At 42.5% G+C, this 144179-nt stretch overlaps 2 protein-coding genes across 2 annotated transcripts; both read right to left on the minus strand.

Annotated features, from left to right (window-relative positions):
* Positions 1-1169: 1169 nt before the first annotated feature.
* Positions 1170-109403, minus strand: NUDT3 (nudix hydrolase 3). The gene is made up of 5 exons (XM_068994033.1): positions 109254-109403; positions 46342-46452; positions 8431-8475; positions 6971-7055; positions 1170-2842 (listed from the first exon to the last, which is right to left on the minus strand). The coding sequence occupies exons 1-5, from the start codon at positions 109350-109352 to the stop codon at positions 2664-2666; spliced, it is 519 nt and encodes a 172-aa protein (XP_068850134.1). The 5' UTR covers positions 109353-109403; the 3' UTR covers positions 1170-2663.
* Positions 109404-126414: 17011 nt separating this feature from the next.
* Positions 126415-133461, minus strand: RPS10 (ribosomal protein S10). The gene is made up of 6 exons (XM_068994034.1): positions 133414-133461; positions 132120-132269; positions 131734-131905; positions 129672-129749; positions 127153-127208; positions 126415-126503 (listed from the first exon to the last, which is right to left on the minus strand). Exons 2-6 carry the CDS (start codon positions 132267-132269, stop codon positions 126462-126464), a joined length of 498 nt encoding a protein of 165 aa, XP_068850135.1. The 5' UTR covers positions 133414-133461; the 3' UTR covers positions 126415-126461.
* Between the last annotated feature and the right edge of the window lie 10718 nt (positions 133462-144179).

The following is a 144179-nucleotide window of genomic DNA, read 5'->3' on the forward strand; positions in this document are numbered from 1 at the left end:
CAATGGACTCTCCAGTAATAGCCAGACTCTAAGACATGTCCATTCACTGTAAGAAAGAGACTTTATGTCTGCCCTGAACACAGAAAGGAATCTGTTTCTGCCAAGCCTGAAGAAGGTGAGTACTTGCAGAATTAATGGCAAATCAGTGTTGCTGGAACATTCTGCAAGTAAGGTAAGCCTGGTGCTTTTCTCTGTTTTCTGTTTTCTTTGAGGGAGACAGAAAGGCTACTGCGACCATGCGTCCAAGTACTTTATCACGACAGGGCTGTAACTACACATCAGGAGACAGCCATGGTGTTGATGGTGCCAGGGAGGGAAAAACACCAAGCCCCGATCATCAGAATCCCAGTGCCACAGACAAAAGCACCAGTTTCAACAATTCTGGTGTTGGACAAAGCCTCCTTTTGTCAGCTGAGGAAGCAGCAGCACGATCTCTCCAGTTAACTGCATTAATGGGATCTATTCACGACTGAAAAATACTTCTTGGCACAGTTCATGTTCCTGACCCAAAGACACCAACAACAATCCAAACTGGATTTTGTAGGGTAGTGTATTATTACACCAGCCCAGTGAAAACATCAGATCACTAAAAACGCACAAATTATTATTAACACTAACACTGCAGTTCCTATTTCAGGAGTACTGATTGTTTTCCTGCAAAGCACTTTCTGTAACATAAAGGCAGAATTTATTTGGAAGACTGTGTTTTGGGGATTCCATTTAGTGATTAGTTGAATTTATGTTACAGTCCCTTTAATTTATTTGGACAGATCCCCAGAATGCTCTAAATCAGGCGATAAGCAGCAGTGTGTTCATTTCAAGCAGAACACGTGGACAGTGAGTTGGCATTTAGACTCAAATCCCATGGTGCTTTCTATCCACTGGGACCCTTCCGTGGGGACGGGATTCCTTTCCCAGAGGTAAAGTGGTGCTAAGGAAACTGCCAGCCCCGCTTTTTGGAGCTGTGTTTTAAGATTGGGATCAGATGCAAACAGAATTGATAGCAAATTAAAGTCCAACTGACGTTCCCCAAAACGCTGAACATTAAATGACCAGGCCTACCAGATACACACATTTCTTTTAGCGGGAGGGAAGAACAAAAGTTTTTCAAAGTTTGAGTATTTATTAGACTTTTTAAATAAAGAGAACTACGATTTTAATTTCACATCTCAGCTGTGTTTTGACAAAGGAGATGCCACTAACAGTTTAGCAATAAACTCCTGTCCCAAAGCCAGGGGTTGATCAGGGTCCCCCCGCTCCACCCCCAGTCTCTAGACCCTTTTCTGCGCATTTGTCTGCTAAACAACACAATTGGCAAATGAAGCCAGCATCCAGCCATCAGTCTGCAGTGAGCCAATGCATTATGTACCCGTTCTAGTAAGTGATTAAGCATTCTCCCATACCACTTCTCAGCAGACGATGGACCTTTCACATCCTGGTGGGAGATAAATTTAATATTTCTGAGCATGCTCCATGGTGCAATTACAAGTGCTATAACATTACAAAGACAAGCAAACATCTGAATTTTCCTCCTGTGTACTTTTTAGGAACGTAACATGGTTACCCAGAATGGGACAGGGCTGTGCAGCTGCGCCTGCCAAGCACAGCTGGATGCTTCGGGCACAAGGACCATGTCGAGCTCTGCGCGGTGTAAGGCATGGACGCACAGGGAGATAGGCTGCTGTCGGCGGTAAGTAGCATTATGGAAAAAACTCCAAACCAGCAGGAGAGAAACAGTGCTCGACGCTCCAGTTTTTTTGACAGTAATTCCAAGAATCCAGTTCAAATCCCTATTGTCAACATGTAGGGAGGAATTCAATTTCTAGCATTGTTTCTCCAGATCTGAGCTGAGGCCATTTGCTCCTGGCTTGGTAATAAGAAAGAAAATAGGTTTCTTCCTGTTTCTTTCTTGGCGTGGAAACACAGCTTCGAGAAGAGAAGGCGTGAGTCCCGGGAGACTGAAGGAGCTGAACCCTTCCCGGACCCTATGTAACTACACCAGCAACTGGGGAGAGGGGAGGGCGGGGAAGCTCACCTAGCCACTAGCATCAGAAACGAAAAAGCAAATGAACTGTGAGGCTCTCCACTTCAGAAACACCCCGAATTTGAAAAATGAAACCTTGAAAAATTAAAACAAATGCCTCTTCTAAAGTCATTTATTTACATATTATATGTCCAGTATATAATGTGTAGATAAACGCATCCTGTGGTGAAAGTGACCAGCCTACTGGACTGAACAGCACATCATGGGACAAATTCTTGAAAGGTTTCATCTCATAATGGATATCTTTTAATTAAAAAAAAAAAAAAAATCTGGCCAGGGCTGGGATGAGACAAACAGCAACACTTCAGAATCCAAGGCAGAGGGAAGGCTGTTTGCCTCTTTAGAGAGTTGAAAGGGTGTGAAAAGGGAGAGACAGATCATGCACAAAAGTACTTACAAATTACATACCCAACCCCCACCCCCTCAATAAAAAGAGAAGAAAAAGCCCCATCACTTAACACCAAACAGCAACATTATCAATAAACCCTTTCTCTGCTGCCCATCATGCCTTATTTGAAAGAGGAGGCCTGTGAGGAGAGGTGAAAGAGCAAGGGTGAGAGGGAAGACCTGCACTTCAGTCTCGTTTCCAATTTTCACTTCTCTTACAGGAAATCTTCAGTCATCTGATGCCCGGCATCGAGCTCTGAGCAGATACTGAGTATGTGGGGGCCACAAGCGGGGTGCCGTTGTTGGCTGAGTAGCCTTGCCTCAACGTTTCAAAATACGACGCCTGCACCGGTTTGTGACACTGGAGCACTTTTATGGCATCTTCTATTTTAAACCATTCCCGCTTCCTTCCTGTGGAGGCAGAGAGTGAAAGAAATTAGTGCAAAAAGGAAGTAGCAGCAGGTTCCTGATCCTGTAACTTTTGAGAAAACGCAGGGAAAAAACCCACAGAAACTACCGTCATTAACGTTTTTCTTTTCTTTCTAAAAAGTTATTTATTTATGGTTGCACCGGGTCTCGCTGCTGCGCGAGGGCTGTCTCCAGTTGCAGACAGTGGGGGCGATACTCTACTGTGGCACGCAGGCTTCTCGTTGTGGCCGGTTCTCTTGCTGCAGGGGCTCCAAGGCATGCATGCTTCAGTAGCTATTCCAAGGCATGTGGAGTGTTCCTGGACCAGGGATCAAACTCATGCTGCCTGCACTGGCAGGCAGATTCTTCACTGCCAGAACACCAGCAAAGTCCTCCTTTGCTTCTTTAAACTGAAGTATAAACGACCCACAGCACAGCGTATGAGTTCCAGGTACACAACACAGTGATTCCATGTTTTTGTTGTTGTTCTTGTTGTTCAGGTGCTAAGTCGTGTACAACTCTTTGCGACCCCAAGGACTGCAGCATGCCAGGCTTCTCTGTACTTCACTATTTCCTGGAGTTTGCTGAAACTCATGTCCATTAAGTCAGTGACACCATCCAACCATATCTCATCCTGTTGCTCCCTTCTCCTCATGCCTTCGATCTTTCCCAGTAGCAGGGTCATTTCCAATGAGTTAGCTCTTCTCATCAGGTGACCTCCATCATAGCTCAGTCAGTAAAGAATCTGCCTGCAATGCAGGACACTCGGGATCGATTCCTGGGTCTGGAAGATCCCCTGGAGAAGGAAATGGCAATCTACTCCAGTATTCTTGCTGGGAAAATCCCATGGACAGAGGAGCCTGGCGGGCTACAGTCCAAGGAGTCACAAGAGTCAGACACGACTTAGCAACTCAACCACCACCAACCACTACCACCATTATTAGGTGGCTGAAGTACTGGAGCTTCAGTTTCAACTTCAGTCCTTCCCATGAATATTTAGTGTTCATCTTCTTTATCATTGACTGATATTTCTACATAGTACAAAAGAGCCAGAATGATTATCAACATTTAATAAATACATTTTTCCTATATTCTTTTCTAACAAGGGTGATGGAAGCACACTTTGTATGTATCAAATACTATACAAACGCCTAATGCAGAAAATAGGTAAGAAATCTGAAAACTGAAGAACTGAGAGTCACAGTGTGAAACTCGTACTCTGGAAAGAACCACTGCTAGCTGTTTCTTCTCCAGCTCCTGGGCCTCTGGCCTTCCATGGCTGACACATACGTGCCTGAAGCCCAGCCAGCATTCCCATCTCCCACAAAAGTAGACATGAAGCTGATGCAGCTTCCAGAATTACTGGGATGGCTGACCTGTAACCAGGTATTTATTTTAAAAGTCCTATCTAAGAGTGATATATCTGGGATTTCTGTGATTGTTTACTGGTTAAGAATCCACCTTGCAATGCAAGGGACACGAGTTTGATCCCTGATAGGGTATCTAAGATCCCACGTGCCAAGGAGCAACTGAGCCCAAGAACCACAACTAGAGAGCCTGTGCGCCACAATAAAGATCCCACACGATGCAACTAAGACCCGGCACAGCCAAATATAAATAACTAAAAAAAAAAAAACAAGATTCTACATGCTGCAAAGCAACTAAGCCTGTGAGCCATGGCTACTGAGCCTGTGTGCTGCCACCAGTGGAGCGCGAGTGCCTGGAGCCCGTGCTGCACAAGAGAAGACACCATGGTGAGACGCCCAAGCACAGCATCGAAGCGAAGCCCCCGCTCGCTGCAACCAGAAAAAGCCTGGGCGCAGCAGTGAAGACCCAGTGCAGCCAAAAATAAATAAAAGGAACGATGTATCTATAGTAAAGAAGATATTTTCTTAAAAAGAGGAAAATATAATTTCAACACAATCACTATTTTCAGTGTATTTCAAAAATTTTTTCAAATGCAAGTTTTAAAATTCTTTATTATTTTTTTCTCTGACAAAGCTACCAAAAGATCATTGGCTAAAACTGGGGAAAACAGAAGCAAGCATAAAGAACAAGATAATTACCTGTAATCTTACAAACTAGAAGTAACTACTCTTAATACTTTAGTGCATTTGCTTATCTTTCACCTTATTTGAAAAAGACACAGCTATCTCAACAATTATAATTGGGATCACTCTTTAAGGTGCTCCAAATTCCTCGGAGGCCCTGATAGAGTGCTGCTGTTGGGAACATGGACGCTGATGCTAATCTGCTGGGCTCCAGTCACATCAAAGGCTCTAATCAGCCACGCAGGCTTGGGCAAGTTACTGAACCTCTCTGTGCCCCTCTTTCCTCCTCTATAAAACAGAGATATCAACAGTACTTATCTCTCAAATCTGCTGCGAGGGGTAATAGGTCAAGCATTCGGACAATGCCTGGCACACAGTACGTGCTGTAAGACAACGCGCTCTTACTGTTGTTGCTTCTTTCTCACTTCACACTGCTTCTTAAGCATTCTTCTCAGCATGACACGTAGCGGTTGTGTTACACCGTCTAGCATGGATGTGACGTCATTCACTTAACTATTTTTCCGCCACTGGACATCAACAGCCTGCTATTTTAATTATTATAAAGAATGCTACAATTTTAAAGATCTGAACCTTATACGGCTAGTGACATGCACTGCCAAACAGCCTTCCAGGAAGGATGTGCTGATCCCCAGTCCTGCTTCTGTGCTGGAATGTCAGTTTCACCACACTCCTGCCAGCACTGTTAACTGCTGTTTGTCACTGCCAGTTCTTCAGGTGAAAACCAGTACCTCATCTTTGTTTTCATTTCAAATTCCTATTTTGATGTAGTCTTAAATAGTATACACATAATTCTATACCCTGTTTTCATTCACCTACTCAGTCTCATAAGCACTTCTCCGTGGTACACAGCTTTTGTAAGTATGTGTATAACAGCTGCCTAACATTCCATCAGATGAATGGACCCTGGATCACTTGTCATTCACTGACCTGTATATTTTAAGACCCAGTTTTTCACCTGAAAATGGCTTATGTGAAAAGGCTAACAGGCTTATTCCCTGTTAGCTATCTAAAACATATTTTAGATAGTTTCATTAGGGTCAATTCTCAGCAGGAGTACAGGTGACAGGCTTGTTTGGATGTTAACAGAGCAATGGTGCCTTAAAAATCAGTATCACAAGTGTACAACTCTGACCCAACAGAATCGTCTGAGGACAGGGCCTGCCACACCACACTCATCTCTGGCCCCAGCACCAGCTATCAAAGAGTCTATTTTTAATACCCCCTCACCAAATTTATTTATACTTAAGCTTACTGCATTCTTATCAAATACAAAGCAACTAAAAACTGAAAGGCCCTGAAATGTCCAGATCAACAGTGCTGAGAGGCACGATGGCGAAGCACGTACTAACAAGCGAGAGGTTCTGATAAGTAAGTTCTATTTGCCAAATTTATAACAGAAATTAAATCAATTTTATGTTTTTCTATGCTTTTCCTTCAGAGCTCAAAGATTAAAACCATGAACCAATCATTAAATCACCTCACTTTTTAGGTCAAAAGATATATATACACACAACTGATCTGGGATCACTGAAAATGGCTCCTTAGGAGAAAAGGCGAGTTCACCTCAAGGGTAACAAGAATGTAACTGGTAGTTTCCAGTTACTCCCACCACTCTGCACCTACTACACAGCTCTGGAGGGAGGGCTCACACCACTGAAGTCACAGTTTCCTCCAACAATGTGAATAAGCATCGCAAGAACAGCTGCAGTCCTGCTCTCACTGGGGGTCAGTGGCCAGCAGCAAGCCTAGCAATGTAGAGGCCACGATTAATATCTGCTTGGGAGGATCCAATTTGGTTTTAGAAAAATCCAATTCTGGTTTTATTTTTATGGGCCTTGTCTCTAATTGTTCACTATGCATCCAACTTCAGCTTCCTTTTAAACATTTAAAAATATAATAGTACTTTTCACAAGTTCAAAAACAGACATGCTTATTTAAACACATCCTTCTGTTATTTCTTTTCTTTATCAGGCTCTCGCCTGTGGTTCTGGGTAAAGAGCTGCAGTGTGGCCAAGGCTAGTTGTGAGAGCTCTTGGGAGGCCATCTGGGGACAACTTACCAATGCTGACTGAGTCTTCCCAGTCTTCCAGCACTTCTGTGACAATGAGCACATAGACATACGTTCTATGCTTCCTCTCCTGGTTCTGAAGGGCAGAAAGAGAGGGACAGAGAGTTTCTCCTTAGAGAGCTGAGATTACGTATATGAAACAGAATCCACTGCATATGTCCAGAGAGCTCAGATCCAAGGACTCCTTTTACTTTTGTCATCTGACAATCAGATATGGAATAGCGACAGCTAGCCTACTGAAAACATGCCATGCTTGAATCAGAGGGTGAGCTCTTTGGCTGGGCTTCCAAAGCCAAGGCTTTACCCTGGTTTTTCCTTCTTCTTCCCTAAAAAGCAACTTTTCAAAAATAGTGAGAAAAGGATTGGGGACCTCTTGAGAAAAGGTATGAAGCACATTTAACTAGTTATCACAGCAGAAAAATAAGAGACTGTGATGGGTGGAGGGCCCATTCAGGCAAGCAAGCTGATTACCTCACACATGGCCCCTCCTCCTATCAGCCCTGCTCATCTTCATCCCCTGATTTCCGACTTTCTCCAAATCCCTACTCCAGTAATTGCTTGTTAGTCTCTTCCGCTGCAGTTGCTCATCTCCTCTTCCTCCTGTCTCCTCCTCATTTATCTACCCCTTCTCACATCTTGGGAGGAGAGGAAGAGAGGTAGAGATGGGAAAAACAATTCTTACAAATAATTCTAGCTGTACGGAGGAGATTAATGGGATTTTAAAAGAGAAGACTCTGAACTCCCCGTGCAGGGAGTACAGGCTCGATCCCTGATCAGGGAACTAAGATCCCACATGGCCAAAAGAAAATTAAAACAAAAAAAAAAGACAGCAATGGACAGTGTTTATGTCCCTGCTAGAAAGCAAAGCGAAGTTGCTCAGTCGTGTCCGACTCTTTGCAACCCAGTGGACTGTAGCCTACCACGCTCCTCCGTCTGTGGAATTTTCCAGGCAAGAGTACTAGAGTGGGTTGCAATTTCCTTCTCCAGGGGATCTTCCCAACCCAGGGGTTGAACCCGGGTCTTCCACATTGCAGGCAGATGCTTTACCATCTGAGCCAAACCCGCTAACCCCACCCCAATTTCATGTTGAAATCCTAACCCCCAAGGTAATGGTGTTAGCAAGTGGGGACAGTGGGAGGTGACTGGGTTATGACAGATGACCCTCATGAATGGAATTAGTGTTCTTACAAAACAGACCCTAGAGATGTTTGGTCCCTTCTCTGCTTTGCGAGAACACAGAGAAACAGCTGTCTATGAACCAGGAAGGGGGTCCTCACCCAGACACTGAATCTGCTCACACCTTTAATTGGACTTCCTAGGAATCAGTTTCTATTGTTTATAAGCCACCCAATTTCTGGCATCTTTGTTACAGAAGTCTGAATGGTCTAAGGTCAAGATATATATGGTTATTAATATAATACCAATTGCACCAAAGATTTTAACAGATTTACCTCAAAAATTCCAACTAATCTTCCCAATGTCCCTTTTACTCCAGCCTGAAAAAGAAAAAAGAAAAACATGTGCATTGACATTGCTTGCAGTGCTGGTCTCATTCTGAATCTTCTAGACTAACCTGTAAAACAGAAGTAAAGAGCAAGAGGACACAGCTCAGGTGGACCCCAGGTCTGTGGGAGTGGTAACAGTGTGTTCTCGGGGTCACAGACTGGAAAGGGCAGGGTATGCTCTGGGGAGAAAGTCCTCCTCTCCTCTCCACGTCTCTCACCACTGCACACTGGCCAAACAGAGCACAACAAGCAAGGCCACAGCCATACCAAAGATATGCTGAGGTAGGAATTACTTCGGTCATTTACCCATTCATTCACCAATATAAACGGAATGCCTAATCTGAGCCAAACAGTGGTGCAGATGCCAGAGGTACAGTGATGAATACGCTAGAACTCAAGCTGCATGAGAATAAGACCCTTATCTGACTTGTTCTTGGCTGTCTGTACACTGTATGTCCAGAACAGAGCTCAGCACCCAGCAGGAACACAGCAAAGCGGTCAAGTCAACAAAAACACAGTCCGGGTAATTCTGCTAAATCACCAGTTTCATGGCAGGAATGCACAGAGCATGTGATAGACAGAGAATGATGGGGAGAGGGCAACTTTACACAGCGGTTAGGCTTCTGTAGTAAATACAATGTTTATCCCATCAGTCTTTTTTTTTTTTTTTTTTTTACTCTGTGTCTTTCTGATGCATTATATGTGAACTTTTCTGTATATTCCAATTTACTAATTTACTTTTCAACCATATCCTGGATAAAGCTATCCATTTCTAGTCCCTTTTTTTTTGATATTTTTCATATCTATGTATATCTACCTGTTTCCATTATGGATACCTTTGTTTCCATGATTTTGTTGTTGTTGTTGTTCTTTTAAAATAGAAGTTATTCCTTTATTTTTTTGAGCATCCTGAACATATTTACGTTCTTTATCAGGTCATGCTATAACATTCATTCCATCTGAAGTTAATAAACAATTCACGTTCCAGCTGGTGAAGGGCTTATTTGTGCTGCTGCTGTCAGGGGCTCTCCAGAGTGGCACTTTAGGGCTCCTGCTCCGAGGGGATACAGGGAGCCCTGCAGGGCCGCCCCATCCTGCACGGCATGCTGTGCTGTGCCCTCTCCCTTCCCGGGCCCACACCTTGCCAAGTCTCAGCTCCTGGTGTCCTTTCCATCAGGCCCCTGACCTCCCCCTCACTCCAAGGGCTTCAACCACCAGCCAACCAAGGCCACGCAGGCTGCGACTTTCCTCTGCTCTTCTGCAGTTCTGCTCTGTTTCTGATCTATGGAGGCATCCACTTTGCTTTTGGATCAGGCTATGTCTTTTTAGCTTTTTGGAAATGCATCTAGTAACTTGTTTTTTACTACAACTGCCATACTATTTTGTAAAATACATTAAAAGAAATAGGCAAATATACTTTCTAAACACAACAGGTGCTCAGTATGTTTGTACAGAATGAACAAAAATTTTAAATAAGTTCTCCAAAAGTTCTTTAGAGATATTTAATAATAGAAACAATAGAAGCCAATTCAAAGGCCTAGATTCCTGGGTGAGCTATATTTTGAAATTAATTTTTGCTAATTATCTGTCAACAAATTATTTTCCTTTCTCTTGCCAACATGCTGGTTTCTTTCTCCATTCTTTTCCCCATGTGGCTTTTGGTCTACTTGAATGCAAATGTGTACCTTTTCTTACTTAAACTGCTTTTCTACATTTTCAGAAATAACTGCACTCCACAGCCAGCTAAGACTAGCTAGGCAGCACTGCATGAATTAACCAATGAAGCTGCCTGGACAAGTGGGACGAGCTGGCAGGCTATGCTCATCTGGAAAGCCAGCGCTGGTCTCTGATCCGAGGCCGGCCAAATGCGCTCAGATCGGCTCCTGAGAGGAGTCACCTGTGCCTGCCACAGGCCGCCTCTGACAGGGCCCGGGAGCAGAGCTGCCAGGCTGCAGGCCCAAGGCAGGCTGGGAGAGGGGGCAGCACAAGGACGACTGCTGGAGGCTCACAGAACATCATTCACACTTCTCTTCTGCAAAGTGGAAAAGAGGTCTCTTCAGCAGTCACTGTTCAATTATTTATTCTTCTTAATGAAAACAAAGTACAGAAAAGGAAATACTCTCCAAATTTTAAGGGCATAAATCATCTTATTATGACAATACATATAATTTATTTAAAACTTTTAATTATAGTACTTTCTGCATTCTACACCAATATGTTTCTATGCTTTACTCTGTGTTAGAGGCAGTTAGGAAACATAAAAGCGTTTTTTTCTTAATGAAATAGATGTATTTTTATAGTCTAATGTAAATCAAATAATGCTGTCATCTGTACACTGAAATCCAGCGGCATACATTTTCACTTCTAATTAGTCTAATTAATTACTTCAAATCAACAATAGTTTAATTTGTTCCTTAAGTGTTTCTTTCAAGTTTTATTCTAATACTCAGGAGATCTACTTGGGGGAATTCTATCTAAGGTGATTCTACCTTATCTCCAGTACTATCTACATTAAAAGCAAAGAAGTGTTCCTATATTTATCAGTTTTTAAAATCTGGCTTTAGCAGTTGTCTCAAGAGGAGGCTCTTCTTTTCTAAGAATAGGATTTTGGTTCTTAAATAAAACCACAGTGCTAGTAAGAGGACGATTCCTCAGAGGCAAAGGTTCTTCGAGACAGCGTTCACTGTAACCACTTTACTTTTTCACAGCCTTCCACAGTCCCACTTTCACATCCTAGCTCTCTCTCTAATGCTGCCACAGGCAACTGGACAGAGATATTTTTATCTCTCACATGATTCTTGCACGCAGGTCAGGATAGGTGTCAGGATCACATTTGACAGATACTTGGCTCAGACATTTGTGGCTAAGACTTGAGTCAGAGTATATGTAATCTTGGTCCAGTCACAGAGCTGGTATAGCCTGTTTTCCTCATAACCATATGAAAGCAGTTACAATTTCAGTCAGTACTGTCAAAGCCCCCAATCCAGAGAAGTCTTTATTTAAAAGCCCAGCTTGGCCAGCGGTAAGAATTTCAAATAAAGTAGCCACTGCCTTTTATTATTCAACCACATGCAGGCGAGTAGTCTCTCGAACTTCAAAGTTTACAATATCCATTCTAACACTTATGAGGTCTGGTTAACATAAATTAATTGAGCAACTGTCTACATTTTAAAAAGGAAAAAAATGCAAATGTCTTTTTTCCTTGGCAGTGTTTTACTGGGATTGGAAGTACTTACTGGAAAGGGCTGGAATGACAAGGGACACCCCAGTGTCTCGTCCTTCCCTCAGTTTCCAGGGCTGTACCTGAGGTCCAGGCAGAGGAACTGATGTCTCAGGCCTCTGAAGTGCACGTTCTGCATGTGCACACTCAGTCTTGACCGACTCTTTGTGACTCCCTGACTGCAGCCCTCCAGGCTTCTCTGTCCATGGGACTCTCGAGGCAAGAATACTGGAGTGGGTTGCCACTTCCTCCTCCAGGGGATTTTCCCGACCCAGAGATCGAACTGGCCTCTCCTGTGTCTCCTGTGTGGCAGGTGGATTCTTTGCCACGGAGCCATTGGGAAGCTCCCCTTGATGGGCCTTTGAACCTCCCCTAAAATGGTGGCCCACCACAAAGATTCCTGGCTTTGTGCTTAAGTTTGGATGGGCAAAGTGTACCATCACCTTCTGAAACCAATTTTTCACACTCAGGTGGACGCTGCGGCAGATAGATGGCCATCTAGCCCACAAGCATTCTCCCTTCCTCCCTGCTACCAGTAAGACCCAGATTCTGTTCAGGTGAGAACTCTGGCACACCTGAACCACTTTCTTTGGAAGAAAAGTTATGACCAACCTAGATAGTATATTCAAAAGCAGAGACATTACTTTGCCGACTAAGGTCCGTCTAGTCAAGGCTATGGTTTTTCCTGTGGTCATGTATGGATGTGAGAGTTGGACTGTGAAGAAGGCTGAGTGCCGAAGAATTGATGCTTTTGAACTGTGGTGTTGGAGAAGACTCTTGAGAGTCCCTTGGACTGCAAGGAGATCAACCCTGGGATTTCCTTGGAAGGAATGATGCTAAAGCTGAAGCTCCAGTACTTTGGCCACCTCATGCGAAGAGTTGACTCATTGGAAAAGACTCTGATGCTGGGAGGGATTGGGGGCAGGAGAAGGGGATGACCAAGGATGAGATGGCTGGATGGCATCACAGATTCAATGAACATGAGTCTGAGTGAACTCCGGGAGATGGTGATGGACAGGGAGGCCTGGCGTGCTGCGATTCACGGGGTCGCAAAGAGTTGGACACGACTGAGCGACTGAACTGAACCACTAAGGGAGGTCTGCTGCTCTCCGCAGTGACAGGTTTAGGGGTACTGTGTGTGACCCAATTCTGGGTCAATGGTTCCCGAAAGGAATGTTTCTCAGAGGCATCTGGGAAAGATTTCCCATCATGATAAGAAGAGCTGTACAAAAAGAAACCCTATACCTCCCTGCTTCTCAGGTGGGGATTTGAAACTTGGAGCTGCAACCATCATCTTGTCATTGTAAGGGAAAGGCCTAGAAAATCAATGAGAATTGAACCAAAGTCCTGACCTCTGAGCCGCTGGAGCAACAGGGTAATGGCCAACCCCTAGACCTCTTATGTCAGGAAAATAACTGCTGCTGTTAAAGCCACTTTTAGTCAGGTGTGCTGGAACCTGTATCTGAAAGCTTTCTGCTACTCTCCTTGATTTCAAAGGCAGCTCTCTGAGGAAAACTCCATATTCCCAAAGAAAAATTCTGAACTCTCAGGGAGCTGTAATATAAAATCTTCCTCTATCAAAAGCAATAAGCCCAGGCCTAAAAGGAGTTCAGGGCAACAACTCTAATGCAAATGTCTGCATGAGGAAACCTACGAAAGAAATATATGGTCTTCAATACATATAACTTTCTGGTATCCACCAGACTTAGCAAGTACAGAAGGAAAGAAACACAGTGAAGACAGATGAAGTAGATGAGAAGCCAGTGTAAGTCCAGTGAAATTTCAACCCATTTTTAAATTTTGCTTTTTAAATGAAATACTTCAAGCATCAAAAAAGTGAAGAAAATAATGAAACAAACACTCAGGTAGTTGTACCTTTATTCTTCTACATAAATTTCAAAAATCAGTTTCTCAGATCTTTTGAAAACTTCTTGGGGGATATTTATTTTTATTTTTGGATTAATTTGAGAAAAACATACCTGTACAATACTCAGTTTCTTCATTCAAGAATAGACAATCTCTATCTGTTTATTCGTGTCTTTTAAAAACCTTTAACGAAGTTTATTATTTTTATTGTAAAGAGCCTGCACTCTATCAGCAAGGTATTTTCCAGTTTTAGTATAGTTCTCTTGCTATTGTGAATAATACATATCTTTACAAGCTACATATTTTCCAGTTGATTACCACTTGTTTAAAGAAATGCTGCTGGTTTCTGCATATTGATCTTTGGTCTTGAAACTTTTTTTGGGGGGGGGTGGTTCTACCTGTTTATTGCTACCAGCCCCCTCATGCATGCGTGCTCAGTCTTGTGACCCTACGGACTGCAGCCCACCAGGCTCTTCTGTCCAAGGAATTTTCCAGGCAAAAATACTGGAATGGGTTGCCATTTCCTCCTCCCGTCTTGAAACTTTTAAAAATGCTTTTATTAGTTCTACTAGTTTCTTTTCTGTTTCTTTGGTTTTTCATAATTAATGATCAGACCATCTGCAAATAATGGTAATTTGCTTCTTCCTTTTGACTCTTTATTTTTGTCTTAACTGAAGTGGCTAGGACCACAGATCAATAATAAATGGCAGCATGATAGCAATCATAAATGTCTTATTCCTATCTGCCATGGGGGATGCTTTGAAAATTTCAAAAATATGTTTGTGGGAGGTTTTATTAGATACTCTATCAAGTTAAGGAAATTCCTTTTATGTTTGCTTACAGCTTTTAAGATGAAAGGGTACTGAATTTTAATAAACAATTTTTCTTCATTGACTGGTATGGTGATTTTATCTATTTTAATCTCAATGAAATAAATTACATAAACATATTTCCCAAGACTGAACTATCCTTGTACTCTTGGGATAACCGAGTTGTGTGATACTTTGACAAAGCTAAGATTCTATCTGCAGTTATTTCACTTAGGATTTTCACATCCATGCTCATAGGTGAGAACTGACTCTTATTTCTAAGTATCAAGATCAGGAGTCCAGTTCCAGTTCAGTCGCTCAGTTGTGTTCTACTCTTTGCAACCCCATGAACCACAGCATGCCAGGCCTCCCTGTTCATCGCCAACTGCCAGAGTCTACCCAAACCCACGTCCATTGAGTCAGTGATGCCATCCAACCATCTCATCCTCTGTCGTCCCCTTCTCCTCCCGCCTTCACTCTTTCCCACCAGCATCAGGGTCTTTTCAAATGAGTCAGCTCTCCGCATCAGGTGGCCAAAGTATTGGAGTTTCAGCTTCAACATCAGTCCTTCCAATGAACACCCAGGACCAATCTCCTTTAGGATGGACTGGTTGGATTTCCTTGTAGTCCAGGGGACTCTCAAGAGTCTTCTCCAACACCACAGTTCAAAAGCATCAATTCTTCGGCACTCAGCTTTCTTTACAGTCCAACTCTCACATCCATACATGACTACTGGAAAAACCGTAGCCGTGACTAGATGGACCTTTGTTGACAAAGTTGTCTCTGCTTTTTAATATGCTGTCTAGGTTGGTCATAATTTTCCTCAGTCCATAGCAAACTATGGCCCACAGTCCAAATCTGTCCTACCACTGGTTTCTGTAAATGAAGTTTTACTGGAACATAGCCATGGCTAATTCATTTAAGTACTGCCTATGAGAGTGTTCACATTATAACGGCAGAGCCATATTTGTGAGAGAGACCATATGGCTTCTATATCTGAAGTAGTTATTATCTGCCCCTTATAGAAAAAGTATGCTGTTTGCTGAAATAAGATTATACTGACCTTACAAGAAGTGTGTAGTTATCCTTTCTCTAAAACAGTTCAAGATAAGAATATATATTTTTGGAAATTTCCGTAAAATCCATCTAGTCTAATCTTGGGATCTTTCTGTTGGAGAGAGGGGGTGATTACTGCTTAATTTCTGTAAGCATTAATGATCTACATATAGGCTTTCTAATTTTTCTTAAGTAAATTTGAGCTGTTTTCCCTAGAAAATTTTTATTAAGGTTTTCAAAATTTTTTGTTTACAGCTTTTCATGGCTCTCTTAATTTAAAAGTCTCTGTTATATCTGTGGTTATTTTCTTTTTTATTCCTTATATATTTGTTGCCTTCTCTCTTGTATCCTTGATGGGTTCAGTGAGAGGTTTGTCTATTTTATTAGATAAATAAAAATGACCCACTTTTGGTCTGTTGATCATTGTTCTTTTCCCCTACTAATTTCTGCCCTTTTCCTTGTTATTTTCATCCTTTTACTTTGAGAGCACTAGTTGTTGTTCTGCTAGTTGCTGTTTGTTGCTGTTTCTGCTAGTTTCTTGAACTGACTGCTTAGCTTATTTAATGTCTATTTTGTTTTCTAATAAAATCGTCTAGGGCATCTCATCTGCTGTTTTTCTGCTAGTTTCTTGAACTGACTGCTTAGCTTATTTAATGTCTATTTTGTTTTCTAATAAAATCGTCTAGGGCTCAAAGTGAATGAGCTACACCCTGTAAGTAATGATAGGAAGTACTTTCATAACTGACTAGCTCTATTTGCTTACTAGTTTTGAACTATGATTTGTGCTTTAACTCAAGGATTATTTAGGACATTTTTTTTTCCTGTTTCCAAATGTTTCTCTCTGTTAAGCTGGCTTGTTGTTGATTTCTAATTTTACTGCACTGTATCACAACACATACAGTCTGTATTATTGATGTTGTGGGGTTTTCAACACTATTTTTTATGCCTTAACATAAGGTTTTTTTTTAATAATTCTTTCACATTTGCTTAAAAACTTACATACTCCTTGTTGGATACAAGGTTATTCCTCAATATATGGCATTGGATCAACCTCGTTAACTGTGTTACTCAATCCTTTTTTTGGTTGCTTTTTCTATCAGTTTCTAAACGAGATGTTTTAAAGTCTTCAGTATGGCTATAGACTTGCAGCTTTTCCTTATAACTCTGTCAATTCTGCTTTATGCAGATGAAGAGTTTACCAGGTGCACACAAGTTCATGATCCCTATCTTGTCTTGATAAATTGTTCCTTTCATTATTAAAGGTTCTTCTTGTCCCTTTAATGTTTTTCACCTAAATTCTATTTTGTCTGATATTACAATTACTATCCCAGTTTTCTTTTGGTTAGTATTTGCCTAATATACCTTTTTCCAGCCTTTCATTCTTAGTCATTCAGTATCACTATGTTTGAAAACAACATATGGCAAGTGTTATTTTCTTTTTAATTTAAGTATGTGTCTATTAATGTGTCTATTAAGTTACATTTATTGTGATTTATGGAGAAGGAAATGGCAACCCACTCCAGCACTCTTGCCTGGAGAGTCCCATGGACGGAAGAGCCTGGTGGGCTACAATGCAGGAGCTCGTGAAGAGTCAGGCATGACTGAGCGACTTCACTTTTACTTTTCACTTTCATGCACTAGAAAAGGAAATGGCAACCCACTCCAGTGTTCTTGCCTGGAGAATCCCAGGGATGGGGGAGCCTGGTGGGCTGCTGTCTATGGGGTTACACAGGATTGGAATGACTGAAGAGACTTAGCAGCAGCAGCATTGTGATTTAACCTGGAAATTTAGCTTTAATACTGAGCCACATGGGATCTCTTGGAGATGAGTTAGAATCTTTAAATTTACCTCCCATGTAGTAATGTAGAATCTTTAAATTTACTTCCTCTGCATTAGGCAGTTTGCATTTGTTAAGTTCACTGAATTAAGAGGAAGCTGTTAAGTGGCAATTTAGTCAGATAAGTCAGACCTGTCCAGGTCTGGTGGCTGTTCATAGTTTAAAGACTGCTGAGTCTCTAGAGGCAAGGATTGCCATTTAGTATTTGCTGAAGCCGCTGTGAATTGTATTGGAGTCAACGGTACATACTTCCTAATGACTAAAAATCCTTTCCTGGAATGTGGAGCTGGATGGGAAACCAAATACAACTGTTTTGGAAGAGTCATCTGGAATTAATTCATTGAGCAGAAGGGAACTGGCTCCTATCCCAGTAATTCAGTCTCCATTGAGGTTCCAACACAGACCTGCTCAAATACAGTGCTATGTTCTCTAACTTGGCAGATTCTAATCTCTACATTAAACCACTGAATTAACTATTCATCAATGAGTAGCATTCAATTATGTGTGACAATGTAGATAGATAAATTGAGTAAAAAGATATATATTTTTTAATTCCAATTTTTAAAAACAATGGTTGAAGGATAATTTAGGAGTAGTTATTAGCAGTAAGAGAGCTAACCTTTACATCAGGCTCTCCTAGTAAGCCTAAAAAAATAAATAATAAATAAAATGTCAATTCCTTGATTAAAAAGTGATTCTATAAAAAAGCTGCTAGTGTTTAATATAAACTATAAATAAATCCACTTCTTACCAAAGGGTTCACCAAATAGGAGATATTTCTGAGTTCCAACAATAAGGAGCAAAGTTTTCAAGTGTTTACATGGGAGGAATATTTTTGTGATACTGGGCTGCCGTCTATCGGGTCGCACAGAGTCGGACACGACTGAAGCAATTTAGCAGCAGCAGCAGCAGCAGGCCTTTCCTCTGTAACACCCAACACCTAAGTCAAGAGTCTTGAGGAAAAGGATTATTCAAGGAGTCTAATAATTTCTTAACCATTCATGTGTGAAGAAAAAAATTTTTTTCAAACATGTAATCACTGTTGTACTTTTCTTATAAATAATTACCCATCGGTTGCCTATGGTCTTCATTATAACTCACCACCAAAGGTAAAAGATTGAACTGAAACATTTGGTAGGTGTTATAGAAACAAATGATACTTTCATTTTTTGAAAGTTAAAGTTTGCTCTCGGTCTTTGCAAGGGAAAAGGCAGACAAGAAACCAGGTCTCAAAGCATGCTCTGGAGCATTGTCACTGGCCAATAAGTAATCAGTCAACCAATAACACATGAGAAAAAAAGACACAAGAAAGAATATATTTATGGTGGGGTGGGGAGAGAAAGGGAAAATACTGCTGTGACTAATGAAAGCAATAAAAATTACTGGTCTTAAATGTAAATATTGTTGATATAATGAAAGTTAGTCACACAGTCGTGACCGACTCTGCGATCCCATGGACTATAGCCACCAGGCTCCTCCGTCCATGGAATTCTCCAGGCAAGAGTACTGGAGTGGGTTGCCATTTCCTTCTCCAGGGGATCTTCCCAACACAGGGATCAAACCCAGGTCTCTTGCACTGAAGGAAGATTCTTTACCATCTGAGCTATTAGGAAGCCCCTAACAAATGATAACTTTTTGTATTTTCAAGAACAATATCTTATCAATAATGATAACCTATACATAAAGTTACAAACTGAAACAAATGAGAATTGGGCAGTAAGAGGATATACATTTTAGATTGGGGTATGTGTGTGTTGAGCAGACTGTTTTGTTTGGTTGGAAAAATAAGTATCTGTTCTAATGTGTTATTTAAAAGTAAAGGAGACTTCTAGTTTCTGGTCCAGCATATATAAGGAGCCTAGAAGGTCCCATGCTGTCATAACAGCAAATCAAAAGCTGAACAAACGCTTCTTAGGTTTATCAGAAAAGTGAAGCCACAGGGCAAGTCACTGCCCGCAAATCAGAGACAGACAGACCAGAGAATCTCAACTTACCAGAGCAGAAACCACCAAGGGAAGCGAGTGAGGGTAGGGTGGAAGAAACCTGGACGGTAGCTGATGAACCAATGAAGGTTCAAGGACAAGCCTAAAATCTTCTGGCCGGTGGTGGGTGGGGGTGGGGGTGCGGGGAGAAGGAGGTGGGGGGTGACCACGCATCTGTGGTTTTAACTCTAGGAGCTCTACCCAGTTTTCATAGTGAACACTGGAAAAAAATCCCCTCCTGCTTCTGGAGAGAAGAAAAATAGCCAATTTTAAATTGTAACATTCTGTTCTTCTCAACAAAGACTACCTTCCCAGAGAAACTATTTTATGTAATATACTGGGGTTTCATCAGAGTCTATCCAACCTGGGAGAAGTGAAATACTCAATTCCAGTTCCTTCACCATCCTGTCTCATTTTAAGAGGGGGTGGGGGGCAAGGAGCTGGAACTACTGAGAAGCACTTGTGAAGTTCATAGCCCGGGCACACAGGCTCACTGAAAGACTGAGGCCTAATCACAGGACTGTAGAATGCACATCTCACATCTACAGTTCCTAGTATCCAGTCATCACGCTCAGCTTTCAACAAAAAATTAATCTTACTAAAAGGAAAAAACATTTTGAAAACACATAAAAGCATTACAAGCAGACTTTGATATGGCAGGGATGCTAAAATTATCAGACCATGAAAAAACAACCATGATTAATACGCCAAAGATTCTAATGGAAAAAGTAAGAAACAATGGGTAACACAAGCAGAGAGGCAGAAATTCTAAGAATGAATAAAAAAGCAATGTTCTAGATCAAACACACTGTCAATAGAAAGGACGAATATCACTGATGGGCTCATTAGCAGACTAGACATGGCTGAGAAAAGAAACCTTGAACTTGAGGATATGTCAATAGAAACTTTCAAAACTGAAATGCAGAGAGAAAAAATACTGGGGAAGAAAGCACACAGAACAGAGAGAATATCCAAGAACTGTGGGATATCTATAAAGCATGCAACACTTACAATGGGAACACCAGAAGAAGAAAGAAAAAGGAACAAAAGCAATATTTGAAGCAATAAGGACTGAGAATTTCCTGAAATTAATGTCAGACACAAAACCAGAGAACTAGAAAACAAGTATACAAAAAGCTATACCTAGCTGGACATATTATATATACAAAGGAGAAAAAGTCTCAAAAGAAGCCAAAGGAGAATGGGAAACAGCTTACCTATAGAGGAACAAAATTAAGAATTATTTCAACTTCTCAGAAACCACGCAAATGTGAGAGAGGAGTGAAATATTTAACACGTTGAAAGGGAAAAATACCATCAACCTAGGTATGGTAGACCTTAAAGTGAAGGCGAAATAAAGGGTTTCCCAAATAAACCAGTTGAATTTGTTGCCAACAGGCATGCCTTGAAAGAAAGGTTAAAAGGAGTTCTTTGGCAAGAAGGAAAATGACCGAGATCAGAAACTCTAATCAACATAAAGAAAGGAAGAATATTAGAGAGAGAATAAGCAAAATGAAATCTTTATTTTTCTTACTCAATTGAGCTAACATTGTTGTAACATACTGTACTCAACATGTTTGCACATGCAAAAGGGCAAGAGAGATGGGGACAGCAATGACAGGACGGGGAAGGAGGCCTCTTCCACGCGCCTGCATAACATCAACGGTGCTACAGTGCTATCTGAAGGTGGAAGTGGGGGACTTCCCCGGTGGCCCAGTAAAATCCACCTTCCAATGCAGGGCACACGGGGTTTGATCCCTGGTCAGGGAAGTAAGACTCCACGTGCTGCAGAGCAGCTAGGCCCACGCGCCACTGCTAGAGAGCCCGGTGCTGCAACTCCCGAGCCCACGCGCTCTAGAGGCTGTGGCCCGCCACAGGAGAAGTCCAGGTACCACAGCAAAGACCCAGTGAGCCAAACCAACATAGAAGGAAGAAAAGAAAGTGGACCTGGATTAGTGGTATATTGCAAGCTCTAGGGCAATCCACTAAAAAAGAAGCATAACTGTTATGTTAGGAAAGAAGAGAAAATGGAATAATTTATTATTAAGTGCTCAACTGGAACCAGAAAAGGCAGAAAAAGAGTGGACAACAAAGATATAAACAAAGAGAATAAGGGCAACAAATAGAAAACAGTATCAAACACAGCAGCTGTTAATTCAAGTATATCAATAATCACTTTAAACATCAATGCCCTAAACATATCAATTAAAATACAGGCTATCAGGGCACACCAAAAAACAGTATGCTGTCTCCAAGAAACCCACTTTAAATAAAAACACACATACAGATTAAAAGTAAACAGATGAAGAAAGACCATATACTGTGCTAACACAAATCAAAAGAAAATATAAGTAGCTATACTAATTTCAGAGACAGCAAACTTCAGAGCAAGGAAAATTATTTACGTAATGATAAAGGGGTCAATTCTTCAAGAATAGGGCAGAACGATCCTTAAAGTACCTGGGTGTAACAATAAAGCATCAAAATATGCAAGGCAGAAACTGACAGTACTGCCGGAAGCAGATGAGTCCATCATTACTGTTGGGAGGCTTCAATACTCCTCCTCCAGAAACGGACAGATCAGCAGGCAGAGGGGCAACCAGATATAATTGATACTTACAGACTACTTAATCCAGTAATTGCAGAACACATTCTTCTAAATTTAACACAGTACATTACCAAGACAGACAACATTATGGGCCATAATTGACATCTTAACAAATTTAAAAGTATGTAAATTATACAAGGTATGCTTTCAGATCACAATAAGATTATATGAGAAATCAGTAACAGGAAAGACTGTCAGAAAATCCAAAATGCTTGGAGGTTAAACAATACGATTCTAAGTAACAAACAGGTCAAAGAAGAAATCACAAGGAAATTTTTAAAAACTCTGAATTAAATGAAGATGCACACACAACTTATAAAAATCTGTGGGATGCAACAAGAGCAGTGCATAAAGGGTACTTTATAGCACTGTGTGTACTAGATCTAAAACCAATAATCTAAGCTTTCACTTTAGGAACTAGAAAGTGAAGCTGCTCAGTCGTGTCTGACTCTGCCACCCCATGGACTGTAGCCTACCAGGCTCCTCCATCCATGGGACTCTCCAGGCAAGAATACTGGAGTGGGTTGCCATTTCCTTCTCCTGGGGACCTTCCTGACCCATGGAACCCGGGTCTCTTGCATTGTGGGCAGAGGCTTTACCCTCAGCCACCAGGGAAGCTTTCACTTTAGGAACTAGAAAATGAAGAGCAAATAAAATCCAAAGAAAGCAAAAGAAAATAAGCAACAAAATTAGAGCAGAATTTTAAAACAGAAGATTTTGAAACACTTAAAATCAATGAATTTTAAAACAGAAGATCAATGGAGAAAAAAACAACAAAACTAAAAGCTCAATCTTTGTAAAGATCAATACAAACAACAAGTTTCTAACAGGGGTAACCAAGGAAAAAGAAGACAAATAACTAATATTAAAAATTAAATTGAGGACACCACTACAAACCCCATGGACATCAAAGGGATAACAAAGGAATAAATCTCAAGAAATACTATATCCACAATTTAATAACCTACATGAAATAGACCAATTCCTTGAAAGACACAATCTGCCAAAACTCACACAACAGATGACCTACCAAGGCCTATAAGAGAAACTGAATAATCAATAATCGTTCAACACAGAAAGCATCAGGCCCAGATGGATACACTGAAGAATTTTACCAAACATTTAAGGAGGAAATCATTATCAATTCTCTTCCAGAAGACAGAAGCAGAGAAAATACTTCCAAAACTCATTCTATGAAGCCATCACTACCCTAATAACAAAACCAAAGACATTACAAGAAAAGAATATAGGCAATAGGCAGTATCTCTCATGAAGACAGGTGTAATAAAAACCCTCTAAATATTAGAAACAAAACCACATGGAAAAGTTCACCTATTTATGATTTTAAAATCTCTCAGTAAATGAACTTGACAAAACTTGATAAAGAACAACTAAAAAAATCTACTTAATATCAAAATGAATGAGAAACTAAAAGTCTTCCAACTAAGATCAGCAACAAGGCAAGGATGCTCCCTTCCACCATCCCTCTTCAAAATTTTATTGGAAGTACTGGAATAAAGTCCAGAATAATGAAAAATTAGAATCAAACTAAATGCTCACATATATTATATATCATCTTTCAGTAATTATTCACATGTATATCTATTATCACAAAAAAAAATGTCCACAATATAATGAGCTAATGAAATGGGTAAATTCCAATACCATTTTTAAAAAGATAAACACATATTTATAGATGTGTAAGCATGTACAAAAATTATTAAGACATTAACAAAGGCTATCTTTAGGTGATGGAAATATAAATGACCTTTTGTTGTTTTATGCTGGTTATTTGTTAAGGTTTCAATAACAGAAAAAAGTAATGTGACAAAACAAGTACAGTGCTACTGGTCAGTCAGTCAGTCCAGTTGCTCCGTTGTGTCCAACTCTTTGCGACTCCATGGGCTGCAGCACACCAGGCCTCCCTGTCCATCACCAACTCCGGAAGCCTACTCAAACTCATCCCGTAGGTGATGCCATCCAACCATCTCATCCTCTGTCGTACCCTTTTCTTCCCACCTTCAATCTTTCCCAGCATCAGGCTCTTTTCCAATGAGCCGGTTCTTCCCATCAGGCGGCCGAAGTATTGGAGTTTCAGCTTCAACATCAGTCCTTCCAATGAATATTCAGGACTGATTTCCTTTAGGATTGACTGGTTGGATCTCCATGCAGCCCAAGGGACTCTCAAGAGTCTTCTCCAACACCACAGTTCAAAACCATCAATTCTTCAGCGCTCAGTTTTCTTTATGTTCCAACTCTCACATCCATACATGACTACTGGAAAAACCATAGCCTAGACTATGGTTTTTGTTGGCACTTTGTTCAAAGTAACGTCTCTGCTTTTTAATACGCTGTCTAGGTTTGTCATAGATTTTCTTCCAAGGAGCAAGCATCTTTTAATTTCATGGCTGCAGTCACCATCTGGAGTGATTTTGGAGCCCCCCCAAAATAAAGTCTGTCACTGTTTCCACTGTTTCCCCATCTATTTGCCATGAGGTGATGGGACTGGATGCCATGATCTTCGTTTTCTGAAGGTTGAGTTTTAAGCCAACTTTTTCACTCTCCTCTTTCACTTTCATCAAGAGGTTCTTTAGTTCCTCTTCACTTTCTGCCATAAGGGTGGTGTCATCTACATATCTGAGGTTATTGATATTTCTCTTGGCAATCTTGATTCCAGCTTATGCTTCATACAGCCCGACATTTCTCATGATGTACTCTGCATATAAGTTAAATAAGCAGGGTGACAATATACAGCCTTGAGATACTCCTTTCCTGATCTGGAATCAGTCTGTTGTTGCACGTCCAGTTCTAACTGTTGCTTCCTGACCTGCATACAGACTTCTCAAGAGACAGGTCAGGTGGTCTGGTATTTCCATCTTTAAGAATTTTCTAGAGTTTGTTGTGATCCACACGGTCAAAGGCTTTAGCTTAGTCAAAAAAGCGAAAGTAGATGTTTTTCTGAAACTCTCTTGCTTTTTCAATGATCCAGCGGATGTTGGCAGTTTGATCTCTGGTTTCTCTGCCTTTTTTAAATCCAGCTTGAACATCTGAAAGTTCATGGTTCATGTACTGTTGAAGTCTGGCTTGGAGAATTTTGAGCATTACTTTACTAGCGTGTGAGATGAGTGCAACTGTGTGACAGTCTGAGCATTCTTCAGCATTGCCCTTCTTTGGGATTAGAATGAAGACTGACCTTTTCCAGTCCTGTGGCCACTGCTGAGTTTTCCAAATTTGCTGCCATATTGAGTGCAGCACTTTCACAGCATCATCTTTCAGGATTTGAAATAGCTCAATAGGAATTCCATCACCTTCACTAGCTTTGTTCTCAGTGATGCTTCCTAAGGCCCATTTGACTTCACATTCCAGGATATCTGGCTCTAGGTGAGTAATCACACCACTGTGGCTATTTGGGTCATTAAGATCTTTTTTGTACAGATCTTCTGTGTATTCTTGCCACCTCTTCTTAATATCTTCTGCTTCTGTTAGGTCTATACCGTTTCTGTCCTTTACTGTGCTCATCTTTGCATGAAATGTTCCCTTGGTTATCTCCAATGTTCTTGAAGAGATCTCTAGTCTTTCCCATTGTGTTGTTTTTCTCTATTTCTTTGCATTGATCACTGAGGAAGGCTTTCTTATCTCTCCTTGCTATTCTTTGGAACTCTGCATTCAAACGGGTATATCTTTCCTTTTCTCCTTTGCCTTTAGCTTCTCTTCTTTTCATAGCTATTTGTAAGGACTCCTCAGACAGCCATTTTGCCTTTCTGCATTTCTTTTCCTTGGGGATGGTCTTGATCACTGTCTCCTGTCTCCTGTACAACGTCACAAACCTCTGTCCATAGTTCTTCAGGCACTGTGTCTATTAGATCTAACCCCTTGAATCTACTTGTCACTTCCACTGTATAATCGTAGGGATTTGATTAGGTCATACCCGAATGGTCCACTGGTTTTCCCTACTTTCTTCTATTTAAGTCTAAATTTGGCAATAAAGAGTTCACGATCTGAGCCACAGTCAGCTCCCGGTCTTGTTTTTGCTAACTGTATAGAGCTTCTCTACATTTGGCTGCAAAGAATATAATCAATCTGATTTCAGTATTGACCATCTGGTGATGTCCACGTGTAGAGTCTCCTCTTGTTTTGGTGAAGAGGGTGCTTGCTATGACCAGTGCGTTCTCTTAGCAAAATCCATTAGCCTTTGACCTGCTTCATTTTGTACTCCAAGGCCAAATTTGCCTGTTACTCCAGGTGTTTCTTGACTTCCTACTTTTGCATTCCAGTCCCCTATAATCTTTTTTGGATGTTAGTTCTAGAAGTTCTTGTAGGTCTTCATAGAACCGTTCAGCTTCCTCAGCATTACTGGTCAGGGCATAGACTTGGATTACTGTGAGACTGAATGATTTGCCTTGGAAACAAACAGAGATCATTCTGTCATTTTTGAGATTGCATCCAAGTAGCATGTTGTAGTGAGTATATCAGTTCAGTTCAGTCGCTCAGTCGTGTCCGACTCTTTGCGACCCCATGGACCGCAGCACACCAGGCCTCCCTGTCCATCACCAAGTCCAGAGTTTACGCAAACTCATGTCCATTGAGTCGGTGATGCCATCCAACCATCTCATACTCTTGTCATCCCTCTTTCCTCCCACCTTCAATCTTTCCCAGCATCAGGGTCTTTTCAAATGAGTCAGTTCTTCGCATCAGGTGGCCAAACTATTGGAGTTTCAGCTTCAACATCAGTCCTTCCAATGAACACTCAGAACTGATCTCCTTTAGGATGGACTGGTTGGATCTCCATGCAGTCCAGGGACTCTAAAGAATCTTCTCCAACACCATAGTTCAAAAGCATCAATTCTTCCACGCTCAGCTTTCTTTATAGTCCAACTCTCACATCTATACATGACTACTGGAAAAATCATAGCCTTGACTAGATAGATCTTCAGCATAGTTAATAAAGCAGAAATAGATGTTTTTCTGGAACTCTCTTGCTTTTTTGATGATCCAGCGGATGTTGGCAATTTGATCTCTGGTTCCTTTGCCTTTTCTAAAACCAGCTTGAACATCTGGAAGTTCACAGTTCACGTACTGCTGAAGTCTGGCTTGGAGAATTTTGAGCATTACTTTATTAGCGTGTGAATGAGTGCAATTGTGCGATAGTTTGAGCATTCTTTAGCAATACCTTTCTTTGGAATTGGAATATGGATGCTTACAATAAAATTCTTTCTGTGGCAATACATTATAATAAAATAGTGGAGGGACTTCCCTGGTGGTCCAGAGGATAAGAATCTGCCTAATGCAGGTGATACACATTTGATCCTTAGTCTGGGAAGATTCCGTATGCCTTGGGGCCACTAAGCCCATAAACCACAACCTCTGAGCCCAAGCTCCACAAGGAGAACCCCGTAATAAGAAGCCGGAGCACCTCAATGAAAGTTCACATGCAGCAATGAATACCCAGCATAGCCATAAATAAAATTTAAAAGTAATAAATAAAATTGAAAAATAAAACATCGCCCTTTCTGCTTTGATCTGACACCTCAAAAAACATAGAAAACTCCATATTTTCAATCAGGTGAGCACTTTTAAAAAAGCAACAACAAACCCAATGCCAAAAATATAAATCAAGTTTCTTTCCTAAATATATATTTAAAGCAATCTAAAATGCTCATACAGTTCAATTACCTCACTAGCATCCTCCCAGTGAGGGCAACGGGAGAGGGAGGGGAAGAGATGAGGACTTTAATATGGGTGGTGCGTGCACGGGCTTTGGAATCCAACACTTCTGAGTAGTCAGGTTATGCTCGTGTGTGTGTGTGTGTGTCTGTGTCTGTGTGTGCGTGTCTGTCTGTGTGTCTGTGTGTGTCTGTGTCTGTGTCTGTGTGTGTGTATGTTAGTTGCTTAGTCATATCTGACTCTTTGCAACCCCATGCACTGTAGCCTACCAGGCTCCTCCATCCATGTAATTTTCCAGGCAAGAGTACTGGAGTGGGTTTCCATTTCCTTCTCCAGCTCTTTTGTGTGATTCAGGTCAAATCACTCATCTTTTCCAGTAATAATAATAAGACCTAGTATTTGAGTTCTTACTTAAATGTCTACCTATGAAGCAGGTATTATCATGCTTCCTATGTTCCAGAAAAGAAATCTGATGATTAGAGATGACAAATAATTTGCCAATGCCATGCAGTTAGGCAGCAGCACCAGGATTTGGATGTAAATGTCTTTGACTCCACAGTCCATACACCCACCATACTAATGCTCTCCTCATCTCTGCCGCTGAGAGAATAAATTAGGACACCTTTTGGAGGGCAGGCAAGATAAATGGGATCTTGAGTTACTTTTTGTTTTGCAATAGCTGATGTGTTTTACATAAATCTCCCCTCTAAACTACCTGAGTATCTTGGGGGGGGGGGGGAACAGTGTAAGGACTGGCTTTAAAAAGGAGAGGGTTAAGAAAAGCTGGTCTAGCAATTTTAAGTGATCCTTTGCCTGACACCTCAATTTTCTTAACCGTAATCTAGGTTTTAAAGGTAGAAGTGGCAATTTCAGTTTGAAATGACAAAAAAAACTTCATGTTTCCAAGTATCACTATAAAAGGGATCTTGCTCTTCCTGAAACATTTAAAACTACATATATTTAATTGACTCAACAGAGATGAACAGTTTATTTGAAAGCAGCAAGAAACCACAACTGCATTTCTTACTCTCAATCTACTGTTGAAATGGCATACATTTTAAAATTTTAGCCATTCTAATAGGTGTACAGTAGTTAATTCATTGTTGGATGGCATTAAAGGTAAATTTAGATAAAGTACAAGACTCAGTATCTTTTAAATAAAGTTACAAGAGTTAGTATCTTTCAAAAACACATTAAAAAAAAAATGAAGGCGTGAAAGGTGTAAAGGCTTAGTTCTGTTTCACCGTATTTAAACCAGATAACCTCTTGATGTTCTTTTCAACAATGTGATTCTATAATCCTATAAAAATAAACTCCACTTAACATCATAGTCCCTACATAGACAGGCCCACTTGCAACCTAAAGACCTTCTCAGCGAGGTCCTCGTTCAGTCTCACACCCAGAACTTTGCTGGTCATAGAGCCATAAATAGTTGATCATCTTTCTTTCAGCTGTCATAAATCTCAGTGGAAGTATGTCATGGAGGAACTCTTGGTTGAAAATAATACTCTTCCCTTCTTTAACTGCCTTACTCTCCATTCTAAAAAACCACTTCAAAAGTTCAGCCCTTTTCACTGATTTTATGACTTACTTTGAAACCAAAACCATATCTGTTCTGGGGCCTGCCACAGAGCCCTTTAGCTCTTGAGTGATAAAAGAGGCTGTTCAGATGGCATCCTAAGTCTGCCCACTTATGTCCTCAAGTCACTCCTCAACCCTGAAACAAGAGTAAAGAAAAAGGAAAATCAAGCCAAATGAAATGAATAACTGCCACTTTGTCTAAACGACAGGACTGTTTAGTATGGAAGAGCTCTAAATGAGCATTATGGCAGGTAGACTGATGGGAAAAATACTTCATTTGGCACAGATATAAATGTATAGACCTGCTGGTTAAGTACAAACACATTATAGCTGATTTTGAAACTGTTACTCTCCCATCTTCAATACTATGGCATTTCTTCACCAATAAAAGGCCATTACTATATAAACCATCAGGAAGGGAAAAACCAGGAGGATGGGTCTCTCTCCTCTCGATTCACTGTCTAAGAATGTGCATGTGTGCATGCTGATGAGGCAGAGGGAACAGCAAGCCTGCTGCCAGAGGAGCAGCGAGGGCGCTGTGGCGAGGCGTGAAGCGAGTGGGCAAGAGAGAGGAGTGGAGATGAAGTGCCAGAGGAGCCAGGCCACAGGCCACTCTAGACTTCAGCTTGAAAGGCCCTCAAGTGACATCATCTGACCAGGTTTTTAAAACAGAATCATTTTGTATGCTGTACTGAAAATAAACTTACAAGGGTAAGAGTACAGGGGGGAGAAGAGGAACTGAGGTGACAGGTGATGGTGGCTTGGACGAAGGCGGTAGAGAGACAGATGGCTGAGAAGTGGCAGGATTCTGTATATATGTATTTTGAAGGTAGGGCCAACAGAATTGACTAATGAACTAAATATTGGGTGTGAGAAAAAGAAATCAAGGATGACTCTTAGTTTTCCTTGAGTTAAGCAACTAGAAGGAGATGAAGTGGACATTTACTGAGATAGAGAAGATAACTGGCTTACAGGTTTGGTTTTATACTTCTTAAGTTTCAGATGCCTATTGGACATCCCAATGGAAATCCCAAGTAGGCAGATTAACAATGCTTAGGGATAAATGGGTCATCCATCCACCTACCGACCTAACCACCCACTAACCCAATCACTCACCTACTGTATTTAAACCCTTGAGACTGGATAAGATCAACAAGAAGCAGATCAACGAAAGAAAAGGAAGAACTTCAGGACATTCAGCCTTCAGGAAGGATGAGCAGACACTCAGATGGAGGACAAAAGTCAGAAAACAGTGGTGTTCTGGAAGTCTAACAGAAAAAGTTATTTAAGCTTTTTTTCCCAATAGTGTTCTGTTCCTAGTCTTTTGATTCTTCCTGCTGAGGCGCCAGATACCATGGATAAGTCACCCCCACTGCACTTTGTCTGAATTCACGTCTCACGGAAACTATGAGATGACATGATTATTGTTTTAAGTTTTGTGAAGCAGCAATGTAACATGTTTCCAAGTATACAACTGTGTCAGCATCACCAATACAAGAGTTCACACAAATCTACCCAGTTGCGATACTCTCAAGATTAGCGCATTTGATGATTCTTCATGGATTACTTCTAGTCATACTCCTTTAAGGATTAACTGAGTCATCTGGAAACAGTAAATGGTCTTGATGATCTCCATATGAACCATCCCTTGGCCCAATAACGTTACCTTCACCATCATTCTAATTTAAAAAATTCTTCAAATGCTAAGAGCATTTCAAAGCTAAAAATAAGCTTGCATCAAAAGTGAAAATAAAAACAAAAAATGTAACTGAAAGCTTGCCATTTGCCCCCCAGAAATGGCTTTGCTTTCATTTCCTTGGACTCAAGGAGAAGACAGTACAGAACAAAATTTTAGCAGTTCTAACTTTAATCTTTCTGAACCCTTGGAATTCCTTGGGGGATCATAGCTATGCCATTAAGCACTTTAAAAACTGACTTTTACAACTATTTGATCTGTTCACATTTCTCCCCAGACTCTGGGGTTGTAAAAAAACTAAAATTAAAAAAAAAGAGAGAGAGTGAGTTAGACAAAAGAAAATTTCCAGGGGCTTCCCCTCAGTTCAATTTCCTTCCCCAACAGTTATTTATTTTCTTATATGGTCATCCTCTCTCCAGTGATTTTATTTATTTTATTTGCCACACCATGCAGCATGCAAGGACTTCCTGACCAGGGATCAAACCCATGCTCCCCGCAGTGGAAGCATGGAGTCCCAACCACTGAACCATCAGGAAGTCCCCACCCCAAAGTAACTAAAATTTCATTTAACTAAGCATCTCAGAGGACTTTCCAAGTTGGGATATACAGATTTCCTTTATCTTCTTTAAACTGCTGCTGGATAATACATAATACGAACTGCCACAACTAATATAATCATTCTCCTACTGATGGACATTTAGACTGTTTCCACTTTTTGCTATTATACAAAAGGCTACAATGAACATTTAGTACACGCTTCTTTGCACTCGTGAATAAGCATTCCTTTACATATACTTAGAAGTCAACATGCTTGGCTCAGATATATACCAAGAGGCACAGAAAGTTGTAAGACTTGGTCAAGGCTTCTAAGCCTGTGGTAAGAGAAGAGGAAGAAGGGCTGGGATAACCAAAAATGACAGAGAAGAGAAAAGTTAGAAAACTCTTTGATTTTTTTTAATTAAAAAAAATTTTAAATCTTCCAGTTCACTTTCACGTCTGATATTTGAGGATACCACTGAGAAGACTATAATCAAGCAGGAAAGCTGACAGAAAATACACCAAAATGTTACTAACAAGGAATATAAACATTTACAATTATGTTCTTTTTATTTATTTTTCTGTTTTTCAAAATGTCCACATTGAGAATATATGGGGAAAATATACTTAAAACTTATAATGGAAAAAACATTTACAGAAGTCATGAAAGCATTCATAAAATGTAGTAGCCGAGCAGAAAACTCAAAGAGATGTGCCCAGGTAGCAAGGGGACAGGGCAGGTTCTCCAGCTGGAGGAAACCATATGCACTGTCAGATCTGTGGCATGTCCTGAAATGGAAAGCAGCTGGAATGACTGGTGTACAGCTTCCAAATAGTACAGACAGACATTTTTAAGACTCTTAAAATATACTGCCTATTCCTTAATCATCATCAATAGAATAAAATTTTAAAATCTTGTCTAACTTGATAAGATCAAGATACTGGGTTATTTTAATTTTTTTTCTGGTTTATTTTAATTTGCACTTATTTGATGACCAGCGAGATATATTTTTCCCCCGCTCATTGTAGGAAAGCCAAGGGAAGAACAACAGTCAGTTTCTTCCCGTCTCTGTTCCAGGAGTTCACGTCACTGAGCTGCACTCCATGCTCACCAAGGCACCCAGGTCCTATAACCTCCTCAACTCTGAGTGCCTCTCTACCAGGCTGTCAAGGCCCTCTGCCATCCTGCTATGTTCACAGTCTGCTTTTTCCCTTTACTCCATCTGTGGTGTTCAGGACACCAGTCCCAAAGCTAACTAGACCAATAGTGAGAGGCTGACCAACAGTTACCAATTAAGAATGAGTAAGAAACTAGCATCTGGGGGTGGCAGGGACAAAAGAACTTCCAGACCATTCAAAGTAAGAGTCCCTCCACAAGTATAACGGCCCCCAGGGGCACTATGGAGACGAATGAGGACGTTTTTGCTTGTCACAGTGATGGACGAGCACAAGTGGCACCAATAGGAAGAAAGCAGGAGAGCTAGATGCCGCGTAACAGGAAGACTGATCTTGCCCAAGAGCTGCCCTACGTGACTTTTCAAAGTCTTGCCACACAATTATGTGGCTGGGAAATCTCATTTTAACTATTTGGACCTAGAATTCAATTCCTTTCTAGTCTATGAACATTAATAGAGAAGACACAGACACACAGAAACATACATAAGTAGGAAAATACTCATCTACTATAGAAAGGAAGTGTTGAGCGTGACAAGGTTGAGAACCACTCTGATTTAAGTGGTCATTTGAAAATGTACAAAAAGAGTTAGAAAATGGTTACCTGTCCATATAAGGGGCCACCCATTTAATGCCTACACTGACCCACACAATAAAGGGCTAAAATAAACAGGCCAAAGATTACACAGAAGCAACATGAAAACCTCCCTATCCAGTTCTTCGGTTATGTTTCTTAACTCATTTTAGTAATTCCATGTCTGAAAGTGGTTTCCCAAAACAGGGTAAAGAAAAAGTACATTAGGTACACTGTAAATCAAACTATAATCTAGGTTTACAAAGAAAAAATAAGTAACTCTCTCTTGCTGGTGCCAATTACTTCCTCTTTAATATGGTCTTTATGAATGGTCTTGTCATTCATTTACCACCATATCAAATCAAGAGTCAATCCCTAAATAATCCAAATTGTACCAAGAGCTATTCTATTCTACCCATACCAGTACTCTTCCTGAAACCAGAAGGTTCACATTATACAGCTTAGAATACATTCTCAGTCTCTATAAAGCTTCTCCTGATAATATCAATAATGCAACTGACAGTCACATTATTTATAATATGATAAAGCTTGATGAAAATGAAAGAGGAGAGTGAAAAAGTTGGCCTAAAGCTCAACATTCAGAAAACAAAGATCATGGCATCTGGTCCCATCACTTCATAGGAAATAGATGGGGAAACAGTGGAAACAGTATCAGACTTTATTTTGGGGGCTCCAAAATCACTGCAGATGGTGAGTGCAGCCATGAAATTAAAAGACGCTTACTCCTTGGAAGAAAAGTTATGACCAACCTAGATAGCATATTCAAAAGCAGAGACATTACTTTGCCGACTAAGGTCCATCTAGTCAAGGCTATGGTTTTTCCAGTGGTCACGTACGGATGTGAGAGTTGGACTGTGAAGAAGGCTGAGCGCCGAAGAATTGATGCTTTTGAAGTGTGGTGTTGGAGAAGACTCTTGAGAGTCCCTTGGACTGGAAGGAGACCCAACCAGTCCATTCTGAAGGAGATCAGTCCTGGGATTTCTTTGGAAGGAATGATCCTAAAGCTGAAACTCCAGTACTCTGGCCACCTCATGCGAAGAGTTGACTCATTGGAAAAGACTGTGATGCTGGGAGGGATTACGGGCAGGAGGAGAAGGGGACGACAGAGGATGAGATGGCTGGATGGCATCACTGACTCGATGAACGTGAACCTGAGTCAACTCCGGGAGTTGGTGATGGACAGGGAGGCCTGGCGTGCTGCGGTTCATGGAGTCACAAAGAGTCGGACATGACTGAGCGACTGAACTGAACTGAAAGCAAATAATGTTATTAGAAACCAATAACAATGTTATCAGAATGCTGTTAAGAAACAGTATCTTAAGGGAAAAGATACACAAATATTAGGAAAAAATTTGTTAAATTTGAAATGTAAATTATGATTCTTTTAAAATATGTTTTTTTATTACTATCTACTAAAAGAGCCTAGCAGCAATGACACCCTAGTAGCAGTGAACAAACCCAGCACCGTAACCTTGGTTTCTAAACAACATTCTCCACTAAAAGGGAATTCTCTGGAGAAATGGCTGACAAGTCTGGGACAGGAAAATTCAAGGTGAGCCTGGAAGAATAAAAACAAAATAGAATTTAAAAGTCCCCTAAACAACAAATAACAACAACAAAAAGGTGAGCCTGGAATACCTTATTGCATTACAGGGCAAGAAGTACTCAAACAATGAAAGGGCTGTGTCAAAAGTACACAGGAGGCTACCTGAAAGGGTACACACTGGTCAAATTTGGGATAATTAAAGCAAAGAGAATAAAGACAGTAACTGCTTGTAATATAATAGGAAAAAAAATAGGAAAATCTATTAGTTCAGTGGGGTTATTTAAAATAAGGGAAAAGGGGGGAGGGAGAAAGAAGAGAACTTTCCTTTAAAGAAGAATTTCATCTTAGAAAAAAAAGTTAGAAAACCACTGTTCTTCAGTCTCTGCTATAATATCTGATTTGGTAAGGTTCAGCTGCTGCTGCTGCTAAGTCGCTTCAGTCGTGTCCAACTCTTTGCGACCCCATGGACTGCAGCCCACCAGGCTCCTCCATCCATGGGATTTTCTAGGCAAGAGTACTGGAGTGGGCTGCCATCGCCTTCTCCAAGGCTCAGCAGTAGATGCTAAAACTATTATCTGAAAGATTGCTGGGCTGTTGGGAGACAGAGGACATTCATATAGCCTGGAAGAATTGTTCAACAGATTACTTACCAGTTTTTCTGCATAAGGAGAAATCTACTTCTACAACAAACGGTCAATTATTACCTGATCAAACATTTTATCATTAATGGCAAGGCAGCCTGAGATGATGTGCCTCCTGACTTAAGCATTAGGAAGCACATGACATCACCTACGTGGCAGCTCGTCAAAAACGCTTCTCCTCCATCTCATCAAGCCTCTATCTGTGTGCTGTTCAACATGGTGGCCACGATCCACATGTAGCTCCTGAACTGGAAACGTGCGTGTGACTAAGGAATTGAATTTTAAGTTTTATTGGTTTACACAGACATATATGGCTAGTGGCTACCACACTGAACACTGCAGATATGGATCACTTCATAAAATTTTACCAGATAGCACTGCTTTAAGTAAGTTTCTTGAGATACAGAAGAAAAGGAAATAAATTAAAAGATACCTGAAAGAAACGATCAAACAAAACCAGAATGTGAGACATTCTATCAGACAATGTTGCTAGACTGTTAAAAAGTCACCATTACGGTGAGCAGGGTGTGGAAAGGCTTAGTGTACGGTTCTATTTATGGTATAAATATATCTCTATCATAGCACAGAGCCTGAAAAGGCATACCACCAACTGCAATGTGTGAGAAAACAAACAGGTATAATAGACATTTCATGATAACTGGGAACATTCGAATATGGAGTAAGTATTAGATGACATTATGGAATTATTATGAATTCTCAGGTGCAACAATGGTATGTAGTAATGTGAGGGACTGGCCTTAAAGAGATGCATGCTAAATAAAGAACAGAATTTTGAGGTAATGTGCCATGACAGCTACAATTTATTTTCAAATGGCATAGTCAAAAAAAGGGTATGGATATAAACACAGAGAGATGCAACAAGTCAACAGATATTATATCTAGAAGAAGGGATACACTGTTTGTTTCACTATTTTAAAATCATACTTCAGTTCAGTTCAGTCGCTCAGTCATGTCTGACTCTTTGCGACCCCATGAATGGCAGCACGCCAGGCCTCCCTGTCCATCACCAACTCCTGGAGTTCACTCAAACTCATGTCTATCGAGTTGGTGATGTCATCCAGCCATCTCCTCTTCTGTCATCCCCTTCTCCTCCTGGCCCCAATCCCTCCCAGCATCAGGGTCTTTTCCAATGAGTCAACTCTTTCGCATGAGGTGGCCAAAGTACTGGAGTTTCAGGGTCAGCATCAGTCCTTCCAATGAACACCCAGGACTGATCTCCTCTAGGATGGACTGGATGGATCTCCTTGCAGTCCAAGGGACTCTCAAGAGTCTTCTCCAACACCACAGTTCAAAAGCATCAACTTACATGTATGTAAAATTTCATAATTAAACAGCTGGAGAAAAAAAAATCAGCCACAGAACTAAAGCAACATACTGTCATTTTTGTACTTACAGGTTTTTCATTCTGCTAGGAACATGTATTACTTTTAAAATGAGAAACATGGGAAGCTGAAGTGGTCACCAAGCTCAATTACTAAATCAAGTAAACTGGCTACACTAATAGCACCACAGAATGCGAGAGGGTGCACTTAAAAGCCCCCATAACAAGAGTCCAGTTCAGATTATACTGTTTCTATTCTTAAGATTAAAATGTCTACAAATCATTCTAATGGAAATTTCTAGTCAAAAGCATCTGTGTATTTAACACAGTCACTAACAAAAAAATGTAATATTGAATCCATTTTCATAAAGTCAAGAGTATCTATTAAATAGCTTTACAAACGCCAAACTCTCAGTCACTAAAAATTCTCAACCATTTTAAGGCTGACTCCAGAAATCATTATGGAAGTAACCTAGGAGTAGCCATTGACTATTTCTTAGCTGCCTGGGAGCAGAGAGGCGCCCTCCTCTGAAAGGAGAGAGAGGCCTTCCTTGCTCTGGGGCCAGAGCTGAATTCGACTCCTGGTCATGTGAGCACAGAGCAAAAACTGAGCAGAGGGATTATCACAGCTGCCTCAGCCAAGCCCTGCACTGGAGGCGGTGTCGATGCCAAGGTCTTCTTTCATCCCTGAACTGTAACTGAGAGGAAAGGCCCTTTCTAAGTTCTCAGCTGCCAGAAACAGGAGATTCAACACGGATTTACTTAAGGGCCTTTGCCAGAGATCTGCGGGATTCAATCTGCCCTCTAACATAAAACGGCTTCAACCCAGCTTCCATCTAAGACATGGTATGTTTTCTCTGTTCGTTTTATATATTCTAAATGATTTTTTCTAAGGAAAAGCTCTTAACTTCTTTTGCTCTTAACTCTTGTGCGTATGATTTTCTAAGGCAGAATAAATATGTTCCCAAACACAAACACGTATGCACGTGTCAGGTGAACAAAGGCTTCCTTGAAACGTTTTATCACTGAACCATATTTCCCACTAAATTTTTGGAGAAGAATAAATGATAATTATATACAATGTATTAATAGACATGATTCTTACATTTTATAATGCTTTGACCAAAGAAGCTAAAAATAACTACCTTCTTACAAAGTAAAAACAAAGATATGGTAGTACTTATAAAAACATATATTTTCTTGGGGAAAGTGACATCCATCATACTGTTGTACTTCATGGTTTCCTCCTGAAGCTTCTGAGTATAGCTGGCAAATGATATATATGTCTACTTTCTTCCTAACTTTTTCTTTTGAAAAATTTCAAACATATAGAAAGATCTTTTGCTATTTTTTAATCTATTTATTTAATTTTGGCCACATGGCTTGTGGGATTCTAGCTCCCAGACCAGGGACTGAACCTGGGCCCTCTGCAGTGGAATTGTGGTATCTGAACCACTGGACTGCCAGGGAATTCCCTTAAATCAATTTTAAAGATAAATCTATAGGTGCACATAGCCATACACTGGAGGAGGGCATGGCAACCCATTCCAGTGTTCCTGCCTGGAGAATCCCATGGACAGAGGAGCCTGGTGGGCTACAGCCTATAGGGTCACAAAGAGTCGGACACGACTGAGGTGACTTAGCGCACATAGCACATAGCCATACAAGTACATTATTATTGGGAAGTTCCCCTGGAGAAGAGACAGGTTACCCACTCCAGTATTCTTGGGCTTCCCTGGTGGCTCAGATGGTAAAGCATCTGCTTGCAATGTGGGAGACCTGGGTTTGATCCCTGGGTTGGGAAGATCTCCTAGAGGAGGGCATGGCAACCCACTCCAGTGTTCTTGCCTGGAGAATCCCAGGGAGAGAGGAGCCTGGCAGGCTACAGTCCATGGGGTTGCAAAGAGTCGGACACAACTGAGTGACTAAGCATAGCACACAGAACATTATTATTAGTATTTCATATTCATGTGATTTGAAGTTCCTTAAAAATTAAGTAATAGAAATTCAGAAAATGCTATCTAAATAAAGCCTGGTTTTCAACAAACAAACAGGGTTGGTTTGTGATCGCTCTTCAGATTTACAGTAACTTACATCTGGATATAGTTTCTCATGTTGACACTTCTATTAAACAGTGCAATATTCCCAAGGTTAAAAACCTTTATTTGCCTTCATTCATCACGTTGTTGCTCCTGTTGTTTAGTTTTTCAGTCGTGTCCGACTCTTTTGCGACCCCATAGACTATAGCCTGCCAGGCTCCTCTGTCCATGGGATTTTCCAGGTAAGATTAGTGGAGCGGGTTGTCATTTTCTTCTCCAGGTCATTCATCATGTAGGAGACTGAAAAATAAAACTATCTTCTTCCAAAAGTTTGGAGGCTTACCAGTTTACAGTTCAAACTAAAGTAAAAATCTGTAACACAGATCATACACCTAATTAAGAACATGCCTTTTGGCTGGTTTCCGTTATGAGCCTTTCAGCACTATCACTGTTGCTTTAATCTGCTATGCGTATATTAGGGCTTCCCTGGCGCCTCAGAGGGTAAAGCGTCTGCCTGCAGTGCGGGAGACGTGAGTTTGATTCCTGGGTCGGGAAGATCCCCTGGAGAAGGAAATGGCGACCCACTCCAGTATTCGTGCCTGGAGAACCCCATGGACGGAGGAGCCTGGTGGGCTACAGTCCACGGGGTCGCAAAGAGTCAGACACGACTGAGCGACTTCACTTTTACTATGGATATATTATTTGATTAACATTTTAAAAACAATTTTTAATTTCAATGTCTACATTGAAAGATCAGGAGATCTCACTGAAGAATCCAGTTTTCATGCTTCTCTTAAAATAGCAGAGTCACACTGGATCTTAATCGCCACATGAATACTGACTGGGCCTGAGAGAAGCTGCCTCTCTGGCCTAGGGTAGGCTCTCCCCACTTTATCAGAGCTATACCCACTGTCAACCACCTGTCTGCTTCCCTACGGGCTTATGAGCTAGAGATCCCTTTACTCTGCTTTATTTACCATGCTGAAATGACTGAAAATATTCTTAATATGTTATGATACATATTTTATGGTTAAAGTCCTGACACTTTAAAAAAAATTAATGCTATCTCCCTAATAGATTCTATGATACCATATGCCCACTTTCCCTTCACAACTGTTTAGGCTGGGGCCAGAAGTAGAGATGAAACACAGCACAGTCATACAGAGCCTTCACTTTTCTCTCCACTCCACAAAGTCAAACACTATGAGCCAATAAAAGTTGAAAAAACAGCATTTCAAATTATTTCCCAGTAGTCACAGGCTTTTCAAATGTTCTGCTTGTATATAACAAGAGACAGGAAATACCGCTTTTCTATCGAACAGTTCTGAGATACCATAGGGAGCCTTCTGGTTGCTATGTTACATATGTAAGAGCATACAACCTTTTTTTTTTTGGAAGGACAGGGAACACAATACAGGAATTAGGATAAAAAGACACAGATTCTTAAAATAAAGTTCACTGTTTCATTTTCCATGTTTTTATCTAAAAATAAAACGAGATCAAGAAGGATTACGATAAATTCTTGATGGGTTTGACTTAAGTAAGGCTGAGATAATCAAGAAACAGCTTTGCAACCATGATCCTTGGTACCATATTAAGACATCTAGATGTTCAAAACACTATCTTAAATGAAGGTGAATAAAATCAAATATGCTGTTGAAAGGTTGTTGTTGAATCATGACGCCAGGATTCTTGGCCCCCGGAGGAGAATTCAATCAGGGGCCAGAGACAAGGCTTGATTGCTCAGAGCTTTTGTGTAATAAAGGTTTATTAAAGTATAAAGGAGATAGAGAAAGCTTCTGACATAGCCATCAGAAGGGGGTAGAAAGAGTACCCCCTTGTTAGTATTAGCAATGAGTTTATATACTCTCCAATGAATCCAAAGAATGTCTGGAGGTTGTAAAGACCTCACCAGACCTACTCCCATAATTTACATTTTAAAATAACAGAATTAGCCAGAAGGTTTAATCCACAGACTGTCCTCAGGCAGAATACATTGTTGTTATATAATCCTTGTAAAGAGCAGGTCTACTCCCATAATTTACACAATCAGCCAGAAGGTTTAACCCAGAGACTGTCCTCAGGCAGAATACACTGTTGTTATATAATCCTAAGGAATGTAGAGAAGGAAAAAAACGGTTGTCCTTTCTTCCTCCTTGAGAATTCCAGTCCTCTCTCTCCTTGGGGACCCCTAGACTTATCAACCTGCCTAGGAAATGACTCCCTCACTGTAAAATGTTTATATAAGACAGTGTATCAAAAATGTGAGGGAATTCTATCCTGGTGATTCAGGGGTTAAAACCGTATGTTCAGTGCAGGAGGTACGGGTTCGATCCCTGGCTGGGGAACTGAGATATCACAAGCTGCAAGGGGAGCACAGGCCAAAACAAAAGCCTGAAGAATGGCAGCAAGGTACAAGGAGGTTTAAAGCGACATCACTAAGAATCTCCCAAGATGGTGCGTTTGTGTGGCAGAACAACAGATGGCCAGAGCCTGAAGGCGCAGAGGAGAAGCGAGGTGTAAGGACACAGGCGACGAGGTCCGAGAACAGGTTTTTCTTTTTTTTTAAAGCTAGGTCTGTGCCAAAGGTTAATACCTACAGAAACTTTATAGATTATATGCTAGAAATGGAGATGGATATGGGCCTTGCCCAGACATGAGGCAGCAGACAGAAGGAACTGGCATTTGACCACACTCTCTGTCGCCGGCCACATTTCTCTAAAGGCAGAAGGTACCCATCTTTGTCACCCTTGAAGAGAATACAGCTGCAGCTATGCACATAATTTTTCCGTTTCTGTTTTCAGATGTTCTATATCTTTGTGATAACACTCTTGGTTTGCCTGAGGTGACACTGGGTGAAAGAGATGGAAATTTAACAGCTGCACAGAAGACAGAACAGTTTCAGATCCAGCTTCTCTTTCTTCCCTGTCAGCCAGCAGTTTCACCTTTCCCATTGAATTAACAAGAAAGAATAGCTCTGAAAATCACACAAAGAACTGCTTTTCCTTTTTATTCCAGAGAGAGCATCACATGGCTGGCTCACACAAGCCTCTGCTAGAGATGCACTGGGACCAAGGCCCGTGGCCAGCCCTGGGACAAAGCCTCGTCCTTCCAGCCCTCTGAGGGATCACTCCAGCAGGACTTTTAAGAAAACTGAAAAATGAAGGCAAGTTTCCAAAAGGGAAGCGTTCAGTCCTTTAAAATGTGGTGATTGGTAATGACTCAAGGGCTACAGATTGATCTGTTTCTGAGATTCAGGCAATATGCTAAAAATTTTAAGCTGGGTTGAACCAAGTTTCAGAGCAGGTTGAGTTTTACCGTACCTAAGACTGACTTAATAACCTCATTACATTCACGTTTATTCAGAAAGTTTTCCTAGGAACAAACATATGTTTAATGCAGAAAACTTGATAATCTAAGAGCTAACCCAGTGATAACCACTGTGAACATCTGGTGGACATTCTTTCAAGGCATTATGAGTATGGGTGCTAAGACTACATGTTTTGGGTTCAAATTTCACATTGAGCACATCTAGCCGGGCATAGTTAGTTTGCACAAATTACTCAATATCACTTTTTTCTCATCTATAAAATGTAGATGATAACAGTTACTACCTCATCAGGTATGGTGAAAAAAATGAGGCAACAAATGCAAAACGCTTAAACAGAGCTTGGCACCTGCAATGTTGTTGTTCTTTCTATACAAGTAAATACATATTTATTCTTCACTAAGTGGTTTTCTATCATAAACACTGATTCATAACCTACTTTAATCTCTAGGGAATTTGCTGCAAATATTTCCTTGTGTTAATAAATGTATTATTACACACACAGAACCGCTGGTCCAGTTGCTGCAGGCACTACTTAAGCACAGGCTGCAATGCTTTTAAAGCACATGACTTTGCCATTCTGAGCTCAGTTAGAGGAATAAGAAATCAGTCATCTTCAAATGGCTAGAAATGGATGTGACCTGGCAACTACACCTGAAGATTGTAACCAATCAAGTCCTCTTCTCAGGAAAGCTGAGTGTGAGACACACAGAGTGAGTCAACAGATAGGTTAGTGACACACAAGGCAGGGAAAGCAGCAAACAAAAAGTGGTAAGCAGGGCCAAGCCTGAGAGGAGCTCAGAATGGCAGTGCCTCCACAGTGGAAGAGAGGAATGGCAACCAGGCTCGAGAGCTGCCCTGCGCCCCCACCGTCCATCCAGCCACTGTGAGAAGGCCTGCCTGGGCATCAGGACCTAAGTTTCCAGCTCTGCACAGTCTGATTGGGCAGCGGCTGTGATACTGTCATATTCTTGTCTCTCAGTTAACCGAGGGACCTGCAGATATATGCCTACTCCTGGCAATCCAAAAGGGCCTACCTCAACCACATTTATGCGGCTGCTCGAGTGGTCACCCCCAAAACTGTAGCACTTCCTTTCTTAAGCATTTGTTACGTGTTAAGCACTGGGGATTAAACAGTGACTGAAAGGAATAGAATCTGGCTACTCAGAATGTAAAGTCTAGCACAGAAGACACCTAGACAAGAGATATGAATAAAACATGATAAAGATGATGCTGGATAGGGTCTTCCCGGTGGTCCGGCGGTTAAGACTCCGTCTTCCAATGCAGGGCACAGGTTTGCTCCCTGGTCAGGGAACTAAGATTCCACATGCTGCATGGTGAGGGAAAAAAAAAAATGCTAGAAATACACTGCAATGGAAACACACAGGGAGAACACGACAGAATCACAAAGACTGCACGGAGAAACACCTTCAGGGCGAAGCACAAAATCAGCCTGGTGTGCCGGCTACTTCAGATGGCTCACTCAATACCCACCACCGCCCAGGTGGACTGCACGGGACCATTCATCTTTACTTAATTACAGTCCTTCTATTTTTTGTCCATACTGAGTGGCATGCAGAATCCTAGTTTCCTGACCAGGGATCAAACCCATGTCCCCTGCAGTGTCTTAACCACGGAGCCACCAGGGAAGTCCAGTGAAGTGGCAGTCCTGACCGAGCTATAGTAACTGGACCAGCTTTTCCTTTCAGGACACTCTGAATCCTGGCCTCATTTAACAGGAAAGGTGAAGGAGGCCAGACCTATTTTATGATTTTATAATGTTTAAAATGATTCGGCTTATTTGATGGCAACCTCAACTATGAACGTATAATTGAATACCTTATTTCTGACTGGTAATTTTAAGTTGAAAATCTTAGTAAATTTATGTACACTATGGCAGTGGTCCCCAACCTTTCTGGCATCAGGGACTATTTTCATGGCAGACAATTTTCCATGAACCAGGAGTAGGGGAATTAGCGGGGTGGGGGGCGGGTTGGGATGATTTAAGAACATAACATTTATTATACACTTTATTTCCATCATTATTACATCAGCTCCACCTCAGATTATCAGGCATTACATACATCCCAGAGGTTAGGGACCTCTGCACTGTGGCACTATTTAAGACTCATCTTAGCTATAAGTTTAACACACGACATCCACAGGACTTTACTGATAAGGAGCCTCATAACATTTTCATTTTTTTTAAGTCAGACAACTGAAGTTCTTTAAAAAGCAATCCAGTTAATTAAATTTATAAATGCAATCTGAAACATCTGAAACTCTTCAATGAACTGGCCTAGGTATTATCCAAAGGTCCCTTAAAAATGACTAGTAAAATCTCCTGTGCTTATAATACAGCCATCAGATTTATAAGCATTAGGATAAGAACTAAGTTTTTGAATGTCTGCTTTTACAAAGTTATGACATTTTGAAAACTAAATAAATCCCTGAATAGTGATTTCTGCTTACAAAACTACCCTCCAAGAACAATCAAAAACATCTACCTACATCCTCACTGATTCCAAGTTTTATTCTCTGTTAGCAGACACAGAATTGGAAAAGTCAGCCCCCGCATTTTATTTTGATGTAAGCCACTGAAATGCTTGCCTCTACCTACCGAAGGCTGGTATGCCATTCCCAGGAAGCAAAAGGGTGACTGCACATCCTTTCCAGCTCCCTCACTGCAGTCCCTTTTGCAAGCATCTAGTTTTCTACACCTTAGCTGCACTTGTATAGCCAAGGGACATTTCCACTGTGGTACTCAAAACAATCATAGTAGCAGCTGACACAACCTTTCCTGAGAAAGACGCCAAATCCAAATGTGCTCTACAGAGGTAAAGCTGTCAGCTCGTCTCCCCATAACTTCTAAAACCAAGCAGCAAGGTTTGCCCAAGGTCTCGGAATTTTTTCCTTCCTCTCTATTCTAGAACCATCAGTCTATTTCAGGTCTTCCAACAACCTGTGAATCTAAAGAGCTGCAATAACTCTGTCAAACATCACTTTTGCCTTGGGTGCCCAGGAACCCACAGGAGCCAACTGGATTGAAATCGAAACTATGTAGCTTAGGTCCACCAGCTGGCCCTAGCACACTTAGTCGAACCTTTGAGATCCTCCAGAAAGAACTCTGGTAATTTCCAACTGGGGTATTTCTTCAGGAATTTTATGTTCCATTTATCATAGAAGCTTGTATTAATTACTTTCTATTCACCCAGCTGTGTACTAGGCACAAGAAGGGAGGATTTAAAATAGGAAACATAATCTTAGTCCTCAGAGGTTACAATATAGTTATAGATACTCAAATATATGATAAAATAATAGTGTCACAAGCCAACATAACTCTGCAGGACTTCAGAGCAAGGAAAGAATTCCTTGGGTATTCTAAAGTGAAATTAGTCTAAGAAGACTTCAGCAAGGGCTAGCCCCAAAAGAAATGCAGAACTCAGACCTTTTCTAAGCTGTTTCATATGTTCTTAGAATCAGTCTTAAGTCCCTTCTGGAACAAGGAGATGGACCTATAAAAAGCACTATGTGGCCAAGGCAAGCAAATGGGGCTGGTGAAACTTACACTACTGAGTCAGGACTCCTAGACGAGATAACATAAGCAGAGCAGAGTGTGGTGTTGCCACAAGAGGCTATGGAGAAACATTAGTTCCTTCCTCCTGGTTTTGAACTGCAATTTGTTTCTCAGTTTCACCAACAAAACTATAAGCCCTTGAAGGAAGAGCACCAAGATCTGACTTCTGACTGTTAATTCTAGAGTATCCAGTAACATACACTGGGCATGGCCCAAGAACTCAAAACATATATGGTATCACGTTACCAAATAAAAAAGAAGATACTGCTGTCTCTCAAGGGGCACCTTTAACAGCTTCTAGCAAACTGAACTTCTGCTTTAGCCACTGCTCTACTGCCAGGACCCAGGGAGCAAAGGAGAACAAACACTACCTTCGTCTCAAGCAAAGATTAACGAGAATAAGCTGCTTATATCAATACTGCCTACTTCTCTTATTTCTTAGGGCTGATGAACTATCTGATTCTCAATCTTCTGCCACAGGTAACAGAAGTAGAAGAGGCAGAGACCCAAGGGCAATCAGAAAGAACTGTCTGGTATAACTGCACACAGTCACTACTATGATCGCCCCTTGCAGAGAGAGCCTGGTGAATACCACCATGTCACAACCTCATCACCTCTCTGATCAAGGAGGCTTGTGGTGAGTGCTAAGCGCTTTCTCTCTGCGCCCCTGAGTCTGTTCACGTAGTGAGTGGGGATAAAGTAAAGAACTACAGGGCCATGATGGATGCACAGTGCAGCCACACTGTTCTCAGCGCGTACCTCCTCACAGACTTCACGGACTGCAGCCACGCCCGGCTCCTCCTCGGGCTCCATGCCCCCTCCAGGGACGATCCACCGGTCTGGATGACGACTGCTGCTCACAAGTAGCACCTGAAAGTCAGAGGTCACATGGGCCGTTAAAACTCAAAAAGCCACACTCACACAAATTTAGAGTTTAAACGCCACACAAATAAAAGTACCTAGGACCCATTCTTTGTTGATACCTCTCCAAATCACTTTAAGCTAGCTTCCATTTCTGTTTGAAAAAGCAGACGATGTGTCTAGTAACAGCAGAAGGGCATCTGACCCAGTGGCCACTAGGTGTACCCCTCAGATTCTCAGTCACTTGCCCTGTAGACCCTTTCCTTTGTTCCCTTCTCTTTAGCCCTTTGAGCACGCAACTGACAAAAACACTCAAAACAAACAAAACAGAGACTTTCACTGATGCACTGATGAGCCTGTGAGCTCTGTGAAGAGCTGGCCCTGGCCCCACAGTCCCAACTTTCCCTCCAAGGTTCTCAGTCCTGTGTTTCCCAGTTCCCGCTTCGTCTGACGGCCATGGGCTGACACTACTCACAACCCAAAGCTCTAAGCGTATGCTGAGAACCTGATGCTCTCACCAACATGAGGACTAGGAAGATTTCTTGTTGTCATGCTTTCAGCTGAGGTAAAACTGGAATTCTTTTACTAGGAACCTTTTTATCAAGAAATGACACTTAATGGCCATCACTAAAACGTATACAAACAGGGCTTCCTTGCTGGCTCAGTGGTAAAGAGACCTGGGTTTGATCCCCAATCCGGGAAGATCCCACATGCCAAGGAGCAATTAAGCCCATGCGGCCACAACTACTGAAGCCCTTGCGCTCTAGAGCACGTGCCCGGCACCAAGAGAAGTTGCTGCAATGAGAAGTCTGCACACCACAACCAGAGAGGAGCCCCTGCGCTCTGCAACTAGAGAAAAGACTATATGCAGCAACAAAGACCTAGCGCAACTGAAAAAATTTTTAATAATAAATAACTAAATGCTGAAGAAGATGTGGAGAAAAGGGACCTCTCCTACACAATTGGTGGGAATGTCAATTAGGGCAGCCACTAGGGAAAAGAGTATGGAGGCACCTTAAAAAACTAAAAGTAGTGTTGCCATATGATAATCCAGCAATCCCACTCTTGGCATGCACTCAGACAAAACTATACCTCGAAAAGACGCACACACCCCTATGTGCACAGCAGCACTATTTACCCTAGCCAAGACACGGAAGCAACCTAAATGCCCATCCACAGAGGAATGGACAAAGAGGACGCAGGGTGTGTGCGCGCGTGTGTATACATATACACGCAGACAGTGGAATAGTATTCAGTCCTAAAAGAAGAATGAAATAATGCCATTTGTGTGACATGGACAGACCCAAAGATTATCACACCAAGTGAAGTACGTCAGAGAAAGGAAGACAGATACCATATGGTATCACTTGTATGTGGAACCTAAAATATGACAAAAATGAACCTATCAGAAACAGACTCACAGATGCAGAAAATAGACTTGTGGTTGCGTGGGGTGGGGGCAGGGGATCATCGGTGTTGGAGGGGAGGATTAGGAGTTTGGGATTAGCAAATGCAAACTATTATATATAGGGTGGATAAACAACAAGGTCCTACTGTAGAGCACAGGAAACTATATTCAATATCCTGTGATAAACCGTAACGGAAAAGAATATGCATATGTGTAACTGAGCCACTTTGCTGTACAGCAGAAACTAACACAACGCTGTAAGTGAAATTAATTTTCAAAAAAAGAAGTGAAAAGAACCAAACAAACGCAAAATACTGATACAGAACATAGGTTACTAATTCAAACTTAAGCAGAATTCTAGTCATGGTTAAAATAAAATCTAGAACTTCCCTAGTTCCTTTTCCTTAACCCTCTCTAGGACAGATGTTAAACAAAGTTAGCTTTACTCCTCATTTGGAGATGGAGTTGAGTTGGTATTATTTCCAGAACTAAAGGAATCTCCAACTGCTCCCTAAACAATCTCTTTCTGGTGATGTCTTCTGAGCCTCAGGTCCTATTCCAAACTATATCCTCTATCTGCCCTTCCAGGCCCCAGCACTCACCTTCTACTCTGCTGTCACCTTTGCTGCCTGAAAGAAATCACTCCTTCCTCTCTGGCCCTCATGGGTCCCGTGACTGACTGCCAGGTAACTTTCCTCCAGTCATTTCCTCTCTCCCATTTAAGCTCTCTGCAACCATCAGCCCTTGGAAACTACCTTTTTCTTCATCTTTAATCCCTTTCCTCCGGTCATGATAAGATTCTCCTGATGCTGCTCTACAAAATCTGTGATCTGTAGACAGAGGGGATCACAAGCTATAAGAGGGAAATCCATGAATCCGTATACAGTCACAGCCCATGGACTGAGAAAATACTGTCTTAAATTCACAAGCACTATTTTTTTTTAATGTATATAAACTCTACTTTGAGTAAAACAACACGGAATAACTTAAAATAATATAAAATTGGGACTTCTCTGGCAGTCCAGTGGTTAAGACTCTGCACTTCCACTGCAAGGGGCACAGGTTTGATCCCTAGTGGGGGAATTAAGATCCCAAGAGCCACAAGGAACAGCCAAAAGAAAAAGAAAATAGAAAAGAAAACCCGTAATAGTTCTTGGTTGGTGTGTATGTATGTTTAATCAAAGGATGTTAAAAGTACAACGTGAGGGAATTCCCTGGTGGCCCAGTGGTTAGGGCTCAGGTTCAATCCCTGGTCAGGTAACAAAGATTCTGCAAGCCTTGCAGCATGGCCAAAAGAAGAAGAACGGTAGTACGAGAGGATGGGAGGAGGGAGGGTGGAAGGGAGGAAGTACCATGTGGCAGTTTACGAAATTATGCTTTTAAATGAGTCCTCACTGGACTCTTACTTCACATTATATACAAAAATTAACTCCAAATGGACCAACACCCTAAACCTAACAGCTAAACCTATAAACAGGGATAAAGCTTAATGATCCTGGCTTTGCTAAGACAGGCCAAATCCTTAAGACATGACAACAAAAACCTGAGATACAAAACAAAAAATGAATGAGCTGGACGTCATCAAAATTACAATCTTCTGTGCATCAAAGGACATTATCAAGAAGGTGAAAAGATGATCTACAGAATGGGAGAAAATTCGTGGAAATTATCTGATAAGGGTCCGGTATCCAAAATATAGAAGCAACTCTTACAACTCAAAGAAAAAATGACCAACAGCATTTCTCCAAAGAAGATATACAAAGAGCCAACAAGCACGTGAAAAGATGTGATCAACATCATTAGTCGCTAGAGAAGTACAAAGTAAACTCATCAGGAGACACCACTTTACACCCACTAGTATGGTTATAATTTTTAAAGTAACGACAAGGATGCAGAGAAACCAGAGTCTTCATACACTGCTGGTAGGAATGTCACAGTTTAGGCACTGCAGAAAACAGGTGGTTTCTCCAAAAGTTAAACATGAAATTACCATCTCATCTAGCAATTCCGCTCCCAGGTATATACCACACCCCAAAGAACGGAAAATAGGTGCTCTAACCCTCAGACACAAATGCTCATGGCAGTATTATTCATAATAACTGAACAGTAGAAATAACTCAAATGTCCATCAATGCATGAGTGGATAAACAAAATGTGGCATGTACATAAAAAGATTAGTTTTGTCATAAAGAGAAATAACATTCTGATAAATGTTACATAGTGGATGAACCTTGACAACATTATGGTTAAGTGAAAGCCAAACTCAAAAAAAAGTCACATTATGTATAATTCCATTTATATAAAATATGCAGAACAGGTAAATACACAGAGACAGAAAGCAGACTGCTGGATGCAAATCACAGCAATTTTTTAAAAGCTTAAACAGTGCCACCACTATCTTGATCAGAGTCTACACTCCAGAGGAATGGCCTTCCAGAAGGCTATCCTTAGTTTCATTATTATATCAAATCATTCCCATAAAAGAAAAAGGGGATCACTGCCATACCCATTCTCCTCAAAAACTGTGGCCAATCATACATTTTGAAAAATTTCTGATTAAAAAAATAAACCCAAATATAAGCACATTTATTAATTCAAGCCAAAAGTTAAAAAAAAAAAGTCCTCCAAAGACTCTTTAGATAATGTCATAACTATTTAATCTGCAAGGGAGATTCCAGAAGGAAAAGTAGAAAACAGGGTTAATCCTTCACTGATTTGGTATATAAATAACATGTAGTCTTTCTTCCTACAGTTCTCCCACTTCTTGGCAAAGTGTTTACCAGCCATTCTAAACCTAATCTTTTGTTTCAAAGGCTGACTAGGGCCATCCAATTAGGTTTCAGTTGAAATGAAAGAACTTTATAGAGACATTTCAAAGTTAAACAATGAAAAAGAAACTACCAAAGAGTATAATTTAATTTCTAAATATCAATCGACGTGAAATATTAGCTAGTAAATCCAGCCAGTGTGATTGCTTTTTACATTCAAAGCACGACTCTATGAGGTAAGACTACATACAACATTGAGGCTGGAGAAAGCCAGCCACATTACTTTGTAGTTATTCTTCAAAGCAAACACTATTACCAGCAAATAGTTCTTCTCCTCAGAAAGTTTCCTTGACAACCCATTGAAAATTTATTGCAAAAACTGAAAACAAAATATCCTTTATTTTCGCTAGAGACTTTACTTCTTCCTGCCTTACAGTAAGTGGTGTTTTGCTCAGTAAATTCTTATTCTGAAGCTTGACTTTTAAATACAAAATATCTAAAATGAAATTAAATGGCAAAGCTCCTAAAAGATTCTGAAAATGACGCTCTAAGGAAAAAAAAAATCGCCATTTATTCAACAAATATTCATTAAGCACTGTAAGGAGCCAGGAACTGGAGATGCAGATTAGAACCTCTGCAATTCTGAGGCAGATCAAAGTGGGGAACTGGCCAACCAAGTATCAGACCTTTTGTGAAGCTCTCTGCATGGAGACAAGTGATATTCAGGCAGAAATGGATAAACAAACCCACAGAACACACCCACCCATATATGAATTCTTGGATTCATGACAACTTAGTATCCTCAAGGACACAGAAAAAAATCAGTGTTGATTAGGGACAAGTGTGCAGTGAAAAAATATAGAAATGGGTGGGAATGATAAACCTAATCTGGAGAGATTTACATAAAGGGCTGCAGCTAAAAAAACAGTAATGTTTTATTTCTTAAGTTTTAAATTGCTTAATAGAAATTTCCAAAATAATATAATACAGTGAGAGGAGTGCTTTGGTTGAGGTATGCAGAGAAAATCACAATCACACTGAAGTCAGGTTGCAGGGAGATGGTAGGGGGTGGTAAGGGGAAGATTCTTAAAGGAAGTGATTTGAGTTGAAGTCAAGTTGAAGAAGGACACTTGGGGCTTCCCTGGTGGCTCAGTGGTAAAGGATCCACCTGCCAACTCGGGAGACACGGGCTTGATCCCCAATCTGGAAAGATCCCGCGGAGCAGCTAAGCCCGGCACCACAACTACTGAGGTTGTGCTCGAGAGCCCAGTAGCCACAACTGCTGCAGCCCCAGACCCCCTGCTCCACAATAAGAGCTACAACGAGAAGCCCACCCAAGGCAATTAGAGAAAAACTTGTGCAGCAACCAAGACCCAGTAGAACCAAAACTAAATAAAATAAACAAATCTGGAAAAAAAAGGACACTCATTCAACAACAACAAAAACCACCAGAAGCCTACCATATGGCTTTGTGCTTAGGATACCAAGCAAGGCAGATACAGCCCCAGCTCTTGAGAAATTTGAAGGTCAACACGAAGTCAGGTGACTGATTACATTTCAGTGACTACACATCATAATGCTCAGTAAATATTTCACGCTCTTGCCTACAGTATCCAGCCTCCTTTTTTGCTGTTAGGTGGGACCATCTGACTAGTTTTGCATAATAAAATACGAGCAGAAGAGACATGTGTCACTTTTGGGCTGGGAGAGGGAGAAGCCAGTGCAGTCTCTCTCCTCCTCTGTCACAGTGTCCAAGAATGTGAGTTCCAGTCGGTGCAGATGCAAGCCTGAGCCCCTTGAACAGGAGAGAGTTCCTGTGTGGAGCAGAGCCTTTGAAAACCCATGGCTGACAGGCAGCATAATCTAGTAGATCCTGATTAATGGTATGAAAGGTCAGTGAAAGGTCTAAGGACCGGTGCAGCTGACTGCCTCACACCCAAACCTAAAGTACAGCCCCTGATCCATATATACAGGTGGCCAAAAAATGTCTGATGAGCAAATGAAAAAATGGACCAGTAACTAAGGAAACAAACAACTGGTTTTAAAAAAAGGAATGCAGAGAGCATATAGATGAGGTTAGAGAGGTTGAACAAAAAGGCAGGGGTCTAGTTATAAAGAGTTTGGACTGAAACCTGAAGATAATAAGTCAGTCACTGAGGCCCTTAGAACAAGGAAATGACATAATCCAATTTGGGTTTTAGAAAGATCACTCTGACTTGGGCTGGATATGGGCAAACCTGGTAAGAGAATTCACTTCTGCAGTTAATTCAGGCTGAGAAAGAAGGAGGATCAAAGTGGGAGTTGAAAGGAAGTGACACATTTCCAGAAATACAGAAGGAAGAGTCCACAGGGCCAGTGACTGACAGGATGTGGTCCAGAGAATGTGTAACGTGGGGTGGAGGGAGGAACCACAAGGAAACTGTCCTCTGAACATGAATTTGAGGGTTCAATGAGATATCTAATGGATAATTCGAGAGGATAATCATATAAGTGTTGGACTGGAGCTAAAAAAGAGGGAAAGAGAGATGTGAGAAACAATGTTCTCAGTCTTTTCCAGCCAGGATGAGACTAACGCCAGGCAGCTCTAGCTGGAGAAGCTATCCATATTCCCTCTATCGTCCACTCCCTTTGGCCTCTGCTAAGTTTCCTTTCGCACAGCCAATAACATAGCAGGGGTAGATTTGTGTTAGGTTCAGTTCAGTTCAGCTGCTCAGTTGTGTCCGACTCTCTGCGATCCCATGGACTGCAGCACACCAGGCTTCCCTATCTATCAACAACTCCCAGAGCTTACTCAAACTCATGTCCACTGAGTCAGTGATACCATCCAATCATCTCATCCTCTGTCGTCCCCTTCTCCTCCAGCTTCCAATCCCTCCCAGCATCAGGGTCTTTTCCAATGAGTCAGTTCTTCGCATCAGGCGGCCAAAGTATTGGAGTTTCAGCTTTAGCATCAATCCTTCCAATGAATATTCAGGACTGATTTCCTTTAGGATGGACTGGTTGGACCTCCTTGCAATCCAAAGGACTCTCAAGAGTCTTCTCCAACACCACAGTTCAAAAGCAGCAATTCTTCAGCGCTCAGCCTTCTTCACGGTCCAACTCTCACATCCATACATGACCACTGGAAAAACCATAGCCTTGACTAGACGGACCTTAGTCGGCAAAGTAATGTCTCTGCTTTTTAATATGCTGTCTAGGTTGGTCATAACTTTTCTTCCAAGGAGTAAGCGTCTTTTAATTTCATGGCTGCAGTCACCATCTGCAGTGATTTTGAAACCCCAAAACATAAAGTCTCTCAATGTTTCCATTGTGTCCTCATCTATTTGCCATGAAGTGTTGGGACTGGATGCCATGATCTTACTTTTCTGAATGTTGAGTTTTAAGTCAACTTTTTCACTCTCCTCTTTCACTTTCATCAAGAGGCTCTTTAGTTCTTCTTCACTTTGCCATAAGGGTGGTGTCATCTGCATAGCTGAGGTTATTGATATTTCTCCTGGCAATCTTTTTTTTTTTTTTTTTTTTTTAAATTTTAAAATCTTTAATTCTTACATGTGTTCCCAAACATGAAACCCCCTCCCACCTCCCTCCCCTCTCCTGGCAATCTTGATTCCAGCTTGTGCTTCATCCAGCCTGGCATTTTGCATAATGTACTCTGCATAGAAGTTAAATAAGCAGGGTGACAATATACAGCCTTGATGTACTCCTTTTCCAAACTGGAGCTAGTCTGTTACTCCATGTCCAGTTCTAACTGTTGCTTTTTGACCTGCATACAGATTTCTCAGGGTGCAGGTAAGGTGGTCTGGTATTCCCATCTCTTTCAGAATTTTCCATAGTTTGTTGTGATCCACAGAGTCAAAGGCTTCGGCACAATCAATAAAACAGAAGTAGATTTTTTCTGGAACTCTCATGTTTTTTCAATGATCCAGCGGATGTTGGCTATTTGATCTTTGGTGGTTCTGCCTTTTCTAAATCCTATTCCATGTTAAAGTTCTGGAAACTTTTTTTTTTTTTTTTTTTTGGCCACACTGCATGGCTTCTGGGATCTTAGTTCCCCAACCAAGAAATGAAACCCGGGTTTTCAACAATGGAAAAAGCACTCTATATGCTCCGTAAAAGCAGAATCCTAACCATTACTGGACTGCCAGGGAATTCCCTGGAAATAATTTTCTTAAAAAAAAAAAAACAAATTATCTATGGTGATAATCTACAACATGGAAAATCCTGATTGGCAAGCTATATATTTTAGATGAATTACTAATTTCCAGAAAACTGCAGGCAATAATGCACTTAACATAATATAATTTCCAACAACGTGATGCCCCTGGCATTTGACAGGCCCTCAGCTTCATTACTACCAGACAGCTCTGCTGGTCGCCCAGATGGCACAAGGGCTGCACCCTATCAAATCCGTGACATCCCCTGCAAACCGCTTCTACAATCAACCCCATTCTAACCATTCATGTGTCCCTTCATAAAAATAAGATCAACATAATAGTGAATGTATATCATGAGAAACACTGGGCTGAAGGAAGCACAGGCTGGAATCAAGATTGCTGGGAGAAATATCAATAACCTCAGATATGCAGATGACACCACCCTTATAGCATAAAGTGAAGAAGAACTAAAGAGCCTCTTGATGAAGGTGAAAGAGGAGAGTGAAAAGGTTGGCTTAAAACTCAACATTCAGAAAACTAGATCATGGCATCCAGTCCCAACACTTCATGGCAAATAAATAGGGAAACAGTGGCTGACTTCAATTTTTCTGGGCTCCAAAATCACTGCAGATGGTGATTGCAGCCATGAAATTAAAAGATGCTTGGTCCTTGGAAGGAAAGTTATGACCAACCTAGACAGCGTATTAAAGAGCAGAGACATTGCTTTGCCTACAAAGGTCCGTCTAGTCAAGGCTATGGTTTTTCCAGTGGTCATGTATGGATGTGAGAGTTGGACTGTGAAGAAAGCTGAGGGCTGAAGAATTGATGCTTTTTTAAGCTGTGGTGTTGGAGAAGACTCTTGAGAGTCCCTTGGACTGCAAGGAGATCCAACCAGTCCATCCTAAAGGAGAGATCAGTCCTGGGTGTTCTTTGGAAGGACTCATGCTGAAGCTGAAACTCCAATACTTTGGCCACATGATGCAAAGAGCTGACTCATTTGATGCAAAGAGCTGACTCATTTGAAAAGACCCTGATGATGGGAAAGATTGAAGGCAGGAGGAAAAGGGGACAACAGAGGATGAGATGGTTGGATGGCATCACTGACTCAATGGACACGGGTTTGGGTGAACTCCAGGAGTTGGTGATGGACAGGGAGGCCTAGCGTGCTGCAGTTCATGGGGTCACAAAGAGTCGGACATGACTGAACGACTGAACTGAACTGAATAGTGAATGTTATCTGCACTTGGATTCCAGATAAATTTACTGTGTTTTTACAGAATGTTTTAAAGAACAGCTACACAAATTATTGGACACAAGGACCCTATAAAATGTTTAAAAGATGAGTAAAGCTGAGTATGAGGTGAAATGACTTGTTCAAATTAAGTCAACAAATTACCACGAGGCCAAGCACTAGTAGCTTCAGTTCCTTGAGTTTTAGTCATTTACCCTTAAGCTCATTTTTTTTTCCTGCACAGCTCAAAATACTGCCAAAAAGGAACAACAAATAAACAGAAACAGTTTTCAAAATCCCTTCATTTTCTAGCTAACCAGGTTGTTTATTTAACAAAAGAGGAAATTCCCTGCCAAGTACAAGGACTGTGCTATGAACAGAGATTCTACAGTTTTTACTTTGGTAGGAACAAGGTATTTTAAGAACAGATATCACGCCTTAGTATGCATCCCAGGGATAGAGTATACTGCTAGAGTTCTAAGTGACTGAGTGGCCTGCCCTGCCTTTCCAAATGAATGTCCAAATGTTAACACACTGCACTGTAAATTACCTGGTTTTCAATGACTTTTTTTAATTTTGAAAAAGATGACTAAAGAAACCCAGTTAACTTGGCTGTATTTACAGGTTATATAAAGAAGACTTAAAGTTGCTGGATCACACTGTATGAACATAACCTACCAGAATGTTTGAGTTGTTCCTGTAAACCTTAACTCCTCCCCATAACTCTTAGAAATATTGAAAATCTGCAGGAAGTGAAGGGAGACTAACACTAGGGGGAATAAATAAAAACAACAGCAGGTAGTATTTATTCCGTGCCCATTTTGTGTTCAGTTCATTCAGTTCAGTTGCTCAGTCGTGTCCCACTCTTTGAGACCCCATGAATCGCAGCACGCCAGGCCTCCCTGTCCATCACCAACTCCCAGAGCTTACTCAAATTCACGTCCATCGAGTCCGTGATGCCATCCAGCCATCTCATCCTCTGTCGTCCCTGTCTCCTCCTGCTCCCAATCCCTCCCAGCATCAGTCTTTTCCAATGAGTCAACTCTTCGCATGAGGTGGCCAAAGTACTGGAGCTTCAGCTTTAGCATCATTCCTTCCAAAGAAATCCCAGGACTGATCTTCAGAATGGACTGGTTGGATCTCCTTGCAGTCCAAGGGACTCTCAAGAGTCTTCTCCAACACCACAGTTCAAAAGCAGCAATTCTTCGGCGCTCAGCCTTCTTCACGGTCCAACTCTCACATCCATACATGACCACTGGAAAAACCATAGCCTTGACTAGACGGACCTTAGTCGGCAAAGTATTGTCTCTGCTTTTGAATATGCTACCTAGGTTGCTCATAACTTTTCTTCCAAGGAGTAAGCGTCTTTTAATTTCATGGCTGCAGTCACCATCTGCAGTGATCTTGGAGCCCAAAAAAATAAAGCCTGACACTGTTTCCACTGTTTCCCCATCTATTTCCCATGAAGTGATGGGACCAGATGCCATGATCTTTGTTTTCTGAATGTTGAGCTTTAGGCCAACTTTTTCACTCTCCTCTTTCACTTTCATCAAGAGGCTTTTTAGTTCCTCTTTACTTTCTGCCGTAAGGGTGGTGTCATCTGCATATCTGAGGTTATTGATATTTCTCCCGGCAGTCTTGATTCCAGCTTGTGCTTCTTCCAGCCCAGCGTTTCTCATGATGTACTCTGCATAGAAGTTAAATAAGCAGGGTGACAATATACAGCCTGGACATACTCCTTTTCCTATTTGGAACCAGCCTGTTGTTCCCTGTCCAGTTCTAACTGTTGCTTCCTGACTTGCATATAGGTTTCTCCAGAGGCAGGTCAGGTGGTCTGGTATTCCCATCTCTTTCAGAATTTTCCACAGTTTATTGCGATCCACACAGTCAAAGGCTTTGGCATAGTCAATAAAGCAGAAATAGATGTTTTTCTGGAACTCTCTTGCTTTTTCGATGATCCAGCAGATGTTGGCAATTTGATCTCTGGTTCCTCTGCCTTTTCTAAAACCAGCTTGAACATCAGGAAGTTCACGGTTCACGTATTGCTGAAGTCTGGCTTGGAGAATTTTGAGCATTACTTTATTAGCATGTGAGATGAGTGCAATTGTGCGGTAGTTTGAGCATTCTTTGGCATTGCCTTTCTTTGGGATTGGAATGAAAACTGACCTTTTCCAGTCCTGCGGCCACTGCTGAGTTTTCCAAATTTGCTGGCATATGGAGTGCAGCACTTTCACAGCATCATCTTTCAGGATTTGAAATAGCTCAATAGGAATTTCATCACCTCCACTAGCTTTGTTCGGTGGGATGCTTTCTAAGGCCCACTTGACTTCACATTCCAGGATGTCTGGCTCTAGATGAGTGATCACACCATCGTGATTATCTGGGTCGTGAAGATCTTTTTTGTACAGTTCTTCTGTGTATTCCTGCCACCTCTTCTTAATATCTTCTGCTTCTGTTAGGCCCATACCATTTCTGTCCTTTATCGAGTCCATCTTTGCATGAAGTGTTCCCTTGGTATCTCTAATTTTCTGTTAGGTGCTGCCATTTTACATTCTACTTTTAATGTACTATCCCTAATTTTGAAACCATCATACAAGTCAGGCATTATGTAATTTTTACCATTACAGTGATGAGGAAACCAAGTTTTAGGTGATTTGGTAATGTGGTGAGGGGTACAGAAAGGGTGAGCACTGAGCCAGGATTCAAACCAGTATATATGCCTGACTCTGACCACCAGATGACTGAGTAGTCCTCCCAGAGATCACATGACCCACAAAGCCAAAAATATTTAGTATCTAGTCCTTTATGGAAAAAGTTTGCCAACCCTTGATCTAACAAAGGGCCCAAGCAGCCACAGCATCATGTTGGTAAGTACTATTACAACGGAAAGAAGATTCTGAGATGATCCTAGAATACTTCTCAAGAGGGAACATTCGAGCTGAACCTAGAGGAGAAATTTAGTGAGCCCAGAAAGGAGAGGTTTCCAGGCAATGGGCACTGCAATCACACAGCCACACATGCAGGAAACAGTATATTATAGCCAGAGAATGCTGAGAAATTCAGGCAGTTTAATATGGTGAAGGGTGTAAGACGGGAAGGAAGAAGAGGGCAACAGAGGAAGCTGATAAATTAACTGAGACTAGTATAAAAAGTTCATACAGGAAGCACATCAAAGAGTTACAGTAACTGAATGCAACTGGGAATCCTCCTTGGCTTTTGAGGAGGGAGACGGCAATCTCACTTGTGTTTCAGAAACTTGAATCTGGAAGCTGGTAGGAGAAACAGTCTGAGATATTACAGGAAAAGTTAAGCTTCCTACACTCTCTATATATTATGGGAACTTCTAAAAGCTCAACTTAAACATTGATTTGAAAGCATTCACCCGAGAAACAATGGCTGCCTCTGTACAGTACACTTGGCGACACTGAGGAGGAGGCGGCATTGCACATTAAAACCTTGTGTATAGCTTGAATATTTTAGAACAAGCATTTCAGATTTTTATAATTGGACAAGTAGAATGCCAAGCATTATTCCCAAGGAAATTTCTGACAGCCAAATGGAGTGAATGAAATATTTAGAATGCTTGAGTTTCTTGAGTTCATTAAAAATAAATAGAGCTACAGGAACAGCATTCCTGATATCCATAAACTACATTGTTTTCCCACACAGGCTCAGGACTATATGAACACAGTGTGAAAAAGCAGGTACTATGTCCCCAAAGTAGCATCAACATATTAATCAAATTTCCACCTAATATAAAAAGTTGAAGTTTAAAACACAGTTATATGCTGTCTACTTTTTAGAGGAGGACAGTAAGGAGACACGGATCACAGGTATGCCTTATACCAATTAGCCACACAACTGGGGGAAAAAAAGCTATACTTCATCTTTCTCAGTTTTAAAATGAGGTAGTCCAGTTAATTCCTAAACCACTTCCAGCATTAATATTCTATTATTCTAAATGTACACAGTTGTGTGTCTAAAATTATAGTTTTCAATTCCACTTTTCTTCAATGATACACACTGCACAAGCTAAAAAAAAAAAAAAGTACAAGAGGACAGACAGTTGAAAAGCAAGTCTTCTCTTTCATCTCCCACCTTCTCTCCCACCTCTGTCTCCTAATTGCTTCCTAATGAAACTTTCTTGAATATTTTCCTCCCTCTTTATTAACACCAATAGTAACTCATCACCACAGTTCCACCTTTTTTCACATAAACCATGGAGATCATTTCATCACTACCACGTGGTATTTTCAAAAACTTATTTTAGAAAATTCCAAACATACACAAAAGTAGAGAAAAAATACAATGAACCTCCAAGTATCCACTGTTTGCATGCTTAGTCACTCAATCATGTCCAACTCTTTGCAACCCCACGGATTGCAGTCCATCAGGCTACTCTGTCCATGGGACTTTCCAGACAAGAATAATGAAGTGGGTTTCCATTTCCTTCTCCAAGGGATCTTCCTGACTCAGAGACAGAATCTGCATCTCCTGCATTGGCAGGTGGATTCTTCACCCTGAGCCACAACCCGGGAAGCAATATAATACTGATGATAAAATTTACACAAACAAAAGCTTTTGGGGGGATCTTCAGTAATGTTTAAGAGTGTAAAAGGATTCAGAGATTTTAAAAAAAAAGCTTGAGAACTGATGGAAAGGCTAGGAGAGTTTCCAGGTCACGATGGTAAATAGCAAGTATGGAGGATGTAGGGCTTTAAAAAAATATACCACAACATCACTATTATACCCAGCAAAATTAATAATTTATTATAATCATCTAATGAACAGGCCATATTCAACTATTTCCAATTGCTTCAAAAATGCTATTTTACAACTGGCTTATTTAAATGAAGACCCAAACTAGGTTCATACACTGCATTTGTCTTCTAGGTCTTCACAGAACTGTTCAACTTCAGCTTCTTTAGCATTAGTGGTTGGGGCACAGACTTGGATGACCTGAGATGCTGAATAGTCTGCCTTGGAAACGAACAGAGATCATGCTGTCGTTTTTGAGATTGCACCCAAGTACTGCATTTTGGACCCTTTTGTTGACTATGAGGTCTAATCCATTTCTTCTAAGGAATTCTTGCCCACAGTAGTAAATATAACGGTCATCTGAGTTAAAGTCACCCATTCCGGGCCATTTAGTTCACTGATTCCTAAAATGCTGATGTTCACTCTTGCCATCTCCTGTTTGACCACTTCCAAATTTATCTCGATTCACGGGCCTAACATTGCAGGTTCCTATGCAATACTGTTCTTCACCAACATCAGACTTTACTTTCACCACCAGACACATCTACAACTGGGCGTTGTTTCCACTTTCACTCAGCCTCTTCATCTCTTCTGGAGGTATTGCTCTGCTCTTCTCCAGTAGCATATTGAGTGTCTACTGACCTGGGGAGTTTATCTTTCAGTGTCATATCCATTTGCCTTTTCATACGGTTCATGGGGTTCTTAAGGCAAGAATGCTGAAGTGGTTTGCCATTCCCTTCTCAGGTGGACCACGTTTTGTCAGAACTCTCTACCATAACTGGTCCATCTTGGGTGGCCCTACATGGCATGGCTCATAGTTTCATTGAGTCAGACAAGGATGTGATCTATGTGATCAATTTGGTTAATTTTCTGTGATTGTGGCTTTCATTCTGTCTGCCCTCTGATGGATGAGGATAAGAGGCTTGTGGAAGCCTCCTTGTGGGAAAGGCTGGCTGTGACTAAAACTGGATCTTGCTCTGCTCTGGTGGGCAAGGCCATGGTCAGTAAATCTTTAACCTAATTTTCTGCTGATGGGTGGGGGTGTGTTCCCTCCCTACAGCGGCCTTACATGTAAGATGGCAGAGTAGGACAGGGGCCATCTTCTCCTGCGAGAACACCAAGATCCACAACTAGCTGCTGAACAACCATCGACAGGAGAATGTTGGATCCCACCAAAAAAAGATACTCAGCATCCAAGGGCAAAGGAGAAGCCCCAACAAGATGGTAGGAGGGGCAAAATTGCATTTAGTACTTCATTATAAAAGTTTTTAAACATACAACTCAGTTCAAAGAATTATACGGTAACCACTTATGTGCCCACCACTAAGATTCTACCAGTAATTTTTACAAATTTTATCTCATATCTTTTTGACATAAATCTTTAATCTCAGTTTTCTAGCCTTTTGTCATTGTAAAGTATCTCAGGCTCGTGTTAAGTATTTCTTGTTCCAGATCTGAATTCAGCTATTTCTCTAAGAAGCCTTGGCTCCTTTTAGTGGGAAATAATATTTAGAGACCTCGATTTGAGTAATGGCTGCCACTGTGTTGTCACTGTTCCTTAGCATCACTGTCACTTTTTCAATAACAGACAGGAAATATGTATTATTAGAGAAAAAAAAATAATAATAATAATAATTGAAAAGAAAAATAAGTTACGGGTCATATGAATATTTCCATTTCATATTTAAAGCCTCAGTTCAGTTGCTCAGACATGTCTGACTCTTCACAACTCCATGGACTGCAGCACACCAGGCTTCCTTGTCCATCACCAACTGCTTACTCAAACTCAAGTCCATCAAGTTGGTGATGCCATCCAACCATCTCACCCTCTGTCATCCCTCTCTCCTCCTGCCTTCAATTTTTCCCAGCATCAGGGTCTTTTCCAATGAGTCAGTTCTTCGCATCAGGTGGCCAAAATATTGGAATTTCAACTTCAGCATCAGTCCTTCCAATGACTATTGAAGATTGATTTCCCTTAGGATGGACTGGTTGGATCTCCTTGCAGTCCAAGGGACTCTCAAGAGTCTTCTCCAACACCACAGTTCAAAAACATCAATTCTTTGACGCTCAGCTTTCTTTATAGTCCAACTCTCACATCCATACATGACTACTGGAAAAACCATAGCTTTGACAAGAGGGACCTTTGTTGGCAAAGTAATGTCTCTGCTTTTTAATATGCTGTCTAGGTTGGTCATAGCTTTTCTTCCAAGGTGCAAGCATCTTTTAATTTCATGGCTGCAGTCAACATCTGCAATGATTTTGGAGTCCAAAAAAATAAATTTTGAAGCCCCCCAAAATTAAAGCCTACTAAGCTTTTTAAAGGGCTTCCCAAGTGGTGCTAGTGGTAAAGAACTCACCTGCCAATGACCTAAGAGACATGGGTTTAATCTCTGGATCAGGAAGATCCCCTGGAGGAGGAAATGGCAACGCACTCCAGTATCTTTGTCTGGGAAATCCCACAGACAGAGGAGCCTGGTAGGCACCAGTTCATGGGGTCGCAAAGAGTCAGACATGACTGATTTTAACTTCTTGTATTTTATGCTGAAAATAATAAGATAATTATCTATTTGAGTTGTCCTATAATAGTTTCAAATTAACAGTACCATTAACCATAAAACAACTAAGTACAATTTAAGATTTCTCTGAAGTCACATGAAAGATTTATTTTTCTGTAAAATGATGCCACTAATTGATAAGACAGTCAAATTCGTTTATTTCTGTCATTTTGATTATTAACACTGTGTGTTTTGCTGTAAGACATGTAATTCATGCACACTGGAATGTATAGATCATCAGGGTACAGTGTGATGACTCTGATTCATACAAGACTTGAACCCACACACCTACTAAGATGCATGTTTCCATCTCCCCAGAAAGCTCCATGTGCCTCTTTCCTGTCTATATCCCTGACTCAAAGACAGTCACTGTTGTGAATTATACTATCACAGATAGCTTTGTTTGTTCTGGTCCTTCACGTAAATGATATCTCACAGGAGCCACTGGAGAATGTTACAGTATACAGATGTACCATAATTTATTTAACCAGCTCTCTTGATAGACATTTTGGGCATTTCCAGTTTCTGTTGTTAAAACAATGCTACAGGGCTTCCCTGGTGGGCTCAGTGGTAAAGTATTCACCTGCCAATGCAAGAGATGCAGGTCTTGGATCCTGATCTGGGACTATCCCACACGCTGCAGAGTAACTAAGCCCGTGCACCAGGACTACAGAGCCTGTGTTCTGGAGTCTGGAGCCGCAACTATGGAAGGCCATGCGCCCTGGAACCGGTGCTCCTCAACAGGAGAAGCCACCGCAGTGAGAAGCCCGTGCACCCCATAACCCCTACTTGCCACAACTAAAGAAGAGCCAGTGCAGCAACGAATACCCAGCACAGTCATAAACAAATAAAATTATTTTTAAAATGCTACAATGAACAGCCCTATACAGGAACCATTGTCCATATGTGAATACACAGGTAGAATTCATACATTCCTCTACTTTCATTCAATGAATATTCACTTAATACCTACTTGGTGCCAATCACTGAGGCACTGTGGGTAGAGCAATGAGCAAAACAAAGACCCTGCTTCTGTGGAACATACAATCTAATAGATTAATCTGGGGAGAACTGAAATGTCTTCTACTCCATGACTAAGGTGTAGCTTTCCACATACACAGTTCCTTCAAATCGTTCCTTTTATGACTTGAATTAGATAGCATAATTAAAAGGTCCTAGCCCAGTCCAAGACTGCAATGAAATTATCTCATGTTTTCTTCTAGCAATTTATGGTCTTTTAAATGTGTATACTTCCTATCTATAATGGAAATTATCCTGATAGTGAAGAATCCAATTTTATATTTTTCTAGATGACTGGTTGTTCCTACATTCTGTTCTGTTGACTTGTCTATCTACTCATGATCTAGTTCAATGGTTTTATATATATATATATATATATTTTTTTTTTTTTTAATTTGGCTGCACCAGGTCTAAGTTGGGGCACATAAGATCTTCAATCTTCACTATAGCATGTGGGATCTTATACTTTCAGCATATAGGATCCATTTCCCTGACCTGCAATGCAGGAGAGACCTGGGTTTGATCCCTGGGTTGGGAAGATCCTCTGCAAAAGGGCATAGCAACCTACTCTGGTATTCTGGCCTGGAGAATTCCATGGACAGAGGAACCTGGCAGGCTACAGTCCATGGGGTCACAAAGAGTCAGACATGACTGAGCAACTTTCACTTTCCCTGACGTGGGTCCCCCTGTGCTGGGAGCTCGGAGTCTTAGCCATACACCATCAGGGAAGTCCTAGCATTATATTTAACTATTATAACTTTGCAATTTGGTTAAATGGACTAGACATCACCACTCTCAAACTTCACTTTTTTTTTTTTCAGAATTTTACTGGCTATTCCTCTATGTTTCCTTATCCATTTGAACTTTAGAAATTGCTCTTGTGGTTTAAAGAAAACTGCTAGTAATTTCTAAAAAAAATCAAGTCCAATTTATAGATTAACTCACCAAGAATTTACATCTTATGGTATTGAACCTTCCTACTTAAGAATATTTATTCAAATCCTCTCAATAACACTTTTATTTTCTTTGCACAGATCCTGCCCATTTCTCAAGGTTATTCTTTCCTGTTATTGATATAACTCTATCCTATTGCTTAGGCTTCCTAAGTGGCTCAGTTCAGTTCAGTCACTCAGTCGTGTCCGACTCTTTGTGACCCCATGAATGGCAGCACACCAGGGCTCCCTGTCCATCACCAACTCCTGGAGTTCACTCAGACTCACGTCCATCGAGTCAGCGATGCCATCCAGCCATCTCATCCTCTGTCATCCCCTTCTCCTCCTGCCCCCAATCCCTCCCAGCATCAGAGTCTTTTCCAATGAGTCAGCTCTTCGCATGAAGTGGCCAAAGTACTAGAGTTTCAACTTCAGCATCATTCCTTCCAAAGAAATCCCAGGCCTGACCTCCTTCAGAATGGACTGGTTGGATCTCCTTGCAGTCCAAGGGACTCTCAAGGGTCTTCTCCAACACCACAGTTCAAAAGCATCAATTCTTTGGCGTGATGCAGGAGATGTAGGTTCAATCCCTAGGTCAAGAAGATTCTCTGGAGAAGGGAATGGCAATCCACTCCAGTATTCTTGCCTGGAGAATCCCATGGACAGAGGAGCCTGGCAGGCTACAGCCCATGGCGTCACAAAAGAGTCGGACATGACTGAGTGAGCATGCATATTTATTGCTTACTATTTTAAAAAAAGTCAAACTTTTACCGGTTGGTTACTACTAAAATAATATTAATTCCATACATAAACACAATTATAGGACTAACAAGAAATTTTTAAAAACAAGAAAGAAATTTTTACTTTACACTAATTATTGTAAACCATGATGGTTCATTCAATTGCCATATCTTGCCCAGCTAAACTATATTGCCCAGATAGAGACATGAACAGATGGACAGGAAAGACACGCCTTACAGCGGGTCCAGAGGAGCAATAAGCAGGGGCAGGCAGGTCACAACAACTGTTCTTTTGCAATTATGACTAAATATGTGTGAATTCTAACTTATCATTCTTACAAAAATGAGAACAAAAAAAACAGGCCAGATATACACGGTGCACCATGAACAAAACAAACATTTAACTATACAAAACTCAAGATGGAAAGATAATTTTTAAAAAGAAAACAGTTTTACATAATTTCACATACTATATTTCACCAAGTTTTATGTTCTTGACTGAACTAAATTTAACTGTTAAACTTTCATTCTACTACAGCTTACACTTTATTTACTCTATTTAGGAAGATCCGGGAGTTATCACTAGAAATCACAGAGGAAAACAAGGCAGCAACTTCATTGAGACAGAACTCTCAGCTAAGAGTCCTTTACCTGAAGACAATCCAATGCTTTAAAACTCAGAATAAACAGAAGTAAATGTGGAGAGAAGGGGTTCACTACAGACCCAAGATGTTTTAATTACTCCAAATCTATAGAAAATGAGTATAAATAAATCTTACATAATCAAACATCTACTCTAAGAGTCATAAGAAACTGATAACACAGGTTGTCTTATGAGGAAAGAAACTGAGTACCTGGGGGATAAGTATAGAAGGATGAGTTTCACTGTATCCCACTTATGCCTTCTGAATTTTGAACCATGTAAATATACTACCTTATTCAAAATAAATTTAACTTAAGAGCTCCTTAAACATTATAAAATGACCAAATGAAGAACAACTCTGAATCTTCTACAAACCACATTTAAAGGCATTGTCATTATACACTCAAATTTCCTACATATGATAATTGGCTCTATAAATGCATCTTAAAATGTAATGTCAGGAAAAATCTATTTCTGTATGAACTTATATGTATTCTTTTATCAGTCATTAAAAAGCCATTATTCCTACCACCTTCTCTCTTTTTTTTTAAGCTAGCCCATAAAAGAGCTGGATTTAGCAGCCAACTGCCCATTCTTGGAACATCTCTTCCAGAGATCTTTTTTTTTTTACTTACTACACTACTGATTTATTATAAAAGGATATAACTCAGGGACAACCAGATGAAAGAGACAGCATACGGTAAGCTATGGGAAAAGGGCACAAGCTTCCACATCAGTCTGGAAGTTTTCTGAACCCTCTCTTTTGGGGTGTTTATGGAGGCTGCACTACATAGACATGATGGGGTAAATCACTGGCTGTCGGTGACTGAACTCACTCTCCAGCATCTCTCCTCCCCAAAGATGAGGTCAGAGATTTTTCTTAATTTTTAACTGACGTGTTTTACATATTTTTTAATTTAAAAAAATTACTTTTTTGGTCACATTCAGGATCTCAGTTCTCCAACCAGGGACTGAACCCATGCCCCCTGCAGTAGAAGCTCAAGTCTTAACTGCTGGACCACCAGGGAAGTCTCTGTTCCATATATTTTTAAGGAAAGTTCTCTTAAATCTAAAGAATTCTCTTAAACCCAAAGCAAATCAAAATTATAAATTAATCTTGACATTCCTTTATTCAACCATCAAAAAAGGCCAAGTCAAAAATTACTCTGCCCAGCTTTGGAAAATCATCATTTCTAAACAACTAATCTGGCCACATTTCTACAGTGCCTCTAAAACTTTTACTTTAACAATCTGATCCTAAATGTGTCTCTCAGACTTCAAAGCATCTGAAGAATGAAATGGCCTCCGAACACCCACCCAATGAAGTATGTAGAAAACAAAGTCTTTTTATTCATGAAATCATAATGGATTATCATTCATTTGCTATTTAAAACAGACAACTCTAAAAGTAAATTTTTTAAGAGAAAACTTAAAAAAATTACTACAGTCTTAAAACTAGTGTTTAAAAAACTGAAGTACATGTAACAAAATTAACCGTTTTAAAGTGAACAATTAGGTGGCATTTAGTATATTTACAATGTCGTGAAACCATGACCTCTAGCTCCAAAACATTCTTGTCACCCCAAAATAAAACCTCATAAGTATTAACAGCATAAACATTAACATCACCAACTCAATGGACATGAGTGTGAGCAAGTTCCAGGAGTTGGTGATGGACAGGGAAGCCTGGCGTGCTGCAGTCCATAGGGCCACAAAGAGTCAGACATAACTGAGTGACTGAACTGAACTGAAGCATTAACAAATTACTCTTCACTCCAGACCCCAGACCTCCAGCTTCTGTTAACCATCAATCTGCTTTCTGCATCTATGGATTTGCCTATTTTGCATATTTCATATAAATGGCATCATACAATATGTGATCAGAGGTCTGGCTTCATTTACTTAGTGTGATTCTGAGGTTCATCCTCAACGTAGCAAGTATCAGTACTTCACTCCTTTCCGTAGTTACTAACAGTCCATTGTATGCATACACTACTACTGAATTATCCATTCACTGATGGACGTTTGGTTGTTTCTACCTTTGGCTATCGTGAATAGTGCTGAACATCTGTGTAGAAATATTTGAGAACCTGTTTTCAGTATTTTGGGTATATACTAGCAGTGGAATTGCAGGGTCAAACATAATTTTGTTTAGCTTTCAAGAACCACCAAACTGTTTCCATAGTGACTGAACTATTTTACATTTCCATCAACAATATACAGGTATCCAATTTATCCACATCCTCATTAACATTTGCTATTTTCCATTTTTTAAAGTGGGATGAGGTGGCAAACTAGTTTTAAGAAGGTCTTGAAGAGTTGACTCATTGGAAAAGACTCTGATGCTGGGAGGGATTGGGGGCAGGAGAAGGGGACGACAGAGGATGAGATGGCTGGATGGCATCACCGACTCGATGGACGTGAGTCTGAGTGAATTCCGGGAGTTGGTGATGGACAGGGAGGCCTGGCGTGCTGCGGTTCATGGGGTCGCAGAGAGTTGGACACAACTGAGCGACTGAACTGAACTGAACTATTACCTAACTTCTGAAGGAAGGCAGAACACCTGGCCAGTAAGAGTGGGAAGCGGTAAACTCACTCCCACCACCGCCCCCCAAGAAAACCCTCAACCAACCACACTCTTTCCCCCAGGAAATAAGTAAAAAAGGATTGGGTGTCAGGACAATGACAAGACAAGGCACAGACTGGGAGATAACATCTGCAAAAGACTTATTTGATAAAGAACCTATGCAAATTATACAAAGAACTCTTAAAATAAGGAAAAGAGCAACCTAATTAAAAAATGTGTAAAAGACCTGAACAGTCATCTCACCAAAGATACACAGATAAGAAATAAAACATATGAAAAATGCTCAACCTCATCTGTCATTAGGAAACTGCAAATTAAAAAAAAAAAAAAAAATTAGATACCATGACCCACCTATTAGAAGAGCCAAAATCCAGAATAGTGAAAACACCAAAGGCTGGTGAGAATGGCGAGCAAAAAACCGGAATTCTCATTCAATGCTGGTGGGAATGCAAACTGTGCAGCCACTCTGGAGACAGTTTGGTGGTTTCTTTAAAAACTTAGCATACTCTTACCAAAGGATTCACCAGTCATGCTCCTTTGTGTCTTCCCAAAGGGGCTGAAAACTTGTGAACACAAGGTTGTAAGTACGTGGGGGCAGAGGGTGTATCCGTACGCTGTACTTTCCATTTGACTTTGCTGTGAACCTAAACCTGCTTTAAAAAATAAAGTCTATTAGAAAAAGTATGAGAGACTTCCCTGGCAGCCCAGTGGTCAACACTCCACGCCTCCACTGCAGGGGCACAGGTCTGACCCCTGGTCAGGGAGCTAAGAGGCAACACACTGCACAGTGCGTCGGTGCTGCCCTGACAGTACCTCCCCCCACAAAAAAAAATCAGTGTTAAAATATTTTTCAAGGTAGTAGATACATTTTAAAATGCTATTGCTGGATTCCTTTAAAGTACCAGTTAAAGCTCAACCTGAACTCACAGAACTATTAGTAACAGTCGTAACAAATATTTCTATTGTAATTTAGAATGTCTCAAGTGCTATGCATGCAAATATAATCCAACGTACATCTCACAATGACCCAAGGAATGAGATGATGTTAGTGGACATATTTCTATTTTACACTTGAACAAACTGTGGTAATTCTGACATGAACTACAGATGTGACTCTAAAACCATGTTCTTTCCTCCACACCCAACTCCGTCTGACTGCCATAGCGCTATCCACCATTAGCGCACATTCATGAAAGTTCGGCAAGTCTGCAGCTGAATAAAGGGCAAACTACACTTGCTGCAGTTTCAGTTCTAGAGCAAGTGGTTTAAGTGTGCAAAACAAGCTCAATATATACAGGAACAATCACAACACTCAAAATCAGCAAAAATATCATCTTCCTCTCCACTCTTTTGGGTAACTGAAAGCCAACAGATGTTGATAACCGGTTTATGGTCTGTGAGCCTGCATTATATAGCAGCAGGTGTGCCAAAGTTCATTCGATGCCAAGGCAGCCTGGCCCAGGAGTCCGCCAGATCCACACACTTACCTCAAGAAGGGGAAGGGGTTACCTGGGCCCCTTTGCAAGCTAACAAATACTGGCATTTAGTCACTTCCACTAGAGGAAGGTAGCTATGCAAGATATCTTTGCAAAAGTGACAAACAGACAAAGGGAAATAAAAAGACAAAGGGCAGACATAACTCCTCATTCACTCGCAGCACTGATAAAGAACCAAAGTTTTATCCTAGCCCATTAAAAGGAGGGACAGAGGGAAGCAGGCTAGTCACATAAGGGTAAGCAGCAAACTCAGCAGTTGTGGGAGATTAGAGTCTTGGCAGTGAGAAGTGGGCCCAAAATAGATGCATTAAACACGACAAGGTGAGCGTTCTGACCAGCACATATTTTTAGTAATTGCACATTTATAACTTTCACGTGTCCAGTTCAAAATTAGTCTAGCTATCAGTCTCTTGAAAGGCCAGTAAAATGATCCCTATCCCACAATCACCCTCACAAATAAATAAAAAATAATGCAGTCAAAGGCCAGCACCAATTCTGCGCTGCACTGGATGGAACCCTACAACCCATCTTGATAGTTACAGCTGTCACACTCCCCTTCACTCACCCTACACCCACGCCTCCGGGCAAAAGGAACTTGCTTCACACTCTCTGCTTGATTTGTGCGTGGGGGTAAGGGGGTGGCAGTCCAGAGAAAGCAGGAAGGGAAATGTGGCAGAGATTCCTGACTGTCTCCCAATATCTCTTTCCAGCTTCATCCTTGGGAAGCTACACAAGGATCCATTTGCTAACTAACCAGATGGAGTCAAGTTCTCAAGAAAGACTAAACTTCACCACACCTTGTTTCAGCTCACAAATGTCTCTGGTGGTATTTTCTACTGCTGTCAAATTACTATATTACCAAGGCTGATTTTATCTATCTCTGTTGGACATCAATTAACAAGTTTAGATGACTGAAAAGACTCAGAAAACATGTAAAAATTCAGAAAACAAGACTGGCATAGGAAACTGTAATAGCTCTTAAGTTGTCTTAATTGTCAGTCATTGCAAATATAACTGAATTTAAATGAACTAAGGTTTTGCTCAAAATTCTCCAAGCCAGGCTTCAGTAATACGTGAACCATGAACTTCCTGATGTTCAAGCTGGTTTGAGAAAAGGCAGAGGAACCAGAGATCAAATTGCCAACATCCGCTGGATCATCGAAAAAACAAGAGAGTTCCAGAAAAACATCTATTTCTGCTTTATTGACTATGCCAAAGCCTTTGACTGTGTGGATCACAATAAACTGTGGAAAATTCTGAAAGAGATGGGAATACCAGACCACCTGACCTGCCTCTTGAGAAACCTGTATGCAGGTGAGGAAGCAACAGTTAGAACTGGACATGGAACAACAGACTGGTTCCAAATAGGAAAAGGAGTACGTCAAGGCTGTATATTGTCACCCTGCTTATTTAACTTCTATGCAGAGTACATCATGAGAAACGCTGGGCTGGAAGAAGCACAAGCTGGAATCAAGAATGCCGGGAGAAATATCAATAACCTCAGATATGCAGATGATACCACCCTTATGGCAGAAAGTGAAGAGGAACTAAAAAGCCTCTTGATGAAAGTGAAAGAAGAGAGTGAAAAAGTTGGCTTAAAGCTCAACATTCAGAAAACGAAGATCATGGTATTTGGTGCCATCACTTCATGGGAAATAGATGGGCAAACAGTGGAAACAGCGTCAGACTTTATTTTTGGGGGTTCCAAAATCACTGCAGATGGCGACTGCAGCCATGAAATTAAAAGACACTTACTCCTTGGAAGGAAAGTTATGACCAACCTAGATAGAGTATTCAAATCAAAAGCAGAGATATTACTTTGCCAACAAAGGTCCGTCTAGTCAAGGCTATGGTTTTTCCAGTGGTCATGTATGGGTGTGAGAGTTGGACTGTTAAGAAAGCTGAGCGCCAAAGAATTGATGCTTTTGAACTGTGGTGTTGGAGAAGACTCTTGAGAGTCCCTTGGACTGCAAGGAGATCCAACCAGTCCATCCTAAAGGAGATCAGTCCTGGGTGTTCTTTGGAAGGAATGATGCTAAAGCTGAAACTCCAGTACTCTGGCCACCTCATGCAAAGAGCTGACTCATTGGAAAAGACTCTGATGCTGGGAGGGATTGGGGGCAGGAGGAGAAGGGGATGACAGAGGATGAGATGGCTGGATGGCATCACCGACTCGCTGGACGTGAGTTTGAGTGAACTCCAGGAGTTGGTGATGGACAGGGAGGCCTGGCGTGCTGCAATTCATGGGGTCGCAAAAAGTCGGACACGACTAAGTGACTGAACTGAACTGAAGGTTTTGCTCTCACCCAGAAGCTCAGGCCTTGTTCTCCAGCACTGAAAAAAACTCATGCATAATTTTCAATATTTCCAACAAAAGTTTAACCTGTTCTTTCCCTTCTGTAGCAGCTTTTAAAAACATAAGTACTCATATTTTAAAATATGTATTTTTACTAATAATAATATCAAAATTGCTGAGTGTATAAATCTAATTAACAAAAAATCAATATGTAAGTCTAACCCATTGTTTGAGATCCTATCCATCAACACAAATGCCTACCATGTCACACCCTGTAATAGATCACTAGCTGAATACAGGATAGAGAAGGAATACCAGTATAAAAATATAAGTTTACAAGGAACATAGGCATATCTCTGCAGATTTATTTCAAAATTATTTCTACCTGGACTTCCCTGGTGGTCCAGTGGTTAGGAATCCACCTGCCAATGTAGGGGACACGGGTTTGATCTCTGGTCCAGGAAGATGCCACATGACACAGGGCAACTAAGCCCATGTGCCACAACCACTGAGCCTGCGCTCTAGAGTCCATGCTCCACAACAAGAGATGCCCGGGCACCACAAGCAGAGAGCAGCCCCCGCTCACTGCAGCGAGAGAAAACCCACACAAAGCAGCGAGGACTCAGAGCAGTCACAAATAAATAAGTTTAAAAAATTATTTCTATCAGATTTGCACACTGCATTCAGCTGATGAAAATCTGTATGTAACATGTTGTCCCCACACTTCAAAAGCTCATATTCAAATTAATATTGAAGGTGTAAACACTCTTAAGTATTCAGTAAGCCACTTTGTTTTTACAAAACCTCTATCTTTTAATGGGTGATACCTCAAGAGTTTTGAAAACAAAACTGTTGTATTTGCTTTCATTATATTTTAAATATTCACAAGTAAACTACCATGACTGCCTCCAAAAAAAGCTAATAGCAAAAAGAAAAATATGATGAATGATAATAAAAAATGATAAATCAAGTTCCATCTTAACTTTTTATTAGTGGGAATGAAAGGTTACTCATATCTTCAATGTTATATACTGAAAGACACTTGCAGAAAGTATCCTGAAATCTACTGACTTTCATCACTTAGAAATAAAATTACTCTAAAATAATGAAATAAACCAGTAGTTTTTAAAAATTTTCCCAAACATCATGCCATATAAGCAAGTTTTGTGTTATTTCGTAAAACATAATGCATAGTTACATCTCATTGTGCATTTTAATATGCACTGGTATCAAACTATTTATTTGTTGACAAATCATGGTTTTCTTAGGCAATTACTTAAAACTATGTGAATTATCTGGTAAATGAAAGAAAGGTGGAAATATATACTGACATTCACTGAGTCATTAAAAAACTCTCTCTTGAGAATGGGTGTGTCAGACTCCTGTCCAGGCACTGGGCCACACCGTGAGTGAGAGAGAGGAGATAGCTGCTCTCAGGCCCTGTGTTAAGGGCGGGAGCCGTGTGAAGGGGAGCATGGTAACATTAGACAGCAAGAGGTGCTAGGAAGAAGAGGACAGAGCGTGGTGTGACAGCATGCGACTCGCAGAGCTGCGTTAAAGGGAGCCAGGGAAGACCTCTCTGAGAAAAACCAATGAACTGATCTAAAGTGATTCATCTTTTTTACTTAAAATATTTACCACATGCCACCTCAGAATGGTGGAGAAGGCAATGGCACCCCACTCCAGTACTCTTGCCTGGAAAATCTCATGGACGGAGGAGCCTGGTGGGCTGCAGTCCGTGGAGTCACTAAAAGCGGACATGACTGAGCGACTTCACTTTCACTTTTCACTTTCCTCATTGGAGAAGGAAATGGCAACCCACTCCAGTGTTCTTGCCTGGAGAATCCCAGGGACGGGGGAGCCTGGTGGGCTGCTGTCTCTGGGGTCGCACAGAGTCGGACACGAATGAAGCGACTTAGCTTAGCAGCAGACCTCAGAATGGTAAAGAGATTATTTTAATTTCTAAAGACGATTACAGCTAGCCATGAATTGGGCAGAGGCCCAGAGGGTCTTCTCGGGGAAGTGTAAGCAGCATCAAGCAGCTAGCTGGTAGAGGATCCAAAGATAGGAGACTAATCCTGACTTATTCCTGGAAGGACTAACTCACACGCCTGTGCTAAGATACATAATACTCATAATCTCAGAGGCAAATCCAAGATTTCCTAGAGGCAGTTTACTGTAAGTCTTTTACCTGCAAGATTAAAAAGAAAAGGAATAATGATTGAATAAGGCCCCAAAACAATACTTAGAAAGAATTATATATTTCTTCTAGTTTATTTTAAAGAATTGGTGACTCCTCCAAGAACATGGCATGTGTTACTCAAAGTCCAAAGAAAATGTTTCTCGCTGCCTATGCCTGTCCATTAGGACAGACTTTGCTGCCTTCTTGGTACCATTGTACAAGACATCTTCAGGACATTCTTTGAACCCAAACATGACTATACCCTTTGCTCTGAAGAAGGGATAAGAGAGCACATTTCAAATTCAGCTTAGTTCTTTGGCCTCAGGGTGAGAAGCCATGCTGTCATTTAACCTGCAGAAAGCCACAAACTCTGCGGAGCTGGCAGGAGAGCAAAACTGGTAGCCTTCCTTCTTCCCATGTGGTCTTCACACTGTGGAACCACCAACCATTCTTCCAGTTCAGGATCCTTCAGGCATCCTAGGTTCAAGTCAGAAACCCAGAAGTCACCAGAGCCAACTTCTCCGTCTCCGTCACCGCTCACATCTGACCTGTCACTAGGTCTGGGGTCTTCCTCTCTACATCTCTGAACTCTGTCCACCTTTCTCAGCTCCTCTAAGTTGACTCCAGGCCTTTACTTGGACAGTACTATAGTAACTGCCTAACTCATCTCCCAACACGTGTACTCTTCCTGTCCAATCTGCTCCCTCTTCTGCAGTCCAAATCATCTTTTAAAACAAAATCTAGTCAAGGTTCCCACCTACCCCTGCTCTTATTAAACCCCTTCAAATGCCTTCCATTACTTTTAAAATTACAGCTATAATCAGAAAGGTGAAACTATAGATGAAACAGGATTAACCAAGTACTGATGAAAGGTAGGTAAGTACACCGAGTGTCTCTCTTCTGTGTATATTTGAAATTTTCCACAATAAAGTTAAAAAATAATTAACAACCTAAAAAATAAAAAAAAGAAAAAGAAACAAAGACAGACCATGGCTGACAAAGATTCCATGGTCTGGCCCCCCGATCTCACTTCACCCTTGTGCTCTGCACCTCTGAAGCACTGGCTTAATTTTGTTCTTCAACTGCTCCATGGGCCCTCTCACTACAGAGTGCTCTCACATGCTTCTCCCTCAATCTGGAATGCCCTCATCAACTCCAACTCGAAGATAAGGGTAACCTTCCTAAGTCATCCCTGCCCACCATTCCCGTATCAAGGCCTTTTGTCAAATGGTGCCCGCTAACTGATGGCCTTTTCCTAGACAATGACACCACGTCTGCGGTCAAACATTTCTGAACGTGACTGACTATGTATTTCATTAGAGTGGAGTCCATATTTCTGCTTATCAAGTAGACACTAAGCATTCTGTACAGCACCTGGCAGGGAGCCAGCATTTTAAAAGTGGTTGTTGAATGATTACTATCTAAGACTACCAGGGGAATTGTTTTCAAATTCTTATAATAAAACACATAATAAATTTAAAAGAAAATTGTTTGTTATTTTAGTCTCAATTTCCTGCAAGTTGCTACACAGAAATCATTCTTCTTTATTCCCTTTTAGAGAGTCTTTCCTTTGAGACAGTGGAGTACTCAACATTCCTGTGATGGAAGCATCATGATTACCAACCAAAAATAACAGCATAAATCCACACCCTGGTCCTGTCTCATTCTTCTTCAATGGCTGCTTCTCCTCTTCCCTCCCGCAAATCAGCATCAAAGGACTGTAAGACACTTGGGGATAAAGTCCCTGCCAAATCCCAGGAACTTCCTTTCAATTCCCGCTCCAGATGGCAGGCAAGTGGATTTCTATCAGGGATGCCTCAGCAGAGGCCCCAGGACTTTGCTCCATTCTGCTTCCCTTGTGATCACCACAAGCAGTCCTTCTGCAATGTATTCCAGACATCATCACAGGGCCATTCACTTTGTATCATGCGGTAAATTGACATTAAAAGAGCTTATCTTTTTATTTTATCAAAACTTCTCGGTGACAGGCATAAAGCAGAAGCTGGAAATTAAATCTGATTTAAATGACACTGTTTATCATTCAGTGTAACAATTCATGTAACTAGAAAGTGACATCCGAACATTCATTCAGTATTTCTTAGAACATCATTAAGACCTTAAGAAACAAATGGCCAGCAAGGAGACTAAATTTATCAAAATATCTTCTAAACAAAAAAGCACATGAAGCACTTGGCATGGGCTTCATGAATTATTCAGACATCATTAATCCAAGTTTATAACTGAGGAGCCAAGTAAAAGTTAACTTTTATTCTATGCCCTGCTAAGTAAATCAACAGTAGAGTTAAAACAAAGCAAAACAAAAACAGTGAACACCCTCAAGCACTTGTTCATAGGAAAATAATCTGTGTTAACTACAGTTCACTCTTGTCAGGTAAAGCCAAACAGGGAGGACCCCCCCCACCCTGCCAGGAAATACTCTAATGCTGTATAAATATGTACCTGTGAATCAAGAAAGCCCCATGATATGTTATTCCAACTGATAACTGGCATCATTACTGGCAGACAAGCCTGAATTGCGGAGAAGGCAATGGCACCCCACTCCAGTACTCTTGCCTGGAAAGTCCCATGGACAGAGGAGCCTGGTAGGCTACAGTCCATGGGGTCGCACAGAGTCGGACACGACTGAAGCAACTTAGCAGCAAGCCTGAATTAAGAAGGTTCTTCTTAAGGAAAAAAAAAAAAGAGGTCCTAATATACTTTTAAAATCCTATTTTTAAACATAAAATTGGCCACTAACACCAGAGCAGGAAAGTAAACAAATTTTAAAATTCCTTTTAAGGAATTTCTTTGCAGTAACTATTCTTCATAATTACTAAAATCATAAGAATAAGACTATCTACTCAAAAGCTGAATAAGGCACTGAAATTGCCAAGTTCAACTAAAGAAAAGATTTAACAGGAATTATTTTTTAATCTAGTAAAGCAAGTTCTTAAGACTACTTTATCATTTGCTAATTATAAAACCAGGGCTAGAGGGGAGACTTTCTGAACACTAGATCATTCTCTACCTGCGGGAAAGGCTGCAATTCAATTTTCGACAGCTGAAGCCCATCTTTAAGGAAAGACTTGATAGCCTATTACAGTGTTTATTTGCCAACTGTCACTGGTGTCAGATGTTTGCCCTTGTATTTAACTAATTCCCCGGCTACCATTAGCCCCATTCTGGTGTATCGAATGCTGAGCAACCTGCCTACATACACCAGACCACTTATTACCTAATCCCTCTTCTGTGGCTCTTTACCTGGTAGTAACTAGAAGACTTAAGGTGGTACCCTGTACTGTCAATTAATCATATGCATGGTGACACTGACCAAATGTGTAAATAAGTCATTCGGTGTGTCTTACACTAGCCTCAAGTATCAGAGCCCTTGAGAAGGCTTTCATGTCTATCATTCCACACAGCTAACTTTCCTTTGGTAGAGATCTTGGTGTCAAATTCATTGTATGATTTGCCTGCCAGTATCTTAAAATGTGTATAGACTTTTTTTTTACATCAGTCATCTACTTCTTTATCTGTCAGCATATGGTCTATAAGTGGAATTAAGTGACACCTTCCAGTTCTTCTGTACTCCCAGGGAAAAGCTTTGCTTATACATGTGGCTCTTCTGGTAAAGTCTAACCCCAGCCATCTTCAGAATTATTAGTCCAAAATGCAGTGCCAATTCTGTAGAATGGGCTGTGCACAACCAAGACAATTACCATTACCAGGAAGTTACATCACCAACCCAGGATGCAAAAGGAACACACTAAGGACACTAGAACTCAACCTACAAGAGTCTAAGAGCTGGGACAGGCAGGGAAGCAACTGCGACAGCGAGCTGACTGGTCTGACCACTCCAGCAGGGCTAGGCAGCTCCTTTTGAGCGCGGTCACTGCCTGCCTCTAAGAGGCGACACCACCAGGACGAGCGCCACAAATCCCGACTCAGCCATGCAGGAGAGCTCTCTCCATGTGAGAGAGAGAAGGGGTCATCACCTATGTATCATCTTTTCAAACTGACCCATGAAATAAGACCAGCAAACTGAGGCACTCTGCTGAACAGCAGAAACCCAACACTGTGAAGCAACTGTAAGTAAGTAGTAAGTGAGGTCGCTCAGTCGTGTCCAATTCTTTGCGACCCCATGGACTGTAGCCTACCAGGCTTCTCCATCCATGGGATTCTCCAGGCAAGAATACTGCAGTGGGTTACCATTTCCTTCTCCAGGGATCTTTCTGACCTAGGGGAGGACCCGCACTGGTGGCAGACCCTTTAACCTGTGAGCCACCAGGGAAGATGTAAAGCAACTATACTCCAATAAAATTAAAAACAAAAACACAAGTCTACAGCACCATTTGCAAACATAAAAAAAACATGATGATGTATGTACGGCATGCTGAGGATCAAGGGCAAAGAAAGAACTGCAAAAGCATGGATGATGTGGAATTGGTTTCTGTCGTATTTTATTGCTTCTCCTAAAGTTAACTGTTTGAAGGCTTTTGCATTGATTACACTTTAATAATGGAGATAAATTAGGGTTTCATTCAAAAGAGTAAATATTAAGTAACATAATTTCAAATGTATTAAAAAAAAATCATGGATTAGGCAAAGTCCTTAAACAGTTGCAGGAATGGATGACTTGACAAAAATGTGAGTTATGAATTTGTCTGCATTTCTTCCTTATTTAGCAATCATTTGAGGGAGTTCCCTGGTGTTCTAGTGGTTAGTATTCAGGGCTTTCACTGCTGTGACTCAGGTTCAATTCCTGGTCAGGAACTGAGATTCTACAAGCTGCACAGCTCAGCCAAAAAAAAAAAGAAAGAAATTATTTCATCTTTTACAGATTTGCATTTATATCAAAGTTAAAAAACACATTTTATATAATTGATGGTTGCTGATTTCATTAGTGTTATCAGTATATAAAACGCTTCATGTAATCAACTGGTTTTCAGTTCAGTTCAGTAAGCTCAGTCATGTCCGACTCTTTGCGACCCCATGAATCACAGCACGCCATGTCACCCTGTCCATCACCATCTCCTGGAGTTCACTCAGACTCACGTCCATCGAGTCCGTGATGCCATCCAGCCATCTCATGCTTGGTCACCCCCTTCTCCTCCTGCCCACAATCCCTCCCAGCATCAGAGTCTTTTCCAATGAGTCAACTCTTTGCATGAGGTGCCCAAAGTATTGGAGTTTCAGCTTTAGCAGGATTCCTTCCAAAGAAATCCCAGGGCTGATCTCCTTCAGAATGGACTGGTTGGATCTCCTTGCAGTCCAAGGGACTCTCAAGAGTCTTCTCCAACACCACAGTTCAAAAGCATCAATTCTTTGGCGCTCAGCCTTCTTCACAGTCCAACTCTCACATCCATACATGACCACAGGGAAAACCATAGCCTTGACTAAACAGACCTTAGTCGGCAAAGTAATGTCTCTGCTTTTGAATATGCTATCTAGGTTGCTCATAACTTTTCTTCCAAGGAGCAAACATCTTTTAATTTCATGGCTGCAGTCACCATCTGCAGTGATTTTGGAGCCCTTCCCAGAAGTGATAGGACCAGATGCCATGATCTTTGTTTTCTGAATGTTGAGCTTTAAGCCAACTTTTTCACTCTCCTCTTTCACTTTCATCAAGAGGCTTTTTAGTTCCTCTTCACTTTCTGCCATAAGGGTGGTGTCATCTGCATATCTGAGGTTATTGATATTTCTCCTGGCAATCTTGATTCCAGCTTGTGCTTCGTCCAGTCCAGCGTTTCTCATAATGTACTCTGCATAGAAGTTAAATAAGCAGGGTGACAATATACAGCCTGGACATACTCCTTTTCCTATTTGGAACAAGTCTGTTGTTCCATGTCCAGTTCTAACTGTGGCTTCCTGACGTGCATACAGATTTCTCAAGAGGCAGGTTAGGTGGTCTGGTATTCCCATCTCTTTCAGAATTGTCCAGTTTATTGTGATCCACATAGTGAAATGCTTTGGCATAATCAATAAAGCAGAAATAGATGTTTTTCTGGAACTCTCTTGCTTTTTCCATGATCCAGCGGATGCTGGCAATTTGATCTCTGGTTCCTCTGCCTTTTCTAAAACCAGCTTGAACATCAGGGAGTTCACGGTTCACGTATTACTGAAGCCTGGCTTGGAGAATTTTGAGCATTACTTTACTAGCATGTGAGATGAGTGCAATTGTGCGGTAGTTTGAGCATTCTTTGGCATTGCCTTTCTTTGGGACTGGAATGAAAACTGACCTTTTCCAGTCCTGTGGCCACTGCTGAGTTTTCCAAATTTGCTGCCATACTGAGTGCAGCACTTTCACAGCATCATCTTTCAGGATTTGAAAGAGCTCCACTGGAATTCCATCACCTCCACTAGCTTTATTCGTAGTGATGCTTTCTAAGGCCCACTTGACTTCACATTCCAAGATGTCTAGCTCTAGATTAGTGATCACATCATCATGATTATCTGGGTCGTGAAGATCTTTTTTGTACAGTTCTTCTGTGTATTCTTGCCACCTCTTCTTAATGTCTTCTGCTTCTGTTAGGTCCATACCATTTCTGTCCTTTATCGAGTCCATCTTTGCATGAAATGTTCCCTTGGTATCTCTAATTTTCTTGAAGAGACCTCTAGTCTTTCCCATTCTGTTGTTTTCCTCTATTTCTTTGCCTTTCGATTTCCTGTTAATAAAATTTTCTAATACCTTTAAACATTACTTAAAAAAAAAAAAACCTGTATGGTATAATATGACCATTAAAACAAGGATAATTCTAAGGTAAAACTGTCGTGAAACCTAATCATTGCAGCACATATAAAACATCACACCCTAATCAGAGAGTACATTTAAAGATGCTCCTTGACATGGAGGATGCTGCTGCTGCTGCTAAGTCACTTCAGTTGTGTCCGACTCTGTGCAACCCCATGGACGGCAGCCTACCAGGCTCCCCCGTCCCTGGGATTCTCCAGGCAAGAACACTGGAGTGGGTTGCCATTTCCTTCTCCAATGGGTGAAAGTGAAAAGTGAAAGTGAAATTGCTCAGTCGTGTCCGACTCTTCGGGACCCCGTGGACTGCAGGCTACCAGGCTCCTCCATCCATGAGATTCTCCAGCCAAGAGTACTGGAGTGGGTTGCCATTTCCTTCTCCACATGGAAGATAAGATGTTATAAATTTAAATAAAGAAACTTAAGTATATCTCATTCATTGAGAATCCTGAACAAAAATGGAAGCTCTGTAATGATTAACCTTAGAATTCACTTGAGATAACCAAATGTGAAATTCATAAGTGGCCTAATTTGCTCCTGTATTACATTAGCCCAGACTGTCCCTTTGCAGCTTCCTTGCCATTTCACAACTATAAATGACATTGTGTGTTATCCTTAAATACACAACCCTCAATCTCTTGGTATGTTTTGCTGGGAATACAGAACATCCACGTGTTTCCATCCCTACGTTCACCTACCTACCAGCATCCATGCCCATGCGCCCTGCCTCTCCTCCTGGTACAGAGGCAATGTCTGCACTCCAGCCCCTTCATCTGTGCGTGAGATCTTCTCTGTGCCCTACTTAAGAACACTGCTCCAACAATTCTCCCCATTCTCTTCTGCGTCATATTTTACTTCTCTCCCAGATCAGATCATTTCCATCAGCATAAAACATGCTTTAATTTCTCCCTTAAGAAAAAATAAAACAAAACCCTCCCTTGACTCTACATCCCTCGTCTATCTACTGGTCCTCTTTATAGCAAAATTATTCAACAAAATTGTCTATAATAACTGGTATTTTTTTTTACCGACTCTCCCCTTGAACCCACCATAAACAGAACTTCATTCCCTTATCAAGGTCACCAATTAACGTCAACTGTCAGTCTTCACCCCATATGTATCATCGGTAGCCCTGTCATGGTAACACTGGCTCTGCACTGAATCACTCTTTCCTGGCTTTCGGAACACATTCTCTTCTGATTTTCTTGCTCCCTTGCTTGCTACTCGTTCCGTAACTCCTCGCCTCGATCATGCAGTGCTGCTGGACTCAGTCCTCAAGTTGTCTTCTCTTTTATACCTACACTCACTCTCTTTGTGATCTTGCCCAGCATTGATTTAAAACAAAACAGGTAGGCTGACAACTTCTAAATTTGTATCTCCAACCCATACTTCTCCTCTGAACACCAATTTCTACGTTGATCTGATCATCTCCCCATCCCAAACCTGCTCCTTCAGTAATATTCTCCATCTCAAGAAAGGTACCTCCACCCTTCCAGTTACTCTGGTCATAAACCTCAGAGCCATCCTTGACCCAACTCAGATCTCACACTCAACCAATTAACAAAATCTCACTTTCAAATATAATCCAATTGTGACCTCATACCACCTCCACTGCCCACATCCCGATCTAAGCAATCCTGAGCTCTTACTTTGATTAAAGCAACAGCTCTGAACTGGTCTCCCTGCTCCCATCACTGCCACTTTGCCCACATAAAGCTATTCCCAACACAGAAACAAGGGGTGCCCCCCTTTAAACTCAGACCATATCCTTCCTCTGCTCAAAACCCTGCAATAATTTCCCACTTGACTCCAGATCCAAGTCCTCATATTTCATGGCCAAAGTCCATACAAAGACTTGGTTAAATGATATTGTATCTTGTAAAGCTCCTAACACAACACTTGGCTAAAAAAGCCCCCGACTAATGACAATGCCCTTCCTAAAGCCACCGGAGCTTCACACCAGGCTACATTTAGAATCACTGACAGCAGCAGTTCTCAAAGACTCCTGAAGGGCCGCAGGCCTCTGGGGAGCCACCACTGTTTCCCAGCAGCACTAGGGTGTCGTCTGCCTGTCCACTCTTGTTCTCTCACGTGTGCACAAGGGGGTTTTCCAGAGGCTACATGACTGGTGAAGGTGCCAGCACTCTGACAACTAATGGCAAGTGTACTTGTACAGTCTTGTGTTGTCTGGAATTTTTTAAGATAACAGGTTAAGGGTAGAAATACGGTTTTCAGAGATTAGCTCAGTTTAATCTCAGTTTTCCACTCTTATCAGCTATCATCACTTACACATACTATAATTCCTGTAAAGTGAATAACATATCATTAATTTCAAATTCAGAAGCTTTGCTTATACCTACACAAAAACACAAGTACATTTTGTTGTTTTATTTTGCAATGTTTTTAAATTTTTTAAACTTTTATAAATTTTAAAATTTTATCTAGAACTGCTAACACTTTATGCCTGCAACATTTTATTCCAAAACAGAGAAAATGTATCTATAGTAACTTTTCTAGATTTAAGAATGAATTGTTTTCTTAAAAAAGGAAGGTTAGAAGACTCAATTTCTCAACCCACAGCTGTACCATTCATGTCTAAAGATGCTGAAAAAGATGAAACTGACCATATCAGGGAGTTGTCTGATTCATGAAAGAGAAATCTATGCCAAGAAAACCGGATGAAACTAAAATAAGAAACAAAAATACGATGGCTTGATAGATATTAATTACTTATCTTATTGTGTCTTATACAACAAGACATTTTCTAGTATTATTACTGAGGCAACATTCTGGGACTAATCATTCAAAGTGTTTTTTTAAAAAAATAGTATTTTACACACCATGATCAAGCGGGATTTATTCCAAGGATGCAAGGATAGCATAACATCTGCATATCAATCAATGTGATATACCACATTAACAAAATGAAGGGCAAAAATCTATATGATCATCTCAATAGATGAAGAAAACACACTTGACAAAATTCAACATCTATTTATGATAAAAACTCTCAACAAACTGGGTATAGAGGGAATGTACCTCAACATAATAAAGGCATATATGACAAACCCACGGCTAACATCATACTGAATGCCAAAAAATTGAAAGCTTATCTTCTAAGAACAGAAACAAGAGAAGAATGCCTACTCTTACCACTTGTATTCAAGATACTACTGGGAGTCTTTTAGGCAATTAAGCAAGAAAAAGAAATAAAAGGTATCCATGTCAGAAAGAAGTAAAACTGTGACTATTTGCATTCTAAACACTATAAACACTCTATGAAAGTTCTATAAAGTTCTAGAACTCTAAAAACACCACTAAAGTTAAACAAATTCAGTAAAATTGTAAAGTACAAAATCAATATATAAAAATCATTTGCATTTCTATACAACTGCGTAACAATCAGAAACACCATTTACAACTGCATCAAAAAGAATACCTAGGAATAAATATAACTAAGGAGGTGAAAGATCTCAACACGGAAAACTGTAAGAAATTGAAGAAGACCCAAATAAATGGACAGTTATCCCATGTTCATGGATTAGAAGAACACTCCTAAAATGTCCATTCTACCCAAGCAATCTACAGATTCAATGCAATGTCTATTAAAATTCCAATGGCATTTTTCATAGAAATAGAAAACAACAATCCTAAAATGTACATGAAATCACAGGAGACTCCAAATAGCCAAAGCAAGCTTGAGAAAGGAGAACAAAACTGAAGGCATCAAGCTTCCATTTTCAAACTATATTACAAAGCTACAGTGATCAAAAGAGTATTGTACAGGCATCAAAAGAGACACAGATCAACAGGAAAGAAAGTCCAAAAATAAATCCATGCATTTATGGCCAATTAATTTATGACAAAGGAGCCAAGACCATAAAATGGGGAAAGGACAGTCTCTTCAATAAATGGTGCTGGGGAAACTGGACAGCCTCATGCAAAAGAATAAAACTGAGACACCATCTTATCCCATACATGAAAATCAACTCAAAACAGATTAAAAATCTGAAACCATGAAACTCCTCAAAGAAAACACAGAAGATAGCTCCTTGGCATCGATCTTAGTGATGAGTTTTTAAATCCGATATCAAAAGCAAAGGCAACAAATGCAAAAATAAACAAATAGAACTATATCAAACTAAAAAGCTTCTGCTCTGCAAAGAAAATCAATAAAATGAAAAGGCAGTCTATTCAATGGGAGAAAATATTTAAAATCACGTATCTGATAAGCGGTGATATACAAAATACATAAGGAACTCATACAACTCAACACCAATAAAAAATCTGATTTTTAAAAACAAGCAAAAGAAACATTTTTTTTTCAAGATGACATCCAAATGGCTAGCAGGTACAGGAAAAGGTGCTAATCATCAATAAATGTCACCAATCAGGAAAACACAAATCATGAGATATCAGTTCAGATCTGTTAGAATGGCTGTCATTAAACAGACAAGACATAACAAGTATTGGATGTGGAGAAGAGGGGAATCTGAGCACTGTCTGGGAATACAAATGGTTTAGCCACTAAGGAAAACAGTATGAAGGTTCCTCACAAAATTAAAGATAAAACAACCATATGATCCACCAATCGCACTTCTGGGTATTTATCCCAAGTAACCAAAATCACTATCTTGAAGAGATACCTGCACACCTGTGTTCAATGCAGCATTGTTTACAATGGCCAAGACACAGAAACAACCCGAGAGTCCACGAGTGGATGAACAGGGAAAAAGGTAACACGCACACACACACAGGAATGCTATTCAGCCATAAACAGGAAACCCTGCTCTTTGTGAAGTAAGTCTGAGACAAATACTGTATGATTCCACTTACATGTGAAATCTAAAAAAGCTGAGCTCGTAAAAACAGAACAGATTGGTGGCTGACAGAGGTGGGGGTGGAGTGTGACTATGGCCAAAAGGCACAAATTTTCAGTTTTTTGTTTTAGGGGGTTTTTTTGGCCACACCACATGGCTCGTGGGATCTCAGTTCCCCAACCTGTAACTGAACCTGGGCTGTGGCAATGAAAGCCTGGAATTCTAACCACGAGGCTATCAGGGAACTCCATAAACTTTCTGTTTTAAGACAAATTCTAGGGATGTCATGTACAAGATGATATAATATTGTATTATATATTGGAAAGTTTCTGAGAGAGTAAATCTTAAAAGTTCTCATTACAAGAAAAACCAAGTATGACTATGTTACAGTGGAGAAACCAGAAAGACCTCACCATTATCAGGTCATCAGTAACATCAATACTGATGTCCACCAGTACTAAGACACATGGACATCAAGGACCCTTTAATATGCTGCAATGACCAGGGCACATCACTTCTGTGATATTACTGCCAAAAATGCATGACCTCAATCTAATCAGGAGAAACCACCATCAGACCCAAGTGAAGGAACATTCTGCAAAATAGCTCACTACATACTCCATGTGAGACTCAGTTTTCTTCAGATACTTCAAAACAAAACACTGAAAGAGTCTAACGCAGAAGCAGTAATGAAAACCCAGCTATCTTCAATTTATCCAGATATTAAAGGGATTTGTAAAATACCACCCTTTTCACTAAATCTCATATTTGCTTCTCATTAGTGAGCACAGGGGGAAGAGGTGGTAAATGGAGGGTGGTCCTCGTTTAAGATGGTTAGCTGCCATATTCTAAAAAAAACATGTCTTCAAGAGAATGGAGAAAGACAGCCCAATCATTACTGTGGTTGACAATAGTACCTTCTTTTACGATCTAAAGTGTCATTTACAACAACAGTGCCACATTTAAATAACTTTTCCATCCCCTCAATGGGTACACAGACATTAAAATGTATACAGAGTTCAGATTATTAAAAATGTTTATTAAACAGGAAAAAACAGATTATAAAATTGTATTTAAATAAGTTATAATGTTATAAAAACTAAAAACCATAACGATTAACAGAAAATAACTTCATCCTTATGTTTTAGAGGAAATTATTTGGCAGTTGAATGGTATTTATCCTCACAACAACTGCAGGCCTACTATGTGAAGAGCAACATGCAGGTACCATGGAAGATAAACTCTGAGAAACACATTCAACTCTAATTATAATCTAGTGGGTTCAAAACGGGATGTTTTTCCCACATTTGCTATGGTGAATGCGAAATATCTTTATAATGGAAGAAACCTAATAAAACTGCCTTCAAAAATATTTGGTTTTGGTATTCAGAATTTGCCCCAAATATTTATGTTTCTGATAAATTCAGCTTTTTCCCATAACACACATGTGCTAGCGCCAGGATGCGTGATCAGCTGCAGCTAAGGGTGACAATGAGCAACAGATGCTGCTGAATTTGGTACAGATTCTTCCCTGGTGGCTCAGAGGTTTAAGTGTCTGCCTGCAATGTGGGAGACCTGGGTTCGATCCTCGGGTCAGGAAGATCCCCTGGAGAAAGAAATGGCAACTCACTCCAGTACTCTTGCCTGGAGAATCCCATGGACGGAAGAGCCTGGCAGGCTACAGTCCACGGGGTCGCAAAGAGTCGGACACGACTGAACGACTTCACTCACTTACTTACTTATGCTCCTATAACTGCATTACAACCTCTCATTCCACCTGCTTTTTGATTTGAATGCTGGCGTGGAGTCAGTTTTAGAAACATTTTTATTCAGATTTCTCCATTCCATCCATTTAGATCCTTTTGTGGATCTGTCAGGAGAAATCTGTATTATTTCTACCTTTGTACATTATTTTACCAGAAATAACACAATAGACAGATATGAACACCCTTCTGGTTTCAGGCCCCTTATCTCCCTGAAGTGACTGGATAAACCATGTCTTAGGTTACCTCTATGTCCACAAATTTAAAGATTCTACTTGGTTGGTGCAAAAGTTCACTGCAATTTCGCATTGCTGAACTTGGCCATTTGATATCATAATACATTCTTAAATAAATGTGTTTATGTTATTCATCACTTTAATGCACCTTTCTCATTTTAATTTTTTTTTTTTTGCTAATGACATTACTTGCTATTTTCTATTTATTTTAGACTATAGAAATGATGTTAGTCAAAAAGCAAATTTGAGTGATTTTTTTATTCAAATTCAAGACAGGTACTAAAGCAGTGGAAACAACTCGCAACATCCACCCATGCATTCTGTCCAGGAACTGCTAATGAATGTACAGGGCAGTGGTGGTCCAAGAAGTTTTGCAAAGGAGATGAAACTCTGAAGATGAGAAGCATAGTGGCCTGCCATCAGAGGCTGACAGCCACCAACTGACAGCATCATCGAAGCTGACCCTCTTATAACTACCTGAGAAGTTGCCGAAGAACTCAACGTCAACCATTCTACGGTCATTCAGCGTTTAAAGCAAATCAGAAAGGTGAAAAAGTCTGATTAAGTGAGTGCCTCATGACCTGACTGAACATTTAAAAAATCGTCATTTTGAAGTGTTGTCATCTCTTATTTGATGCAACAAGGAACAACTTCTCCACTGGATTGTGACATGCAATGAAAAGTGGATTTTATAAGACAACCGGCAATGAATGGTTCAGTGGCTGGTTGGACTGAGAAGAAGCTCCAAAGCACCTCCCAAAACCAAACTTGCACCAAAAAACGATCACGGTCACTGTTTGGTGGTCTGCTGTCCACCCGACCCGCTACTGCTTTCTGAACCCTGGCAAGACCATTACATCTGAGAATTATGCTCAGCAAATGAAAGAGATGCAACACCTTCAGCCAGCACTGGTCAACACAATGGGCCCAATCCTTCTCCACAATACCCCACCACACATCATACAACCAATACTTCAAAACTGAACGAACTGGACTACAAAGTTTTGCCTCATCTGCCATACTCACCTGACCTCTCACCAACCAATTTCCTCTTCAAGCATCTCAACTTTTTGCAGGCAAAACACTCCCACAACCAGCAGGAGGCAGCAAATGCTTTCCAAGAGTCTGTCCAATCTCGAGGCATGGATTTTTATGCTACAGGAATAAATAAGCTTATTTCTTGTTGTCAAAATGTGTTGATTGTTAATAGTTCCTATTTTAATTTAAAAAGATGTATTTACGCCTAGTTATAATGATGATGCTGTGAAAGGGCTACACTCAATATGCCAACAAATTTGGAAAACTCAGCAGTGGCCACAGGACTGGAAAAGGTCAGTGTTCATTCCAATCCCAAAGAAAGGCAATGCCAAAGAATGCTCAAACTACCACACAGTTGCACTCATCTCACACACTAGTAAAGTAATGCTCAAAATTCTCCAAGCCAGGCTTCAGTAATACGTGAACCGTGAACTTCCTGATGTTCAAGCTGGTTTTAGAAAAGGCAGAGGAACCAGAGATCAAATTGCCAACATCCGCTGGATCATCGAAAAAGCAAGAGAGTTCCAGAAAAACATCTACTTCTGCTTTATTGACTATGCCAAAGTCTTTGACTGTGTGGATCACAATAACTGTGGAAAATTCTGAAAGAGATGGGCATACCAGACCACCTGACCTGCCTCTTGAGAAACCTGTATGCAGGTGAGGAAGCCACAGTTAGAACTGGACATGGAACAACAGACTGGTTCCAAATAGGAAAAGGAGTATGTCCAGGCTGTATATTGTCACCCTGCTTATTTAACTTCTATGCAGAGTACATCATGAGAAACGCTGGGCTGGAAGAAACACAAGCTGGAATCAAGACTGCCAGGAGAAATATCAATAACCTCAGATATGCAGATGACACCACCCTTATGGCAGAAAGTGAAGAGGAACTAAAAAGCCTCTTGATGAAAGTGAAAGAGGAGAGTGAAAAAGTTGGCTTAAAGCTCAACATTCAGAAAACGAAGCTCATGGCATCCCGGTCCCATCACTTCACGGGAAATAGATGGGGAAACAGTGGAAACAGTGTCAGACTTTATTTTGGGGGGTTCCAAAATCACTGCAGATGGTGACTGCAGCCATGAAATTAAAAGACGCTTACTCCTTGGAAGAAAAGTTATGAGCAACCTAGATAGCATATTAAAAAGCAGAGACATTACTTTGCCGACTAATGTCTGCCTAGTCAAGGCTATGGTTTTTCCAGTGGTCATGTATGGATGTGAGAGCTGGACTGTGAAGAAAGCTGAGTGCCGAAGAATTGATATTTTTGAACTGTGGTGTGGAAGAAGACAGAGGATGAGATGGCTGGATGGCATCACCGACTGGATGGACGTGAGTCTGAGTGAACTCCAGGAGTTGGTGATGGACAGGGAGGCCTAGCATGCTGCGATTCACGGGGTCGCAAAGAGTCGGACACAACTGAGCGACTGAACTGAACTGATAATGATTTTAAAATTCACAATCTGAAATCACTATTACTTTTTCACCTAACTAATACAACCTTCAGAGAAGGTAATGGCACCCCACTCCAGTACTCTTGCCTGGAAAATCTCATGGACGGACAAAGGAGCCTGGTAGGCTGCAGTCCATGGGGTCGCTGAGGGTCGGACACAACAGAGCAACTTCACTTTCACTTTTCCCTTTCATGCACTGGAGAAGGAAATGGCAACCCACTCCAGTGTTCTTGCCTGGAGAATCCCAGGGACGGGGAAGCCTGGTGGGCTGCTGTCTATGGGGTCGCACAGAGTCAGACACGACTGAAATGACTTAGCAATACAACCTTAGGTCCTACCTCTTTCCATATAAAACCCCTTCAAAGTAAAGCCTCACAGCTCCATTTATGGATTAAGTACTTTCTTTCCCAGCTCCTGTATTTTTGGATCACATTACACACTGAAGTCTATCCTACACAGTTGTGTTAGGCTGTTACAATCAGAGTCTTTTTTCAATGCCTGCACAATTTGTATTAAAGTAGTGACAGCAAACTTCTACTCACCCTTCAATACCCAGATTTACTTCTTTCCCATTATTTCCAACTTCCCAATTCAGCAATAGTCACTCCTCTGTTCCTAGAGCATTCTGGACAAGGTTCTTTTACAACACAGCTATATGCTCATCACTGTGATTCCTTCAGTGGTTCTGGCCTTAGTAACAATGGCTAACAATTCCCGAATGCTCAAAATGGACCTGGGGCACTTTATCTTTCTTCACTTGGGTTTCACAACAACTACAGTAATTCAGTTCAGTTCAGTCGCTCAGTCGTGTCCGACTCTTTGTGACCCCATGAATCGCAGCACGCCAGGCCTCCCTGTCCATCACCATCTCCCAGAGTTCACTCAAACTCACGTCCAGCAAGTCGGTGATGCCATCCAGCCATCTCATCCTCTGCCATCCCCTTCTCCTCCTGCCCCCAATCCCTCCCAGCATCAGAGTCTTTTCCAATGAGTCAACTCTTCACATGAGGTGGCCAAAGTACTGGAGCTTCAGCTTTAGCATCCTTCCTTCCAAAGAAATCCCAGGGCTGATCTCCTTCAGAATGGATTGCTTGGATCTCCTTGCAGTCCAAGGGTCTCAAGAGTCTTCTCCCACACCACAGTTCAAAAGCATCAATTCTTTGGCGCTCAGCTTTCTTCACAGTCCAAGTCTCACATCCATTCATGACCACTGGAAAAACCATAGCCTTGACTAGACCACAGTAATTAGGCACTATTTATTACCATTTTACAGATGATAAGACTCTTAAGTCAGGTTCCCACTCTTCCTATCCTATACAATATACCCCCAAATCAGTCCCCAATCTTGGAACATCTACCCTGTTCCCTTTCCCCTCTCTAGCTCCTCTTTGAAAAGGGATAAGGAAATGTACAAAGCAAACACCATATATTTTGTCCTCTTTTGGACCCACTAGCTTATAAATTACCAGAGCTCTACAAGTGTCTCTCCTGCTCATAGTTTATCCTCTGTGCTGCTCTATACACAGTTAGGCCGACCAATTGTTTGTAAGGATACACACCATTCAACCCCCAACCTTGAAAACTACCATTTCAATCAAAACCAAACCACAGCAACTCTTCCAGACTTCTTCTTGCCTCTCAAATTCCTATCACCAGACCACTTTCAGTAAATACACTTCACTTCTCTTTCTCAGAAGGATGGGGTCATCTGGGAGGAGTTTCCTCAAATTCCCACCAGTACAATTCAGGCTCTAGGTTTCGTCTTTTATCCATCCACAATCTCAGAAGAAAGTAAGTACATTTCTTTTCTTAAACCTGTCCTAATCAACCAAATCTACAAGTCCCCTCTCACTGGTGCCCTGGAGCCGCTTTCTAGAGACGCTGTCCAGCCTATCTCGCGTTCTCTCTGCTCCAGGTCTGCCACTACTGCCTGCCATTCGCCTCTGAAATGTCCTGCTGCCTCTCTGGCTGCAGCGCGGCCCGGGCTCAGGCCTGCCCTCAGCTTTTTCTCTGCGCCTCTTCTCTCAGGCTGGCTCTCCATTCTCCCCATCTCAGTCCCTAACACTCAGCTCTCTACTCACAGCCCTGACTTCTCATTCCACCTCTAATCCCACGGCATCAGTTTACCGCACTACTTCAGATCTGACATGACCAACACCAAAGTTCCATCTTCTCTTCCAAAACAACTTCTCTTCTAAATTTTCGTTTTTCCTGTCACTCAGACCAAAATTTAAAAGTGACTTTTAACCAAAACTCCCTTCATCTTTAACATACCATCATTAAATCTGTCCATTCCCTTGACTGCAACACCTCTTACTTCATTCCTTCACTTCATTGCCTGCTGCCATGGCTCTCAATTCTAGGAGAGAGAAGCATTTCCCCAATCTCAAGACTTTCCACAACAGCTCTTTGAAGGACACTTATGGTTCCCCGAAGTCCCCAAACCAAAGTCCTAATCCTCTGAAGTCAAGGTTGCAGACCCTCAACCTTCCCCTTCCTCACCACTAGGCCCACCCGAGGTTCAGACACTCAGTCTCAGGCACGCAGTGAGCTCGCCCCCAATCCCAATCACAGTGGGCCCCCTTCTCCTAACACACCTTTCCCTGCCTTCCTATCTACCTAAATTCCATCCATTTCGTAAAGCCCAAGATGGACTCTTTCAGTATTTTGCCTCCAACCTGAGTTACTTGCAAAGCACAGCCGGGTTTTTTTGTTTTTTTTGGCTGTACCCCCCTGGCTTGTGGAATCTTAGTTCCCCAACCAGGGATTGAACCTGGGTCCCGCTGTGAAAGTGCTGAGTCCTAATCACTGGACCACCAGGAAAAGTGAAAATGAAAGTTGCTCAGTCGTGTTTGACTCTGCGACCCCATGGACCTACAGTCCGTGGAATTCTCCAGGCCAGAATACTGGAGTGGGTAGCCTTTCCCTTCTCCGGGGATCTTCCCAACCCAGGGATTGAACCCAGGTGTCCCGCATTGCAGGCGGATTCTTTACCAGCTGAGCCACAAGGGAAACCCAAGAATACTTGAGTGGGTAGCCTATCCCTTCTCCAGCAGATCTTCTCCGACCGAGGAATTGAACCGAGGTCTCCTGCATTGCAAGCGGATTCCATTCCACTGCAGGCGGACTGCCAGGAAAGTCCCTACTTCTTTTTCTATTGGCTCTAAATACTTTAAGTTCTGCCTTTTCGGTTTTTCTATCTGATTCCACCCAGAATACACAGCTGCCATTTGTTCAACTGTACCGACACGGCTAAAAGAAATTTAATCAATCAGTTTAGAAAAGCATATTCCTGAAGACCAGGGAACACGTTCACAGTTTTAAAAATCATCCCTGCACCTAGAATACTTTGTATAAAGATGCAATAAATTCTTGTTAACCAACACAGAACCTGGAGACTACAATGTGCATTTTAAGAAGCATCCTACAGTTTTCATAAGCTTTCATTTTTAAAATTCAGTTTTTATCTGTTCCTTGACACCCAAAAGGTTTAAAATATAAAAATTCACACATTCTCAAATATTCTTTAGGTTCATTCTAAAAAAAGAAGCCATAGACATCAAGGGTAGGAGGGTATGATGAAGCTGGGAAGCATTTCATAAAAATATCAGTTCAGATCAGTGTTAGTTTCACTTGCTCTAATTTGACTAGATTATTTTTTGGCCACTTAAAATAAATTTTACAAACTTTAGCATGAAAAAATTTTTACCACACACACACAAAAAAGGCAGGGATGTTAAAATCTGCTCCATAAATAAAATGAAAGAGCTCTCCTAAAAAAATAAATACAAATTCTGACTCAACATATAGACGTCTCTTCCAGGGCACTGGATTAGTAAGGTTAACTTAAAAAATGACCCAGGAGATGTATTAGACAGAGTTCTTGGGTTGCTAGAACAGAAACCAAGTCTGGGTATCTGTAGCCTACCGGAAGAAACATCAAAGGGTCAGAAAACTGGAGTGACAGAGACTACAGGGCCAGGCTTGGAAGATGGGCCTATACCCTGGCACTCTAGGGCTGGCAGCAAGAGGCATGACCTGGCCAACAACACGGACATGTGCTCAGCATACAGCTACTCCGCTCCTCACCTCCCTCAGCGGCCTCCTCAGAACCCAGTCCCAAGGGCTGAGCAGCCGACCTGCAGCGCCTGAGTCCTGCACCTGCACAGGCCCATCAGAGAAGGGAGAGGGCACGCTGGCCCATTTGGTTTCTGAGCTGTTGAATGGCCTCCTCCTCCTCTCCAAGAGGGGCTTTCTCCAGAAAGGAGAGAATGCTCTGAGGAAGGAGGAGCTGGCCAGAGATCCTAAAAATAATAAACACCTACCCTTCTCTCCACAGACACCCACTTCCAAAATTATTCACAGAACGACACAATATTAATCCATACTCTAATTTTCTGCCCGAAAAATCAATCCTTCAGGATACTCAGAACGCTGCGCCACAGTCCCAAGTTCTTCTCCAGATGCTCTACTGTGAACACTGTTGCCTCAACGACCCTTGGCCACCTCTGCTCAGTCTGACCCCAGCATACTCTCCCCAAGTCCCCTGCTCAAGTCCTCTGCCCCAAGTCCTTCCAAGCCTCACACCTTCTCAAACCCAAGAAGAATTCACCTCCCTTACTCTTTCTCCCACAGCACTGTATTTGTACTTAAAAAAAGTTTTAGCATCAAAGCAGAGCAATTCACAGGGATTATTTTTTAAATAAATATAAGTTGCCTTATTACTTTTATGCATTTAAAATAATTTCCTCAATATGCAATAAAGTACTAATTTTTAGTGGTACATAGTACTTATATCATGAAATAAAAAATAGAAGTCGGATCTTGAAGGATTTTTCTGGTTTCAGTGGCAGCCCCAAGTTCAAAACTGGTAGGGTTCTCTGTTGATTTTTTTGTTTTCAAGTCCGTGGGAATGAGGAGGAAAAATATCCTTTTCCTTCCCTCAGACACTAGTTGGGTTGGTCTCCCCTCTTAATTTTCTTTTTCCCAGCACAGACTGAGGTGGGGGCAGAGCAGGGAGAGAGGGAGAGGATAAGAACTATCTTCATCCAGAGAAAGGCTTCTTTCCTGTTCTTCTGCCGAATCAATGGTAGCTGCCCCACAGCGGATGATCTGAGGAAGGCAAGGTGCTGGGCCACCTACAGCGCCGCCATCACTGAGTACGCTGTCTGCCCTGTCCGGCGCCTCTCCTAACACTGAAACTGCCACAAACGATCAAACCATGGGATCACTGAACTACACTACTTTAAGATCAAATACTTCCAATATCACACTGTACTGTAACTCCTGCCTTAGTTATCTAACTCCATGCCAGACCTCACGAAAGTCGGGGCCTTATTCACTGAACACAGCACAGTGCCTAGCTGAATTAACAAGCAAACAACTGAGGTTCAGAAATTTCCCCAAACCACCTTCTTACTACGATTTCCTCCAACCTCAAGTTGCAATGAAGCAGAAATTGCCTGTTTCTGGGCTATACATTTACATAGCTGACACTGAATACGGACTCGCGCCAGTCCCTAGGCTAAGTGTTCTATATAGTAAATAACCTCACTGAACCTCCCACAGTACAATGGAATAGGAGGAGACGAGGTGTAAAGTGATTTGCTCAACATCAGAGACTAGCGAGTGTAAGAGCCAGGGCCCCCACTGACTGACTCCGGGACCCAAGCTCTTCACTACCTCAGACACCAAACCTCAAACGCCACCCAAGGGGCCTGGGCAGTGCCTACGTGTCTGAAGTCCATCAGATCACTCTGAGAGAGACACATCATGTTTCCAAAGTAAAGAGGTATCAACATTTTCATCTCCACAAAGAAATAGGCACTCTTCCATTTTTCTTGAAACATGGAACCCTTTTTATCTTTTCATTTTTGAGAGAAATTTACAAGGGTACAAGCAACACTTCCTCCTAACTCTACCTTCAAAAGGGAGAACATGATTTGGGAGAATGGCACTGAAACATGTATAATATCGTATATAAAACGAATCGCCAGTCCAGGTTCGATGCATGATACTGGATGCTTGGGGCTGGTGCACTGAGACGACCCAGAAGGATGGTACAGGGAGGGAGGAGGGAGGGGGGTTCAGGATGGGGAACACGTGTATACCTGTGGCGGATTCATGTTAATGTATGGCAAAACCAATACAATATTGTAAAGTAATTAACCTCCAATTAAAATAAATAAATTTATATTTATTTAAAAAAGGGAAGAACATCTTAGCCACCACAATAAATGGGAGCTGACCCTGGGCCCTGGTATCACAGAGATAAAGACAAGATCCCTTATTTGAAAATTTTCAATATTAGTATGTTGGATACTAATATTTTTAAATTCTTAATCATCTTGCAGCCCAAACACAGCCATGAGCCAACAGTCTGTATTCCTCAAAATGTTTCAAGATAAACAGGCTTTCAAGGGCTATACATCCAGGCATGACCTTCCATGACCTACCTGGCCCAATGTCTCCCACCTGGAATATTTTCATCGGCTACCCAAATCCAACCAAGACATTCAGGTATGGTGTCATGCACCTCAAACAACTGTCCCTAATATTCCACCTCATTTTCAGTCTCCTTCAAATTCCTCTCCATCACTTCTCTAATTTTACACTCTAATCTGCATCTTGCAACAGTTTAAAGCTCCTCAAGAGCTCAGATTCTGTATTCTACACATCGCTTTCTTTTTTTTAATTGGAGGATAATTACTTTACAGTATTGTGATTTCTGCCATACATCAACATGAATCAGCCACAGGTGTACATACGTCCCCTCCCTCTTAAACTTCCCTCCCACTTCCCTCCCCAACCCACCCCTCTAGGTTGTCACAGAACTTTGGACTCCCCGTGTCATACAGCAAATTCCCACTGGCTATCTACTTTACATATGGTAATGTATATGTTTCAATGCTACTCTCTCAAATCATCCCACCTTCTCTCTCCCCTACTGTGTTATTCTACACAGTTTAAACCCCTCAGTTTGAAGTATTCTTTATAGACACCAATTACTTCTGTACTTAAAAAAAAAAAATCCTCTTTGAAAGAAAAAGTCACTCAAGAGTACCTAGCTGAAGGATGATACCAAGTTAGTTTCTTATTAAACACTTGTCCAACTAATGAAAATACCACAGAAATATAGTTTTACATATAGAGACTAACTCATTTTACCAATAAAATCTAAAGGTTTCATCTTACTATTATTAAACGCAGTCTATCCAAACTACAAAATCTCCAGGGAAGAAATCACCATTGCAGTGATAAGTGTAAAAACCTTGAGTCAGGGCTCGGCACACTCAGTAAATGATGACTGAAGTTATAAGTCTGGTAAACAAGTCATTTAGTAAACAAGCAAATAATCAAAGTTCCAATTACTAAAAATATATTAGCTCGTATTCATTATAAAAAGTGTTTTACAAAAGCATATAACTTTTCTTAGGGCATATTTTACTAAGATTCTTAAATATTCCAAGAAAGATCGCCACCCTTCCTTTTTATAGAAGTAGCAGCACTGTATGCATGAGTTCCTATCCATTTCTGTTCATTGCTAAGCTGCTGTCATAAAGCAAATGACAAGTGTTAAATAACAGACTTCTAGGCAGTTCTTGGAGAAGGCAATGGCACCCCACTTCAGTACTCTTGCCTGGAAAATCCCATGGACCGGAGGAGCCTGGTGGGCTGCAGTCCATGGGGTCGCTAAGGGTCGGACACAACTGAGCGACTTCACTTTCACTTTTCACTTTCATACATTGGAGAAGGAAATGGCAGCCCACTCCAGTGTTCTTGCCTGGAGAATCCCAAGGACAAGGGAGCCTGGTGGGCTGCCATCTATGGGGTCACACAGAGTTGGACACGACTGAAGTGACTTAGCAGTAGCAGCAGTAGGCAATTCTTTAAAAGGACTTTTTTCTTTCCTCTTTTACGAACAAAGAGATCAACTAACTGTATACAAAGAAAGTCTACCTAAGGGATCATTTCTTTTTTATGTTTATAATACTCTTTTCTTCTTCTCTTTATAACATTTTGCTTCCACTTGCTTTAAATTTTTATTCTTTCTGTAATAAGCTTTATCCTGGAGTAGAAATTCACTCTCTTTATCTCCTTTTGGAAGTGCTCACAAAATACCACAACATAAGATAATGTTTTACGACACTTGAGTTACTAATTTCCTATTTTAAAGGGGGTTAAAAAGCATCCTGCACTGCCTACAATTTGTTTTATTAAGTGCATTTGGACAAAGCGCACAAAAAAATACGCTCTTACCGAGCCTCAGATATGTAACTAGATTCACAGAAACAGCCCGCTTTTGGTTAACTGCACTAAGCAAGCAGCAGCAGAACATAACTTGAACAGTAAGATGTCAAAAAGAAATTTTAAAAATCAATTCTTGTTTGTTTTGCGAATACTTTTGGTGCTCACATTTGAATATGGGCGTTTCATTCTAGTAATTTGTTTCTATTTCAAATTAAATCAGGAGGTTACACGGGCAATGACCTTTTTCAGTCATACCTTCCCACACCCAGCTCTCCCTGTGAGGGAGTGTTAGCAAGAGAGAGAGAAGTTTAAGGCCTGGTCTGTGAGAAGGGAAAAAAACAGTTTTCTTTCTTCCTGAGTAGGAAAAACCCAGCTCTTCCCTACTGTGTGCTTCTTCCCTGTGAGTCTCTACTGCTCACACAGAAGGCTTCTGATCAGTAACACTTGGCTCTGATGTCTAAGACTTCTGATCAGCAAATATGTGTGGGGTTTTCCACACCAAGCCAAGTCTCTGCAATGCCAGGGGTGTTCCACAGTTTAACTCAATTCTGCCACTATCCTCCCAGAGAAAGTGTCTACCTGGAGATCCCACAGGTTACGGTCTCAGTCCTACGAGACTGTCCCTGTCCCCCTTCAGATGGTGGTCCCCAGCACAGGTTATAACCTGTGCTTCTGACCAACCAGCTACAGATCAGAGGTGCCAATGACCCCTCTCCTTGGGTTCCTCCCAGACCTCAGGGAAACACTTCCTTACCTTCACAGTTTATGAAAGGACACAGGTGAACAGCCTGGTGAAGAAAGGTCCTGTCCGGTCAGAAGGGTCCTGCATGAAGGAGGCTCTCCTCCTGTGGAGTCTGGGTGCATCACCCTCCCCGTGTGGATGTGTCTGCCCACTGAAGTTCTCCCAACCCCACAGAGGCTTCACTATATAGGCATGATCAAACATTTAACGCCATTTTCAGATTTTCTCCCTTCTCAAGAGAACTGTGGCGGGGAGGGGAGGGGTTTGCTGAAAATTTCAAGCTTCAAATCATGGCTTGGTCTTTCTGGTGACCAGTTCTCATCCAAGAACCATTCAGGAGCCCACCCAGAGTTGCCTCGTTAGAAAAAGACACTCCTATCACACAGGTAATTACAAGTTTCAGAAGTTCTGTGTCAGGAACAGAAGTTAAGGACCAATATTAGAACAAGAGACACTCCTCGTGTTTTTGTCACTTTGGAAATTAGAAGAGTTTAAGGAGCTTTATGCCAGGAACCAAGAACAGAGATCAATATATATATATATTCCATTATCTCACTGTCTGTCTCAGGAGGAGCTGAAAAGCCACAACTCCACTCAGAATTCTCCCTCCTCCCCACTCCACAGCTGGGGACAAAGGCACACAGCTAAAGTGAACAGCTGCCTACCATACACCATCCTGAAAGAAGACACTATGGCTTAAAAGGTCAACTCTGAGTGGTCTAAAGAATGAGATTTCAGAAATGAGAAAATACACTATGAACCAGAGGACTGCTGAGCTGCTTTTCAGAAGTTTGAAGGCAAGTAGCTTCCATATGACAGCACTCTCCTGACACACACAGCCCACTGACAACACATCCCCCTCTCGAAAGAACTGATCTCTCTCTCTCTCTCACACACACACACACACACACTCAATTCCCAGAAGTTCCTCACTCTAGAAGGATCCCTGGCATTTAAGGTAAACAAACCTCAATAAAACTAGGTAAGTATTCAAAAATCATAGGTATTCTAGTGGCCTGGGTTCAAATACATTTCTGGGAAAAACTGGCAAGCTTTTGCTCTATTAAACAAAGAATGTCCTCCAACCTTTTCCTTGCAACGCACTGCAGTACTAACTTGTATAAGCTAACTACGTGACTTGTGTGCAACAGCCTACTACACACACACGTGCACACAGAAAACCTCTGAAAGAAGGAGTGAGAAACAGGGTGGCTAGAGAAGACGGGTGGGAAAGAGATTTCACTCCATGCCCTTTACAAGTTTTGAATTGTGTATTGTGTGCATAAGCATTACCTATTCAAGGTAGTCTTTCTGAGTAAGTTACCCTAAAAAGGGTATAAAGAAACTTTAGGGTCTCGACTTCACATCCTTTCAGACCTACCTCTTGAAAAGACTACAGTATTTTATCTCTACCTGTACAATACTTAAACACACTGCTATTTTTGCTCGTTTACTGGTATTTACATCAGATGCTTCACAAAAGCAATGGCTTCCATTCTGTCTTGTTCACAAACAGTATCCAACCTGGAAGTAGGCACTCAGTGAAAGTTTGTAGGACAAATGAATGAATAAATCTAAGAATGAACACCTGATTTCCTGGGTGGTACAGTGGATGAGAATCCGCCTGCCAATGAAGGGGACACAGATTCAATCCCTGGTCTGGGAAGACTCCACCTGCCATGGAGCAACTAAGCCCAAGGGGCCCAACTACTAAAGCCCGTGCGCCTAGAGCCCACCCACGACGAGAGAAGCTGCCGCGACGAGAGAAGCCCGCACTCTGCACCTAGAGAAAGCCTGCCCGCAGCAACGAAGACCCAGTGCAACCAACGGTTAATTGATTGATTAAAAAAAAGAAACTGAACACCTTTTCCTATTCAAAAGGTCAGGAAGAAAAGGCTCCAAAAAGGCTGGGGAAAAGATTGAACACTCAAGGATCTATGTTACCTCAACGCAAAAATTCTCAAAATGGATTCAAGTTTTCATGAGTGTTGAGAGTATTTTACTCAGAAACTCAGGTATATATGTTTTATTACTAAATTTTAAGTTTGAACTTTATTTCCAAATTCAATTCCTTATTCTTTTACCCATATATTATCTTTTTTTGTCCATGATGATTTCTTTGTCCTGTTTCATGTTAACCACCATCAACCAAATCCTTTAGATTCAGCACCCATAAACTTTACACCTTGTTTCTATTACTCTGACCTACATAAAGAAAAAAGGGATGATGACAGGAAAATTTTATGAGCATCCCTATTAATCTTTATCTTCAAACTAACTACTTTAATATTAACAAAACTTCAGAATCCAAATTTGACATACATTTTTGACAATGAACCACTATCGACAAGTCATTAAAACAGTATAACTACTTGATTATAGTTTGTTGGTGTGTTTATTTAATTGTTAATAAAACTTTCCAGGCTATCAGCAAAATGAAAATCCTTTTCCCTAGGCATCACTAGGGTTGGGGATCAGTACAGCACATCAAGTACCCAACACAAATCCTGTGAGATGGCACAGACTTTCAAGTTCAACATCTGAAAGAAATCCTAAATGTACTATGATAGAACCATGCAAAGAGATTCTGAAAAGATTTACAACCAAATACACACACCTTCTGTAAGCTGATACTCAAGATTATCAGACACCTTGTCACTGGTGGTGGTTGGTTTAGCCGCTAAGTCATGCCCGCCTCTTGTGACCCCATGGACTACAGCCCGCCAGGCTCCTCTGTCCATGGGATTCTCCAGGCAAGAATACTGGAGTGGTTTGCCATTTCCTTCTCCTTCTTCCTGACCCAGGAATCAAACCAGGTCTCCTGCATTGCAGGCAGATTCTTTACCGACTGAGCTACGAGGGAAGCCCACCTTGTCACTAAGAGTGGAAATAAAACAAGAGCTGGGAGACTGCTCTGAGACCTATCTCTCAACACTTTACTGGTAGACACCAGAATTTGGTATCTTTCGGTTATTTTCAGTTCCTCCACTAGACTGCAAGCTTCCTGAAAGTAGGGACTATATGTTCACTCATTCATTCATTCATTCATTCATTCACACAGTCAACAAATAATATTGAGCATCTACTTCTATTCTAAGCACTGAGGACACAGGAGTGAATAAAGAAGATAAGAGAGACACACATCCCTATCCTCAGGGACTAGCCTGCATGCAGGTGAGAGGAAACAGACAATACACAGAATGAATACACAGTATGTCTTGTCGGTGAGATGTGCTGCCAAGAAAAAAAGCATTAACAGATGCACAAAGGACTGCTGTTATCTTATACAGGGTGATCGTTAAAGACCTGTCTGATAAATTTAACAAAGACCTCAGGTGGAGGAGCGAGCCATGCAGACAGCACGGGAGAGAATCAGTGCAGAAGCTAGCGGGCTGCAAGAGTGGCGTGAGAGAGGGGGAGGGCGATGAGATGAGCTCAGAGCTATGGCAGGGAACCAGACCACCAGAGCACGGGTTAAGACTGTGGATTTGCTGAGACAGACCACCACTGGAGCAGAGGAGTGACAGAATCTGACTTCTGTGTCAGAAGAATCGCTCTAGCACTGTAGCAATGAAGACGAGGGGGTAAGGGCACAAGCAGGGAGACCAGTCAGGAGGATAAAGTCATAATCCAGGCAAGAGGCAATACCGGGTTAGGCCAAAATAATGCAGCGGAGGGAATTCCCTGGCAGTCCTGTGGTTACGACGCTGTGCTTCCACCGCAAGAGGCAGGGGTTCAATCCCTGGTTGGAGAACAAAGATCAAGTAAGCAGCGCAGCACAGAAAAAAAAAAAGAAAAATGTGCTGAAGGAATAAACAAACAAATGTGTTCTTGAACAAGAGCCTTGCCTTTTGCTACTATTTCTACTACCGTTTCTACTAAAGTAGACACACAACACTTTATTTATTGAAAAATGAGACTCACCCAAAAGCAAAAGATTAGGGCAAGAAGTACAAAAGAATAATGAAGATCTCAGTACAATTTCAGACTAGAATACACAACTTGGGAAGCAGGTATAAAAGGAGGTAATGGGAGAAACATCTAACTGACTAACTTGTCTTTACTAGGCAGGCACAAGGAAAAGAGTATGGGGATGCCCACAAGTGTGTGCACGCATGCATGCACACACACACACACACACACACACACACGCTCGCTCTCTCTCTCTCACACACACACACACAAAGCCTCAGGAAAGATGTAGAAACACAAGGATCAGAAATGTCCAGTCAGCTGGATCCATGCACTTGTGGTGACTCTAGAGCAATGTGATACTATACAATCCCCTACTACAAAAGGACTCCCCAACAGCCTGGGCTCCACGGGAAGCTCTTCACCATGGTTCTCACCCCTGGGAGTGCCACCTGAGCCTTACTTCCCACTCTGGAGCCTGGGGGAAGGTCCTTTCACCTGCTCCCTTGGGGGCATTTTTACTGACAAACACTCAGGCTACCAGAGTCTCCACTCACTGAGGGTGTTCAATGTCAGTCATCCCCTCACCCAACCTAGTGAGCTCAAGGATCTGAGGAAATGAGAACCAGGAAGCCCATGCCACAAGAGGCAGGGCTCCTGACGGAAAAGCTCAACAAACAAAACTAAGACCTTTAAGGACAGTTTTGTTCTTTGTTTTTAAAAAGAGATATATATATATACACATATGCTGCTGCTACTGCTGCTAAGTCACTTCAGTCGTGTCCGACTCTGTGCGATCCCATAGACGGCAGTCCACCAGGCTCCCCTGTCCCTGGGATTCTCCCCACAAGACACTGGAGTGGGTTGCCATTTCCTTCTCCAATGCATGAAAGTGAAAAGTGAAAGTGAAGTCGCTCAGTCACGTCCGGCCCTCAGCGACCCCATGGACTGCAGCCTTCCAGGCTCCTCCATCCATGGGATTTTCCAGGCAAGAGTACTGGAGTGGGGTGCCATTGCCTTCTCCCATATATACACATATTTTTTTTTAATAAAAAAACAAGGAAATCTGAAATGATCCAGTCAATACTTAACTTTCTGCCTCAGTTAAAAAGACCTGTAAGGAGCAACTTCAACTTTCCCAAGCACTGTGATGTCACCCCATGTATAGTCAGTATCACTAGCCTTTCCAGGAGAGTATTTCACACTGCTAGATATTTCAACTGTCTAAAATGCCTGTGTCACACTCCCCTACCCCAGGCCAGGAAGGGCAGAGGACAAGCAAGCACATCCCTAGTATCTCTCCCTTTCTGTAATCACAGAGGCTCCAAAGAAGAAAAGGAATGGGTCTAAGAGAGAAGATTTCACTGGAAGTGCTTTAGGAAGGCCCCAGGTGAATACCATGACAAAGATGAATGTCTTAATACCCAATTTAGTGAAATAAAGTCTTAAGAAATACGTTTCAGTCTTCTGTAATGTTTATGATAAGATATTAATTGGAAGATATGGCAGATTAAAAATATAAATGCAGAAACTTTCTGGCAGTCCAGTGGTTAGGACTCCATGCTCCCACTTCAGGGGGCACAGGTTCCATCCCAGGTCAGGGAGCTAAGAATCCACCATGATGCATAGCTTAAATAAGTAAACAAATAAAGTATATTTATTTGCTAATCTTTGTCAGTCACGATGTAGTCAGTCCATGATCTTGACTGTGGGTCTACTGTTGAAATGCAAGTTGTCTTGCATATACTATGCCCACCATGTTTGACCTGTATTTTTCAGCTCTTGACTTTAAGAAGAAAAACAAAAACCTGAAAACATTCATGAAGTGATCTATATGCAGGGTCCATCTAAACTTTTAAGACTTCTTTTCCATCTTTTTTAGTTTTCTAATCCATATTAATTGATCAGCATTTTTTTTTAGTAACTTGAAATTACTGGATCATTCCAAAGCATTTGAATTTTTTTCACAAAACCATTCTTTTTGAACTCAAATTTCACCAACTGGCATATTTAATTACACTGCATAATTACAATTTTCAGTGTATTACAACAAATATATACAGATATAGAGATAAATACAAGGCATATATTTCAAAAAACATAAATACAGGGATCAATACAACTGGCTGGGAGCCCACGTGGTCTGGAACCTGTCAGGACCAGCAGCTCACAGAGCAGAAGCAAGTGCTCAGTGTATCGAGTGGTTAAAGCAGAGGCTGGGCAAGAGACTGTCCACTGTACATCAGGTGCACTGTAAGAATGTCTAATTATCACCAACGCCCCAACCTAAAGGTTTTATCGAAATGTCACCATAATTAGTAAAACATCTACAGAGGGGAATTTTCCTGCTACTGATGCTTGTTTATCAACAGGAAAAGCAGACAGAGATTTGAAGGAAAGAGAACTCATTTTCATCATGATGTTGAGTCTCCCCCTCTAGGCTTCCTGCCTGCCTGTCTCCTTTGTAACTGTATCACAGAGCCTGACATTTAATGAGTGCTCAATAAAGCTGCTCAGTAAACTTGCTGAATATGTTCACACACCCCAACCTGGATCAGTATCTCAGCTGCTATCACTGCTGGCCTATAAATAAAATTTTCTGAGGCTGGAAAATGGAATGCTAGAAGGCTTGACTCATGGTCTATTATCTGCTAATATTTTCCATCTTTTTCTTTACATTGTATGTATGTTTCTTGACACTGGTTAACTAAATTTATAAATCAGGGTCCTATTCATACTTACATTATTATTGTTTTAATGCTAACATTGATAGTATTCTGTAAATTATTCTATCTTGATTAAAGCCATTAGTGCTCATGAAAAAATAAAATTGGGTTGAATGTCCTATTGAGTTTGAATTTCACATTCCCACAATGCGTGGCAGCTAATACTTCCAGTTTCTGGCACTACTACTGAGAACATAAAAGTTCTCCTGGAACTAACAAATTACTTCCCTTCCAACACAATTATATAATCTGAGAATTGAATGGCACCCTAGAGATTATTCTGTGGTCCAAAATCCCTCCCAATTAAGGGTTCCAATCAAAAACCACTCAACTTTTTGGGACAAGGAGGGATGTTTATCTTTAAATCCCATGTTACAGAATGCTGCACCGATATAGTAGGCTCTTAACATATATTAGTTTAAACAAATCTAAAATACACCCATTTCATTAATTTTATTCTTCCTAGGCTTTAGCTGTATTATCTACTGAATCTGTAATTAAAGAGTTGCATGAATCTTCTGCTCATTAACCAATGTTCAAAAAGAAATTCAGTAGAGGAAACTTCGTGATCAGCCAAATGTTTTAACATCAGTGCTGCTTGTACTGGTACATAATAAATCTTTAACAGAAAACAGAAAACCAAGTCTTCATTACTTTGCTTATTATCCATAAAGGGTTTCCAATTTATCCAAAATATTCACATGTTCTCAATTCCTTATGATTTATTTAACATGTAAAGTTAAATACGATTTAAGATGTAAAGTCTTTCATCATTCATACAATTATATACCCTTCTCCTTATAATCGGGGTTCCCAGATTTAACCATATTACTACAGTAAGACATGCTATTATGCTAATTAGTTTTCCCTCCAATTAACAGCCTGTGATCCCGTCTGATTTCCCACAATACATGATAATGGAGAGAACAAAGCCTCTGGGGCAGTAAACATCACCAGTCATTTTACTTTATGCAAGTATGTATTCCAAAACAGTACACAATTTACAGCAAGGCACTGCCTAGCAGCTATTACAATGCATCGGTTTTGAGTACTTTCACAATATATTCTTGGACACAAAGTATACATTTCCAAATCTAGTTTCCTACTGTTCCGCTGAAAGGGAACACACAAAATCTCTCAACAGAACAATTATAGTGCTTTTATTAACTTTCTTTTTCCCAGGCAATAAATTTCCACTTCCTCCTAAATATCTTTGGACAGCAACTTCTGGCAACCCATCTGTCTTTCATCACAGCTTCTTTTCATAACTAACGGGTCAAGTTCTTTTCTCTCCATTTCAACACGATGTACTGTACTTGCAGCCCTGCCACGACAGCCCACTGCTGCATGCTGGAATACAGCATATTGAATTTCACTGTCCTTCATTGTTTCCAGTTTAACTGCCATTTTCCCACCGTACACACGAGAGGAACGCGTTCCCACAGGCATCTTATGAATTTCCAAAGCAGCTATTCTTTGAGGATTTACAAAAAAGAAAAACAATTTACCTCTCTGAATTCCCTTTGTCACCAGAGAAACGGCTTTGAGGAGTTTAGTGATTTTTTTTTAAGTACCCTATGCAAAAAGAAACTGATTCTAAGCATTTCTATTTTGCAAGCAAATTTAATCCTAAAGATCTTCCTAGAGCAATGGAGGAATGTCCGGGCAAAGAATCTTAAAAGACAGATTTTGGCTTTCCCAGTTAAAATGAAAAAATTTTCAACCCACAAAGATTATCTTATCAAATTGTCCTTTCTTCTCAGGCTTATACCATATGGACTACCCAGCGCAGTGGCAAATAAACAACTGGCTTTGGCTTTTGCACAACGCCCTAAATCTTCCTAAGACTCCCCCCACCGCCTCGGGCTCCCAGACGTACATAATCCCCCGGCAAACCCCGAACCTGCCAATGAAGTGGATGCTTTCTCCGCCACAAAGGGCCGGCCCCGCGCCGCGTGCACGGCGGCTCCTGCACACACACATGTGCCGGGCTGGCCTGACACAAGCGCGGGGCTGCCCTCCCCGGACCCCAAGCCGCAGGCCCGGCCCGAAACCCGCGCGCTCTCCCCGGCCACCGCCTTCTGCCCGCCGCCCCTCTCTCCTCACTGACAGGAGGCCCGCTCGCGAGTGCCCCGGCCGCGAGCTGCCGTCCCCGTGGCCCGAACCTCAGACCCACTTCCCCTCCGCCCACCGTCCTCGTCCCTCTCCCCCTCGCCCTCGCCTCAGGAAATTCCGTCGGAACTTCACTCGGGCCGAACCGAGCGGCCGGGCCCGGGCCGCGCCCCCCACCCCGCGCCTCAGTCCGAGGTGACCACCGACCCCGGAGACCCCCGGCCGGCCCCGCGCCTCACCTCCTCCTCACTCTCGCTGCGGAAACACAGGCACGCGGCCCGCTTCTTGTAGCCGTCGCCGTCATAGGTGCGGGTCTGGTTCGACTTGAGCTTCATCATCCTCCGGGCCCGGGTTGGGGGGTGCGGCGCGGGTCTCGGGAGTCGAGGGTGGGGAGCCCGCTCCGGACGGCCGCGCGCGCGCGCGCGCCCCCGGCTCGGCCCAGGGAAGCAGGGAGGGGGAGCCGCTACTCCGTTACACGGCTCCGCCGCTGGCTCGCCGCGGCCGCCTCATTCCCCCCGGCCGAGGCCCCGCTCCGCCGCCGCCGTCACGGCTGCCGTCGCCGCCGCCGCCGCGGCCGCCGCCCCCTCTGCCGCCGCCACCCCCGACAACGACCGCGCCGCCATCTTGGGCGCGCTGCGTCAGCGGCGTAAGGCCGCGCCGGCCTGCGGGACGGCCGCGCGCTCGCAGCGCCGGCCGCGTTCGGGAATCGCGCCCTCCCAGTCCGCCCGGCGTAAACGAGCGTCTGGGATGAGAGGGCGCCGCGGCTCGACGCGGCCACTACGCCAGTAGCGTAGGGGCGGGGACGGGGAGCCGCTCTGGGAGGAAGCGAAGGGGAAGAGGGTGCGGGTGCTGGGCTGCCCCTCTCCGCTAAGGAGGCGGAAGCCAGGATTTGCCCAAGGTCACGCCGCCTGGTCCTTGGCCTTGCTCATCCATCAGGGAGCGGGTGAGAGGGAGGTCTAGAAGTAAAAAGTAGAATGCAGTTAAACGCAATGGAGAGGGCAACCCGAGATTCCTGGGATTAAGCACTGAACAGAAACGGGGCAGAAGGTGGTGCACATTGCCTTGACATCCAGATCTCTGGCTGGGTCATGTAATTCATTGAAAGGACAGGTATTTTACCTTACATCTCTTTATCGTGCAAAAAGGCAAATGCTTCCTCTTTAGGTATACAGGAGGGCTAGAAAGGAGTGAGAAAGACAGTGTGCAAATCATAAGGCATCATCATTTGGGCAGTAAAAGAGGACACATTGTGGATGTCAAATAGATTCTCCAGAGAAAGACAGCCAGACACCCTCCAGCAAGGTAAAAGGAGTGTGACTTGTTCTTAATAGCCCACACCGAAAGTAGTCCATGTGGATGCCCCGGAGGTTCTGAAAATCCTGTATGGGATTTGTTTGTGAATTGCTTATTACCCTCCCCCCTTTTTTTTCTCTTTTTTTGAATTTGAGTGTATTTAGCATAGTCCAACCCACTCCAGTGTTCTTGCCTGGAGAATCCCAGGGACAGGGGAGCCTGGTGGGCTGCCGTCTATGGGGTTGCACAGAGTCAGACACGACTGAAGCGACTTAGCAGCCCCAGCATAGTCCAAAAAGATCAGGATTTGAAGCCAAACAAACCTAAATTGGAATTCATTTACATAATTTATACCCCTCTAAAATAGAAATAAATGCATTTGACACCTGGCACACAGTAGTCACATAATACATTGTAACTACAAACATACCTCGATTTATTTTACTTTGTTTTTGTCTTTTTACAAATTGATGGACCGTGGCAATCCTGCATTGAGCAACTTTTTTCCAACAGTATTTGCTCACTTATCTCTGTGTCACATTTTAGTAATTCTTAAAATACTGCAAGCTTCTCATTATACTATGATCAGTGATCTTTGAAGTTATTGTCATAACTTGCTGAAGGCTCAGATGATGGTTTGCATTTTTTAGTAATGAGGTTTTTCTTTTTTTTTGGTTGCAGTGGGTCTTCATTGCTGCTCACAGGCTTTCTCTAGTTGCAGTGAGCAGGGGCTACTCTCTTGCTGCGGTGTCTGGGCTTCTTATTGTAGTGGCTTCTCTTCTTACAGAGCACAATGCTTCCCTGATGGCTCAGATGGTAAAGAATCTGCCCACAATGTGGAAGACCTGGGTTTGATCCTTGGGTTGGGAAGATCCCCTGGAGAAGAGAATGGCTACTCACTCCAGTATTCTAGCCTGTAGAATTCCATGCACAGTATAGTCCATGAAGTTGCAAAGAGACACAACTGAATGACTTTCACTTTTTCTTGTTGCACAGCACAGGCTCTAGAGCTTGGGCTCAGTATTTGTGGCTCATGGGCTTAGTTACCCCGTGGCATGTGGGATCTTCCTGGAGGAGGGATTGAACCTGGTCGATGTCCCTTGCATTGCAAGGTGGATTCTTAACCACTGGACCACCAGGGAAGCGCATGAACCTTTAAATTAAGGTATATGCATTGTTTTTTAGACATAATGCTATTGCACACTTAATAGATTATAGTATAAAGAGAAGACTCTACACATGGACATCACCAGATAGTCATCACCGAAATCAGATTGATTATATTCTTTGCATCCAAAGATGGAGAAGCTCTATACAGTCAACAAAAACAAGACCGAGAGCTGACTGTGGCTCAGATCATGAACTCCTTATCGCCAAATTCAGACTTAAATTGAAGAAAGTAGGGAAAACCGCTAGACCATTCAGGTATGACCTAAATCAAATCCCTTATAATTATACAGTGGAAGTGAAAAATAGATTTAAGGGTCTAGATCTGATAGATAGAGTGCCTGATGAACTATGGAATGAGGTTCGTGACATTGTACAGGAGACAGGGATCAAGACCATCCTCATGGAAAAGAAATGCAAAAAAGCAAAATGGCTGTCTGGGGAGGCCTTACAAATAGCTGTGAAAAGAAGAGAGGAGAAAATCAAAGGAGAAAAGGAAACATATAAGCATCTGCATGCAGAGTTCCAAAGAATAGCAAGAAGAGATAAGAAAGCCTTCTTCAGCGATCAATGCAGAGAAATAGAGGAGAACAACAGAATGGGAAAGACCAGAGATCTCTTCAAGAAAACTAGAGATACCAAGGGAACATTCCATGCAAAGATGGGCTCGATAAATGACAGAAATGGTCTGGACCTAACAGAAGCAGAAGATATTAAGAAGAGGTGGCAAAAATACACGGAAGAACTGTACAAAAAAGATCTTCACGACCCAGATAATCATGATGATGTGATCACTAATCTAGAGCCAGACATCCTGGAATGTGAAGTCAAGTGGGCCTGAGAAAGCATCACTACGAACAAAGCTAGTGGAGATGATGGAATTCCAGTGGAGCTCTTTCAAATCCTGAAAGATGATGCTATGAAAGTGCTGCACTCAATATGCCAGCAAATTTGGAAAACTCAGCAGTGGCCACAGGACTGGAAAAGGTCAGTTTTCATTCCAGTCCCAAAGAAAGGCAATGCAAAAGAATGCTCAAACTACCGCACAATTGCACTCATCTCACATGCTAATAAAGTAATGCTCAAAATTCTCCAAACCAGGCTTCAGCAATACATGAACCGTGAACTCACTGATGTTCAAGCTGGTTTTAGAAAAGGCAGAGGAACCAGAGATCAAATTGCCAACATCCGCTGGATCATCAAAAAAGCAAGAGAGTTCCAGAAAAACATCTATTTCTGTTTTATTGACTATGCCAAAGCCTTTGACTGTGCGGATCACAATAAACTGTGGAAAATTCTGAAAGAGATGGGAATACCAGACCACCTAACCTGCCTCTTGAGAAACCTGTATCCAGGTCAGGAAGCAACAGTTAGAACTGGACAGGGAACAACAGGCTGGTTCCAAATAGGAAAAGGAGTACGTCAAGGCTGCATACTGTCACCCAGCTTATTTAACTTCTATGCAGAGTACATCATGAGAAATGCTGGGCTGGAAGAAACACAAGCTGGAATCAAGATTGCCAGGAGAAATATCAATAACCTCAGATATGCAGATGACACCACCCTTATGGCAGAAAGTGAAGAGGAACTAAAAAGCCTCTTGATGAAAGTGAAAGAGGAGAGTGAAAAAGTTGGCTTAAAGATCAACATTCAGAAAACGAAGATCATGGGATCTGGTCCCATCACTTCATGGGAAATAGATGGGGAAACAGTGGAAACAATGTCAGACTTTATTTTTTTGGGCTCCAGAATCACTGCAGATGGTGATTGTAGCCATGAAATTAAAAGACGCTTACTCCTTGGAAGAAAAGTTATGAGCAACCTAGATAGCATATTCAAAAGCAGAGACATTACTTTGCCGACTAAGGGCCGTCTAGTCAAAGCTATAGTTTTTCCTGTGGTCATGTATGGATGTGAGAGTTGGACTGTGAAGAAGGTTGAGCGCGGAAGAATTGATGCTTTTGAAGTGTGGTGTTGGAGAAGACTCTTGAGAGTCCCTTGGACTGCAAGGAGATCCAACCAGTCCATTCTGAAGGAGATCAACCCTGGGATTTCTTTGGAAGGATGCTAAAGCTGAAGCTCCAGTACTTCGGACACCTCATGCGAAGAGTTGACTCATTGGAAAAGACTGATGCTGGAAGGGATTGGGGGCAGGAGGAGAAGGGGACGACTGAGGATGAGATGGCTGGATGGCATCACGGACTCGATGGACGTGAGTCTGAGTGAACTCCGGGAGTTGGTGATGGACAGGAAGGCCTGGCGTGCTGCCATTCATGGGGTTGCAAAGAGTCAGACACGACTGAGCGACTGAACTAAAATAGTATAAACATTTGCCCTAGGGAAACAAAAGTTCCTGTGACTTTTGCAATATTTGCAATCTTGCAAAATTGCTTTATTGCAATATTTGCTTTATGGTATGGCCTGGAACTGAACCAGAAATATCTCCGAGGTTTGCCTATAATGTTATTGGCATTTCACTAAGCCCTGGACACAGAAGATATGGAATTTCAGTTAGTTGTAGTTAATCTTCACAGATTAGCAGAATTCCCCAAATCCTGGTCATTTTGGCTGTCTTTCTAGCTTCCTCCTCTGCCATTTTGTCTCTAATTTATTTTTTAAATATTTATTTATTGGGGTGCCTCAGGTAACATGTGGGCTTCTCATTGTGGTGTGTAGGCTCAGTAGTTGGTGGCATGCAGCTTAGTTGCCCCGTGGCATGAGGCATCTTAGTTCCCTGACCAGGGTTTGAACCTGACTAGGAATCAAACCCATGTCTCCTGCATTAGAAGGCAGATTCTTAACCACGGGACCATGAGGGAAGTCCCAAACACCCCAATTTTTAAAAATGGAACATGTAATTGAACAGATACTTCACAAAATAAGACCCAAAAATGCCCAAGGAACACACAGAAAAGTGCTTAAGATCATTATTATTAGGTAACTATAAAACTGCAAAGAGATACAATGTCACACTCATTAGAATGAATAAAATCAAAAAGACTTGAAACACTAAATGTTGGCTAGGATATGAGCAACTGAAACTCTGATACAGTGGTTGTGTGCCAGTTGTACAATGAAACACCACTCCGAAGAAACTTTTAGAAAATTCTTACTAAGTTAGACCTAACTTGCTGCTGCTGCTGCTGCTGCTAAGTCGCTTCAGTTGTGTCCGACTCTGTGCAACCCCATAGACGGCAGCCCACCAGGCTTCCCCGTCCCTGGGATTCTCCAGGCAAGAACACTGGAATGGGTTGCCATTTCCTTCTCCAATGCATGGAAGTGAAAAGTGAAAGTGAAGTCGCTCAGTCGTGCCCAACTCTTAGCGACCCCATGGACTGCAGCCTACCAGGCTCCTCCGTCCATGGGATTCTCCAGGCAAGAGTACTGGAGTGGGGCGCCACTGCCTTCTCCAAGACCTAACCTATGACCCAGCAATTCCATTCTTAGGCATTTACTCAATAGAAGTGAAGATAAATGTCCACGAAAACTTACATGTTTATGGCAGCCTTATTTGTAATAATCCCAAATTGGAAGTAGCCCACGTGTCATAAGGAAAATAAATAAATGATGGTATATTCATGCAATTGAATACTACTCAATCATAAAATAGATTGCTGACACATGCAATAATATGGATGAATTCCAAAAACATTATAAGTGAAAGAAGCTACTCATTTTGAAAAGTGTATGTTGGGAACTCCTTGTCAGTCAGTCCAGTGGTTAGGACTCTGGGCTTTCACTGCAGGGGCGCAGGTTTTGATCCCTGGTTGGGAAACCAGGATCCCACAGCCATGCAGTATAGCCAAAAAAAAAAAAAAAAAAAGTGTATATTTTATATATATATATCCATTTCTATAAAATATAAACACAGACCAAACTAATCTGTGATGATAGAAATCTGATAGTGGTTGTAGCAGGGCTGAGGAAGGAATTGTCTGGAGAAGGGCAGAAAACACATACTGGGGGCATAAAAATATTTTATGTCCTGTTTTAGGCAGCAATTATACAGGAGTATGCAATTGTCAAAACTCATTGAACTGAATATCTAAAATCTGTGCCTTTTATTGTATGTTCATTATGTTTTAATTTAAAAGGTTAAAAATCAGTGATTTTTCAATATCCCAGGAGAAAACAATGAGAAAATCAAATTAAAATACAATTCCATTTAAAATACCATAAGAATCCTTAGGAATAAATTTAACAAAACATTTTCCACTAAACATTATAAAACGTTGAGAGAGACTGAAGAAGATCTAAATGAATGGAGAGATAAACCTTATTAATCCATTGAAAGATTTGAGAGTGTTAAGACGTTAATCCTCCCCAACTTGATCTGTATATTCAAAGCAATCCCAATCAAAGTCATGCCCACATTGTAATCCCCAGAATTTACATAGAAAAGGGGACCCTCCAGATATGATTAAGGATCTCAAGATGAGGATATTAGCCTGCATTATCTGGGTGGGTCCAAAGTAATCAAAAGTGTCCTTAGAAGGGAAGGAAGGAGACAGTGGGGATATTAGCCTGCATTATCTGGGTGGGTCCAAAGTAATCAAAAGCGTGCTTAGAAGGGAAGGAAGGAGACAGGAGAGCCAGAGTCAGAAGATGATGTGAGGACAGCAGTAGAGGTCAGAGGGAGAGAGATCTACAGACGCTGGTTTTAAGATGTTGGAAGGGGCCGTAGATGCCAGTGGCCTGCAGAAGCTAGAGAAAGCAAGAAAGAGATTGTCCCCAAAGCAGCCAGAGGAACAACTCTCCTGACCCACTTAGGACTTCTGACCCCTGAAACAGTGAAGATACTAACAATAAATTTGTGTTGTTGTTGTTTTCCTGTTTTGGCTATGCCCCGTGGCATATGGAATCTTAGTTCCCTCACCAGGGATCCTCCCCTACGTTGGGAGCGTGGAATCTTAACCCCTGGACCACCAGGGAAGTCCCTAAATTTGTGTTGTTTTAGACCCCTAAATATATGTGGATTTGTTTCCACAGCAATAGGAAATGAATACACCTGGCAAAAAATGAAAACATATGTCCACAAAAAGACTTGTACAAAATGTTCACAGCAGCTTTAATTCATAATAGCCAAACAACACAGATGTCCACCTGTGATCCAGGGGTGTTCGGGGGTGGTGTAGGAAGGGCTGGGGAGGTGGATTAACTAAAAAGAGAATTTTACGGGAATGTGAAAAGTTCTACATCTTGATAGGGGTGTTGGTGCCCTCCAGGCAAAAACCAATCATATACCAGTGGTTGAATAAGCTGGGATTTTTGCCTCTTCCAGTAATGGAGAACACATACCAGGGAGGAGCCTAGGGCATCTCAGGTGTTAAAAACAACTTAGTTTAGGTGATTTGGGGCAAGTTTTAAAGAAACAGGGCTTTGTTCTGGATTGGATGCTGTCGGGAAGCAGGGTAGTTCTATGGGTATCTTAAAAAATCTTCCCTAGAAGGAGGGAGGAATGAACATGGCTAAAGTCATAACTGGTGCAAAAGCAGTTTCTCATATCAGCTAGGAGAGAGGTGTGTTTTATATTTACTGGTTTACTGTGAACTTGTTTTTCTCTGTGCTTAGATAAGATTATAAGGGCTTCCATCATAGCTCAGTCGGTAAAGAATCTGCCTGCAATGCAGGAGACCGGGGTCGGGAAGATTCCCCTGGAGAAGGAAATGGCAATCCACTCCAGTATTCTTGCCTGGAAAATCCCATGGACAAAGGAGCCTGGCAGACTACAGTCCATGGGGTCGCAAGAGTTGGACACGACTTAGCAACTAAACCACCACAGACACGATTATAAAGTTTTTTGACTTTGAGTCACAGTGTCACCTTCTCTGATGCTGATGTTAGATGACATCATTTATATCCAACAGGAGAGTGACTTGGCCTCACTGTGAGCACCAGGCAACTTCCAGCATCCCAAAGCCTGCTTGTAAGAGTCAGGCCAGTTCCTGGATGTCAGGGGCTGCTTTTCTCTTTCTTAGGCAAGTGAGTTAAATGATTGGATCCATTTGTCAAAAGGGTAGAGTTAGGATTTGCATATTACATTGTCAGGTGGTCCCCAAATGCCTCTATAAAGAAAATAAAAATGAATAAATTGCAGTACATCCACACAGTCGAATACTACTCAGCAATAGAAAGGAATAAACTACCTATGCAGGCAACATCATGGATGAATCTCAGAGCCATATGCTGAGCAAAATAAGTCAGACACAAAGGAGGACATACTGTATGGTCCCAGTGTTGTTTAATGTGTATGTGTGTGTGTATATATATATTTATATGACTCCACCAGGTCTTAGTTGCAGCTTGTGGGATCTAGCTCCCTGACCAGGGGTTGAACCTGGGCCCACTGGACCACCAGGGAAGTGCTCTGGTTCCAGTTTCCTGATACTCTGGGGAAGATTCAATGATGAAGAAAGTGCTGACCACACAGGGGCAGCACAGCAGACCTTTTCAGGGTGATGGAAAGGTACTATAGCTTTGCTGTGGTGGTGGTTACATGCCTGTGCTTAGTCGCTCAGTCATGTCTGATCCTTTGCGACCCTCTAGACTGTAGCCCACCAGGCTCCTCCATCCATGGGGATTCTCCAGGCAAGAATACTGGAATGGGTTGCCATGCCCTCCTCCAGGGGATTTTCCCAACCCAGTGATCGAACCCAGGTCCCCAGCATTGTAGGTGTATTCTTTACCATCTGAGCCACCAGGGAAGCCCAAGAATACCGGAGTGGGTAGCCTTTCCCTTCTCCAGGGGAACTTGGTGACCCAGGAATTGAACCAGGGTCTCCTGCATTGCAGGGGGATTCATTACCTGCTGAGCTACCTGGGAAGCCTGGTTACATGCCTATTTTTATCAAAACTCAGAACTGTATCCCTGAAACGGGTGAATTTTACTGCATGTAAACATGACTAAAAAATTACCAAGTTAGGGGTAAGTGAGTATAGGGATCAATGTAACAAGTGTGACAGATTGTTGACTGTTGAAGCTTGGTGGTGGGTATATGGTAGCTTATTACACTTTTGTGTTTATCTTTGAGATTTTCCATATTTTTTTTATTTTAATGGAAAGGGAAATCTCTGTGTGATGACGGCAAAGATGTCAGAGTCATTTGACTGTTTGTCCCTCCCCGCTCCAGTCCCCCTTCCTGTACTCTCTTTGCATATTAATGAGCTGGTGACCCTAGATTCTCAAACTGACCTCCTGCCTCTCCTGCGCTGAAATAAACTAGAACTATTTACTTTGACATTTCTTGGTGGTCCTCTTCAGAAATTTTTAATACCATTTGATTTGTGACTTTTACAAGTTTTGCTCCATTTTGAGGTCTCTTAATTCCCTCAGCTTGGGGATCCTTTCCCACTTAATACGTATTTTTATTTATTATCTTTCCTCTAATATGTATTTTTAAAGATGCCCTTCTCCTCACAATGGCCTCTTTGATATGTCGGTAAACCATGCAGGGCTTATTTTTTTTAAGTGGCTGTTCTTTTGGATTTGTGCCATGCATTTATCACAGGCTTCCAATAAAGCACTTTTAATAGAAATGGGCTCCAGGCTTTCTATGGGCTGTAACTTTTTCAACAATTCCTTTCATTTCTGCCCCTGCTAATGCCCTCATTCTGTCCTACTTTCTCTTTCTAAAACTGAGCAATCCAATGATGGATTTCCCCCCTCCCTTTCCCGTTAGCAAGCTGAATGTGTATTGTGGTCACTATTGACTGAATGGTTTACCCGTGACCACTCAGTGCCCCAGTGTGGTCACTGCACAGACCTAGATTCTGTTTACAATTTCCTGCAGTGGGGTTTCAAGCATTAATATTTGCCAAGCATCCCGCACTCCTGGCTACACCAATCCTCACCATTATGTTGTCAACTACTCACTCTCAAGCTACAGGATAAAATCCCAACTTTCACACCTATTAGAGTGGCTAAAATAAAAAGACCAAACAGCCCAAATTTTGGTGAAGATGAAAGCAATTCAAAGTCATATGCTACCAGTGGGAAATGTAAAATGGTGCAGCCACTTGGGAAAACAGTTTAGCCATTCCTCAAAATGTCACAAAGTTGCTATGTGGTCTATCAACTCCATCCCTAGGTATGTACCCAAGAGATGTTAAAGTATGTGTCCTTACAAATGAACAGGAATGTTCACTGTAGCATCAGTCACAATTCCCAAAGGCCCACTAATAGGTAAATGGATTAAAAATGGTGCCGTAACCCTACAATGGAATATTACTTTGCAACAAAAAGGAACTTGATACCAGGCAATGACTGTAATGAATCTCAATGTGGCTAAGAAGCCAGCCTATAGAAAAGTGCATATTGTATAACCCCATCTTTATAAAACTCTAGAAAATGCAAACTAACCTATATTGACAGAAAGCAGATCAGGCACAAAGGCTGGGGATGGGGCGAGGGATTACCAGTCATTATTTTGATTTCATGGGCTTATACATATGTCAAAATTTATCAGACTGTACACTCTAAATAAGGGCATATCTCATTTATACCCCTTCACAGATACTGAGTGTTTTTTTTAATAAATTGAGGGTTGGTGGCAACCTGGCATCAAGCAAGTCTATATGTGCCATTTAAATTTTTTATTATTATTTTAAAAAAAGTATTTATTTGGCTGCAGCAGGTCTTAGTTACGGCACTTAGTTGTGGCATGCGGGATCTAGTTCCCTGTCCAAGCATTGAACCTGGGCCCCTTGCATTCGGAGCACCACGTCTTAGCCACTGGACCACCAGGGAAGTCACAGAGCCATTTTTTTAAATCAAATTTTACTGGAGTATAGTTACTTTACGATAGTTGTGTTCGTTTCCATTGTACAGCAAAGTAAATCAGCTGTATGCATACACGTAACCATTCTTTTTCAGATTTCCTTCCCATTTAGGTCACCACAAAGCACTGAGCCCCCTGCGCTCTACAGTAGATTCTCATTAGTTACTCTATGCATCGTATCAGCGGCATATATGCGTCAGCCCGTCTCCCAACTCATCCAGCCTCTTCCTTTCCTCCCTCAGTGTCCATACGTGTATTCTATATGTCTGTGTCTCTGTTTCTGTTTTGCGAATAAGATCATCTGTCATCTACCATTTTCCAACAGCATTTGCTCACTTCATATCTCTGTTATATTTTCTTAATTCTTGCAACATTTCAGACTTTTTCATTATTATTTGTTATGCTGATCTGTGCTCTTTGATGTTACTACTGTGACTCGCTGAAGGCTCAGATGGTAGTTAGCATCTCAGCAATAAAGCATTTTTAAATTAAGATATGCATATTGTTTTTCAGACATAATGCTGTTACACACAACAGTGCATCGTAACTTATGAAAGGGAAGTTGCTCAGTCGTGTCCGACTCTCTGCGACCCCATGGGCTGTAGCCTACCACGCTCCTCCATCCATGGGATTTTCCAGGCAAGAGTACTGGAGTGGGTTGCCTTTTCCTTCTCCAGAGGATCTTCCTGACCCAGGATTCGAAGCCAGGTCTGCTGCATTGTAGGCAGACGCTTCACCATCTGAGCCACCAGGGAAATCCTACCCTAACTTATATGCACCGGGAAATAAAAAATGTGTGTGACCATTTTACTGCAATCCACTTTCCTGCAGAGGTCTGAAACTGAACCAGCCATATCTCCAGGGTCTGCCTGTGTGCGTACTTTATGTCAATTATACCTCAATAAAGCTGAAAAAAAAAAGAATAAAAATAGGGACTTCCCCGGCAGTCCAGTGGTTAACACTTCACCTTCCAATGCAGGGGCACAGGTCTCCATCCCTGGTTGGTACACTAAGACCCCACATGCCACTCAATGTAACCAAACATAAGAAATAAAAAGAATACAGACTCCTGGGCTTGGGGAAGGGAGCTCCAGGCTGCTTCTCCGGTCACTCTGTGATCGGCGCCTAGGCCGGTCTCATGCCACTGTAAACTGTCCAGTGGAGCTCAGACGCTCGCAGTGGCCCACTGTGGGAGGCCTTCCTCTTGATGACGTTTGCGCCCCTCATCCCCAGAAGCCACCAGCTCACTTCCAACCCCAGCCACTGGGCCACTTAGTGTCGCTGGCAGTCCCTCCATAGTCAGGATGTATCAGTGTCACAGTCGCTTCTGCATTCCCAGTCTAGGTTCCTGCAGAGACTTTTTTTTGGCTGCACCACACAGCAGGATAAGGAAATGGCAGCCCACTCCAGTATGCTTCCCTGGAGGATTCCATGGACAGAGGAGCCTGGCAGGCTACAAGGCATGGAATCACAGTCGGACACGACTGAGTAACACACACACACACACACACACACACAGCAGGAATGTGAAGTCTTCGTTCACCACACGCACACACACACACACACACACACACACACACACACAGCAGGAATGTGAAGTCTTCGTTCACCACACGCACACACACACACACACACACACATACACACACAGAGCAGGAATGTGGAGTCTTCGTTCCCCAATCAGGGACTGAACCCAAGCCACCACACACACACACACACGCATGCACGCACACACGCACGCACGCGCTCGCGCATACACACACACACAGCAGGAATGTGGAGTCTTCCTTCCCCAATCAGGGACTGAACCCAAGCCACCACACACACACACACACACACGCATGCACGCACACACGCACGCACGTGCTCGTGCATACACACACACACAGCAGGAATGTGGAGTCGTTCCCCAAGTCTTCGTTCACCGCACACACGCGCGCGCACGCGCACACACACACAGCAGGAATGAGGAGTCTTCGTTCCCCAATCAGGGACTGAACCCAAGCCACCCAAGTGGCTGAACCCAAGTCTTAGAAGCATGGAGCCTTGACTACTGGACAGCCAAAGTCCCTTCCGCAGAGACAGTTTTTTTTCACCAGTGTCCTTTCTACAGAAGGGGATGGCTCTTCGGAGACCACTCCTGCCAGGACATCATTCACGCAGCTAACAATTGTAAAGTAGCTACTACTCGGTATAAGACCCTGGGCTACAACCCTGGACAAGGTTGTTAGAGAGAAAATCGTCTAGCACCTGAGCAGCTTCCACACAGCCTGGAGAACTTTGGCGCCCAGGGCATACCAGGAGAAACCTCTACCTGGACTTTGCAGTAGGGTGGGTTCTACCAAGAAAGGCTTCTCAGAGGACATAATTTAATCTGAAGAATGAAAAAGACCCCTGAGTGGATGGGGGTGGGAGAATTTCCTCCCACATGGAATACCACAGGCAAAAAAGCCTGAAGTTGAGAAAGGGCATCAGTGTAGCTGGATTCTGGAATTTGGAGCTTTGTTTTGGTCGACAGATGAAACTGTTAGGCCATGCACGGAGCCTGCCATTGCCTAGATTCTGGAAGGCTCTGGAAGGCAACATGTAACTTTGGAAGGATTTTAAGATGAAAAGTACCTTTGTTTCCATGTGTCTCTCAAAACTAACTGTGACTAGGGTGGGGAGAGCAATGGAAATCAGAGCAAAGCTACAGGCAAGGGACCTCTTAGGGCATTGCACTGGTTCTGGGGGAGGTCCACAGTAGCACAAAGTGAGGAGGAGCTGAAAGGGCTGGGGCTGTGGGGTGTCTTGCAGTCCTGCCTCCACACCCAGCATCGAATAATCTCCTGAGACTATGTCCTGAAAGCCCACTCTAAAAAAGTCACTGATCCATCCTCTGAGAGCCAAGAGTACTTTATGTTCATTGGAAACAGGCAGACCAGGTCCAGGACAGATTAAACCAGGTCTCCATCTGTGGGCTTTGAGACAATCGGTCTAGAAGTGCTCTCAGCGAGACTCCTTTCTCCCAGGCCTTAGAACCGATGAGTGCATTCGGAGGCAGACAAGGAGGAGCCTGTGAGCCCGCATTGCTGTGGGGCTACTCCAGGCTGCATTCCCAAAGCTTGGAGACAGTCTGGGCACAGGTGTCTCTTGTCTCTTAGTCCTCACTTAGCAGGTCTGGCTTCTGGAGATGAGGGCAGAATTGGGGAATTCCTAGGGCCCACACTGCCCTGCTGGAGGCCCAGGCCAGGCACTCATGTAGGGAGGGCCCAGGTAGGCCCTCATGTCTTTAGGCCCAGAGGATGTAGCCTTCTCAAAAACATTTTCGTCTCCCAGCATCTAACATAGGCATGTGGCAGCTGCTTCTCGAAGGTTCATTTATTAATCAAACCGAAGTGTGGACTTCTAGAGAAACACAGACGCTTAAAGTTGTTATTGGCACTCCCTGTAAGGGGACTGTATTTTTCAGGGAAAGGGGATTTGTGTCCATATAGGGAAGTTTGTATTAGGAAAATGTGCCTTCAGCTGTCAGCTTCAAAAATCCCTTAAAAATCCTCTGGAGCCTGTTTTGCTGGTAGCGGTGGTGGGGATTAGCTGGTGAGCCAAATATGGGGCTGGTGGGCAGGTGCCAGGCTTTCACGGGCCTCAAAACCAACCCTGGAAGAAAGGCTCAATCTTCTCCAAAGCTTCCACCCAATGATGGATGTGCCCAGGGGGGCCTGTGCCCCTTGTACTCCATCCACCTCAAGTGACCTTCTCAGGCACTTGTATTAGCAAATATTTGTTTTTCCCAAACTTATTTTTTAAAAACCTTAATTTTTATTATTTAGTTGTGGCATGTGGGATCGAGCCCCCTGCATTGGGAGCACTGAGGTTTAGCCACCAGACCACCAGGGAAGTCTCCAAAGCCTTAAATTGTGATGTGTTTCATAACCTGGCACCACCTAACATCTTTGTTCTCCAATCCTGCTTGGTCTCAGCACCAGCCCCCTCACGGGACACATGCACCTCTGGGTCACTTCAGCCTTCACTCACTCACCACTGCCTCTGCCCTTCATTTCCTTCGTCTGGACTAACGATTTGCCACCTATACAGTATCTGGTATTATGGTCTCAATGTAGAGCTTTGGTTTTGCTTTCCTAACTGAACAGTGAGGTCCTTAAAGGAAAATTTCAAGCCTTTCAAGCCTTCCCAGAGCATGTATCAGCATCGATCCCAAGCAGCTAATCAGTGACTATTGATAGGCAAGGGTCACTCAATTTCCCAACATAGGGGAAAGGAGGAGGGAGACCGGCAGGCAGCAAGAACACCTCCAACTGTGGGTTTTTATCTGTAGTCTGACTACCCTGTAGATGCCTCGGGTTTTCCCAGAGTGCATGGGTGATCTTGGAGAACACATTCTGGAATGAATTTAAATCATGAGGGAAAGGGCTGGCAAAGAGCCCAAGCTGAGAAAGTGACATTTTAGGGCCAGAAAATCACCAAAGCTATACAGGAAACCCATCCGCTCCCTTGCTGGCCTCGGCGGCTAACAGTAAAGCTGAGAGCTAACATTTCACAGCAGAATCCAGGTTAAACAATCACAAGGCGTGCGAACACAGGCAACCACTTGACATCGCTCGCGCCAGCAGAAAAATTGGATAAAAAGCAATCTTTGGCAAGGCAGCCAAAGCTGCTCTGAAACAGCTTCCCCCAACAGTGCTGCTCTGCCAAGGCAACCTTCTGCTCATTGGTGGTTCGGAATACAAAGTTCACCTCCCAGGGCCGAGTGCACACTCAGGGCTGCTGTCGGCTGCCACCCTGTGGTCTAAATTACAACAGCCTGTCAAGACTGAAATTGGTGGTTCAGCTTTTAGTTCAGTTCAGTCACTCAGTGTCCAGCTCTTTGCAACCCCATGGTATGCAGCACGCCAGGCTTCCCTGTCCACCGGATCAGTGATGCCATCCGACCATCTCATCCTGTCGTCCCCTTCTCCTCCTGCCTTCAGTCTTTCCCAGCATCAGGGTCTTTCCCAATGAGTCAGTTCTTGGCATCAGGCGGCCTAAGTATTGGAGCTTCAGCCAACAGGTGTCGATATGGCTTTGCGGTTGCCAGCGCAGAACCACTGACGCAGCTCAGGAACTACCAGTGTCACCTGGCTATCACTCTCCCTCTCCATGTAAAGCTGCAGAACCCCACCAATGATCCCCACGTTCCCATACCCCTTAAAAGCCACTTCCAGCTAGTCTTGCTGGCTTTCCTTACCTTGGTGGGCCTGCTGGCTGACCCAGAGTTGCTCCTCAAAAGCTGACCCCTGTGCAGGAAGTCCCGATTATAATCAGCAGCAGTCCTTATTTGATCTCCAAAGCGAAGTTGGCATCTCACCCAACAAACTTGCATGCAAGCCCATGCCCCCTGGCACTGCGCCAGGAAGATGATATTTGTAGTGCAGGACCATAGCAATTGTCCCATCAATCCTCTCTGGGTACTTACAAGATGGCACTCTGGTTAGAGGACTCTGCATTTTCATTGCCCTGGGCCCAGGTTCATTCCCTGGTGGGGGAGTGAATTTCCTGCACGCCAGGCAGTGTGGTCAAAACGGGAAAAGGTGACATAGGGCCTCACCAAGAACAAACACCATTCACTCATGTCGTTTTATGCTGGGTCACCACCAACAAACTTCAGGATAACAGTGCATTTCCTGTTTTGCAGGAACCCTGGGACAGCAAGAACTCTAGTTGTCTATTATTTTTCTGATTATGCAGAGATAAAAAATCCCAGGGTGGGGTAAGGGGCCTTCAGATGGCTGAGCAGTTCTTTGGGGATATTTTTGTGTGTTTTTCTGTTTCTTATAAACCCTGAGCTTTGAAGATTAGTAATTCCAGCACCAACTGAACAGCAGCTTTCCCACTAGACAGCCAAGCCAGCATCGTCGGTTTGGTCAAGACACTCAACTTTCCCACAACCTCCCAGAATGGTGACCACACTGGACAGGACTCTACAGGGAGCAAGTGCTGGAACAGGGAGGGCCCGGGTCAAAGCCAAGCACTACACCTCACACAGCGACAAGTGATATCACCCTGTAAAATGACAATTCCCAAAACCAATACGGTCCTGCCCCACTTACACTCTAACCCTTAAACCTGAACCATTCCTGTTTAGGCTACATAATGCAAACAAAACAGGGCACACAAGATTAATTTTTTCTGTTTACAGGTTTATTCAACATAAAACAACCCCTTTCAACTTTACTGAGGTGGCTGACCACGTCCACGACCAAATCCGCCTCTCTGCAAGAGAAAGTACATATCAGCATCAGTGGTGTGCCAGGCACTGGAGAGGCTCCCAAATGTAAGGGGCTCAGGGGATCCAGCCCTGCCTCTTACAGACTGTGGGGTCACCTCTGTAAACTGGGATTAAGGACACGCACTCTGGAGCGTGCTCATATACACACATAAAAGCACCTAGCAACAGGACGTGATCCTGCGTCGCCATGTACACTTTTCCATAAAGGAGAGCTAGTGAACAATAGTGTCCTGTCAAAAGCTGCTCAGGGGCAGTAGCTGTCCTGACAGTGATACACCATGCTGGGGCTCAACACTCTACTTGGATTAATTAATCTCACAGTTAGCTCGAGATAGCTATGACCACCAGCTCTATTTTATACATGGGGAACTGGGGTCTAGAACCTGCTCAATCTCCAGTGTCCAGTTCTCAGCTTAGTTCACGAAACTAACCCGGGGGATAACGCTGACCATTACTCAACTAGAAAATACCACTGTGCCTCATGGAGCGTTGATTTGTGAGACTTTCAGTAATTGCTTTCTTTACAGAAGACTGCAGGCTGTGCCTGAATGTAAAAACCTGTTTGGAATTTGTGGTTAGGACATCCCTGAAGAAGCAGATACAAAGGGTTGAGAGCAAAAAGGGGACACTTACAAACTGGAATTCAGTTGCTGACCCAGCTCCGGCCTCGGCTTTCTTGTCAGCACCAGCTGAAACGACAAACACAGATTTAGATGCATCATCTGGTCTGATCTACTACAGAACAAGGGCAGACAAATGACCCAAGCCCATTTTGCAAGAAAAGTCATGTCAGCAAAGAATGAAGTACGAGCAAATTACACCCTGCAGTGGGGAAACATCTTCTGAGCCACTTTTGCTCCCGCCTTCTCCTGAGCAAGACATCTTGCTAAACTCACAGCCCAAACTATTGCCTCCTCCAGGAAGGCTGCCTTGACCACAAAGTCTGGACTATGTGCCCTTTCTATATGGTACTTCCTATCACTGAGTTACTTCCATGATTCAGACCAGCACCCAGCTCACAGGGGGAGCTCAGTGAAGGGAGATCTAAGAGGTAAAGGTGAAACAAGATGAAAGACCTAGTACCGCTCTGCCCTATAGAGCAGCCACCAGTCCAAACTGAGATGTGTGCAAAATACCATGAGACTTCAAGACTTGCGAGAAGGCAAAGTATCCCACTAATGTACATATTAAACGGACAGTTTAGGGCTTCCCTGGTGGCTCAGTGGCAGAGAATCCACCTGCCAATGCAGGACACGTGGGTCCAATCCCTAATCCGGGAAGACCCCACATGCCTCGGAACAACTTAGCCCGTGAGCCACAACTACTGAGCCCGTGCTCAAGAGGCCATGTCCCATGAGAAGCCAGTGCACCGCGACTGGAGCAGCTGCAACTAGAGAGAAGTCCACACGGCAGTGAAGACCCAGCACAGCCATAAGGAGTCATTTTTCAAAAATCAAGGTAACATTTCAGAGAAGGCAATGGCACCCCACTCCAGTACTCTTGCCTGGAAAATCCCACAGACGGAGGAGCCTGGTAGGCTGCAGTCCATGGGGTCGCGAAGAGTCGGACACGACTCAGTGACTTCACTTTCACTTTTCACTTTCATGCACTGGAGAAGGAAATGGCAACCCACTCCAGTCTTCTTGCTTGGGAGAATCCCAGGGACGGCGGAGCCTGGTGGGCTGCCGTTTATGGGGTTACACAGAGTCGGACACGACTGAGGCGACTTAGCAGCAAGGCAACATTTAAAAATATACTGGAATTAGCTGCTGCCTACTCAGCACCCCCCAACCAGCGAGCCACTGTATCTTCCCATCTTCATAACTGATCATGCCCATCTCGCCCTGAAATGCTCACTTCCCCACCCTCAACTTCAGGACCAACTGTCACACCTTCTGACTCATTTCCAGTGTACCTTGACTTCTAAAAAGTGCAACCACGAACTTTCCCTAAACCAAGAGCCCGTCTGCTAGAGGAATTCTTTCTTAGGAGTATTTAGTTCAAGTGCTCACTTCCATCAGGATTTCACATCTGAAGAATCAGGTACCACAAGTAGGAGACAACCATGAAGTCAAAGTCCTCCAGTTGCGTCTGACTCTTCGCGACCCCACGGACTGTATGTAGCCTGCCAGGCTCCTCTGTCCCTGGGGCTCTCCAGGCCAGAACACTGGAGTGGGTTGCCATTTCCTTCTCCGGGGAACCTTCCCCAGGTCGCCTGAATTCCAGGCAGATTCTTTACCATCTGAGCCACTAGGCAGGAGTAGTAAAAGTACACATTCCCTTTTATACCTTGCTTTTATATCACAAATTATTACTTCTGCAACAAGGACAGTCTCTTTAAACCAAACTGAATGGCTCGCCATCTTATCTCAGAGTAAAACCTCAAGTCCTACCATGGCCCACAACTACAAGACATCCTCATCTAACACTCCTGCCACCTTCTGTTCAGACAAGCCAGACGCCTTCCCCCAGTAGCCTCACTACCTCCAGATGTTTGCTTCTATTTCACTTTGACAGAACTTTTCCTGCAAATCCTACTGGAAATTTCAATACCTACTCCCCTGCTTTAATTTTTCCCTGTGGTACCCACCGTGGACATAATTATACACTTATTTTTGCTTATTCATCTCCTAATACCAAAATGCAAGTTCAAGAGAGAAGACCATCTCGTCTTTTTATGTCCACTACTAACCACTAGCTCCTAGATCGTGTCTGGCATAAACCATAGGCACTTAATGTATCTATTGTATGAACAGACATCTGTGGTTCCCATCAATGTGAATACCTGCTATTTAAAAACAAGATTTTGCATTATTTTGGCAATAAAAAGAAACAAACGTGATGGGAGTGGGCCCTGCCCTCAAGTAACTTACCACACAGGAACACAAAGAAAAGCATGTTGCTCTCCTGAAAGTTTTCAGTTTTGTTCCAGTTATAGGTCTTTAAAGTGTTTTGTGTCCCCAGCTCAGAGAGCGTCCCTCCTAACCCCCACCCCTGCAGAAGGCAAGACACACAATGGACTCCAGGTGGTATGATCTGAGATGAACCCAAGGATCTTCACTGGTCACCTTGGGATCTTCAAGGGCCGAGCCCCAGGCAGAGGAGAATCCCGAGACTCCACCCCAACACCAGATCCACACTGCGATACTCACGGGGCACGGCGCTTCGTCTGTAGGTGTCTCTGTCGGCTTCCCCTCGCGTGAGTCTTGCAGGTCGCTCTCCCTCCAGACCTGCACAGATAAAACCACAATATGAACACAGGGTAACATGGGAACTCTGCTCCTTTCAGGCCTAGAAAATTCAAAACTGCTCTCTACTTTCGCTTTGCAAAAACTTGGTTATGATGCATTAATGGGACAGGAACTCCTACACCGAGAACTGTCAGCTAGATACTTGCCATCATTGACATTCTGATCCCTCAAAGACCTAAGAAAATGCACATCCTATTAAAAATGTTATACATGGCAACCCACTCCAGTATTCTTGCCTGAAGAATCCCATGGACAGAGGAGCCTGGCAGGCTACAGTCCATTGGGGTTCCAAGAGTTGGACACAACTCAGCAGCTACACCACCACCACACCTGCAAAAGGTCTGCTTTCTTCTGTTTTATTTCTCAACATAGATTTCCCAAATATCTGGCAAATAAAGAAACCCAGTCACTTCTACAAACATTTGAATAGCCAAAATTTTGAACTTGACCCATCTCTGAAATAGAAAACTTCTAGTGCAAACAGAAAAGGAGTCACCATAAGCAGCAAGCCTCACCTCCAATGTAAGTATATAAATAGAAGCCACCAAGAATCCTTTAATTCCGCTCAGGCTTTGCCTTGTACCTCACTAGGCTGTGAAACGTACGTTATTAAGGCAGATTTAAAAAAAGCTACGTTAACATTCCAACACTGGAAGGTTAATCTAGCATTCTCTCTACCTTGTTACTCCACAAAATTATCTATAGCATTTATGATTCTTCAAAGTAAGACTGATTTCCAAGGTGCAATGAAGAACCTTTGCTCTAAACATATGTAATCCTACCTAACCACTAGAATACCCTCGTGAATTTTCATAAAGAATACAAATTCCTGAGCTCCATTGACGTCTTTCCAGGGAACCTAGGCAGTCTGATGATCATGTTTTTAGTAATCTCTGCATTTCATTATTCAAACTCATAAAACCTCTGGTGCAGGTTTTTGTTTTTAAAGAAAATAAGGGAACCATAAACTTGACAAATGCCAATTGTGAGCCAGCAATGATCTCAAGTCAGAAGGTAACTCCCTGCAAACAAGATCCTTTCACAGTGTTATCTGTGTATATGTGTGTGTGCATATATATATAGACATATATGTATATATACATACACACTCTCTCTCTCTACATCCGTTCTGTCCTATTTGGCTTTTATTTTCCTCCCATTGCCAAGAAATCTTTTCATTTCTTTCACATGTGGTAAACGGCTTTGCTCTCGACTTCTTGGGGGATAAACACCTTGGTCTACTTGAACTCTCAACACCCTGCCACATGTATCTGGCCTGTGTTTAATACTACGTCTTGGGATGGCCTGAGGACCTGTGTTCAATTCCGTTCGATGTTCTAGGACTTGACTTAGATCTTGCATGCCAGAGTACCCCAAAAGCTGATTCCACTCTTTCACCCATCCTGGATCCTGTGGAGTTCAGGCAGCTAAACTGAGAGCAAACAAGTGAGGCCTGCTGCAAACAGGGACTTCTAAGATGACAAATACATCTACAAGTCTGTGGTCCAAGGCCATTTTTGCTGGTTATAAGCAGTATTTACAAAACCAGAGGGAGCACACAGCTCGCCTGAAAACTGAAGGTGTATATGCTAGAGATGAAATTGAATTCTATCCAGGTAAGAGATTGCTTAATGTACAAAGCAAAGAACGACACGAACTCCTGGAGGAAAGGCTAACAAGACCAGAGTTATCTGGGAAAAGACAACCTGCACTCACAGAAAACAGTCACATGATTCGTGCCAAATTTCAGAGCATTCTTCCTGCTGAGGCCATCTTTAAGAATTTAAACTTACACAAGCATGACTTTGTTCTCCTGTATTTTTGTTAAAAAAAAAAAAATTGATTCCAGTGGTGGTGTATTAGTAAGACCACCTCTTTGCTCACACAAAACCCCACCATTTCACCTCTCTCCGCAGAAAGAACTTCAGAAGATGCCCTTGCAGACATTACGTGAGCACTGTACCTTTGGGCCGTGGCCGGCCAGTCTCAGGACGGCTGCGGCGCAGGGTGGCGGGCACGATCTCAGGGGGCAGGTGGAGGTAATCGCGGAGATACTGGATGCCCTCGTTGGTGAGGTACCAGTAGAAATGTCTCCAGGCAAACTGTTCCTTCACATAGCCTCGTGACTTGAGAGACTATAAGAGGGAAAACCACTGTTAAGACAGAACTAGAGGCTTGAAGCTAGGAAGGCGGTGCAAACGGGAAGCTAAACTGCACAGCATACAAGCTTCCACAGTGTATCTACCTTACGGCCCTTTAAGGCAGCAAGCAGCGCTGGGAGTCCTGACTCCGCCTTGCAATTTGCCTTGACCACCAGCGGAAAAGCCCCCCTCCACCCGCACCCGCTACCTGCATGGCTTTCATGACGTGAAGATTGGGCACATTCTTGTCTGCCAGCTCCGGGTGCTTGGGCATGTGGACATCCTTTTTGGCCACCATCACCCCCTCCTTAAAAAGGAGTTCGTAAATGGCAATCCGGTTCTTCTTGGGCATCAACATCTGCAAGAAAAAATAAGCAAGAATACTTCTGAGCACTGTGGCCAGAGGCCATAACCCAGTTCATACCCCACCCCCCCAAGACTAAACACACACACGAGTCACTATCCAACAGAACGGGCAGAAGTCTCAAACATTCCGAAAAACATGCAGGAAAACAGGAATTTAAACCCCTGCACATTTAAGCCCAACAGTCACTAGTTCCCTCCTCCACCCTCAAAAACAGGATTAAGAAGTTGTCAGGACTTTAAGACAAAACGAGGGTGGGGCTAGGGGGACATTCCCGCCCCCGATTTTCACTCTCACAACGCAAGTATAAACGGGCGGGAGTCAGACCCTTATAGTGAAAGTCACTCAGTCCTGTCTGACTCTTTCAGAGTCCATGGAATTCTCCAGGCCAAATACTGGAGTCGGTAGCCTTTCCCTTCTCCAGGGGATCTTCCCAACCCAGGTCTCCCGCATTGCAGGCGGAATCTTTGCCAGCTGAGCCACCAGGGAAGCCCAAGAATACTGGAGTGGGTAACCTATCCCTTCTCCAGCGTATCTTCCCGACCCTGGAATCGAACCGGGGTCTCCTGCATTGCAGGCGGATTCTTTACCAACTAAGCTGTCAGGGAAGCCCCTCAGGGCCTACACCCTTGGGAGTGTTTGGGGCGCATCAGCAACTGTACCTAATGCGGCACGCGCGGCGGTGCCTTCTGGCGAGCGAGAAGGGGCCAGAAGAAAGCCTGTCGATCCGTGACGGGCCTCTGACCCCAAAGCAAAAGGCTAAGGCCCTCACAGCCCACCCCTCTACTTCTAAACCAGAGCTCCATGGCCGAGCAGGGAGGCAGCTCGGAGGGTTCTACCCCGAAAAAAAGGAAAAAGCGTTCCGAAGAGACGCAGTCTCCCGTCTCGCCCGAACGGTCCCCGCCACGCTAGGGCTTCATCTTCCCCTCCTCCATCCGGACACCAATCTTTGCCTGTCAGGGCCCCACTACTGCCCCCCCACCAAAGAAATGAGCTTCTGGGCGCTGCCTGCTCGGAAATGGACGTGCGGGGAGCGGGAGAGGGCCCCCGCCACCCTAAACCCGGCGAGGCACGACGGTGGCGGCGGAGACAGGGCCAGGATGGGGGCCGATGGCACCGCGGCGCCGGAGGGACTCACCGCGACGGTTGCTGGGTCCGGGGCCGGCGCTGGAAAGGAAGGGGCGTGCGCGGCGCGGGGCCTCTTCCGGGCTGCCGGGCCCCGCCCCCTGTCAGGACCCGCGAGCTGCCTGAGGCGGCCTCGGCGGTGCCTGAGAGACTGGCGGCCCCGGCGGCCCTCGGCCGGCTTGAGGAAGCGCGGGAGTGGGAGCCGGCGTGCTTTATCAAGAAATGATCACCTTCATGCCTGGTCGGGTCCTTTAGAAACACGCTACGTCTTTATTTTCTCCGTTTCCCGACGGTTAATTTAATTAATTATTATGTAAGGAATACATGCTCTTTGAGCAGGGAAAAGGAGATACCATCTGCCTACGAAATAACAGTGACGGCAATACCAATCATGGAAGAATAAAATTCCGTCAACCGATGAGTCGCTATTAACGTTTGGGTATAAAGTGAAAGAAAAGTGTTAGAGTTGCCTAGCTCAGTCGAGTTCGGCTATTTGCGACCCCTCCTCTGTCCATGGGACTCTCCAGGCAAGAACACTGGGGCGGGTTGTCATTCCCTTCTCCAGGGCATTTTCCGGACCCAGGGATCAAACGTGGGTCAAAGGAAATGTATTTTTTGATAAAAATGGGATGATTTGTACGTATGTTGTGGTATGATATGTGGAAACCTGTTTTGTTTTTGTTTTTTTCGTTTACAGCTATATCATGAATCTCTCTTCAAGGTAATTAATACCTACAGTTTTAATGACTAGGTGGTAGTCCGCTAATGGATGGTTTAATCAACACTCTATGATTGGAGATATATATGTATATATATTAATCCTTCAATGTTATAACCAATGATGCCACACACTTATCTGCACACTTGTCACATAGTCTCTTTAGGACAAAGCCCTGGCAGTGTAATTGTTGAGTTACAATGTTAGCGCATACCAATAATGAAACAATAAAATTCCATCAACCAGTGAGTCGCTATTAACGTTTTGGTATGAAGTGAAAGAAAAGTGTTAGTTGCCTAGCTCAGTCGAGTCCAGCTATTTGCGACCCCATGGACTCGAGCCCGCCAGGCTCCTCTGCCCATGGGATTTCCCAGGCAAGAATACTGGAAAGGGTCGTCATTTCCTTTTCCAATGTTATGTATATTTTATCACAATTAAAAAAAATAAGATTCATGTATACAGATTTTTTGTTTAATATCTTGAACATTTGGACAAAGAACAACATAATCTAGGGACTGGTCAAGCAGATTTGGAAAAGAATACCATAGAATTCCTAGCAATAAAAACTAAAATGACTGAGATTTGAAAGTTAATTTTAAAAAATAAACAACAGATTTGATACACTTGAAGAGAAAAATCATGAAATAGAAGACAGAAGTAAAACAAGAACAAAAACATAAAGCATTCACCATGTAGTCCAGAGATTAAAAGAGGCAGGACAAGTGAGGGCAGGCAGGGATAAATTAGGAGTCTGGAGTTAACATATACACACTACTATGTATAAAATAGGTAAACAGGAAAGACCTACTGTATATGGCACAGGAAACTCTACTCGGTATTATATAATAACCTATAAGGGAAAAGAATCTGAAAAAGAATATATAACTGAATCACTGCTGTGCCCTTGGAACTGACATGATATTGTAAATCAACTATATTTCAATAAAATTTGGGGAGTCATGGAGCAGGGCATGAGGGCTCTTAGTTCCTTGACCAGGGATCAAACCAGTGTCCCCTGCAGTAGAATCTTGACCACCTGACCCACCAAGGAATTCCCAATACAATTTTTTTAATAAAGTAAAAAATATATAATGGGAAAAAATAAAGGAGATGGAATAGTTGGAAGAAAGGATTTGAGGTGGGAAGGATCAAGAGGGAAAATCTAATGTATGTCTCTGTGAAATCACATAAGGAAATGATAGAAAACATGGGAGAGAGACCCTCCCGAATTCTTGGAAGACAGCACACTTCAGATGTCCTGCTATCTTCAAATTCCAACTTGGATAAATAAAAACAGATCCATGCCTAAACATGTCATAATGAAGATGCAGAACATCCGAGATAAGGAGAAGATCTTGTAACCAGCCAGCAGGAAGAGACAGGGGTGATGGCTCACTTCCCAGCAACAGCACTGGAACGCATTTTACTGAAATACAGCCTCACAGGTCTCTTCCCTTACCAGAGCTAGAGTGATCCTGCTACTATATCAGACCAGGTCGCTCCTCGGCTTAAAATCCTCCAGTGACTCCCAGTTCATTTAAAAGTCTTTGCTGCTGTTCAGTTGCTAAGTGAAGTGAGTGAAGAAGAAGTGAAGTCACTCAGTTGTGTTCTACTCTTTGCAACCCCATGGACTGTAGCCTAACAGGATCCTCTGTCCATGGGATTTTCCAGGCAAGAATACTAGAGTGGGTTGCTATTTCCTTCTCCAGGGGATCTTCCTGACCCAGGGATCAAACCTGGGTCTTCTGCATCGTAGGCAGCTGCTTTACCGTCTGAGCCACCAGGGAAGTCCAAGTCATGACCAACTCTTTGTGACCTCATGGACGGCAACATGCCAGGCCTCCCTGTCTTTCACTATCTCCCAGAGTTTGCTCAAACTCATGTCCATTGAGTCAGTGATGCCATCCACCGTCTGCCACCCCTTCTCCTCCTGTCCTCCATCTTTCTCAGAATCAGTCTTTTCCAATGAATCAGCACTTCACATCAGGTGGCCAAAGTATTGGAGCTTCAGCTTCAGCATCAGTCCTTCCAGTGAATATTCAGGACTGATTTCATTTAGGATTGACTGGTTTGATCTCCTTGCTGTCCAAGGGATGCTCTAGAGTTTTCTCCAACACCACAGTTCAAAAGCATCAATTCTTCGGCTCTCAGCCTTCGTTATGGTCCAGCTCTCACATCCATACACGACTACTGGAAAAACCATAGCTTTGGCTAGATGGACCTTTGTCAGCAAAGTGATGTCTTTGCTTTTTAATACAGTGTCTAGGTTGATGATAGCTTTTTTTCCAAGGAACAAGTGTCTTAATTTCATGGCTGCAGTCAGTATCTGCAGTGATTTTGAAGCCCAAGAAAATAAAGTCTGGCACTGTTTCCATTTTCCCCCCATCTATTTGCCATGAAGTGATGGGACTGGATGCCATGGTCTTCATTTTTTGAATGTTGAGTTTTAAGCCAACTTTTTCACTTTCCTCTTTCACCTTCATCAAGAGGCTCTTTAGTTCCTCTTCACTTTCTGCTATTAGGGTGGTGACATCTGCATATCTGAGGTTATTGATATTTCTCCTGGCAATCTTGATTCCAGCTTGTGAGTCATCCAGCCTGGCACTTCCTATGATGTACTCTGTATATAAGTTAAATAAGCAGGGTGACAATATACAGCCTTGATGTACTCTTTTCCCAATTTTGAACCAGTCTGTTATTCCAAGTCTGGTTGTAACTGTTGCTTCTTGACCTGCATAGAGATTTCTTGGGAGACAGGTAAGGTGGTCTGGTATTTCCATCTCTTGAAGAATTTTCCAAAGTTTGTTGTGACCAATACAGCCAAAGGATTTAGCATAGTCAATGAAGCAGAAGTAGATTTTTTCTGGAATTCTCTTGTTTTTGCTATGATTCAATGGAAGTTGGCAAGTTCAACTTTGGTTCCTCAGCCTTTTCTAAATCCAGCTTTTACATCTAGAAGTTCTTGTTTCACATACTATTGATGGCTAGCTTGAAGAATTTTGAGCATTACCTTGCTATCAGGTGAAATGAGCACAGTTGTATGGTAGTTTGAACAATTTTTGGCATTGCCCTTTCCAAGATGGCAGACAAGTCAACTTCAACTAAATCTTGATCCTCAATATATGCTCATTGTAACATAGTTAAAGTGTTATCGCTCAGTCGTGTCTGACTCTTAATGATCCCATGGACTGCAATCCACCAGGCTCCTCTGTCCCTAGAATTCTCTAGGCAAGAATACTGAAGTGGGTTGCCATTTCCTTCTCCAGGAGATCTTCTTGACTCAGGGATTGAACCCAGGTCTCCTGCATTGCAGGCAGATTCTTTACTCTCTGAACTACCAAGGCACATATTATAACATATCAGCAAGCTAAATGACACCCAGAGGCTCCATTACAGTTCTAAGGTTGTGGTTTAGTCGCTAAGTTGTGTCCAACTCTTGGACCGTAACCCACCCAGCTCTTCTGTCCAAGGCCATCAAAGATCAAAAGGTGAGCAGTGACCCACTTCCTGGAAATCTCTGCCTCTTCCCCAAAATAGTCGGAATAAACTTCCTACTCATTAGCCTATGAAATTACCCAACCCATAAAAGCTAGCCACATCACATTTTGAGGCCACACTCACCCTCTGAGATGGCCCACACTCTGTGGAGTGTGTTTCTCTCTGAATAAATCCACTTCTTACCTGTCACTTTGTCTCTCACTGAATTTTTTCTGAGATGAGATATCAAGAATCTGAGTTTCATTAGGTCCTAAAACCAGGTGTTGTGATCTCCGTTGGAAGACTGTGGGTTTTGTCTGGGTTCAAGTCTCAGTCTGAAGTGAATGGTTTGCCAATGTAGGAGACTCAGGTTCGATCCCTGGGTCAGGAAGATCCCCTGGAGAAGGAAACGGCAACCCACTTCAGTATTCTTGCCTGGGAAATCCCATGGACAGAGGGGCAGTGGGCTACACTCCATGGGGTCACAGAGTCAGCCGACTGAGCACCACCATCCATATCTTTTATCTTCTCAGCATGTCCTCTGATATAAAAATTTTCCCTCCAAAGGATTAGCTGCTCTCTCAGCATCATTTTCTCAATAAGCTATGCTTCTTTTTATCTGGAATCTCACTAAGTTGTTTATGAGAGATGGATTCAGTTTTAGATTTTGTTGTATTTGTGCCTGTGAGACACATTGGTGAAAAAAATCCAAGATTATTTTAGATAAAGTGCTCAGAATTTGTGCTGTGAGAGAGATCTGGGCTAGATTAGGTCAGGGAACCATCTAAGACGCTGTGAGGTTCTGAGATCGCCTAGAGAGGATGTGGAGTGAGAAGAGGATGTGGAGGGACCCTAAAGCACGCCTGCTCGCCCTTGTTCCCATGGTGTCTCCATCCCTGGATGCAGCCTTCTCGGGGGCAGGGGCCGTGCCCTGCTCCTGTCTGCATCCTCTCCAGCAGTTGGCACAGCGTCTCTCACGTGACTGGGGTACTTAATAAACATTTCAGGAATAAACAGCAACTTCACGGTAAGCAGAGGAGGTGAGAGTTTAGTGAGTCAGGAAGGAGGACAAATAACAATAGCCTCTGGCACTTAGAGAAAATTTCTCAGATGACAGCGGATCATTGAGTTCACTGAATTCGTTTAGCAGTAAGGCACTGAGCGGCTGGAGCAGGTGGTGGGGCAGGAACGGGGTAGGGACATACTCCCATCCACCAGGCAACAAATAACCTCTGTTAGGTGCTGTGCGCTATGAAGAGAGGATCAGGGCGTGGTGACCCAGAACTTGGGTTGAGAAAAGCCTGGAGGAACACCCAGTGAAAAGCCCTGCTTCAGAGGAGGGCTTGAACTGTAAGGCAGCTACCACGGCCATATGGTGAGCACGTTGAACCTGGACAGCCACAGTGGCCTCAGGAAGGATGTAGGACTTTGTAAGAGCTGCAAAAAGGTTTCAGGCAGCCGGGACAGGATCAGATGGATATTTTAAAGAGATTGCCTTTGTGTGTGTGTGCTTAGTCATTCAGTCATGTCCAACTCTTTGCGACCCCATGGACTGTAGCCCACCAGGCTCCTCTGTCCATGGGGATTCTCCAGGCAAGAATACTAGAGTGGGTTGCCATGCCCTCCTCCAGGGGATCTTCTCAACCCAGAGATTGAACCCAGATCTCCTGCACTGCAGGTGAATTCTTTACCAGCTGAGCTACCAGGAAAGGCCGAGATTACCTTTATCAAGACCAATACCATTTTTACCCCTCCTATGCTGTATTAAGCATGAAATATAGACCTATTACTTGCTCCATGTTAAAGACACACACACAACCCCCCCCCCCCAAAAAAAAATAGGCTTAGAGAAATAGGTGTTTTTTTGTTCACGGTCACAGGACACAGAGGTAGGAAGTAATGGTGTAACCAAAAGTGGGTCCAGCTTGCTCGCCACTCAAGGCCACTTAAAAGCCATTAAAGAGGCCAGGTTGGTGGAAAGGAAAGTTTGCTTTATTTTGGATGGGTAATTGCACACCTGTCCAAAGGCCAACTCTAGCCACCCTATCCCCAGCAATCAGTGGGCAATAGCTTTTATAAGCTGAGTGACTTGCAGAAACAGTCAGCTCTGACCATCATCTTAAAATTGGCCATCTTGATTGCTTTAAGTAGTTAACCTTCAGTTCCAGGGTCAGTTTGTCTCCATTTCTTTGAGGCCAGTTCTCAGAACTGCGGCAGCTTATGTCATGGCGAGTCTGGTCATCATGTAGCTAACTTTTCCACCTGGCGGGGGCTTCAGCATCTATAAGACAGCTCACAGGATATGGCTCAGAATACTATCTATAGCCCTGGAGAAGGAATTAAAGGTTCTTGACTATGCTTAATGACTAAACTATTATAATTTGGTCTCCTTTGACTCTTTTTCTTTGTTTCTGCATTTGCTCACTTCTCGAATTAAACTTGTTCTTTGGTTAAAGTTTTTCCACAGACAAGGCAGGCAGAAGACATGGGAGGACAAGGACCATAGGGTCTTGCTCCATTTCAATGGGACTGGACTCTCTGCAGAGCCTAAAGCCTTCCTGCCATCCCAGGCTGCCCTCTGCATTGGGGTCTTCCTGCTGGGGCCGAGGTTGGGGGCAGGAAGCTAGAACCCCGGATTCAGAGCAGTGAGAGGCGGGGCTCTGGCTCCCCCCACCCCACCCCTGTATTCTTACCCGGAGAATCTCACGAACAGAGGAGCCCGGTGGGCTACAGGCCGTAAGGTCGGACACAACTGAAGCAACTTGGCACACACTGTTAGAATGCTTTGAGAGGCTTTCAAAAATCTATTTACCCAGGCCACACCCCGGATCTGTTAAGTCAGACACTCAGTCAAGGGGTGAGGGGGAAGGCATTAGTATTCTGCTTCTTAATTCTTCTTGCTGTGTGGTACACTTCACAGTGGGCTTCCCTGGTGGCTCAGATGGTAAAAGAATCCACCTGCAATGAGCAGACCTGGGTTTGATCCCTGGGTTGGGAAGATCCTCCGGAGGAGGGCACGGCAACCCACTCCAGTGTTCTTGCCTGGAGAAGCCCCATAGACAGAGGAGCCTGGCGGGCTACCGTCCATGGGGTTGCAAAGAGTCGGACACAACTCGAGTGACTAAGCACACACACAGCACATACTTAACAGCGCAGGGGACAAATCTTAAGTACAACTCCATGTGTTTTTCCGTGTGCGTGTGAATCCATGTTAACTGCCATCCAGATCAGTAGAGAGAATATGACCACTGCCCCAGAGTCTCCTTTCCTGGTCAACGACCCACGCCCACCCCCAGGGGCAGGCGGTTCTGACTGACGGCACCACGCGACGTTTTGGTTTGTGTCTGGCTCCTTGCCCCCTCCATCGTCAGGTCTGTGAGAATCCCCATCACAGTCATCTGAACACGACTTGTTCGTCCATTTACCAGCTGACGGACATCAAAGTGGTTTCCAGTGTTTATAAATAAAGCTGCTAAGAATAATATTTTTAGACATGTTTCCTGGTCCCTGGGCAGCAGCAGTTTTAAAGCCACCAGTGTTGAGATCCGCCAACTCTGAGGAAGCTGTAAAATCCTGAGGGCTGCTGCAAGAGATGGAATTCAGGGTCTAGGTCCCCTGGGGCCCCCTTGGAGTTCCCCCAGACTGGAAAATAATAAACCATGGCTTATAGAGATGTTCTAGTTGCTGTTCTTTTCCTTTTGAGATTCCAGAGCCTTGAATAAGATCTCCTGGGAAGAGGGGAGAGAGGGAGTCCTGGGGAGCAGTCCCCTCCGTGGTTAGTATACTAAATCGCTTCAGTAGCATCCAACTCTTGCGACCCCATGGACTGTAGCCCACCAGGCTCCTCTGTCCAAGGGATTTCCCAGGCAAGAATTTTGGAGTGGGTTGCCATTTTCTTCTCCAGGAGATCTTCCCGACCCAGGGATCGAACCCGGGTCTCCTGCATTGCAGGAAGATTCTTTACCATCTGAACCACCAGGGAAGCGTGGTGGCCTCAGCTCTGGAAACTGGGTGGAGGGCACCCTCTCAGGGCCCAGGCGCCAGAACGGTAAGGCCCTGGCTGTGATAACAGTACACCAGACATCCTCAGCAGACACCGTCTAGAATAGCTTCCTAATCCTGTACATGGCACCTCCCACTCCAGAAGAGACCTCCTCAAAAGAGCCATCTGTGCTGTGAGTTTTCATTTATAGCTCCCACAGCATGTGTGAGTTTGTGATCTGTGACTAGATGGCTGCTGACACATTTCTGGACACACACACACACGTCACCCACATCTGTTGCCATGAGGGTGTGATTTTTCCTCTAAGTGGAGCCCAGCCCTCCCCTCCACCCGGGCAAACCTCTCCCGCAGTGCCTGCCACCTCTTTGCCTGTCACTGTTGGGGCAGCTCCTCTGACCTCACTTGCCCGAAGCAGCCATGATTATATTTCCTGCATTATTTTATAATGACCAATGTGGAGGTAAAAACAGCACACAGGGTTCAGAGAATGCCGCCTGTTGACAGCCTGCTGGATCTGTGGCCTGTGGAGGTCATCCATGCTGCTGTCAAGGTCTGGTTTATCCATTGTCACCTGTAAACCTCTGAGTATTTCTTCTGCTGCCTTGTTTTCTTTTTCACAGTCTTTGAGTATCCACTTTACACCTGGAAAAGCAGAGGCATGGGAAGGTTTGGGATCTGAGCTCCACAAGGGCAGGGATTTCTGCCTGAGGTGCTCGCGGCTAGAGCCCCAGCAGCCTGGGACAGTGCGTGGCATGCAGGAGAGGCTTGGTAAAGATTTCTGAAGGAAACGAATGAAGCTTGTGATGCATTTTGCTTTGGAAATGCCTGTCTCAGTATCCTCTTCCTGGACTTCCCTGGTGGTCCAGTGGTTAAGACTCTGCGCTTCCAATGCAGGGGGCACAAGTTCAATCCCTGGTCGGGGAAGTTTTGCATGCTGGGCCATACGGCCAAAAAAAACCCCAAAAGTAAAATCAATATCCTCTTCCTGCTGGACCTCCTTCCTCCTCAGCACAGTCCATCAGGACCAGCAGGGCAGCCACACTTTCCTCCCCATGGCCCGTCAGAGCCTCTTTACCTCTGCAACTGAGAGCACAGACTCCAGAGCTACACCGCCTGGTGCGGCCTCTGCCACTTTGTAGCAATGGGGCCTTGGGAAAATCTCTTAGTCTCTCCATGCCTTGGTTTCATCCTCTTTTTGCTGGAAATAACAATGGTACTAACATGGTGGAGTTGTGGGGAAGAATAAAAGAGTTTGTATAAATGATGCATTTGGAGCTGTGCCTTTTGCACATGGCAGGTGCTCAACAGAAGTTACTTATCAGTATTACTTTATTTTTTTTAGCTTTAAAAAAGAAAACTTAACTGAAGGCTATTTGGTTTACAGCATTGTGTTGATTTCTGCCAAACATTAACAAGTATTGTTTTAAATAGAAAATAAACTTTCCCCTTTGCTTTAATGAGGTATGATTGACAAACAAACATTGTATATATTTAAGGTTTGTGGCCTGATGGTTTGGTATTTTTTCTGAGAGGTCTTTACAAATCTTTTGCCCATTTAAACTTTAAAGTTGTGTTAAATATATACACCATAAAATTTACCATCTTTTAAAAAAAAAATTAAAAGATACTAATTTTTTTATTAATGATTTATTTGGCTGTGCCATATCTTCGTTGCGGTACATGGCATCTTTAGGGGCAGCACTCGAACTCACAGTTATGGCCTGTGGAACCTAGTTCCCCGACCAGGAATCAAACCTGGACCCCCTGTGTTAGGAGCACACAGTCCTAGCCACTGGACCACCTGGGAAGTGTCTAGTTTCTCTGTGCTGTGTAACATGTTATCACAAAGGTAGTGGGCGAAAACAACACACGTGCATTATCTCTGTGCTTCCATAGGTCAGAGGCCTGGGCACCCGAGTGGATCCTCCACCCAGAGACTCACTCACAGCTGCGATTAACCTGTTGTCAGGCTGCATTTTTGTCTGGAGCCTCGATTAGGGAAGAATCTACTTCTAAGTTCATTCTGGCTGTTGGCAGAACTCATTTCCTTGCAGCTGCAAAACTGTGGGCCCCAGATATTTCCTGGCCGTTGCTTTAAATTCTAGAAGCTACCCCAAATTTCTTGTCATGTGGTGCTCTCCATAGGTTGTTCACAGCCTGGCTGTTTTCTTATTTAAGGCTAATAGGGGAAGGACTTTCCCTGGGGGTCCAGCAGTTAAGACTCCATGTTCCCAATGCAGGGGGCCCAGGTTTGATCCCGGGTCAGGGAACTAGATCCTGCCTGCCACAACTAAGAGCTCACACGTTGCAATCAAGACCTACCAGCAGAGTCAAGTAAATAAATATTTTTTAAATAAATTAACAAATATTCTGTAAAACGACCAATAGAGGAGTCTCCCCTTGCATCTGGTAAGATGGAGTTTTAGATAACAAAACATGGTCATGGGGGTGCCATCCCACCATCTTTGCCATATTCTACGACCTGCAAGTTGCAGGTTATACCTACACTCAGGGGGAAGGGATTATATAAGGGTTCAACTCACTGGGGGGTCAGTTAGGGTATGTTGACCATTCTCTCCAT

This window comes from Capricornis sumatraensis, chromosome 22 (genome assembly GCF_032405125.1).
Source record: "Capricornis sumatraensis isolate serow.1 chromosome 22, serow.2, whole genome shotgun sequence".
Taxonomy (NCBI): Eukaryota; Metazoa; Chordata; class Mammalia; order Artiodactyla; family Bovidae; genus Capricornis; species Capricornis sumatraensis.

Bases quoted from the DNA above. Each gene is read 5' to 3' on its own strand.
- RPS10 (XM_068994034.1), bottom strand. From the start codon at position 132,269: ATGTTGATGCCCAAGAAGAACCGGATTGCCATTTACGAACTCCTTTTT. The intron at 131,906-132,119 runs GTAGCGGGTGCG...TCCCTCTTATAG, and splicing joins ACGTCATGAAAGCCATGCAG to TCTCTCAAGTCACGAGGCTA. The intron at 129,750-131,733 runs GTACAGTGCTCA...TTATCTGTGCAG, and splicing joins TGGCCGGCCACGGCCCAAAG to GTCTGGAGGGAGAGCGACCT.
- NUDT3 (XM_068994033.1), bottom strand. From the start codon at position 109,352: ATGATGAAGCTCAAGTCGAACCAGACCCGCACCTATGACGGCGACGGC. The intron at 8,476-46,341 runs GTACGCGCTGAG...TTTCTTTTTCAG, and splicing joins TCCGTGAAGTCTGTGAGGAG to GCTGGAGTAAAAGGGACATT. The intron at 7,056-8,430 runs GTAAATCTGTTA...TCTGCCCTTCAG, and splicing joins GATTAGTTGGAATTTTTGAG to AACCAGGAGAGGAAGCATAG.